The 144,179-nt window shown below is 37.9% G+C and overlaps 5 protein-coding genes across 9 annotated transcripts in view; 3 read left to right on the top strand and 2 right to left on the bottom strand.

Annotated features, from left to right (window-relative positions):
- Positions 1 to 6,558, top strand: part of aga (aspartylglucosaminidase) — a 10,537-nt gene extending 3,979 nt beyond the window's left edge. The window contains exons 3-9 of the mRNA XM_062425993.1: positions 388 to 500; positions 1,356 to 1,468; positions 3,016 to 3,124; positions 3,530 to 3,605; positions 3,830 to 3,937; positions 5,810 to 5,943; positions 6,330 to 6,558. Coding sequence (XP_062281977.1) covers positions 388 to 500; positions 1,356 to 1,468; positions 3,016 to 3,124; positions 3,530 to 3,605; positions 3,830 to 3,937; positions 5,810 to 5,943; positions 6,330 to 6,430 — 754 coding nt within the window. The 3' untranslated portion in view covers positions 6,431 to 6,558. The remainder of the gene's footprint in view (positions 1 to 387; positions 501 to 1,355; positions 1,469 to 3,015; positions 3,125 to 3,529; positions 3,606 to 3,829; positions 3,938 to 5,809; positions 5,944 to 6,329) is intronic.
- Positions 6,559 to 6,678: 120 nt separating this feature from the next.
- On the bottom strand, positions 6,679 to 15,703 carry neil3 (nei-like DNA glycosylase 3). Its single transcript, XM_062425992.1, has 10 exons — positions 15,608 to 15,703; positions 15,320 to 15,429; positions 12,970 to 13,104; positions 12,354 to 12,567; positions 11,375 to 11,449; positions 10,896 to 11,062; positions 9,208 to 9,371; positions 7,642 to 8,056; positions 7,158 to 7,338; positions 6,679 to 6,989 (listed from the first exon to the last, which is right to left on the bottom strand). The coding sequence occupies exons 1-10, from the start codon at positions 15,701 to 15,703 to the stop codon at positions 6,807 to 6,809; spliced, it is 1,740 nt and encodes a 579-aa protein (XP_062281976.1). The 3' UTR covers positions 6,679 to 6,806.
- Positions 15,704 to 47,303: 31,600 nt separating this feature from the next.
- Positions 47,304 to 94,852, bottom strand: pdgfc (platelet derived growth factor c). The gene is made up of 6 exons (XM_062425843.1): positions 94,545 to 94,852; positions 64,592 to 64,784; positions 58,036 to 58,216; positions 49,363 to 49,573; positions 48,999 to 49,219; positions 47,304 to 48,464 (listed from the first exon to the last, which is right to left on the bottom strand). Exons 1-6 carry the CDS (start codon positions 94,654 to 94,656, stop codon positions 48,351 to 48,353), a joined length of 1,032 nt encoding a protein of 343 aa, XP_062281827.1. The 5' UTR covers positions 94,657 to 94,852; the 3' UTR covers positions 47,304 to 48,350.
- Positions 94,853 to 107,499: 12,647 nt separating this feature from the next.
- Positions 107,500 to 128,572, top strand: glrbb (glycine receptor, beta b). The gene is made up of 9 exons (XM_062425831.1): positions 107,500 to 107,621; positions 110,104 to 110,210; positions 111,534 to 111,601; positions 117,540 to 117,766; positions 119,294 to 119,376; positions 119,880 to 120,020; positions 122,510 to 122,662; positions 125,403 to 125,695; positions 128,279 to 128,572. Exons 1-9 carry the CDS (start codon positions 107,500 to 107,502, stop codon positions 128,570 to 128,572), a joined length of 1,488 nt encoding a protein of 495 aa, XP_062281815.1.
- Positions 128,573 to 137,968: 9,396 nt separating this feature from the next.
- The window catches only part of gria2b (glutamate receptor, ionotropic, AMPA 2b), a 49,667-nt gene continuing 43,456 nt past the window's right edge, over positions 137,969 to 144,179 (top strand). For 3 of the 5 annotated variants that reach the window (XM_062425117.1, XM_062425116.1, XM_062425118.1), the window contains exons 1-2: positions 137,969 to 138,053; positions 138,211 to 138,351. In XM_062425117.1, the coding sequence (XP_062281101.1) occupies positions 137,969 to 138,053; positions 138,211 to 138,351 (226 nt within the window). Of the gene's footprint in view, positions 138,068 to 138,210; positions 138,352 to 144,179 lie in introns of all 5 variants that reach the window. The other 2 variants (XM_062425121.1, XM_062425120.1) reach the window with 1 other exon arrangement.

Below are 144,179 nucleotides of genomic sequence, written 5' to 3'. Positions count from 1 at the left end.
TAATGCATAAATATCACAACCTTCTGGCACTATAATGTTCACCTGCATATAATTATGTGGGCTTGACTTATTTGCCTAATTAGCTAATCTAATCTAATTTTTATTTGAAAAATTGTGCTTATTCTTAGACCACATTTCAACTAAAATCCCTACAAGAAACACTGTTTGCATCACATCACTAGTCTAATTTGCTTAATCATCTGTTATTACTGGTCACTATACCTCATGTTTGACAGAAGGGGTTAGAGGGGTGGGGAGAGTGTCCCCCCTATGCTCCCATGCAGTTTTATACTGAATTATAAAGGTCATATACTAATAGCTGCTTCTTTATACAGACACTGAGTGTATCCAACAGGAGTGCTCATTCAGTGTATTCTTTGTGAGCAGTGATACAATGGAGGTGGGTGCTGTTGCAGACCTGAGAAGAATCAAGAATGCCATTGGAGTAGCGAGAGCTGTGATGGAGCGCACCGATCAAACACTGCTGGTGGGAGAGTCAGGTATGAGTGGAATAATGTCTACAGGACTATAAATGAGAATGGAAAGAGATAATGACATTGTTTATATTTAAACAACATACAGTATGCACATATGAGTGCAAAATGTATAATCAGCAGAAACAGTTTCTCCAAAAAATCAGTAATGTAGAGCCACATTAGTCTAGTCTGAAATGAATGCATTAATTTTTAAGAGGACACCTTAATCGTTGAATTTGCATTAGTTATCCTAATCGGGCACTTGTCGCATTAACGCCAAAGCATTTTAGGCACTTGTGTAATGTGCTTTTTTTTAACCATTTGAACAAGCTTTAATCCCTATATCACTATGCAAGCAGTTATTAATGAATGGATACATCAGAGCTAAAATGCTATGAACATACATAAAATGATCATATAACAGACAAGTGCTTTGAAAAGAAGCACATACAGTTCAGCTTGACAGACTCAGAGACCAGTTCAAGGTATAAGGGCTTTAGGTTTTTATGAAAGCAAATATGTGAGTATAGCACACATGCCTGCAGGTCATTTAAAAGAAACTGAATACCAGCATTGAAACTTTTTTTTTTGTAGTGTGATGACGAACAACTTATTTTATCCCAGTGAAACGTAATTAATTTTTTCTCTATTCATCCAAACTGAAAGATCATTCCGATAGGAATGGTAAGGTCACTGCTATTTAATGCAGCAGCGATGTAAGACTTTTCCTCTTTCACAGGCCGGAGCCAAACGCCTAAATGAGATGAGATTGCCTCCAGTCACGACTTTGTTTGTAACCTTTTTGTTTTCTTATAACTCGAGGTCACTGTGGAGCAGAATGTGTAACATGACCTGAAAGTATTACTTCTCTTTTTATAGCGTCTGTGTTTGCTGAAAACATGGGCTTCATCGCAGAAGACCTGACTACCAACAAATCTCTGAATATTTTCTCACAGTGGCTGAAGGGTAACTGCCAACCTAATTATCGAAAGGTATGTGTGTATAAGAGTGTGTGTTCTTCTCGATTGTGTTGGCTAAAGGTGTGCTGCTTCTGAAACATTGATATTAAGCAGGGAAATTGACAGACATACTAAAGTACTTAACAAAAAGTCAGTTTTTGTGTTGGAGGTGATGGCCTACAGGACTAATTTTTTCTTCTGTTATTTAAACCATCCTGTTCCTCTAGCCAATACCCGAAAATCTTGACAAAAAACATTTTACACTTGGGGCTGCAAGGCAGTCCATTGCCGATGGCCACCTAGCAGCTCTGCTGCCAAACTTAAGAGTTGAATGCCTTTTTCAAAGTCATGTAGAGAATAGTTTAGGAAAACACACAGGAGACCACTTCTACCATCCAAGGTTTTCCCCCAGCTGAATAAAACAATAAAACATTGAGCGGTTATTATTGGCAAATAGTACAAGACATACTGTAAACAGATGAGAGTACAAAGTAATCAGTCTCTATACATACATAATTTTAATAGTGCCATAAATTTTTTCAAAATACTACAGAAATCAGTACAGTCCTAAACAAAGCCATGTCTCTGTGTACAGCTGGGGTAAAATCTGTAGTAAGGTGTCATTATCCCCATCTTACCGTGAAAGGAAATTATTCGTACAGGCTTTTTTTTTTTTTAAATGTTCAGATAGTTGCTGAGGTCAATGGAGAACAACTGCATCTGTATTATTTATAACTAAAGAGAATGTTTTCAAGGGTTATACACCTTCACCTTCATGAAATGGAATAAAACAGACTTTTCTTCATGAATAATGCACAGGCACTTTCATAAAGCAGACTAGTTGATCCCAACTTTGGTTTATTGATGACATGACAAAAGCCCTGTGGAAAAGTAATGCTGGTACACACAGGCTACATGAAAAGACTGACGTTTTAACATTTAAATTGACCTTTTATGGCACTTAGGGTTACTGCAATAACGTCATCCGAAAACAGACAGATAAGTCAAAATTTACGAAAGGGTGACAGAACTCACAGGTTTTGAGACTGTTCACTGAGACTCAAAATTCAACATTTTTAGCAGGGTTTCATTCACCTGTAACATCAAAGGAGTAGAAGACTCTGAATGAACTTTTCACACCTCCCTGCAGGTCAAGCTGGTACATTCAGGCAATAATAAGAACAGAGAAGAGGCCTTGAGGGATACAGGGGAACCTTTTGTCAAACTACACTGCACTCTGACAGATATTCACATCTTGTGCACTTTATCCAGAACAAGTTACAATGAATGAGCAGGTACAGTGGGCTGTCTGTGTCTCAAAATCTGGTATTTGACTATTTAGACACAAAACTCCCACCTTAAGCAGGAGTGTTTTGTTCATGCGATAGTCCAGTGATCGGAAACAGACCAGCTACTGTTTATTAGGTATCAAACAACTTAGTGACAGTGGCTTCATGTCATTACATTGCAGCAAATCAAAGCAAATACCTGCAGATCAACATGAGTTGCTTATGTGCTATTAAGTCACAGGATAATGGCACCATCCAAAAACATAATGACGTTTTCTCTCCTGTCAAAAGAATGTGATTCCAGATCCTTCCAAATCATGTGGACCCTACAAGCCCAGGGCAACGCTGGAACAGAACAAAAGGGCACGGCATGTTAATATGCGCTCTCACGACACCATAGGTAGGCTTTATCCATTAACAGTGTGAAGTACGCCTGCCTCGGGCATTTTATAGTTTAGTATTTTAGCACTTCATTGAAACTAGACAGGGATGAGAGAAGTTCTAACAGCAGAACGTGCCAAAAAGGAACATGTACAGGCCCACAAAAGCCGCAGTTACTAGGGAGTTATTTGAATAAGAAAAGGGTTAATTAATCCTTTTTCATGAATTCTCTTTTGAAATGTCCCCTTTAATTAAGTCTGAGCTAGACTTACAGAATGTGCTCATCAGTGCCCCTGAAGTAGGTATGGATTTAATGTTTTGCAGTGTAGGTAGAACTGGCTCATATAAAGCCTTGAACCACATGTCTGGTTGAAAAACGTGACATATATGTGATCGCTGATTTACTTACTTTGTTTTGCACCAGGGATGATTGCTCTTGATACAACTGGTCATGTGGCTGCTGGCACATCAACCAATGGACTAACTCACAAAGTTCCAGGGTATGTAGTCATGTTGTAGCATTTTTCGTATTTTATATCACAGTTTTAACGACTTTTTCAGCAAGTAAAGTCTGGTAGTAATTATGTAGCCATTGTTTGCATCTCCAAGAGACTTAAGCATCGACTATTTTACAGATGCTGTACTATTGTTGGGTTTTTTTTTGCTTTTGCTTACTGAAAGCCAGTAAGCAGCGCCTGTGTCTAAATCCTGATTATGCTTGCAGTCGTGTTGGGGACTCTCCTATTGTCGGAGCAGGGGCCTATGCAGACAGCTCAGCTGGTGGTGCTGCCGCTACTGGAGATGGTGACATCATGATGCGCTTTCTACCAAGGTACCTCAGCCATTGGTCCTATTCAATTCAGAATGTCTTTCCTGTGGTGTAATGGTGTGACACGGCACTACTGAATGGAGGAAGATAACAGCGTCAATGACACAATGTACATAAAACATGCAAAGGGAAGATCAGAAGCCATTGGAGCTACATATTGAGCTTTACAGGCACCAGTGTATGTATACTCCATCAGAACTGCTTGTTGAATATGTGCCGTTGCTGCCCCATATTTAAACAATATCGTGACACCCCTCCTCCCCCACAGCTCTGACAGCAGGCGATGGGGGGATGTGCATTTGTGTGGCAGTTCAAAACAGCTATACACAGCTAACATTTCTTCCTTCCAACTTTGTTAAATGTCATGCGCACTAGTCATTTTCTAGCGTAACCTGCCCTTCATTCGTCTCAGTAAAAAGGATCCACCAAAGCATTCACATAATATGAAAGAGGGTCTATTTTTTAATGAGATTTTTTTACCAGATTTTTCAAAGGTCATACAAGAAGTGCAACATAAAAGTGACACTAAAATGTCACTCCAAGTAAGAACACCTTAATCACTGCAACTTTGTAAACACTGAAGTACCTCCAGATTACATCCACTTCATGGTTTCTTCTACAGTGGAAAATGTGTATAAAAACTGTAATTTAAAATAGCTTTCCCTGAGACATGTTGACTGGATCCTAACTCTTTTGTGCACCCCAAAAAGGGTTTATTTCCCACCCATCTTTTTGACTAATAGGGCTGCTGTGCGTTTTCCTTGACAGAAGCATTGTGCTTATAGATTCAGAAAATACAGGTGACACCTAAGGATTTTAAACAGCCAATTTCTGATGTGAGCCTCTCGCTCCAAGTGCAACAATAGTTAAGAAGTGTGGAGGCGTGACTACATTGCCCCAAAACTGTCATTTGTACATTCCAGAAAAGAGGCTCGATGTCAGTAAAGCCTGTTTGTGAGAATGTAGAAGACTCAGAAGGTTTTTTTTTTTTTAATATTTATTTATTCAGGATCATTTGCTGAGTAGACACTTTTTTTTTCTTTTAAATTGTACTCTTTTTTTATATTTATAGTCACACAAAGCCACACCAGAGACTTGGCTATTCCAACTGCAGTTTCCTGATTCATTTTGTATGAGTTGAAGATTTCAGGAAGACCTTGTTAATAGTTGTACACTATGTGTTAATTTTTCAGACTCTTATCTTTTTTCCATCAGTCCCAGTATTTTAACTGACAAGTGACACATCTACATCTGTGACTGTCACTGTCAAAAGGTGGAAGTAACACATCATCAACAGCAATGGACTGTTTTTAAAAAAGCATCTGTCATGTTATTTTGGTATGTTCTTAAATACTGTAACCACAAGCCCAGAATATTCCCTTTCCAGAGATTGCTTGATATCTTGTGTGGGGAAAAATACACATTAATATGGTACATCATCAGTCAGCTGAGTGAGAGTTCCTACATATTTTCCTGTTTAAAATCCCATCCTTTGAGAGTCAATTTTAAGAAATTACAGATGTGTCACTCATTGTTCCACACATTTGACCTGAGGCTGATGGAGTTAATAGCACCCTGTGTATTTGTGTCTGTAAAGCAAATAATCTGCATATTTGTTGGTTTTATGCACTTGTTAACACCTGAGAAGATGTGTTATAACTGTCTCTTGTACTTTCCACTCATGCATACCAAAGTCAAGATGGGACTATTACTTCTTTTCTTTTTTTTAAGATCATATTTAATCAGTGTTTTGAACATTTGTTAGCATCAGATTTATTCAACAACTTCATCACATCCCTGTCATTATCCTGGTTGGTGGTCTTAACAGCACTGGTTAGTTTGCCTCATGTGTACTGCATGTAATCCTGCCAACAGTTACTTGGCTGTGGAGCTGATGAGGACTGGGGCAGATCCCTCAGCAGCCTGTAAGACGGCCATTTCCAGAATCAAGAGGCATTACTCCGAGTTTTTTGGGGCGATCATCTGTGCTAACACAACAGGCCATTATGGTGAGTGTTTGGATTTACATATACAGACTGTGCAGTTAATGCCAAAAAGTACTAAGACGCAAACAAACGCTCAACATTTACTCCAGAAATGTAGAAAGACAACGTATACTCACATACATGTCTCTCTACAAACACAATGTTCTTGTTTCCACATCAAAATATACTGTCTACTTTACATGGCGTGCGCTGAAAAATAGCTCACAATGTCACATTGTCTAATAAAGTGTAAGTAATCAAACACAGTGGCATCAAAATGTCAGCTATATATATATATATATACATGGATCACATTAATAACAGTACTAAATTGGACCTTAATGAGATGGAAGTAGAAGTTTTGTTTCACCTGTAACATCTTTTTTTTCTTTTGTCTTTTATCTACAAAGGTGCGGCTTGTAACAAAGTCGATGGCTTCTCCCAGTTCCACTTCATGGTGTCAAACCCAGAGTCAGACACACCACTCCTGAAATCTGTGGACTGCTTTTAAATTGATAATGATAGTATGCTATATTTTTTATACCAATGGTTTTAACCCATAAATAAATTGTTTAATTGCGTTTTTTGACTTGTTTAGATCCTTTATTACATTTATCACAAGGCTTCCTCATGATAACTTTAAAACACATTTAAAAGATGGAGACAAATAAGATAATACAAATCAAAAGTAGAAACTCGATTGGGTAAAAACATTTTTGTACAAATTCAAAAATGGTTGGGCATAATCTGATGGTCATATGGTTGATAGATATTTTCCATTAAGCACAGGAAGGTGATTTACCACGTACCTCTTTTTCTTTATATGAACATCATGTAGGGATCAGGGTTTCTTTTACAAGTAATGTATTGCTAAACACATGGACATTTTAACAGCCAGGCAGGTTTGATATCCCCGGTCCGTTCTCTGCCCACTGGAAAAAGTCACACTGTTTACCCTTTTTAAAGCCGCAGGTGTAGAAATTCCGGCCGTTGTTGGGTCCTAGTTTCAGCACCGTCCTCATTAAACATCGTTTCCCATGGTGACAAAAAGGGAAGCTTAAGTCAGCCCACTGCAACAGAAAAAAAGGTTAGCTGTAAACTTTTATTTTAGCCATTTAAATTGGATGCACAGACATTACAATGTTTGTAGATAAAACCTAAGATACTTCAAAAAATAAAAAAACTGTTATTTTCGATGCTACACGATAACATGGAGATTAATTGTTTTCCATTTTCACCTCAAAGAAATTACACTTCGTCTCTCTGGGAAGTGAGCAGGCATAGAACTGTCGTCCCTTATTCTCGCCCTCCTTGTGGACCACTCTGAGGACAGCTGGACGACGATGGGATTCACAACAAGGGGCACTGGGACTGGAAGAAAGGGAGGAGCTGCCTCTTGTCGTTTCTATTTTGTGCATACTGACAGAAGTGAAGAAAGTCTCATTAGTTTGAAATGAATTGAAAATAAAACAAGAATACCTGTCACATCAGCCTTTATTAATGAGCAAACAACCTCTCTTCAACCACATGTTGTGATGGTGTGTTAGTAATAATCAGATTTGCTTGTAGCCTACCATTCATCAATCTGAACCTTTTTAACAATGTTGCATTAAACAATCCACAGTCAGATGTTTTTTTTATTCCACTTAGCTCCCTGAGGTTGCAAAAAACTTCTCTTATTATAAACTTATTCATGAATAGCCAAACGAGAGAGTCACTCACCCTGAATTGGGGGTTCCATTTTGAGCATTGTTACTGGGAAAGGGACTGTGATCAATTCTCATTTTCTTGGATGGGTGACTGTAGGAGGCCAGTGATTCCCCATTGGAGAGCTCAGCACTTTGCTTCTGCCAGCCACCAGAGGCATAATTGGGGCTTGTTGTCCCTTGGCAGACGTTGTATTTATATAAACTTCGCTCTGACGCCAAGGAATTCAAATGACTGCCGGCTAGAGAGAGTGGGGAGTTTACACGCTTTGGCTTCTTGCTCAAGTCAGAGAAAACAAGGGTTGAAGTCCCAAATGCAGACCTCCAGTTGACTTTCAGCTCCTCTTGTGGTTTCTTAAAGGCAGTGCAGGGGTATTTCATCAAATCAGCAGTGAAGGGAGATGCTTCAGTGCTAATGTTGTCTTTTTGGACTGTGGAGATGGAACCAGAGTGAGAAACTCAGAAACTCATGTTCAGCAGCTTTAGTTTAATCTGATGCACTGGCTGTACAGGTTTGTTTTTAGCTTTAAGGGTTTATCTTGCAATAAAATGTACTAGTAAGCAGCAGACTGCTGTGCTGTGTCGTCAAATAAAATCTTAACAATCATGTGCTGATGAAACCCTTCTGTAAAATAACACCCTTCTGCCTGATTTCAGTCGTTAGACGAGAGCTGTGAATAAATATTGCACTCCCTGCCTTTGACAGCTACCATTAATGTGCCCCTGAGCAATGCACTTAACCCCCAACTGTTTTACTGGAGCTGTTCAGTGGACAACAGTAGAAGATATAAAGATAACTATAAAAATACAAATCAGGGTATTACTGGAAAAAAGGAAGTTTAGAGAATTAAATGTCCTTTATCCACTGACAAAGATTTTAAAGTATTAGTTCAACCAAAAATGCAACCTTTGTCATAACCTTTGACATAATTACTCCCTTTTGAGCTTCTCTGGACAATAGCTTTAAAAAGCAGATGATGTCAAATGAATGTACTGCTCAGAAGTAAAAGATTGTTTGGAGTTAGAATATAATCTGAATAAACACTTTAAGGTTGACATATGACATACAGTATGTCAGAAATATTAATTTATCCATGCTTGAAAAACCTACAGCAACTAAATGAATCTTGGGTAAATTGTGGTCTAGGTTGAAACTCACACAGCTATCATTAAAATTTGATTTATTTGAAATTTGGCAATGTTATCCTAAGATAATCAAAAACATTTAAAAAAATAAACCATTCAACTGTTTGACAGTGGCAAAAGATACATTTCTCAACACTAGTTCACTGCTGCCATAATGTGTCTCAAGATAGAGAGAAATGGCCGACTGACAGATACGCTCATTACTTACATAGCAACATAACAAACACACAACTGAAGAGCAGTCAGCTTGTCTGCAGTGTCACTTAAACAGCAAGGGGGTTTTGGTGCCTTGTTCAGACATACTAGAGTGTGTATGGCAAACTGTACATGGGGTCATTCAGCGTAACAACAAAACTATTATTTTATCTCTTACTAACAAGGCCGTTCTGCTGCTGCATTCAATTCAGTGACTATGAGGACGGAACATTTCACTCACCCTCAGGTCTGGGAGTGAAACAGGCATCACAGGCTTTTGCTGCTGGCAGGTTGATGAGTGTGCAGAGTTGACAGGCCCAGTCCTCTTCCTCCCTCTTAGCCACATTGTCATTGGTTCCCTCATTGTATGCCCAGCCAATCAGACTGTTCCTTTTGGGGAGTGTACTGGATTTGTGGAAAAACAACAGCGACAAGCGTGAACTTCATAAACCTTTGTTGCTAAAATTGGATTACCACTTATTACAGCATGTGCACTGCAGCAGAAATAATTTTACCATGTAAAAACTAAATTATTTGAACATATTTTTTGAAACACTTGGCAGACTTGTAGCCTTTTTCCTATTAATGAGGGTATGTTTTGTCTACCCCATTTTTATTAATAAGGCTAGACTAAATATTATTGATCTCTCATTGTAACACAATAAAATTAAACAGCAGCACAGACTAAAGCCTCCAAAATGACAATTAAGTTGAATCAGAACCCTTTTTGTAACTTTCTGTTCTGAAACAACAAACATTTCATATAAACTTTAGAAGGTAGGATTTATTGCAGGAATATTGTATTAGACTCCACTGCACTATTATGTTTTACTTGGAGTACCTTATAAACCTAGTGTAATTCTATTTTTGTAAAATTACTCTTCCACATCAGCCGATGTGATAAATTAGTATGTCATTGTATTACCGTTAAGTTATTTAGCCAATATATCCAGAATCATTTACAGTGTGTGCACATTTAAACTGTTCTTAATGACTTCTGTTACATGCAGTTAGTCATAGTAATTGCACATCCAAAATAAGCAATATAAATTATTCAACTACTATTGTACCTGATTAGAGAAAATGGAAAACAGAAAATTTAAACTAGATAAAGATTTTGCAGTTCAAGCTATAGCTGAAGATAAGTGAAGGCAATGTGTTTCATTTAATTGCTCCAAGCATGCATGTTAGTGCTTTGACATAAAGCTAGACTATGTTTGACAAGAAGGCAAATCTGTAATGCCAACAGTCATGGAGGAGGAAAGTAGGGTCGGCTCTCAGGAAACTTTCCTCACAGATTGCTTTATCAGCTGTGTAATGCGTTGTAAGGGCTTTAGGCTCTAACCCCCTCGCAAAGCTTTGCTCAAACACGAACCAGGAGGTGTTGAGCCTGTGCCCTGTCTGGCAAACACAACCTTATATGCACATTAATTTCCCCCCATAACACTTCCCACTCCCTGCCAAGCCCATCTGCCTGCAAAGATGGCCTCTCGAAATGTGTAACGTATTATCTAAAAAGCTTCATAACTTTCCACAATGACTAGGTTTTGAAAAATGACACCTGGCTGAACTGTGTTGCTTTTTGATCTCTACAGGTATTAAATATTAAAATGTATTATGAGCAGACAAAAAAGTGGTGTTGCAAGAAATATTTTAGGTTTTATCCTATATGTAAAACATGTTTTAATTAGAAAAAACAAACAATTAAGCATTATCTGATTAATTGAACATTAAATTAAATACTGAACTGTGATACACTTTCCAGGCATGGTATGAAGTGTCTTATTCTTTAATATTACTGCAGGTACTGAAAACATTACTGGTTTCAAACATTTTTTGAACAATACCAACCTTCATGGGACCACTCCTTATAAGAATGCAAGACAGTACCTATTCAGTCAAAGTGCCAAAGGTCTACGAGGGTTTTACCTGACGTCAACCCCGCTGGGATCTCCCTTCTGACAGCGCTCACAGAAGTAAGTCATCCTGCTGTTGTCTCCAAGACGACAAGCTGTGATGACATGAAAGCACTGGCAGCACTGGGGACGCTTGTAGACTTTGTAATGTTTGTAGAGAGGGGAGCCAGATTTGCGACACTGATAAGAAACAAGGAGGGCAGACAAGAGTGAATATAAAGACGAGGATAAAGAGAACATGAAAAAAAACATTCACCTTGCCTTACTTGCCAATTATGCATGGAGGGAGAGGAACATTTGATTTATCTATTCTCTAGGCAATGAGACTCTGACTTTTAGTCAATATAGGACTTAAAGTTAATCCATTACTGCAAGTCTGTATGATCGAGGTGTTAGCTAAACAACAACGTAAATGTGCATCTGTCTTTATATACACAAACAGATCTTTAATATTTATATGTGTGTGTTGCTTTTCATATACTAATGTCTAACCTTGTAAAACAGAAGAGTGAAATCACGTGTCATCTTCACCAAGTGGTGGAGGTGTTGGTCTGTCAGCTGCTGAACCTGAGAAAGAAGCAGCAGTTAGTTACACTTCACAGCCAGACAGTAAGTAAACCATATTTGTATAGCTTTTCATTTCAAAACAGAGATTAAAAGTGCTTCACAGTTCAGCAAATCAATAATACCAGCGTATACACAATAAAAAAATACCAGACAACAATGGAAAAAACTGGATTTAAAATGATGCAACAGAGACAAATTCTATATAATATATTCCCAAGACTTGCAGCTCATGCAGAAAGGACCTGACTCTGATTCAGGCAGTTTAAGAAAGATCTAAAGCACACACCACTTGTAACTCTTTCAGGACACCTAAGGGCTCAACAATGGAGGAGAAGCTCATAAACGTTCAGTGGTCCCAGAAGAAGAAAGGGCCAAAAGTCCGAGATTAATGTTTTGGTTCAGTGTGCTATATTCTGGTAACCCATCTAATGCTCTCTAAAGGGGGCAGACATCTTATCAGACCTGGTAGTAGTTGAGAAATTGAAGTATTCATACTGGAAATAGTCTCTTACTAGCAGTGGATAAGTCTAAAGTTTGCCTAATAAAAAGATTCCTCTAGAGCAGTGAAATACATTCCATCTCTCACATTTTTTCATGCTAAATAATTTCCAGAGCAGGATTACAAAATGAAAATGAATCAGTGGTAAAACCCCTAATTTGAGTCTCAATTAAGACTGCATGGATTTATAAAAATAATAAAAATTCAATTCAATAACTGAAACGAAGGAAAGGAAGATCTGTGTCGCAATGCGCTTGTTTGTCTTTTCCCTATTTCTCCTCCTCATTGTAATGCATCACTCAATAATACAAGGGTTTAAACTTTTTTCCTTTTGTGAAGGTTGTCTTGCATTTTTACCCTCTTTTCTCTTCCTCTGCTGAACACAATCCATCATCTTTTCCGTACCTTCACAGCTGGGTGAAGGCCCGAGTCAAACAGGGCTTCGTTTTTAATGATGTTGCCTACTCCCGGCATGACGGTCTGATCTAGGAGAACGTCACAGAGCATCCTGCTACTTTGGCTCCTCACTGCCTCCTCAGAACGGGGGAAGCTGAACTTGGAAGAGCACACATCCAGACTCTGCATAGCTCTCACCCTCTGCTCACAGTCCTCTGTCAACCTGCAAGCACACAGTTTTTTAGTACTGGGAGAATGTAGAAACATATGCCTGCTGTTACTGCAGGTGCGCCACAAGGTCATCCGGGACACTTGTGAGGTTATGAATTTCAAATTGTTCCTTTCATATATTCTGTTTCGGTTTGTGTGATGAGATGGAACAGCATAGGTGACATATTCCCATCAACAGAAATAAATATCTGTCTGGCTACTGAAAAATACATCTGGACCCTGCAGTCAATGATCTTGACAAATATTGAGCCAAAAAGGCTGTGTTTGTCATGCAACAATAGCCACTGTCTTCAGACAAGGCCTAATGTAGGACATACTCACTGAATGGGACTCGCACCCTAAGGTGAACTTCTGTCACCTCAATCTATCTCGACTATGCTGGTGTTCCCCTTACCTTATTTCCGCAGTGCTGTCAAAGAAGCTCACAATGTCGTTAGTCAGTTGGATTTCCAGCACTGGGATTGAGGCATTCCTGTCCTTCCTCTCAGCGGGGTTTATTCGCATTGATCCATTCATACCAAAGTGGACTCTAAAGGATGTGAGGAGGAAAGAAAGAAAAGACAAATTCCACATAAAGATAGCATGTCTCAATTCATATTAGACTTGACACAAAAAAGAAGGAAAGAAAAAAAAGAGTTAAAAGGGTGACCTGGCAGTTTGAGGCACCATTGTGTAATAGAAATGTCACAGGCTCTATCCTAGCAGGCACTCCCAGGCACAACCTGCTTGCTCATGAAAATTCAGGTATATATCCATTAATGTTATGGGCTGACTGATTTTATTTAATGATTCAAAAAAACTCTTTACTCATTTAATATGGTGGTATGACAATATATGCTGTGATATAAACTTGTCAACCGTTAAAGATTATACAGCGGTAGCGGAGTGGAAGTGTGTTGATTTGTCAGGTCTTTAATTCACCGGATTAGCCCAAAGCAGAGATTCCTGTCTGGTTATTTTATTCATGCATAGTTTCTCAAGAGATTTTCCAGGAAGTTTCATGCATCACTGATATTCTAATAAAAATTACATATGAAAAGATAGAGATTTGTGTCTCTATATGTGCCACCCATTTATATAAAAAAACATTAAATAACATGTGGCTAATGGCTTATTTCTAGTATGACACTTCAACATACAGCAAACAGCAAACACACAAACACCACCAATAAAAATAAAAACATTACATTACTAGGCTAAAGGTTGTCTTAAATGAGCAGATTGAATTATTATATCTGCAAATGAAATGCTTAAATGTTAACAGGTCACATACATTATTTTGATAGAAACTGTGAACATAAATTGTGCATCCATTGTGTATGTAATTAAGGATAGGGTCACCAATGTTGATAGCTGTGACAGCACCCGTTTTGGTCTATCTGTAGGTGAGTAATACTAACACCTCGTCAACTGTTCTGTCTTACAGTTGACAGATTTTGGAATACTGAAATTCATGTTATTAAAATGTGCGACCCTGTTAAACACCATGGAGGCAACATAGATAGATTAGTAAGTAATCATTTATTGTCATTGCACATTTCTATACAACGGAACTTTCTTTGAGAGTAGTCCTTATCCCAACAGCATATAAAATAAAAAGGAGTAAACATAAATAAAAGAAATACACATAAATAAAAGGTATAAGCATTAATAAATCTTTGGTATCAGCTATCAAAACAAAACTTCTGATAAAGCATGTTTAAAAAAAGAAAAGAAAAGAAAGATCTGCAGCAACACTAAAGTTTATATTTACTAAGCTAGATGTTCAGGATTAGGTTCACAGTTTTTCAAGTCTACGTTAATACCACAGTCAGCAGGCCATATGAGCACTGGAGTAAGTAATCATTCAGCATATTTACTCTGGCTATTAAAAGATCACCTTCAAATGTGTTTTCAATGTAAATGATGCCAAAATCCACAGTGTGTCCACACAGACATTGTGTGCAAAAATCAATTTAGCTAAAAGTTTATCTATAGCTTATACAAAGCTTTAGCTTTCCAAATTAGTCAAATCAAGTAGATATCTTTCAACATTTCAGTCTTTTTAGTGCCACAATCTTTCTTTTTGTGACTGTACTTCCACTGCATCTCAACAGGGAAACACTGTCCGAGGAAACACAAAGAGGGACTTTGGTGCCGTAAGACTGTAAATGTGGCAGATAGACACTTAATATTGACCAACTCAGACTGCTGAAGCCTTATATAAGCTTCAGATCAATTTTTTAGTGCATTGTTACACAGTATGACTGTGTGGACAGTGGACACACAGGATTTTGTCCCCCATTAGCTGGCGTTTAACTGGGGCTTCAGCGGAGTTAGTTATATCAAGTGGATATCTGCCACATTAACACTCTTTATAGCACCAAATTCCCTTTTTGTGTTTCTCCATTGAGCTGTGGTGAATTAAAAGAGGGACTTTGGCAATAAAAAAAGCCTGAAAACATTAAAAGATATCTACTTGATATGACTAATTTGGACGTTAAAAGTTCATATTAGCTTTATATAAATCTTTAAATACATTTCTTCACAGAAGGAGGACTGTGTGGATTTCATGCCCCATCACTTCTATTGTACATGCATTATGAAGGGATCTTTTAATGGTCAGTATGAACAGGAGGAATTATTATTGTAAGAAAACCCTGTTTCAATGTTCATTTGGGAAACCTGGCTGTTGTTTTTAAGACAGATGTGAACATGTGTGAACTGAAATAAGTGTATGGCTGAGTGTGTACAGTCTGTATTACCTCAAAGCTCTTGAGCCAAAGTACATGAAGAGCTCCTTCCCTAAGGTTTCAACACCTGTGTACGGACAGCCACACAAGCTCTGAAAGGCATTTCCCTCGGAGTTGTTTCTCTGTAAATACACTCAAGCTGGTTAATATTAGCGTGCAGCAGCAAACCCACAGCTTGTTAAAATTACTTTGAAGTCTCAGTTACACAAAAAACTAGTTTTTGTAGCGACACTGACAGCTAACTCAGTGATTAACAAGCTATGTTTTTATTGCGTACATCAACATGACATAACAACATACCGTCAAGCTTCCTCTGATCTCTTTCATTTTCTGTCCTTTGTGGACTTTTGAGCGGATTTTCTCTCCGTTTAATGTACACCCAGGACCTTCAACCATCTTAGAGTTAAGATTGTTTTTAAACTAGTAAACAGAAATCTTCACTGCAGCAGAACAACAGCTAACTAAATGAAGTCTGTTTTGGTCCTGTTTCCCCGCCACCGACGTTCAATTTGGAGCATGCGTGGTAAGGTTTGTATCCGGAAATAGGCGTTACATGAGCATGGGGCATGGAGTAGGTTAAAGGTGCATTAACCAATTTATCTTACCTAGAAAATGGTCTGTACTTAGGTAACAGATCACTAGTTACCCTATTTAAAATGTAATAAGAAATGTAACATAGCCTATTACATTTGATTACATTTTTATTACTTTTTTAATTTTCATTCATTAAGCCAACATCTAAGTTCAGGTATTTTTCATGGATATTGACATGATGTATAAAGGAGATAATTTATTATAAAGCTAGATTTATCTGTTATTTGAATATGTATTGATTAGTAGATTTTGGAATATAAAATAAAGATAGCTATTTTATGAAAAAAGTAAAAAGTTTGGCATGGGCTTAATTGGTACTGTGACACCATTTAAGACCATGTGTGCTCCAAATAAGTAGACGTCATACACAATTTTAAAAACATATTGTTTTCAAAGAATTAAAAACAGAAATATTCAGTAACATGTTAAATTCCTTTTTTTTTTAAATGAGGAAACCCTCCTCCTGAGCAAAGGGTCTGACTTCAGATGTAACCCCCTTTGTAATCATCAACATTTTCACAAGTAATTTAATTACACATTTTTTCTCTGTAACTGTAACGGATTAAAGGTACATTTATTGTGTAATTAAATTACGTAACGTCGTTATATGTAACTAGTTACTCCCCAACACTGACTAAAACAAATATAATAATTAGGAGTGCTTGCAACTAACAATTATTTCCTTTACTGACCTGCCTTTAATTTCCCTCAGTTAATCAATTAGTCATTCAGTGAATAAAGTATCAAAAAACATTAAGAAATGCCAAGCAGCAGTCTAAAACCACCCAAATATTTAGCGTATGAAAATGTAAGATGTAAGATGAAAACAAGCAGTGTGTGCTTGAAAAATGACTTAAATCATTAATTGATTATAAAAAATAATTGCCAATACATTTTATGTCAATCAACTAATTGAATAGTTGTTGCAGTTCTAAAAATAATGGTCCAAAAAATTTCACTCAGCTCACACTGTCATATAACTGGTTGGCAGATTTTAGTAGATAAGATTGCATTTATCATTTCATCATATCATCATATCATAAACTGGTTTTATGTAAATGTGTACAACTACCACATAACACGTGATTTGAATGAATATATTATTATGTAAATATTTATGTATGAGTGTAGGCTTACAGTGAAAGTCAAACATCCTAGTCTCATTCACTTGAATGGGACTTTGCATTTATGCTAGTTAAATACATGGTGAGACATTTATCCACATAATCTAATAACATATTTATTTCCTTCATTACACAGACAGGCTATAATCTAATTTTACATGTAAAACTTGTTTTTTCTAGATACCAGCTGCTCTTAACACGTCTTAATATTTTTAGTATCCACTTAAAACTGTTATATCCTCTAGAGTACCAGCTCTCTAGTTTGTTTGTTTATTCTTGTGTGACTTCCATCAACTAGAACTTAGACCAGAAAAATAGAGAGATAGTCTTTTTTTTTTTTTTTTAAAGCCATTGGCCTTATTTTTCATCTTCATCAAAGCATAATCAAAATGTCAGATTGTTTATTCTGGAGGCCCATATAATGATTTGAACCGTTACAGCTGCTAACTTAATATTTCAAAGTTAATTAATTAGTCAAAATTCTTCAATGAAACTTATTTTGGGCTAATTATCTGCAGCACATCTGTGGATGGGAGTTATTGAGCTTGCCCCCCACTAGAGGGCGCTAGAGTATCATTATTGGGCTGAAACCCACATGACGACATGTCTGTGATGTAACCTGCAATATAATGTAATAGATAGATAGATAGATAGATAGATAGATAGATAGATAGATAGATAGATAGATAGATAGATAGATAGATAGATAGATAGATAGATAGATAGATAGATAGATAGATAGATAGATAGATAGATAGATAGATAGATAGATAGATAGATAGATAGATAGATAGATATTTGTGGAAAAGTTGGAATGAGTGGAAATGAAGAGATAAGACCAACGATGAAGTTAGTATTGAACCACAATTAGACAATGAAGTGTAAAATGATGCACTCATGTTCCTTAAAATGTATTTGACACGTCTCCCCAACTTTATCTCTTAACCATCATCCCAGGTTGAAATGAACTGCCAGACATGAACCTTATCACTGAGTCATACTACCATCCATACCTCTACCATGTTCAGTATAGGATCCCATCTGGCTGAAAAAAAATCAAGGGAATTATAATTTGCATTACTGTCAAAAGATTTTCTGCATGGCTTGGTTGCATAATTGCCACAACTTGTTTGCTCCACAGTTTTACCGTCCAAACCCTTCTGTGGGCCCAGATAAAAATAGATAGACTCCATGTTCTCCAGCCAAGTGCACAGCCATGCCCTCCTTTTAAAAAAAAGGCAGCACTCAGCAATAATGTGTATTAAAATCTGAAGCTGCTCTCTCACATTGGCTCCAAGGGAGGTGGAGCAGTTGAAGCTGGGTCTCACCCAAGGTATTAAAATGTAATTCAATCCAAGTTGCTTAAAACCGGATTGGGCCCTCCTGCCTCAGGTCCTACAGTATCACAGGATGAAAGCAAACATTTCCCCATATACATCTGCAGAGTTCTGCTCCCACTCTCTCTCACGGAATAAGACATATTGAAGATTAAAGGGCAACAAGTCCATGCAATGTCTTCTGATGATGATTTACTGCTTCAGATTCAGTTTGAACAGCTCTCTTTCAGTGCACATTAAAATAAAAAAATTAAAGCATCATTAGCTGGATTTTGTTAACAGAGCAGTGTGTGATTCATATACTGTTCGAACAGTCATAATCAGAAATCATTACAGTGTGGGATTGCTTCTTAACTTAGTTATACCAAATTTCTCTTTACAATAGCACATTTTGAAACTTCGAGCAATCTAAATATTCAAGTCACTTTTTATAGACCTAGCAGTCCTTGCATCCAGAGATAGAAGAGTGGATGATCAAACATTAATAATAGAATAAACTTTACTGCTGGTTATGTTTCTTTGTATTCAACTCAAGTTAAGTTGTATTGCAGCTAAGGAGACACTGATGACTGTTCATACACTGCATGTTTTCTTTTTCATTTGATCCATTGCATTTTAATTTATTGAGTTACTACTACAACATGGCAAACTGGCTCAGTGCACTGAACTCACCATACCCAATCTGTACACAACCAGTTTGCCATGTTTTCAAAGTGTAAACAGTGCTCAAATGCTTATTTGTCCTGTGATATTTATACCCTACTGCCCATTGTTCGTCCTTCACTCTCCCCTTGCACAAACAGTGTGCTTCTGTTTTCCCTGTTTTGCTTCGTATTCCAGTTTGAGCTTTTAAGTATCCAACTTTTAGCTGTTGATGTGACCCCACAAAAGTGATCACCAAGAGGAGCCCTTGTTTTTGTTTGTTTGTTTGCTTTTCTTTTTTCTAAATGGAAGATCAAGACAATAGCATCTGCTTTGACTAAGCATAAGAAAGGGCATACTGTAGGCTCATAAACATCCTGAAAGGGATTTTTAGCTCAGGGAAACCTTTGAGATTGAACTCAACCACAGACTCAATGGAGCGAGCAGCACAGTGCCTGCAGTTTGACAGCTAAAATATAAGAAGTGCAGCTACAGAACTACAGTATTTCAGGCTCCAGATGATCATCCAGGCATGGCCAGTAAACTGATGAGCACTGGGTGGAAAAGTGTCAAGGTGTGTCAAGATAAATGCATCATGCTTTCAGGTGTGCCACACAAAAGAAGCCAAAGTGGATCCTTAGAATGTGGGTTTGGACAACTTCACCATATGCCTGTACAGATTAGAGGTGTGTGTGCATTTGTGTGTGCTGACTGCCGAGTGGAGAATGCTACACCTAGTATAATTATCATTTTCATAGCTTTGTTATGAGCTTTGTCACTATTGACACCGCTGCTATATTATATAAATGCTGGCATCCATGCTTTTTAGAGACTGTGAGTCACATCGTTTATATAATCTAAATTTGCACTATTCATGTTTATATTTTTACTACTCTTATTTATTTTATAGGTCCTGCAGGGACCAAAATTTCCTCATAAACACTTTCATATTCAACATCTTACCTGATATTGAACATATTCCTTAATGTCCATTGTCAAATTATTTACAAGACAATTTGCATGATGTTATGTGAACAGCACACATTTTCAGATAATATCATACAAATATATTTGTAGGTTTGGGTTTAAGTTTAAAATTAGATCACATTTGATTACTGCTAACACTTTGGTCATGTTTTGACTTTAAGAAAAACACACAGCCCAGGTTAGGTAGGCACTTTCTGTATTTTTCATGGAAATAGATTTGTTTTTTGTCCAAGTAAATCACAATATTTCATTCAGCAGGCTCATATTTTTACTTGTGTCCATTTAATAGATTGAATATTTGCACAAAATCATATTCAATAATAATTTACAGATTCACAGCAATGACTCTGCTACTGCTTGCTCTGGAGCTCTTAAAGTCTTTTCTGCCGATAGTAAAATATATTGGTTTCCAGAAAACATAAACTTAAGACATGACTAATCAGACCAGACGGGAATTCAATGCTTTGTTTCAGGATATCCAGATGAACTGGTGATTTTCTTATAGTACATAACTCTTAACTTTGGACTTTTGTGAAAGAAGAATTAAGAAAAACATTTCTCGGTCAAAAGCTTACTGATTACGTGTTAAAAACATTTGGGCCTGTATCTACTGTATGTTACCTGAGTGTCATAGAGGAGCCTGGATATAAGCACGGTGTAGGGCTATAAGAAATTAGTATGACAAGCTTGCACAGCAGCTTCAACCCACACATTTCATTAAACTAATATGAGACTCTTAATGGAGGAGGCAAATTGTTTTGAGACTTGCAAAAATCTTCTAATTTGCCTAATGGTCTCCTCCTAATTCCTCTAATGAGTCCCCTAATTGTTAAATAAAATTTGGGAATTAGTGGATTTGCAGCTGTTACTCTCTTTTTGTGGTGGATATACTGTATGTGTATGTATATGTGTGGGTATCCATCCATCTGTGGATATGTATGAACTTGTACTTTCTTCTAACATATATGAAGATGAAGTCTCTGCATGTGTTTGTTTGAATTCGTCAGCTGTCTGTGTAGGATGTGTGTAAGATGTGTCCAGGATATTAAGATAAACACAGGTAGTTAAAAAATTGCAGTTCTGTCTGTCTACGTGGCTGTTTGATGAATACTTCATGAAGTCTGAAGTGAAATAATTTGTCATACATTAAATTACAATCAGCAGACTGCTGGGAAGTGGAGCTTATAGCAATGACCTGCATGGTGACGTGCAGAATATCATGAATTACTTATACATACATATATTACACTATAAGGAATTTAAAGTTAATGATGTGATTCTGTGTCATAAAGTTTGTATATGTTGTTAATAATGCAAATTATGTCTTGGAATGTCCAATTTATTGGAAAGTAACACACTAGCTAAAGTGTAAATATCTAATAGAGTGGCACAATCTTTTTACAAGTTTAGAAAAATAGGCCCCACTCTTCAAACATGTTTATGTTTTTGTATGGAAAAGTTTTATTGCATAAAACTGCCTGTGAAACAAAAATGACAGTTGTTTCTTTGGTGGAGAGAAGCTTTATGCTGCAGATGGAGATGTGTTGCTATGCAACTGGGATTTCAAAAGTACTTGCAGCACCAGGGTCACATTTCAATGTCTGTCTCCGCCAGCTTGGCAGGAACTGATGACTGCTAATAATGCTATTTTTAAAGCATCTCATTTGCAACCCTATGAATGTGAATATTCTATAGCAGATATAATGTGGTAAGATTATATGGTTTCTGAATAAAATTCAGGAAGTATAATGTCTACCTTTTTCTACCTGGTTCATATCCAACTCCTCTCTGTCATACATTATTACTGCAGGAATACTCTCTACAATGCCAATAATGTTGCAAATCTGGGAATTTTAGGTTAATCCCTTACATAATTCCTGTCAGTAAGAGGGAATAACACCTGAATATGAATTTAAAGTTGATGGAGATAGAAAGGCTTAAAATATGTTGTGTTTGTCTATCCTCGACTACCTCCTAGTAGAGTACATTTTTTCCATGACCCCCTAACCCTCCTACTCTCCCCAAATCAACAGGGTGTATTAAATGCACTTTGTATATAATGTGCTCATTGTTTCATCTTGCCCAGAGGATTTTATTATTGTTCCATCACTATTTTCACTTGCTAGGCGCTGTGAATAGTAGCACACATCAGGCAGGGGAAAAAAACTTACTATTACTCCACATCTCCATCCTGAACTCACACTCACACTCACACACTTGCAGTCCCTTGACATCTCATAAGAAAGTCCCTCTTGTTTTGCCCTCTTGGCTGGAAACATCCTGAGGAGCTCTGTTTCATGGAGCAAAATGACGCTATTCACTGTGTAGAATGCCTATTTGTCTTTTAATCAAATTTTGTTATATTTTTTTCTTTTCTCTAAAAAGTTTTAAAACCTACTACATATGAGAAATAATTGAACCAATTTCTGATGTGACTTGCTGTTGGTATAACCTTGAATAAAGTGATATTAATATCAGTAATGTAGACCGTAGAGTGATGTATTTTAAGATACTGCTGCAGAAACAAGACTAATCATCATCACTTTGTATAACATTTCATGAAACTTTAGGGTTTAAGACTAACATAAGAAAAAATGGCTTGTGATTGAACATTTTTGGAGTGAGCTGCTTCCTCACGTGGCCACGGCCCAGTTCACCACATCAAACCACATCCCAGCACTCAAATAACACACAGCACCTTTCAGACATGGAGGCCTATACTGGGAGAGAGAGGTCGGCTAAGCAGGGCGGGTGAAGCCTGTGAAGTCACGTTGTGAGTCAACCATGGAATTACCGGGAAAACAGGAAACAGCTAACACGCTTTCATTTCATGTGTAATCATTCCCTGCAACAAAACAACCCACCACAGGAACACTCATAGACATGCAAGAGACAGCCAAAAGGGCAAAATCATGTCAAAATAGCTAAAACAGCAGATACACAGACACCCTCAAGCTTAGTCAATGGAGAGGCACAAAAGCCAAGCGAGGGGCTTTGACATGTTAGTGGAGAGACTAAGTGCCCTTGTCCGGCATGCATACCCAGTATGCCTTGCGGTCCAATAAAGACACCCGTGGGGCCGATTGATACAGGCATGGGCAGTGAGATGGTTAGGGTCAGTGTAGAAAATATCAGGGTCAGAGCCAATCAGAGGCAGAGTAGGGGCGGGTCTTCACGGAAGGCTTACTGGGTATCCGTGCCTGACAAGGGCATTTAGTCTCTCCCTAGTGATGTATTCATTCAGAACAAAATGGCTGCAAGGAAAAAAAGCCACTTCAGTGTTATAAGAATTCTCCTCTAGGTGGCAGTGTTCCCTTCCTTATCAGGATGTTCCCTCCTTGGAAGATTTGGATAAAACCATACGTTTCTTCCCCACCACTCTCACCAGGGTGCACATGTCACTGGAAGGACTGGTGTAACATTAAAATAAATGCATTAGTTTAAATTGAGACATCCAGCTCTAACAGCTCATCTGAATGCTGCTGTCACAGGGAAACTTAATTGTCAGTTGACATCATTACTGTAATCTCTATTACCCCCATATAGTGCACAGCCTACTGTTAGACTAATTTGATAATGGCACATTTAATTAGATGTAAATGATGGCACTTGCAGTAATGGACATGCTATCTAAGAGAGCTAGTCTTAATGCCATGTTGTCAGTTCAGTCTAAGATCAGGGTTTAAACCTCAACAACTGCTTAAGTGTCCTTAAAACCTGATCAAGGGTCCTATACTGTAGGTGACCTTGACCTCTGACCTGCAAAGAAGCAAAAACAAGTTCCAGATAAGGCAGATCACAGCATCATAATTACTGTCTACTGTATATAAAATAAAGGTAATTTAATTTTTTTTGAGAAACAAACTAACTAACGAAAACCTAATTATTCCATCATGATACCAGGATGGCACAGACAGTGCACACATGGCTGTGTTTTTCTGAAGGCAGTTATTTCACTTCACTGTGCACTTCCAAGCTTTCAGAGATTTAAACCAAATCTCGCTGTGTTCATTTAGTGATGGAGTAATGGAGATGGCTCAGACGTTATCATATGACCCATGTGAGGGAATTTTAACCTGTCTAAACTCAAGGATATTTGGCTCTGGATGTGAATGGTCGTCCTCATTTTTCTCTGGTTTTGGTTTTGGTCTGGTGTTTACAGACATTTAATGTCTGCTTTCAGTGTTTCGTTCAGTCTTTCGCCCAGGGTCCTCGCCACTGGCGATGGGGAGTAACAGAAATGTGATTACTTTTCAGTAATGAGTAGTATAAGGGCTTACAATGGGAAATTCAGTAACTATATCACAGATACTTAGCCCAATAATGTTCCATTACTGATTACTTGGATAATGTGCTGTCTTATAGGCAGTTTGAAAGGTTAAATCAGTTTGGCCTTTGTGTGCACAGTGGACAGATTGGTGTGGAACGTGTTCATTTGCTGCAGGGGCTGGAGCCATGGGAACTCCTCATCAAAAGCTGAGCTGGCCTGCTAATGAGAATCAGTTTTATTCACCAGGTATGAAAGCATACAAAGAATGTGTCTTGGTGTTGTGTTGATAGCTGTACTGAAAATCCTACATTCAGACATCCCTTGGCTTTGTTCAGAGTTTGAGGGTGTTTGACCTTGCAGCTTCATTGTAAGGACTGATAGACACTGGGAACAACATTGGTCAGTAAATCCCTATAGCTTCACTACTGGCCCGATTTTCTTTTTTCTACACATGTGGATGTGGAGCTGTTAAAGGCAGGCTTGGTCTGTGTTACAAAGTACCAGGTAATGTGACTAACTTTTGCTTCTGAGTAATTTGTAAAATAATGCAACTACATTTTCAGTGAGTAATTTGTAATGAGTCATTGCCCAGCACTGTCTGCTGTGCTTCCTATTACAAAACTACATTGCTAAATATATTTTGTTCCCAAAGGTCAAGAATAAACTTCCATGCTCATGTCCGTCTTCATGCACTCCACCAGGAAAAAGTGGTTCCCTTTTCATTTACTATTTTTTCAACTGACCTTATGTGTCATGCAGGTTAAATTCTTGTATATTTATTATATTTGGCAATTAAAGTTATTTCAAGTATTTAGACTATATAAAGTGTAAATATTGTGTATGTAATACAATGTAATTGGAGGGCAGGAGGCAATGCAAAATGCCATTTTTCATGTTAGCAAAGATTCTGAAAGTGCGTCATTCTTGATTTGGGTGAAAATGCCATTCATGATTACATGTTGTTAGAGATGATTTTGCAGAGCTCCTTGTTTATTAGTTTCAAACAAACCAGCCCCTGATTAATGATTAACTGAATGATTAACTTTACATTTCCTGTGAGGCTTTAGTCATTTTCTGGGGGATTGTAATAATGACATTTAGACTCAGAAAATATTGTCCTGAGACGCGTATGAGGATAATCAACAGGTAGCATTTAATGCAACAGACACACTTATTTCATTGTTAGTATTCAAGAAATTTCTAAAAGCAGTCTCGTAGTTCACGCACAAACAGCCAAATTCTCTATTAAACTTTTAAAAACTTTAAAAAACAAATTCTCTTTAATATTTTCATTCAGACACCATGTGTATCTCTCAGTACCTTCACTGCGAGAACGTTTGGCAGCAACTCATTTACTTATTATGATTTTTGAAATGTTTAATAACTTTTGAAAAAAGGAAACACTTGCAGGAGCTTAGGTCAGTGGTTTGGAGCAATTTGTCGAAATAACTAGAAATTACATTTGAAGATTTGAACTTCATTCAATTGAACCAGTTCTAGTAAAAGAGAATCTGACATGGCACTTGATATAAATTTGATCATTTGTGCATATCTGATGTTTTCCACTGTTAACAGCGCTTCGTGGCACTTTCATCATTTTGTAGAGTATGTGATACCCACTTTCTCTTTGAAATCTTTCTTTTGAAGCACATATTACAAAAAGAATGTTACAGAGGAATTTAGTGCATATTTCCAGGCACTTTTTCCCGCCGCCAACTCCATTTTCAGTTTGGCTGAATTACAGTCTGAAATAGCATTTTGATCTGCTTCATTATCCAGCCTAAACCTGCCATCAGCACAGATGCTCCTGATGACAAAGACGTTTTCACCCATTAATAATGACACTGTTCTGTAGCCACAAACCACACTGGCCTCCTCATACAAAAATGTTGTTAAAGCTTCCGAGTTCAAGCCAGATACTCAGAGGACATGTTTACAGGTGGTCACCAAGCTTTAATGCTTAGAAAAGACATTTCATTGGCTTTTGTTCAAGTTATCCAATGAGGCTTACAGCAGACATTCAGCTGTCAGTCAACACATGACTCACCTGCTGAAAAAACCCCTAACTCGATGATATCCTCATGCATTTTACATACCATCCTATTTAGCACAAGAGTGACTCAGGGCAGCCTGTATCTCAGCAAACCCAACTCGAAGGCTTAAAATATGTTAAAAAAAACACACCTCCCACTGAAGTGGGAACCTAAATCCCTAAACTGAATTATTCTGACAAAGTGGAAAAGGTCGGTAGGAGAGTCGGGGGTTGAAGGCAAACTGTTTCTGTTTCTTGTAGTTTACAAAAAGGAGAGGAAACCTCAAAGTATAGGGCAAATGGACCCAGACTTATTTTCTATTTAGTTATAATTATTTTAAATGCCATGCTTATATAGCTACAACATAGCATGACACACATAAAACGTAACTTGTCATTTGTTGCTCTGTGCTTATTTTTACACAAAAAAGAACAATTAGTGATAGATACAACATCACTTGGATGAATTGGATGTGGACCACATTCAGTGATTATAGGAATCACTAAAGGTGCATATTTCCCACAATATTCCCACAAAATGCTCTGTATCTAAGAAATTAGATATTTGAATCATGTTAACTTTGCACAGTTAATTAGTATGCATGCATGTACAGTATTTTTGTGAAGCAATGTTGCAAATAAAGCATATATTCCTACATTCATTGATGAGGTTTTATAACTAAGTTCAGATTTCAAGACCACGCCTCCTACACATCCTATTTCCGCACAAAGAGTATTTAAGGACACCTTATCTGTTCCTTCCCCCTTCGTCTCAGTTTTCACGTCCCTCTATCTCTCAAATTCCCTTTTTAACCTTCTCTCTGCATTGTTTGATTATAAGAACTGCTGGGGGCTCAATCTAAGTTGATAACCTGAATAGAGTGCTCCCCCACTCAGTCTCGACTCCCCTAGGCTCCGTCTTCTTTTCGCCAGTGACGTTGGTTCATCGATGTACACCTCCATTCATTTATCTCCAACCCTGCTACTTTCCCTCAACCTTCCCTCTTCATCCATTCCTCTGGACATTCAATCCATCCCTCCTATACTATCCATTTAGTCATTTTAAATCCTCAGTTTTGTTGGCATTGTCTTTGTTAGTGAATATTAACATTTTAAAAAAGTGACAATTGCTAACCTCCACAACCTTGAATGAAAGTCAGGTATGAATATTATCAGCGTGTGTCTCATTAAGTTGAAGAATGATTACAGGCTGACAGCCACGTCACAATTAAATCAGTCTTGACTTTAGCAAAGTGTGACAGACACACCTACCATTTGCCATTTGGATTTTTCCTGTGTCTCTCTCTGTACAGTTCTAAGATAATGACACACCCACACATAGACACAAACACCACACACACACACACACACACAGCCATTACTTTACCTTGTGCATAGATTTCCACAGCTAATCCTTTGATCTGAGGCCTTGATTTTTGGGGAGCTGCTGTGTACTCAGCTGCCTGAGGCTGCGTTTGCGTTATATTATTCATCACTAAGTGTCACAGGGCCCAGTAGTGAGCGAAGAGAAGACTAGGGAAAACAAGGCTCATCTTCTATTATTCTTTGATACACCTCCTCACATAACAGACATAGAGCATAGTGTACTCAGTGTCAGTGTGAGTTTTAATTGGCCTGTTGCTTTGACAGTGTAAGTTATTAAGTTTTGATGTAAGAGTCAATGTGTGTTTGATCTAAAATCATTCTTGGTCAAAAGTGTCATTAATGTTGCAACATAGTACTTACGTTTTTTAAATATTTGTAATTATACTCTGGCTCCTGTCTAGAAGTTAGGTATATATACTAATTTGCAAAAGCAAATATGTAATGCTGCCTAGATTACTTTTTATATTGACATAATAAGGAAATATCACATCATGTTTAAACTGAATGTATCAGTCAAGTGTTAACTGAGAGTATATTTTATTCATTTTTCCCTATAATATCCACTCATGGCAACTGAAGTAGGCTATTATTAAATAAATGTTTCACAGTACTTGGTTAAGATTAGTGAAAGATTTTGGTTTAATATTGACAAAGTCAGCAGTGACTTTAATCACAAGATAGAATGTGTATATTTTACGAAAATATGATAAAATATGATAGAAACTACCATCTTATCCTAACCTCAAACAAAGTGCTGTTGTTGCCTAAATGTATTTGTAATGTAATTGAACACAAACCTCAGTGTCTGGTGTCAAAAGTCCTGTGATGTGTACACTAACAAACACAATAGACCACAAGTGGAAAAACTTGACACGTCTGTTGTCATTCAGCTTGTTCCAGGGTGTCTAGTGTCCCACTGTCCCACCTTTCATCAAATATAATTAAGGCTATGGTTAAGCTGGGAGGACAGAATGGCAATGATGTTTAAAAAACGACATCCAAGGACTGATTGGCTGGAAGAACGTGGGTAGAGACATCATTTGTCAGGTGTGGTGGCGTCCGAATTGTAAATTGTAGGGATCAGCGTGGAAAAGTGAAAGTGACAGAAAAAAAAAAAACAGTAGTAAATAGCAGATCCACACACACCGACATACAGACACAGTTAAATACTGATACCCTAATTTATAGCAAGTTTGCTCTGAATAAAGTGTATGAAGATGTATTTTGTAATGTAATTTCATCATGACATTTTTGTTAACTTTTAAGAGATAGCCTAAATCATACAAAACAACAACATAATATATAATGTGATGATATACTACTTTAATTCATAATTCATAAATTCAACATACAAGACTCAATACACAGGCTTAAGAAGATCTACAGTCATTATGACATCTATCTTTATGTTCCAGCCCAATAGACTGGCTTCCAGGGCTCTCTGCAACCCCATTTTGGGTATAGATAATTTATTGAAGTATGATGGAAGCTACCTTCATGTTGAAAACGGATCAACACCAACTTTTATTGTAAAATGGAATGTAAAATGCCAGTGTTTACGTCAAATGCTGTCCAACCACCACCCTAACAACCACAAACTAACTCTCAGCTGTGCCATGAAAACCACGCGCTTCTCTGTCCTCCATTGATCCTAAACCTACTGTAAACATACTGTAACATAAACAAAAGACTTAGCACTTATAGATAACAATGAAAACTAAAATAAATAAGAAAGAAGCAATGCTTGAAATTAACAGAAAAGTATAATTTAGTTCCAGAAATGGCCAGCTTTGACTGCAAGCTGCAATCCAGCTGCATCTAGCCATAATTATTCTCTACAGTCTGCAGTAGTAATGACTTGGGTTAAAAGAGTAAACAAGTCCTGTGGTCTTCTGACAAAGACAAATTGCATACTCCCTCTCCTACTCTTAACCATTATGCTTTCCCTGTGCATCCAGCTGGGATTACAGCAGATACAGTTACATGTTTTACATGCTCGAGTTTAAAATTTCTGCTCTGAGCGAGGGATAGGGAAGGAGAAGCAGAGGGTGAAACATGAGGAAAAAGGGGGCTCTAATTATCTAATTGGCCACTTGCAGTCTTCCCTCTCTGGAAATGGCCTTGTAAGGGGTCTATAATGAGCTCTGTCTCACACAGGTGCTTTCTCAGTGTGACTCCAGCCACCAACACAGATGGAGGAACTTCATCTTAGTCTTCCTCCTACAGTGGTTTGCCTTTTTTGTTGTTGTCTGCAACTTAACAATGCTTCCCATCACTTTTTTTGCCATTGCTTTCTTCCTCCATGGCCCCATTTTCTCCTCCTTTTCAAATTGGTAAAATATATATATATATATATATATATATATATATATATATATATATATATATCTAAAAGGTTATCATCAATACCATTATTCACTAAAACTAACTTGTTCTTCCAGTTTAATATATTCTCATGGCAAATTTGAATCTTTTTTAACTTAACTATGTAATGGCTGCACTGAACCATACCAGTCTAAAAATCTCACTTACACAGGTTACTTGGCAAACAGTAACATTGCACACTTAATGTCTAAAGATGAAAAGTTTGATTTAGTCATTGTTTTTATTGTTTCACGTTTCAGTGCCAGTGTTTGTAAGAAACCATAGCCTAGAGCACACTCTGATTACCTACAGACGTCTTGTGTTTTAACTGTTTTTCCATTTGTTTCATGGTGAATCATAACACTAAACAGCATGCTCAGGAAGCACATAAATTGAAATAATGTGGAGTAAAGGAACCTCAGGTTAAGATTTTAGAAACTTCAATAGCCTACATGTTAAAAAACAAACAAACAAATAACCCAAAACCTAAGTTACCACTGGGGTTTAGGGCATAGGGAGTGGCTTTAGCATATAGATATATGTCTGTTAGGGCCAGGATCCCTAAATCCAACCACAGCAAAAAAATGGAAGATAAAAATCATGAAAGACATTACTGACTTGTTATTAGATAGTATGTCAAGTTATTACCACTGATGGCAATTTACCTGCAAAACATAACTCCCTCCTGGACGGTAATGCAGGAGGTATAGGTTCTTCTGAGGGTGTTTGCCTAGTCTTTAAGAATTTGGCAGGCTGAAATGTTATTTTGGTACTGTGGGAAAATGACATAAATATGATACTCCTTGGTGTTTGGACAGGGTTTTAAGTCCTGAGATGAACAAGCCTAAACAAGCTGTTAAGAATTATTGCCGTTGAATTAAGATTGATTAATCGGTTAGCTGTGAGCCAGGAACACAGCTTACCTAATGTACTGTAGCTTACTGCCCAGTTTGTATACAGTTTTTTTTTGTTCTTGGGTGTGCAACAGCCAGTCAGAGATGGAAATAATTAATTTGAAATTTGGTGTTTGCTACACCCACCAAAAATGATGTGTTCAATACAAGGGAAGAAAGAAGTGCTGGAAAATGTTGACTTGGAAAATTACAATTTAATTGAAACATATGAGTGTGTTGATCAGTTGTAACACAGTCTATAGAAGGCTATAGCCAGGCCAATTATTCATGGCATTGACCAGTCTTGTTTTGAGACGTAGGCTACATTACCGCCCCTTCTTATTATTCTATTCTATTCTATTCTATTCTATTCTGTTCTTTAATTATCTAAAATAATTTGTATCATTTATATTACCAATAACATATTATATATTGGTAATGCCAGTGATTTAGTGATTTGTGCTCTGAAAGTGCAACCTGTATTCGACCACAGCGTTGACTGATCTTGTAGTGTTAAGTGCTGCATGTTAAGTGTCTTAAGTGTTGCATGTATGTAAAGTCCACAGGTGTGAAAAGAACACAAGCAGGTAGTTTTAGCAATTCATGCCTTTAATTTAACATTTTAGGAAATGTATATCTATCTTTAATAATGTATAAGACTCAGAGAAAAAAACTGAGGACATGACCTCGGTGTCCTCAATGGTAGCTATGGGCCTGATGTCATTAAGTCTGAGTTATGGGCTCATATCAAAAGAAAAATTACTTTGATAAATTAAAGGAAAGTTACAAGTCAGACACAGAGACCAAATTAATTTGGGGTTGCCTGTCATCGTAAAAACAACTTAAAACAGATTGCTTTCTGTGACCAGTTACTGACAAAAGCTCCTTTGAAGCAGAATATGCACCACAGATGTATTGCTTTTCGGAAGACCCCAAAATACATAAATAACACTGTCTTGCATATAAAAATGATTATTTTTTGACAACGATGGTGAGTAAAACTGTCATATATAACACATAATACTATCCTGAGCTATTTTCAAACTTTTCATTCTGAATCAATGGCTTACAACCGCTAACTGTAAACAGACATGGATACTCTGTCTGTCAGAGCTCTTAAAGTTGTTAATTCTTTATTGCAGTGTCTCTAATCAAAACTACACAATCTATTAGATGCTTTAGTATTGCATTTGTGATGTGGTGGTGGGTTTCAATTAGAGCATCACTTCCAAAGACATGCAGTAAACATCTGTGGGAGAAAACATTACACAAACAAACTGCTGCTTATACAAAGTCAAATATTATTTTGGGGAATGTTGTAGCTTGCTTATTTATTCAATATTTTTGACTGTTCAATCTAAGTGGGTTAAAATGTTACCCAGTTTGGGTCAATATAGCCCAATACCAAATTGGGTTAACTTAACTCAGGAGCAATCTGTTATTTTGATCCAGTGGTCTACAAGATTTAGCTAAAGATTGTCATACATTTATTGTCTCTTGTTCACAATAATGTGCACATGACATTAAAAAGACAATTAACAATCAAAAACAAACCATGACATGTAAGTTTAAAAAGAGTAGAGTGCAGCAAGCTTGGTTTGGTTTCATTAATTTTCTCCTTGTCTCATTTATCTAATTATTCAAATGGAGTGTCAAAATAACATTTTTCACTAAAGTTGAAGCATAATGAACTTGTGTGGTCACATCTTGCACACCACCATTATATTCACTTCCACTCTTCTTACCATAGACTGTCTAATTAATTAGGAATGTTGTTAGTGATAGATTCCCATTACTTGGAATTTTGCAATCTGGATGATCAGTGATCTATGTTGAAATTCTTATAAGACACTGGGTAAAAACATTATATAAACAGCTAAATGTGTGTATTGGTTCGTGATTAATCAAAAAATCCATTCTGACACCATATTCGTTCATTTTTTAAATGAAATGTCTGACTCGTGTTTGGACGGCTTCCCTTGTGAAACACACTGTGCATGGAGGTTCAGCTGAAGAGGCTTCAGTTCCAGGAGCTCAGTGCGGTTGCCTGGCAACCAGTTGTATAGTCTCAGACTGGAGCTGCAGTCTCTCGAAAATATAAACCCACTCCTTTTAAATTACCGAGCAGGGGTTTACTCTCTGTCAAAACTGGCATTTCTCTGTTGCTGTGGACTATTTCATTTGACTTGCTTCCATGCATTTTAGCAAAATATGAAACCCATGACTTGCATAATATTCTGTCAAACACAAACATGTAAAATCATTCATTAATGTGACTGCTGCCAAAAGTAATTATTTCAATCCCTTCATACTCATTCATACATTCACTGAGAATGTATGACCATTCAACACAACTTTTCAAAATTCAAATTTTAAAGCAGTCACAATACTTTGTATCTTCTCACATTACTTTAGCTGTTACCTTGTGATACCTTATGATGAAGATGGCACAAACTAACCAACACAATTTCCAAACTTCACACACAATTTATATTTAAAGATATCGACAAGTTATATATATTTGAACATATATAGTATGAGTCAAAAATCGGGACACACCATCCCATTCCCTTGATTAAGAAAGTGTGCCCAAATCTTAACTGGTACTATACATGTTGCACTACTGTATAAGCTTTGAATCAACTAAAGAGCCATTGAAATATATTGCAGACTCTTACTGTTATTGTGTGTTCAGACAAAATGTGAAGCAAAGTTCAGGCATGGCGCAATCACATACAAAGCCTGTGAAAAGAGTAAAAGGGAATTCAGGATTATGAATGTGCGTCATTAATGTACAGAGTGCAGAGGAAAAATGAGAGAGGCTGTAGGGAAATAACAGAAAGAACCTGTTAAGATGAACACAAACACAGAAGTGCACTCCCACAGATACAGTCTGTGGGAGTCTGGTCTGTTGCTAGCTAGCCTACAGCTAATATACAGTTGGTATTTTGACTGTTTGGGGTAAATAAACAAAAACTGCCTAGTAGTCAAACACGCGCAAATGAGGCAGAGAAAGATCAACATCAACATTATAGATCATAGATCATCATTGAACAAGAACTGGGAATATGAGATTCCTCCCATACACAAGGCTTATTATGTTCACTTACGTCATGTGATGACACCTGAGTCAGCTCTACTAGCTAAGGAGGACTTTGAGATGCAGTTGAAAGCTCTGAAAGCCAGTAAATGACAGCAAAGCTTCTTGATGGTATATGACGCTTTTTCTTCCATTATGCCCTCTGGCATGGTTTCCATCTCATTTATGTTGTGTTTATGTGTTAATATGAAATGCACTTGTACAAGGCCATGGTATCTATAATGGCTGAGGATAGGGTATTCAGTATTCAGTACACAGATTTGTTTACATTTTTTTAAATTAAAAAGGGCTGAGGCTTTGCTCTTGTGTTTGGATTTTTTTGTTTTGAAATAACAAGTGAGACAGACTCCTCTATCTTGTCAAGTGGATGAGGTAATAATCTGTTTAAGGGGAAACACTCCAAAAATGTCTATTATAATGATTTAGTTTCACATTTAGTGATTAATACACTTTTCACTAATATATTTGAAATAAAACCTGTCACAAGGGTATTATAATTGCAGATGTTTTCTATGCTGTTTCAGTGTCTGGTTCACATTTTGGCACATGCCAGCAAAGGGTATATCATCCCTCAAATATGTCAAAAAATGCTACTTGATATGCATGAGAAGCATCGGTAATAGGAGAAATGACTTTTCTCATTCTTCCATTGCTGTAAATATGTCAAGGAGCTGCAGTATATTAACTACTGTATGTCAGATAAAGTTAAGCCACAGAACTAAAACATGTTTGTGATCATTTTCTCACGATTAAGAAGGTAATTCTTGGTTATTTTTCCAAACCAGCACATATGTGGACATGAAGTGGTCAGAGCTCCAGTGGTCAGGGGTGTGGCAGACAGCATGAAGTAGTTTGTTTTAATATGTCCATTTGCTGCAGATGTTTCAGTGTGTTTGCATGCCTGAATTGGGGTTGGGCGCTTTGATCTAAATGGAAAAGCACCACAGAGGTTTGCAGTGTGGGCGAGTTGAAGCTCTTCACAGAGAGCAAATCAGAAACCGTTCCCACCTCCGGATTTTCCCAGGTTTCCCTGCAGAGTCTACCTTCTGTGATCAGAGACATGGGAATACCACGGCCTGTCGCCTTGATCCATCTGTCTCTTGGCACAGCCTGCGACCATTTGGCATCTCCAGTGGAAACGCTCTGAGTTAGTGCCAACAGTGGCAGACCACCAATGCCTGCATGCTTCCTCCTGCAGAGTTCATTTTTATATCAACTCTGCTCCTCCATCTCCGTCTGTATGTTTACCACATACAGTATTTACTCTTGAGTGCAAAATGGTTGAACAATAATAGATTTACTATAGAAGAATGCACCCTCCTCCTGATTTTGTTGGCCAAAGACAAGCAAAAAAAAAGAAAAAAAGAATTACTTATTATTGCTAATTGCAATCAGGTTAATCTACATACATTTGTCTATACGAATCAAGCTAGATAAATATCGGTAGACTTAAATTAGATTTTCAGATTATCACTAACTCTGTGGTGTTGCTAAATACAAAACAGCAAGAGTAGCAGCATGAATCTAAGTGTGTATGTGTGTATTTCGATTGACACAGATCTTCACTGTGCCCTACTGACCTGAGTTAACTGCAAGAGACAGACCCCCTGGCAGGTGACTGTGGTCTGTCTGGCTTTGCCCTCTGTTGATGTTCCCAAACTATATTTGACTGCCTCCACTTTATATCCATGTGGATAGACAGACATTTCCTTTTACTGTGTTTCCTTTTCAGCTTCATGTTTTTACAGCAGAGTGGGAAACTTTTTTTTTCTTCCCATGACGCAGAATATTGTCTAATTTTGTCTCTTTTGCTTTTTTTCCTATCCTTGATCCTTGATCCTTCCTATCCTTGAAAATTACAAATAAATATTGTACATTTCTTTCTTTCTTCTCGGTTTATATCATTTTTCATTATGCACTACAAAACTAAGGCAAAATCATTGTATGTGCAAACCTGCTAAGCGTTAAACCTGGTTTTGATTATGATTCTGATAAACCCACTGATTTCATATCATACAGTTCCTCTGGCACATCAGTAATGGAGATAATGGCAGTATTGATGTTGAAACTAGTCCTCACGTTTCCAATATGTGAGTCCAGGTTTTGTCTTTGACTTCAACTGAGAATACAGAGACCTCATCAGCTTTCATCCCCAATAATCATCAGATCGACCAAACGTCACACACGGACAATGTAAAAAGGTTTGATGTTCTTTGCCTTAGGGCAACTTCCTTTAGAAATATCTACAGGGCTTTATTTTATAGGGCATTGGTAAGTGTTGTGAGATCAAAGTGCTGCATGGTAAATGCACCTTTCACATCTTTTACACATAAAGTGACAGCATTTGACTAACCTTACCCTGAAGTTATTTCCTCATAAAACGGTGGAATTACAGGCTCCTACTGCAGATGCACTAAGTTCTAAATGAGGTAGCTGAGCCGGAGTCGACTCACATTTGCCAAGTCCGATCAAATTTGCCACAGTAATATTCAGTAGATCTATTTACTAGGGTTCAGCTGTGTGAGCTAGTAGCAACTCGTGCATCATGAAGTGCTGTAAAAACCCCAAACAAGTCTGGAAGGGAGGATTTATCAATTAGCGCGAATGTAAATAATTATTTTAGTTAGACATCAGATTTACATCACAGATCCACAAGTCCAAGCTATTTTATCGTATTCAAGCCCATACTTGGGGGAGTCAGAAAGCTTTGAAGCTTTTCAGACAAAGAGTGAGCGGATAACTTTTTTTAAAAATACATTTTGCATTTAATAATTCTGGAACAGTTTTATATCAGATCGTTTGATCTCATCTGAGTCAGACTTCAAAGGCATTTTTATTAGAAAACCTTCATCAGTTGATACAGTATAAAAAACCATGCAGCATATTAAGCACCAGACAGTCTCAAGAAAGAAAAAACTGGAACTGGAAAACCACCACATCAAAGGTTTTTCTATTACAAAATATATTGACGTCCTAATTGCAAATCTCTCAACAGGTTGTGCTAAAATGTCTTCAATATAAAACGGAAGATCACAAAAGATATCAAATGATGGGATCAATGCTGAAATGATCATTTCCACTGATTAAATGCTAGAGCTGCAACATTACTGACAAAAACATGATGCAATTGTTTCAGTAATTATAGTATGAAGCCGTGGACATCATTTTCCATTTCATTTATAAATCAGTATTTTATTTTAAAAAAACTTTTAAGAAAAAAACGAGTTGGCAAGAAGACATTCATAGTTAATATTTAATTCAATATTTCTACTTCAGGCAGCTTGACACACAGCATACTGTAATTCCCTGTGAAAACAAATCTGAAGCATCTTTTGATCTTTCAGTAATCATTATAGCAGTTTATTTATTTGTGATTTATCGTGCAGCTTCAACTTTCACAGTATGTCTGGACAACTGGGGAGCAATTTAGCTCCAGAACATGGTGGATTTTCAACATCTAGTACCAAGGAGTGTTAGGAGACATTACATAGAGCAATAGAAAACACTATCAGCAGTCTCAGTTGGATTTGATGGAATGAGTGCTCACTCCCATGTCGCAGTTCAGGGACTGGATGTTCTGTCTGCTTTGCTAGATCGAATAGGTCAGGCCCAACAATGCCTGTCCCATTTCACTGCAGCCCTCTATTGCCTCCATTTACAGCATACAGGGGTTAGTATCCTTTGCATCCTTTGTCTCCACGAAAATATTTCACTTTATCTATGTCAATATAAAATCCACTGCAATGTTTAATAGAATGGAACCCACATATAAAAGCCATTGCTTGGTCTTGCTGGCAGTTTGGATGTACATGGGAGGTGAACGTAAATTCAAATGAAACGGTGATGTATTACCAGTAATCTGCTACACTGTTTTCCAGTCTATTATGTATTGAACTACCACAACTTGTAATGTAAAGTCAAGTATCATGTAACTTGTCCCATTCTTCTAAGTTGTTTGGCTTTGTATTAGATTATATCTTTAAAGTAGGGATTGATGATATCAGGATAAACCCTTGGCATGTATCTTATTTTCAAGGGAGTTTTTCAGGTGTAACATAAGCTCAGCTGTAGAGATGCACCAGATCTGTTTACCTGACTGGATTTTTTTTAATGCAAGGTAACATGAAGCCAGGGGCTGCTTTGGGCTAAAACCTGAGTAGACAATCTGACTAAATGAATGAAACTGATACGATAATTACATTTCATAATGAATTGTAATAAAAGTGGATATGTCACGTCATGGCGAACACCAGATTGGTGCATTCCTACTTTAAAGGCAACATCCTGGTGACAAACATTTTCTGACATCACAAGTGGCAAACATTTCATTTTTGGTTTCTTTTGTATCAGACAGTCTCTTTTGGGGTGGCGGTGCATATTTGACTGTACTTCAAAATACAATCAATGATGTTTTCTTAATTAGAATGGAAGCAATCTCAAAGGGACTACACATTGAACCTGATATGACAATACCATAAAGACTATTGTTGTAAAGTTAGTACAGATAATCACAGCTGAGGATATATACCAATACCTGCAATTTATGTAAGCTTATCCCTCCCACAGTAATTTAAAGAAGCACAGCTGGTGATAAAAATCAAGTGCTCCCCTTTGGACCATACCAGGCATTTGTGGATAACAATGCTACTACCAAATATAATATGAATAGGGAAAAATGCAAGCAAGACATAAAAGAAAACCAGACAATTGACTTGAAAACAAGCAGTAGTAGTGAGTTAGAAATGTAAAAAAAAAGAACTATAGAGAGGTTGAGTTAATTTAAGAGATTGGCAGAAAAGACAAACACTTGGTCTCTCTTCAAAGTGCATGTTGCCCACCAATATGTTCAGAAATGGTGGTATGCTCAAACATTGTTCTTTCTTCCTTAAAAGGAGACTGGCCAGTCTATGTTTATAAAACCATGTGATGGGAGAGTTTATTTTAGCTTCACTCAGGACTTAATTTGAAATACTTGTCTACATGGTTAACGGGGAGAGGAAACAGAGAAAGGCTGGCTTATTCTGAACTCTCCTTTGGTGTGTGACTCATTAAATAAAACAGGATATTTAAGGGCTGCCTGTAATTCCTAGTTAGCGCAGTGTGCTCGACTGATTTTAAGTAAAGGCAAACATTTGCTTCTGATTAGTGCTGCGCTGATGCTATCAGCACTGAATGCACTGATTTTGGGTGTTCACCACCACCTCACATAATTATGAGTGATGTTGTGTTGAGATTTTCCAGAAACTGAATGACTAGAAAGAAGACGCCCCATGTCATCAGCCAAGGCATGTTTCCTAAATGTGTACACCTTACTACTAGAGTGTAAACTGACCCTGTCCATTTTGTGTTGTTTTTTTTTCTCCCTAGCGACCACATCAGTCGAGTAGATTTTTAAGAACTGGCTCAGCAGTGCCCCAACATGAATGGGACATTTAGAGGACTGCTGACTGGGACCTGTGTTGTGCCTCACATGTGGTCTGTGACCCTCATTTCAAACAGTGTCGAAAAAAGAAAACAGGATGCGTAAACCATTTGACTCGGCCCATTTGTGCGTGTGACTAAAAGAAAGGCAACGGGGCAAGTCCAGGCTTGTAGAAAGGAAAATAAGTCTCTTGTGCCTGCTGTGCTTGATCCATGGTCTGATGTTCAGCACTTGAAATGCAAAGCAAATGTTTAACACACATTTTCACACAACCCTGAATATATTTTTCACCTTTCTGTGAAGCTGCCATTTTTACAGACAAAGGGCTCTTCAGAGAAGATTACATATTCAGCTAGAAAGTGTTTTTTATTCAAATTCACACTTCTACAAGGAGATATACCACAATTTGAAAGAGTTCCTCCTAATTTAAAACTGTGTCATCCTTTGACTAGTAATTTTTATATTCCACAGTTTTTAACTTAAGGGCATTTTGTCACTTCAGAGAACTTTATAGATAACAGTAGAGATTAATTCTACCATGTCTTTTAAACTTATTAATATCAGCTTAATAACAAACCCATGCTCATAAAAATACTTTGGCAATGTGTGTTTTTTCTTTTTTTCACATTTACAATGTAAAAATCCAGAGATTGTGTATGCCTGCATGTATAAGTGGTACAATTTGATATACTCCTCTGCCTCTTCAAAAACAATCTTCTAAACTCAAGTTTACATTAGGTACCATGTCCACTTTTTTTACCTTTAGAAAACCCCCCCACAAAATTTCATTATAAGCCATCAACCTCTGTATAGTGTCTGACAGAGAGCCTTTGTGTTAGGTAAGGCTTAGATGTATAGGCTATCACAGAGAGCAGTGAGCTTTCTCTCTCTCTGTGGATCATGTCCGAAATGGCTCATATAAAGGAAGCAGTCACTCTGGCATGGCACAAGATGTGAAACCACTTCAACATGAAACTTTTTATGGACTAACTCTGTAACTGAAACATGTAAAGTGTAGGGAAATATAATACATTTCCTTTGATTAAAGATTCTACTTGTGCAGAAAACTGATGAAAAAAATATGAACAACCACAGACTGTTGCTTAAATGTATATTTAATATATGGGTCTTGTCAGTACTACAGTAAGTCAGATCTTTATATGCGGGTGCATACAGAAGTTGAATCACACAAAAAGTTGACATCAAAATGTACTGTATGCATTGATATCAGAGCTCCTAAGTTTGTCATAGAGTAGGAGTAGGTTGGAAATGACTGCACATGTGTGCAGAAATTAAATCTGCTGAATCCACCATAAAGTGACAGGATTCAGGAGTAATTTGAACAAAATAAGAAAATATTAAGTAAGTCAAAACTAGCAGACCAAAGAGAAGGTCACATAAGCTTTCATAACAGTGAAATATCAAAACTGTGATCAGCAAATAGTCAACTTTGACATGCTTATTACAGCGTTGACAAATAGCAAATGTTATTGATGAAAAAGAGATGGAAAGTCCAAAACAGAGAAGATTAGCTGTGTTGCAGCAAACCTCCAACAAATACTGTGAAAATACATAACTTGGCTGCCATGATGATGACCTTGCTAATGCACAGCCCTTACGTCACTATCCTTTCAGCACCATAGTTGTGGGATGTATGAATTCACTGAGCCGTCTTAAAGTGTAATCACAACTAATGAAAAAACAAAACGAAAAAAAAAAAGTTTTACAACAGCCACAGGCCTTTCTCTCAGCAAGCATTTTAACTTGTCATAGCAGGAAAAGCACAGGTGTAAGATTAATGACAGCACAATTCCATTAAGGTGTGAAATTAAGAAATACACCGAGCTAGTGTGTGTAACACCAAGGCCCGGCGGGCACAACCACACCTAAATGGAATGCACCAATTATTAATATTATTAGGTACACCTATAACTGACAAGTCAAAATGTCCATTATTACCATGGTAAAATCAGCATTAATTCATTTTATAACATATACTGTAGCTGAAACGAACAAAAACATAATTTCATTATTCCTACTCCACTGAGAGAGGAATGACAGTGACACCAACATTTGTAGAGCTCCTCTACGTAAATGAGTGAATTTAGTTTATTTTTAAATGAACCTCTAAACCTACATCCCCTTGCATGAAAGTCACATTATCAGTCAGCTGTTCTCATTTCAGAAGCCAGCACAGAATGTGACATTTATAAACAGTAACATACAATTGTGACTTTTACACAAAAATATGAATTCTACTTTTTTATTTCAGCTACCACATGTTTAAGGGAACAGAAAAAAACAGCTATAACAAAGCAAGCAGACACTGAATTTAAATATGAATGAAAATGTCCTGTACATGCAGTAGCATTGACTCATCCCTGTGTATATCTTTCATATGCAAATGAAACAAAGGTTAACACTAATGTTTTTTATAAAGAGGTCAAAATTCTAACATTTGTAGTATAAAGGACAACTCAGTGGTTAACATAACCTAAATGTCTTGTTAAACCAACATGTTTCCGCTAGTGACTTTCTTTAGGGTGAGGTTGGATATCTGTCAATGTCAGGAGTGTGTGGACATCACCCTGACCACCACAGGGAATGTCAAGTTAATGATTACCCAGAGACCCATGGGAGAGCGTGTGACCTCTATCACTTAGGGCCATATGGAACATGCAACGAGCCCACAACATATCAGTCACCTGCCATGACTTCTCTGACTTATTATCCATAAATTGTTTGGCAACTATTGCCCTATTTAGCTTGCAGGGATAACACCGTTAAATACCTGACTTCTCCAAAACAGTGTTGATCATAAAAGATACTGAATAATTATGTGATAAGATCTTCTCTCTTGCAGCCCTAACGTTAAACAGATTTTTTTTAAAGTGTATTTTAAGGTTGAATAAAAGTAGCACATCTGTATATCATAACTTTATAAATAAATAGGAGAGGCTTAACTTGTCATATCAGGAAAATCACAGGTGTAACTAATAACATTAATGATGGCTCCATTCCATTTAACTTCACAAAGTAAGCCATGTCTGTGAGCCAGCATATGAATAATAATTCCCTGGAAGTAAATGGAAAGCTGCCATAATAGTGTTTTAGTGTACCACAACATCTAATTAGCTCACTAATTAACATGTCTCATTTGTTATCAACTACAAATTGTTATGTTTTAATTACTCAAATTTGACTAAACCAAAACATGAAATCAAACATGTCTATTAACGAGATTTAGAGGTGTTGGTATCTAACTCAGGTAGCTCATCTAACTCTCAGAAAGACAGGGACTTGCCACACAATCCTTGCCTAGTGAGGAAACACAATCCTGCACTGGTGAATTTGTGTGAATAAATTCAGTGTGACTGTTCTGGCAAGAAGTCTATAGCTTTGGGTTAGGGTTAGGGGTTAGGGTTAGGTTACTATAGAAAACATAAATAAATGAATAATATTTTCCAATATTAAAATAGCACATCTCAGACTAAATATCAGAGAGAGAAAGCTGCCTTGCCTCTTGTTTGGATTTATCATCAGATACCCTCAAAGAGCACCTTCAGGGTGAGGGGTCAAAATACACTGCCAATTAACTGGAGGACACAGAAATCAGTGACTTTTGACCTTTCTTTCTATTAAGGATGCATTTCCGTTATGACCGTCGGCAGTGTGGGTGTTTGTGAGTAATAGTGTCAGCTGTGAGAGGCTTGTCAGAGCTTATCAGTACTGGATACTCAACACTGCCACCATGTTGTGTGTGTGTATTATAGAAGATACGCTATGACATTAAGCTCACTATCACTGGCCCAGATCTGCTCCAGGAGAAAGTGAGGTGCTTAGTCTGATCAGGTTGGTCACATGGCATTTGCTTGGCGATTTAAAAGGGGAATGATACCATCAGGGCAGAGGTAGTGACTACTTGCCTAACTCAGATACAATTTACAGTTTAGCTTTTAAAATTAGCGTCTGGCAAAAGGAGAATATACTGAAAAACTAGATTCTTGAAAATATGGCATGTATTTTTGTAATGTGTCCTTACTTGACACAGTGTATAAAACACCCCTATACCAATATATACTTTTATGTTGACATATATAGTTGCCATGTTGACCTCTCTGCTTGTAGGATCCTCAGTTCAGTAAATGTGTTATACATGCTGTATGTATTTGGTGTAACGCAGAATGTTTAATGCATCATGTATTATAGGCTACAGTTCAGAGTAAATGTAAAAACCTTTCATCTTGGTGTGGTATACGTGAAGTGGTTAAACATTGGACGTAATGAGGAGATGAGAGGGGACACAGCGAACATGCAGACTGAATGGGAGACATCTGTCAAACTATTTAACCTACAGTATATTTAAGATGGAGCTTTCCTCTGCTGTGCTGCTTTTTAAATGATATCCTGACCCATGATTAATACTACACTGTAGTTGAGGACCTAACATTCCCAGCAACAACAGCCGGTTCTCCGAAAACCGCTGCTGCAGCACCCTATAATTATCAAAACATAACATGCACCCGTCAATTTGGCCTTTCCATCCATACCATGAACCAATTAGAGATTCTGGAGATGTCATCTGGATGGGGCTGCCATATTTTCCCCATCAGTCAGTGCTCAAAGACCCAGCACTGTTATAAACGACCCCAAGCTGCGATCGATTCCCAGGCTGCATGTCGAAATTTATAGTCAGTTGCCAGTTACAGAAGATGAATGGCTGCAAATGCGAGGGCTATGCAAAGGCTGTAGTGAATCTTCCAAGATTTTCTCTCGTATATACAATATGGCTCGAATGACAATACGAATAGACTGGAGATCTTTTTTTTTTTACAAGATGTATGATGAAATTTAAGACTGAATAAATTAATCTGAGTTTGTTTCACAGGGGTACTTTGACATTTTTATTTTTCAATAGATGTTTTTTTTTTTAACCCCACTACTGTCACATGGTAGGAAAGAAAACAACAATGATGTGTTATTGCTCCAAAATGGCTCATTGGCATTCTACATACAGACACAATATGACCCATGCTTTTATTGGGGGCAACCACTTGGAGAATGTACATAAGAAAAAAAACAACCCATTGATTGTTACGGGAGATGAAATCAAAATGTCAGTTTTCCTTTGAGGAGTTTATAAAAGTAGTTGAGATTCATGTATTGTAGGGTAGCAACTGTGTAGCATATAGCAATAGATAGCAGTGATGGGAAATGGCAGAGATAAGTTGGAATCGCAAGACAGCGGTTGTTGCTGCTACCAACTAAAGTGCTGGTGGTTAAGATTTGAGACAGTACTGTTAGTAGGGGTCGGATTCATGTCTTGGGAACTGACAAGTGTGACAGATAGAGTTTATTCTCAGTTTTTGTGCAAAACAAGCAGAAAGAAAGCAAGTGAGTAAACATCCAGGATGCCGTCATTACATCCTTACAGAAGAGATACTGTACCATTCAGTGGAATAATCTCTAGATCAGAGATTGGTAACTGATTCTTATATGATGTACTTCCATCACTGACAATCAGAAATACTGAATGGCAGAACTGAAAGGAACACATTGTCATTCTTAGGAAATATGCTCATTGGCCTTTTTGTTGAGGATTAGAGGAGAATATAAGTACTACTCCCATGTCTGTATGTTAAATACAGCTGCAGCCATCAGGTGATTATCTTAGCTAGCCTGACAGGTAAGAAAATGTGCTTACCAGCCCCTTTAAAGCTCATTAATTAATATCTTGTTTGTTTAACTTGTCCAAAACCAGATATGTAAAAGTGACAATTTGTGGTTGTCATGACAACCTCATGATGTGAGGAACTATTTTTTGGGAGAGCGCAGTCATTTCCTGGAGTCTTGTCATAATTGTAAGGTTACCAGGCAACCAGTGGGGACTTGAGGAATTTAACTGAATGTAAATTAGTGAGCTTTAGAAGTGCTTGTTGGCAGATTTTGTTACCTTCGCAACGAGCTAGGCTACTTATTTCCTACTGTTTCTTCTAGTCTTTATGCTAAGCTAAGCTAATCACCTGCAGGCTTCATAAAATGGTAGAATACGTGTCACAACATGTTTATTTTTTCGCAATCCATGTGATAAGCTACAGAAGGAAACACTACAGATTACATATACTATTTTCTTGTAATTGTGTGCATGAAGGTGTAAGAAGCTTCATCTTTTCACCTATTCAGACATGCAGAGATACTGTAAGGTCAAACCTGCAATGTATCAGAGGTTAGTCCTGTTAGTCCTGTGGGATGAAATGCTGGAGAGCTGAATGTGCTGCAACTGTAAAGATGATTCATTCGTAGCGGAGGCAAAAAGAGAATGTCAATGTCAGCCTTTGGTTAAAGCAAGTGTCAAACTCCAAAAACATTACCAGACTTCAGTGGGTGAGTTTCTGTGCTTTTTATTATTTGGTGACATCTGTGGTGCTAAGCAACTATTACTGTAGAGTCTGCAGTGCCTACTGCACAGTGACAGCAGATTGGATTTTCTGTTAGAAGAGTTAAAGGTTTTGTTCATACTGGTGTTTTTTTTTTGTCTGTTGAGTCCACAGTGGCTGTTACTGCTCTACATCTTTTTTAATCAAGATGTAGAAAGTTATTACCCTAAAAGTTGGGTGCACCTTAAGAGTTTGTTTTTCCCTATAGACAAAATGAATTAAAGTGGTTGCTTTGAGTAGAGCCACTTAAATTCCACCATGTTGCTGCGGTCTACATTGACTGAGGCTACTTTGGTTTCACAGCAAAGGTGGCAATGAGCAGAGGGACATGTGGGTGAAGGGTGGAAGTGTCAAGTGCTGGATCGTAGTTACACTCATACACACTTACGCTCACACATACACAAACATACCAAGAGCCAGACCAACTGCCCATGCGGTGTCACATCTTGTGCCAGTGCAGTGAGGTTTCCTCTGCAAAGAAACACTGCACCGACTAAGGAAAGCAGTCTGTTTAATATTATAAAAACCACACTGGGAGCCGGCGGGTTTATGCAGTAGCATCTGGCGTCACCGCAGATGCCTGCCAGGGCGCACATTAGATCAGAATAATTGGCTAGGACAGCAGCGTGAGATGGACAAATGAGAACCTCCTCCTGGGTCACCTGATGGCCGAGAGGGAGAATGAACAACACAGCTCAGTGTCTGATAAGAAGCTTGTGGAATAAAGACAATAGATAAAGCTTAAGAGAAAAGTGCTTACTTCTTATGCTTTAATGTAATACTTCTAATATTAGGGTTAGAACTGATATGAGTGAATATACTAATGTAAAACATTAGAATTACACACCTTGTTAAAAATATGCAGAGTAGTGCTTCACTTTGCATATCGCAATTCACCAACTTACTCATTCATGCATAAAACTAGTATATAGCTGTGTGAGCCGAGTTGCAACATGCTCAACACACTGAAGATGAAACAACACCTTGGCAGAGAAATGCCAAAGAGAGGAAATTACTTGCTGTTAAAATTCCATGGTTTGTGAATAAACCTAACACACTTCAGACTACCCATGTGGTTTTGTTGTTCTGAGAGGAATATATAATACTGAAAGCATGGCAGAAATTGGCAGAACCAATTTGTTTTACTTTATTTGAAACTTGAATCTGTGGGCAATATTTTTTACATTTTTACAGAGAACCTCTCAATCTAATTTATTAGATTGTGAGGTCAGATTTTCTCCTACTTAAATGTGCTTTTACCATAATGGAAACCACACATCTATCCCAAATATTACCATAATTTCTGCCAGTGTTTTCTTTTTTGTTTTTTTTTGTTTTATCCTGTTTAACTTCTCTGTTGGATGGGTTTTTTACCACTGCACACTAGTCCCAGGCACTGCACCTCCAATAAGAAATGGAAGAATTTATTTTTGAGTTCAGTACAATAAAATACAAACAGTTGTTGTGAAAAAGGAGATAAATAACTTTGGCATACAGAAAATGAAAAACAGCCATGACACATTGAAAATGTAAAATTACTAACAATAAAAATTGAGGCTAATATTACTGTACAGTGACACAAGCAAACAACATTTTGGACCTAAATTTCCCTTTCAATAAACAAATAAATACTTAATATGAACAATCTCAAATAGCAAGAACTGCTTAAAACTAGGCATTCCTGAAGCAAGCAGATATGACACAAGCATTGCTGAGATAGATGCAGAGCTGTGATGAACAACACCCAACAGATTCTACATGTGCAACTTCTGCTTGAGACTCTTTGGTAGAAAAGGCACGATGGTATGGAAAAGAAATTGAAATGAAATATTTACACATGATACAATTTTCATTAGGGAGGTGTTTAGCAATGCTGTTGCTGTGTTTCACCACAGATTACATTTGTGGTAAAACAAGAGGGAAGCAAAGAAACTGCTCATGAAAAGGCACCTTTCTTTGGTTTGACGGTAATAATAGAAGAGCAGAGGAAGGCAACTCATTTATAGACATTTAAAAAAAAGTACTTGAACAAAGATGCTCCCATTTTCCATAACGCTTTCAGCCCATGCTGGCTGAACTTTTAAAAAAAACCTCAAGAAGAGGAGGCATAAATGCCTCAACACCAAATACAGTTCTTATCTCTGAGGAGCTGGAGAAAATTGTCTTCAGAGCATATAGGTAATAGTCCAGATCTGCTCCAGTGAATTTTTGTCTCCCTAAAATGCACTCAGAGCACAGTATTGGTATTCCTCAGCAGTCAGATCCATTCAGTCAGATTTATTAGATTCAAGTCTGTTCTACTTCATCCAATTAGTGAAAGGACAACAGGATAAAAAAAGAGAATCTTGTTAGCTCCCAGTGGAAGTGGATGAGATACGGAACATTGCAACAGTGGCGGAGGTTCATTTCTAACATCCCGAGTGATTCCAGTGGCAGCTATTACACATGTCTGAGGTTAGTCCCAGTCATCTTTACACACACAGGCACACTCCTCATGGTGCTCCAAGGCCACATCAGTCATGGACTTCTGCAGGCCTCTGCCACCGCTTCGATGTTTAAGCAGTAGAACCTGCCACAAAAAAAGAAGATATTTTAGAGATTAACAGTGTGTTTCTGCAATAATGTTGTTTTGTTAAATGTGTTTTAACATTTCATGGTTTTTCCATTGAAGGTCGATGCACGCATAGCATATAAATAATCAGTATATATAGTAAATATCTATAGAGGTTTGAAAATATCTATGACTTAATGTCACCAGGTGCTAAGATTTCTGGCTTCTGGTTTTAAAAACACAATTTTCAAGCCCATTGCATTTCATTTCAGCCCAAAAATGAAAAGTAACCAAAAATTATACACAGAAGAGAGCGCAAATAGCAACACTTTAATTCATTTTGGCAGACACTTTTGTTAAAAGAAACTTACAATTTACAAGTACTGTTAAACTCAATAGAAACCAGAAATGACTGAAGACATAATTGAAACTTAGAATTGAATCCCTCACAAACTATTAAAAGTGTGATTTAAAAAAAGAAAAAAATGTTTATGTTGTTGCTCATACAGCCCTGCAGCAAACAGTGAATTTCACTATCAGATTCATATTTACCTCATGGTATTTCTTGGTGACCTTTGCGGGAACACACTGGCAGTCGTAGCAGCGATGAGCGCAACAGGCACAGTTTCCACCACAGCGCTTCACCAGAAGGCAGCTGGGCCAGAAAATGGCATCTGTTCTCTTTAGCTCCTCACGCAGGGATACAGAGAAGTTGCGTGGAGTGCAACTGTACAGTTGAACTTCCTCCCTCAACATGTTGAGATCAGCTCCCCCTGAAAGACACAGAGAGGATATGATCAGAGTCCATTCACGTCAAAACATCTAATTTTTTACAGAACAAAAGTAAAAGTATGTTTGAGTTTATATTCAATGTTATGTCCTGGACCATTGAACCCACAAGTTTAAAACATCCTACCTCTGGCTTTCTTATTATGGATGAAGGATTTCCCCAGCGCATGCCATGAGGGTTTGTACAACTCCTCTATATCCAGCTGCCATCGCTCTGGCTCCAAGTACTTCATGACCTCCTCCACAGTGCCCAGGTCTGCCACAGCGTCTGACAACTCATCAATTCCGTGCAGGGTTGGAGGAAGCACCACAGGACCTTCAGGTTCTGATACACTCTGCTGGAAAACCAAAAGATGAGATGGTGAGAGACGCAACAGAAAGGGCCCTAATGTAGATATGATACCAGTTAGTTGGGCTGCTGCTTTTGATGTGGCTATACACTATAGCACATAGAAATGTATGTGCAACTTTCTTAGCCAATTAAGAGAGATCAATTTAACCCTTCCTGTAACAAGCAGGATCAGCTCTTTGGTGGCAGGCAGAGGGACTGAGGCTTTCCTGTATTTGAGGTTCCCTGTAGCTCCTTATTGATCTGCCTTCCACAGGGCTAAAGATGATGAATCAGCACTGCTACCGGGAAGTGAATTTTCTTTGTTTTTCTCTACCAGATCTTAGAATGTGCTCATGTGCCATCTGAACCCCTTCCATCAGATACACACTACCCCTCCAATGTTTTGAAGTCTGCAATAGCTTCCCTGTTCCCTAGAAATGACATTCATATAATCTTTTTGCCAAATATGTTTAGAATAGAAATGTAATTGCTGCGTGGAGTATGGAGACCAGGGTTCACATCCTGAGTTCAGTGTCTGGTTAGGGTTTAGGGAACAAAAACACTCTTATTTAGTTTATGGAAAGATTGTTGTTTTAGTTACATGATTGTTAAGAGCTAATAAAATAAAGAAAACTGTTGACATTTGAGATATTTAAGTGACAACATGATCCATCCCCAACTAACCAAATTGCTGTGGGTGCCATATACAAATATAGCCATGAAAACACTTAAATTTGCAGAGGATGTTCTATTGCAAGAGTGGATATTTTACTGGGAAATAAATGTAATACAGTGAACATCAGTGAACATTTTGCAGATATGTAAAGTATCAACATTTTGTGACTCACCAGATATATATTTGCTATAAGTGAATTAACATTTCCTCATTATAATTATAGAAAATGTAACCCGTCACATTTCTCTCAAAGAATAAAAACATTGTACTAGAAAACAATAACAAATTGGCCATAGAGACTATTATAGATATTTAGATATTTAGGTTACACCCTTCAAACTCCCTTTACCAACTGCCTGAGGAAGCTCACAAGTCATTTTCTGTGACATTGTGGAGCTTGCAAGCTTGCCGTTGGTTACAATTGCTAAAACAACAACAAAATTATCCAGAAGGAACAACTTTGTCAGCACTGACAAGTCATGTTTTATGTCTACAGTGTGAAAAACTGTTAAGGTATAAAAAGACTCTGCAGTGGTACATTTTATGTCATTGTGAGAAATTGAGTTTAAATTGAGTTCAGGCTCATTAGATGCTACAGTGGTTTGGCTACAGTTGATTTAAACAGAAACTATGACTGTCTTCGCCGGCTGGTAGCCAGTCAAAGCTCTATGTGTGAGATCTGGTGATGTTTGGAAGTACTGTGACTACAGAGCCCTTTATAACAGAGAGTTGAAAAGCATTGCCACACTGGACACTGAATTGGATACACTTTATCAGATATTTCTGACAGCAGATGAAGAAAACCTACTTCTCCACAAACTAAATGAATATTTCAATAAATATTCCACCTGGCAGGTCTGTTTCCACTACACTGTGGGAATGTTGGGTGTGTCCCTTTTGCTTTCGCAATCAGTAGCTCACAGCAAATCAAGCTCTGGGTGGGAAAAATTGCAAGATTGTCATGCATGCTGAACCTGTATGGCATTTAATACATTTGAAATGGTTCCATGCGCTTGAGTTGAGGGGCAAATATAAATAAATTATGTCATTTCTTAGGTTGTCAAATGTGATCACATCTCTGTTTTCCCCATCTGCTTCACTTTACATAACAATATTTGTCCATTTAGCTCCCTTTAGGTGGCAGCATTATTTGTTTCAAGCTACCAGCCCTCCAGGCTACAGCATGCAGCCACAGAGAAGATTGATACCTGGGGTGTTGGTCTTCCCACGAGAGAAGAGGCTAATCTGTTAAACCTTTCAGTCCTGTGACGCTGCATTTGTCCAACATGTCAGCTCGCTGGTCTCTCTAATCTTATGTGACTGACAGGTAGAAGGCAACATTGTGACACTTACAAAACAAATGCAGCTTGTGGAGCATTGGAAACATTGGCTGTTGGCAGCTGGGTCTATAAGCTTCTGGAGAGGCAGAAATGTTCAAAAAGGAAAAAAAAGTGATTCCAGGAATCTGTATCTTCCCTTTGATGACTTCTAGGTGGGTATTAGAAAGGAATCCAGTGAGAAATGGGGGATAGAAGAGGAAAAGTTTCCCTTTCGTCAGAGGCCAAGGCACTGCATTGCAAGGATTTGTGGTTTGATTCTTGTTATGAATACTTATGCTAAAAATGAAAGAAGTCATGCTACTGGGAAAACCATTTGGATAAAATCTTTCAGTCAAATTGCTTATTTATTTCACAAGAATACAAATATAAAATCAAGAAACTGGGGGGATTTAAATACTTTCCAGGGTTAACATAGAGTTCATTAACATGGAGACGTTGTGGAATCCAGAGTATAGTGACTTTCAGCTGGTTCCCAGCAGGGGCAGCAGAGAGATTTAAGACAGATATACTGTAGTTATTTTGTGATAGGCTATTAATAAGAAAAAAACATATCAGTAATTGTATTGGCATTTTCATGCAGAATAGTTGTAAAACAGAGAACCCCCTTCAGATTTATTGACAGTATAAGTCCATATAACATATGTTGTCAAATCTCAACACCCTTTGGCGTTCTCACTGAATAAGTAGACTTTAAAGTAAGATGCCAGTGGTTTGACATGGCTGCACCACAGGCTGCAAAAACACAGCTGATGCACAGCTGTGCTCATGCCACATATTTGACTCATTGTAATAAGACTGCCTTGATAACCACTGTGCATATCTTTGGTTTATTTGGAACCTACTGAGATAAATAGACACAAATGTGAAAAGACTATGGAAAATGGACACATCATATAGTACACAAGAACAAGTAAGAGTGAATTGGACAATCCTTTTTCTGAACAGAGTTGCAGTTCCAGACAACAGAGGAAAGCTGTGATTCTTATTAGTCGAGCCTTGGCAGTGGCTAGCAGCGTGGACTGGAAGCCATTAACAGCTTGTGAATGTCGACGGTGCAACACTCCCCCAATTAGCGGCACTCTGCAAGCTCGGCTTCAGATAGACTAGCCAAGCAATCCTTCAGAGACACATCAAGATGGTGTGAATAAAACTATAAGTAGCAGATGAGAGCCCCCATTTAAGAAATTCAGGAACAGAGCACTTAAATGGACCACCATAACTTCTGACTGGGGGGAATTCAGAGCAATGTTTCAAGTTTGACACATAAAGACTTGATGTATGAACACGCATGCAATTAGTTGATAAACATGTAGAAAAGTGAATAGAAGAAGACTGTTTTATTTACCATAAATAACTCTTCATTTGTTTCCCCTTTTGTGTTAATAAAACATTAAAAAAGGAGATTAAGAAAAAGAGGAAGGAACTTAGAAATAGAAGGGATTGAAACAGAGTGAGTGAGATGATATTTAGCAAAGGCTTGGGCTCAGACACGGAGCCACCAGGTCAGTCCAGACATTTTATTTTTGTCTGACTAAACTGCTTGTTTCCATTTACCAGAAGCAAAAAGTGCATATATTTCACAAATGTATTCTGCAACAAAGGCCACAGTAGAGTATAGCAGTGTTGCAATGGAGGGTTGGAAAGCAACATTGTGCAGTTACAAATTTGGTAAATGTGCAATGTAAATTTAGAGATTATAATTTGTTTTTCCAGGCAGTTATTTTTGCATGATCAAGAAAAAACTGGATTCTGATGTTAATTTTGAACAGTCTGTGTCTAAACTTGTATCTTTTCTCGCACCGTGCCCCTGCACTCACTTATCTCAAATGAACTACATTATTCTCTATAAAGCTAGGTGCTTAACCTGAGGAACAACCTGAACCTTGTGAGACATGAGATTCAAGGTACTAAACTCAAACCCAGATTGGCATTTATTATGTTCCTTAACTCCTCGGTGAAAGGACTTTCCTGTTGGTTGCAGTCTTTTATGTAGAAAATAGCTAAGTCAGCAGACCATAGGCAGACATAGTGGAGTATTCTGACCTCAAACCAGTCTTCTGAAATATGTGCAGTTTTGGATATTACAATGAGACAATAATATATGCAGACTGCCCCATTGTATAATTAAAGGCATCTGGTAAATGGTAAAAGGATGGACCTTTTTTTTTTTTTTCTAGATTACATAAAATATCAAAGTGCACTAACATGCAAGTCACCTCCTATCACTACCAAACTCTCTGAACCCCCTGCCCCTTTAGAAATAACCTAATTTCAAGCTGTGATTACCTCATTTCCAGCACTCTTTGTTCTTACACAGCACAACCACACAAACGTATTTCTGGTAACTAAAATGACAGGTTCAGCTAACTATGTTGAGATGACAATTCTGAAATAGCATCTTGGGAGACATCTGGAAAACAATATCTTCTCTTTCACATGAAGTTGCAAACCACTTCCTTGCACAAGAGAGCTTTGAGTAAGCAACAAGGTCTGTTGTGCGTGAAAAAAGTGTTTTTACTCTCTCACTATACACCACACACTGCAATTGAGGTTGGTGTAAAAACAGACCTTAATTTCATCATGCCAACGGTAAGACTCCTGCATGGCTTTGCCAGTCATTACCATCTGTTTTAACAAGGATTTTAGACCTAACTTCTCTATCTAAATTTCCGTATTCACATTGGGGGTTTTATGTATTTAGCTTGTGCTGTTAACCACAGAAACATAATAAGCAATTTTTATGTTGAGAGTGTAAAACTCTGTTCAATCCATTAAAACACACAAAGCAGGAAGAGTTATTTTAATACCAAGGTAGTAGTGCAATTTAATGCTGGATCGGGAGACAATGATGTATGTTTTATTTGCTCCTTTAACCCACAACGCCCACCACTCAACACCCCTCACGCTCCGTTCAACAGACTCCTTCTCTTCTGTGTTTTAACAACCTCTTTGCCTCGGCCCTTTTGCTTTCCCAAAATCAGTTCCTGTGAATTACAGACCGGGTCTTATTTTTTTCCCCCCTTCCATTCCATAGAAGTGGTGGGGAGGAATTATTGCTTGTTTAAATATAAAGTAAAGTGCTGGCCCCTGCGTGACACGAAGTTCCAGTAGCTGCTTGACCACAGAGGAAACAGAGTGCTGCTGTTCTAGCGTGCTCCTCCTCTGACAGAGGAAGGTTCAAAGTAAAACCAAACTGAACCTGCAGAGGCCAAAACTTCCTTTTCCCCCCCTAATGGTTTCCGCACCTTCTAGAGTTGGAAAATGAAAGACAAAGTTGGTCTCTTGTTCCATCATACAGTTGGTAGTAGATATACTTTCATCCAGATAAAAGCATTTCAATTTAAAATATAATTATTTCATACTTTTTGTATAATTTTATTTTACTTTATATTAATCTGAATACACTAATCCTCACATTATTACATATGTAATAATCCAATACATTCCCATAGATATGGATATAAAACCTCATCATGGTTTTTGGTACTAACTGTACGAAAGGTACCAAAAGTTGGTTGACAGCTACTTGTGTGTAGATAAAATTTAACTTGAGCTTCCTTTGTCAAATGGAGACATTTATTTTGCAGAAAAACAGGTATAAAAAAATTCACAAAAAGTATTATTTTGATATTGTTTGGCACCTGGAAGTTGCTTGATGTCATCTAATATTCTTCATATATTTCTAATCTACCTAATATTGTAATTCTTTCTTTGTAGTCTAATTTAACCATTGCCATTTCATCAATAATGTACACACATAATTCATTGCATGTCTGTCCCAGAAGAGGGATCCACAACTGTTATTCTTCTTGAGATGTTTTCTTTATTTGGGGGGAATTTTTCCTTATCTGAATTTAGCATTTAAGGATAAAGGGTGTTGTTTGTGTTACAGATTATAAAACCCTGTGAGGCCTATTTGTCTGTGAGCTGCTATCTGCACTATCAGTTGTAATTCAACAACAATCATTAACTCTGCCACAGGGAGCTTGTACGTGCAGTGATAAACTGTTTACTTTCAACATAAAACTGTGTTTTTGAATATTACTGCCTTGATATTCAGCATCACACTGAATCCTCTTTCAGTTAGTAGCTGATACCCACAATGTTGTTTTGGGTTTTAAGGGTGAAGAAAGAAAGAAGTAATAATGTGTATGAGGGATAAAAAAACAAAAAAACCAAAAACAAAACAGGAAAGCTTTTCAAGCAGAAAAAAAGAGAGAATACAAAGCGCCATCAGTGACCTCAGTTGCCTATTTGTGCTTGTCAGATTGCACAGTGCTGCAGGCCATTAGGGATTAATGAGGAGTAGAGCTGTTTACTTAAAGCAAGTGAACAGAACTAAAACATGACAGGTTAAAACATGGCAGTTGTCTCTTTAGTTTATCTCCAGGCTTTTGTCAGCAAAGGGATCAGGGACAAAAGGATTCTGTGTATGTGTGTGTGTGTGTGTGGTCTTAAGACCAGGGCAGAAAAAAAAGCAAGAAAGTGAAAGAGAATGAAGGATTGGAAGAGGATCAAGGAGAAGATAGCTAGATATACAAAGGCCTAGAAGTCTTTAATAAAATATATATATTTTTTTAGATATTTGAGTTTTATAGTAGCTATGCAAGCAAGAGTTTGAGGCCAAACTGTAGAGTCAAAATATAATCTCACTTGTTGTTTTTCTGGTAAGGTAATTTTCCTAACTTCTGAATCACTGCCCACATCTCTGATTCATTCAATGATTCAAATTGGTCTGGTGTTGAGCTCATTGATGGCTGTTTCTTACAGGTTCCTGTAGAAGTGATGGAACAAGGGACGTCTACCATGTCCTGCTTGACACCCATGCATGCTGCTATAATTTGAATCTGTAGTCATACTTCTATTAATATCATCATTGTTGTTGTTACTGTCCCACTCTGAGTCTCTCTCTGTCCTCTCTCTCTTGCTCCTCTCTCCTTCCTTCCTTCTCTTTCAACCCAACTGGTCAAGGCAGATGGCCTCCCACCTAGAGCCCAGGACTGCTTGAGGTTTCTTCCCATTAAGGGGGAGTTTTTCCTTGCCACTGTCGCCAAGTGCTTGCTCTGTGGAGAATGTTGGGTTTCCTAAAGTTAAATTAAAGAGTACGGTCTAGATCTGCTCTATATGAAAACCTTTGTTGTGATTTGATGCTATGTAAATAAAATCAAACTGAAAAGTGTTTCTCTGGCTTGGAGAAACAACTGGCTAATCAGAGTTTCAAACATCTGTTGCACGGGTCTCTCCCTCATGCTCTGTATGAATTTAAGGTTATATTGTAACAAAAATCTGGATACATTTTTCTACCTGCGAATTTCTCAAAGGTCGAAAAGGTGAACAGAAAATGTTATTACATTCTCAGTTGCAGGCAAAGGAAAGAGAAAAATAATAGGAAACAGAGAAAAGAAAAAGTGGTTATGTTCTGTTGCCAGATATACAGTATATTGCAGGACTAAATATAGAGTAAAATAACATGGGTATCTTTGTAAAATGGGATAGTTTTAAAAGAACATAAAGGCAGATTTTACTTTTGAGCTAATGTATGTGAGGATAAAACATGAAAAGAAAATGAGACAGACAGACAGCAGCGTGACAATTTTCCACACAAAAAGCACTTCTATCTCTTAATTCCTACTTTCATTTCAGGAGCTTGAATGAATCCCCCCAAGGGTCAGAGGACCTCTTTGTGAATGGCCAGCCACTTATTGTCTCCATCTCATCCCAAGCACCACCATCAGTGACACTGAGACACCTTGACCGTCAAAGTCATCTTAATGGATCTATAGATACAGTACATGTTCAAAGGCTATGGTTTTATATAGATCAAAAATATAGAACATAACAGTTTGATTATAAAAGTGGAAACAATGCTAGACACAGAAAATGAGAAGATTACACAGTTTCAAACCACTTGGAGTCAATTTTGTCCACTAAAAGACAATCTGTAATCTGTAACTCCAGGAAATAGTACAAGACAGGGTGTTGTTTTGAATTGTGCTGTATTTGGAAGTGGACATTTATGTACTGCACCCTTAGGAAGAAAACTTTGTACTCACCTCTGTCTGTGCAGAGATTGTGGACATTTTGTTTTCTCTGTGTATAAGTGAAAAAGATGTCCTAGCATATGTGCATCCTCATAAAGAAAATACATGATAGTACAGGTGCCAGATGTTCCAAAGTGCCTGAACATAATTTATCATAGAAATGTTTAAAACCAGCTGTACACTAAAGCAGAAATGTATAATTGCACATTAAGAGTGTTGTGTTATGCAACAAGCAAATTATTTTATTCATGCTTGGATGGAGAGGGTTTGCTTGCTGCCATGTCAACTCCCTGAGGTTAGTGCACTTACAACTGGAGATAGAGGATGAGACATTATATGACAGCTAAACTCTCATCGGTGGAAACTCACAATACATGTTTTTTTGACTCCTGACCATTGATATTGTACTTACCACAGGCAGAAGGGAGTAGCGGATGCAGAATCCCGGTTCAGAGGGGAAGTACTCATCAGAGATGAAACGGATCCTGATCTGACTGCCTTTGGAAATGTGACTAGTTGGTACTGACTGGGACCCACACCAGCGACCCAAGACGGTCTTTTCAGTTGGTTCTTCTATCTCCACAAAATCATACCTGATAGGACAGAGACAGAGAAAGAGCAAGATGTTAAGATTTACTGTGTTCCATGATACCTAAATGTTTTTTTCTCAGTTATACTACAACAATTAGCGAGTACTTGCTGGGTTTGGGCATTCTTATGGTACATTAAGACTTCTACACATGCATTTTAGTTGATTTTAATCGCATTTCCTCTCGTTAAAAGTTTGTCAACACCTGTAATGCTTGCCATGGTGCTTTTTCCTTTGCCTTGCCCTTCTGGAGTGATTATTACTGTATTATGAATAGAACTGCCCAGGGAAATAATGGCTTAACCAAATTTATGGCAAAATTAACGGTAGGTTACAGTTTCTAAGTGATGAGGGTTGAGATTTTTCTGTATCATTTATTGTCTGAATTAAATGAACATTGACAAATCTCAGGTTGGCTGACAGCAGCTGTTTTTAATGTTTAGCAGTTAGAACGTGGGTGCTGATGTAGCTTTTTGACAGGCCTATTACTGTGATGCTACCTGTAGTCACTGAAATATAGTTGAAATATAGTTTTCATTAAACCTTGAACTAGTTACGCTGTATGTTGACTCTGGGAGGGCAGCACAACCAGCACAGATGACAGCGAGTTGGCCAGTGGGGTGGAGAGGGGGCACCACTACCTACACTCACTCTACCCTGCTACCTCCTTCATCTCTTCCTCACTCTCATCGTTCTTCTCACCCCTCTTCTTAGTAAACTCCAGATAAGTGTTTTTTCCAGGCGGGGAGTTCCGGTCCTCTGAGCGGAGGCCAATGCGGAAGTAACTTAGAACTGCATTCTATCAAAAGGCCATCAGGGGGCAACCGTTTTGGTATCAAAAGGACTTCCTTCTCTATACAAGTCAATGGAGAATTCACCAACTTCTCACTTGATTTCTAACCTCAGTAAACGTTTTTTCAAAATGTGTTTATGGTCTCAATCGCTAGTTTAAAGCCTTCTTCAATGCAGTATGATGTTCATTTGTGAAATTTTGGCCTCCCTGATTTTATATTTGACGATAAAGCAGTATGCATTAGGGCGTGGCTACGTCGTGATTGACAGATCGATTGATTCACAGGTTCAGGAGCGCGGACAGATTGACTGTGTGGAAATAGCCGTGAACTTGTTTCACACCGACAATTTTCTCCTGAGTTTTGTGGTTACAGTTAGTCGTAACAGCTAACTTGGTTAGCATCACCAGGTTGCCGGTGTAGACTGTGGTAGATCCAACCCTCGCAACCTCCCCCGCTCCGCCTCATGCCCCTCCTCATGCCCATGTAAGTAGAATCTGTGTTTTTATTTTTGCACCTAAAATTTTCAAGATGGCACTGCTCAGATCCGAAACTATTGGTTTCCAAGCAGCAGTCCACAAACCAATGGCTGACGTAACGGATGTAACGTCCATTTCTTATATACAGTCTATGGTTTTTTCATCTATGAGTGTGCACAATGGACTTAAATTAGAGGTGGAGATCTCACCCAGACCCGACAGAATAATTTCCCTGCCTGTGCTGGACTGCCTAGCAAGTCCACCTTTTGAACCCCTGGATCAGGTGAACCTAGAAGTGGTCTTTCAGGACAGCTCCTCTTAGCTCTGGCATTGGCTAAGAGCACAGGTGAATTGTCAGCATTGTCGATGCACCCCTTGTGTTTGTCTTTCAGTGACAATAGATGGTGGAACTACAAACGAATTCAGTGTTCGGGTCTAAGGTCACCACTTCGTTCAGGTCAGCGGTTATTCACTTTAGGGATTTCTTTCCCTCTCCTCATGCTATTGGGGAGGAAAAGCATCTTCACACTTTGTATTCTGTATCTGTGGAAGACTGACTGCCCATTTGTTTATGATGGTAGTCAGGCTCAGGGAGCCTTTTGCTCATTTGATCTGTGATGCGATCGGCAGGTCTTCCTCCCCAAAGAGATCTAAAGGCACAATCCACCATTGGCATTGCATCTTTGCTGGCATAGTTCAGGGGTTCTCAGTGGAGGTCATCTGCCTGGCTGACTCCCGGTCCTCAACCTCAACCTCTCTGTAGTTGCATCTCAGCGACATGATTTGTTGGATTATTGTCTGATTCAGCACTGTATGCCTGATACCCCCAGATTTGAATGGCGAGTTAAAAAGATATTTTCCCAGGGTGGTGAGAGGGCAAACCAAGATCGAAGCCCGTTAGACGGCCACACATGTCGTCATACAACTGGAGTTACATCCAGGTAACTACTTCATATTTAAAATATACAGTATTTTTCTGACTATAAATATATTGTAATAATATTGTTATTGGCTAAAAACTAAATATTATGTCAAAAAACTTTCTTTTCATTTTTTAAAACAATATTGGTTTTGAAATGATGGTTTAAAAAGGTTTCACATATCAACTGTCATGCAGTTCACTCACACATATGCACATTCCAGCTGATAAAAATATAAATAAAATCATCAATTCTTTCAATGTACTAAATATTTCTTTGGTTGTGGTGGCGATCAAACTTTGTGACCTTATAATTACATGACAGTCTCTCTCTCCACTGGCCACCCTGCCAACCTATAATACTGGTAAACATTATGAAGTGCAGAAGCATATGGCCATGTTCCAGACTCCTTTGGTGTGCCAAGGCTAACATCGACCAACCTTAGCACTTAAGACATGCAGGAGTTCAGGAGTTCAGTTTTTATTATTTATACCTGTGTGTCTAACCAGTGGCTTCACTGCATTCAATAAAGCTTTGTTTTACCGACTTTTCACGGTCTGGGATTAATCACTTTGCCATTTGCATCAACAGGCACGCTAACCTCTCAGTCAGTGCTGCCAATTCGGATATTTGGATTTCAAGGACATTGTTTACATTTTGCACAGGCTTGACAGATTCGGTTCAAGCTGGTTTCAATAAAACAACATGGAGGGACACGAGCAAGACTAAAAATGGATTTTTCTGTGATGTTAAATAAACTGAAGGGGAGGGGTGTTGATAACTTTACTGACTCTGCTGCCTTTGATTTGGAAAGTTACACAGGAAGTTTGTTAGCAGTACAAACAAACCTATTGGGAAAAGGTTAAACTAAAATTGTACTCCTGCAAAATGGTATATTCACAGATTTCATGCCATGTGCAAATGGTAGATAAACTAGCTGGTGTGTAAAACATCTATTTATTTAAATGCAAACCAGACTAACATGAATGAAAAAAATATTTTGGAAAAGGATGAAACATAAGTCTAGCTTCTTAATGCCTTCTCAATGGAGGTCAGTTAAGAGGGAAGTTTTGCTCACTAAAAATCATCCCTCAGACAGCTCCAGAGCTTTGACAGATGGCTCATCAATAATGCACGATGCCCTTGTCATTACACATCGCCATGTGTTCAGAACCACCATGTCAAACAGCGGTTTCTCAGATTTACAAATGCATTGACATACATACCAAACTGTCTTACAGTCACAGTGAAGAGAATCTGTGCAACAAAGACATTTCATATACAGCACAGATAGGATTACTTCCCTGTACACTGCAAGGAAAATGTGTTCAGTATTCTCAAATCCCTCTCCTACATAGTTTGCAGATTAGTAGCACAAACACTGTTTTTTACTCCTGTCCTTTCAGACCAAAGACAGTATAAATACATAGAGTATAAATGCCTCTTTGAGAACAGTCCTGTCTGTGAGCCGTCAAGCACGACTCTGCTGCCATGCCAACCAGCAGCAAGACCAATCCCTCTCCAATATGCCTCTCCTCCAGTGGATTTGGTAAGAATGCTTTTCATCGCGCCACAGACAAACAGAATACCAGATGAGCATCTCAACTACACAGCCTCTCTCTCATCTTAGCAAAGACTTCTCGCTCCAGGCTTGCTACCAGAGTCGAACACGTCTCCCACTGTTGTTTGTTTTATCCGAGGCCATTGCTCTGAATCGCTGGACAAGAGATTACAGTCTTGTTTATTTGCATCACAGTGTGCAGTGGCACAAGGGTAAGAGCAGCGTATCAATAGCATTATGTATGAACGTTTTTTTTCGTTTTTTTTTTTTGCTGTAACACCATTAGAATAAAGGTCTAAAGGGAAATCTGTGAATACATTTTTAAACACACATGAAAGATAAAGTAGATATGCAGACTAGGCCAGAGGCTTATGTGAAATTGTATGTGGGGGGTGGGGACAAAGAGTGTGTGTGCATGTACTAAAAGAGAAAGAAGGAAAGAGGACAAGAGAGAAAAGACAAGTACTGTAGATAGACTTGTGAATTTGTGTCTGTTTCTGCTTGTGATTGCATGCTGCATTCATCTGTCTACCAGCCCTGCCAAGAGTGTGTATCTTGGGATCCAATCAAAACCTGTTGGGCCTCAGTCGGGGTGGTGAAGAGAATGAAAAATGTGAGAGCTGGAACGTTAGACGTGGCGATGACTTGAATGACCCTGGAAAAGGATGTTGTTATTGTCTCTTGCCCCTCTCCCTGAGGACGCTGACTAGTGCAGTCTTGTAAAAGCAGGACTGCACAAAAGTTGTCAATCTGCAAGTTGGCCCACTGTGGAACTTTCCCCCACAGGGTTTCAACAGCAACACTAACCTCATTCGTCAACAGGCACCTGGCCCACCAAAGAGGTTTGCTGGGGGGCTCGGATTACCTGCTCTCACATACTATTTTTCGCTTTTCTTATAAGCAACAAACAATAAAGAAGGGATACAGGCAGCACAGTAGCCTAAAGTAACATGGTTTCTGCATGGCAACACATTTCAGCATGTAAGACAATTTCCTAAAATAGTGGCCAGGAACTTTATTTATCTCAACTGCAGAGGGTACCAGGCCTTTATTGGAAGCAGGTTTATATTAGAGGAAGGCCTTCAGTTCTAACTGCCTCTGTTTATAATAATACTTATGGTAATCCACTTACACCGACTTGCAGAACAATAATTCTAGCAAATGTTTTGGCAGTGCACCACTTAGCTGCAGCATGCTAAATGATGCTCATTGGCTTAAGTTAATCTGGTTACCCTGGTTACCCATGCCCATGTAGTGTCGCTGTCGTCATTATTAAAATAATTAATTAAAATATGCACTGTTATCCCCATATTTGAATGATATCGCTCTCTGTCTCTTCTGTCTCCCTCCCCTCTCTGTGATGGAAGACTAGAGGGTTATGAATGTACTCCTAGAACTAGAGTTACATCCAGGTAACTACTTTATACTTAACTGGCATACACATTATAAAAGAGTTTATCCACCCTTGTTTTTTCCCTGGCCTGATTTCGGATCCTGCCTTTATTTGTTTGTGTCGCCCATGCCCCCAGCCATTAATGATTCAAAGCCTCATCTTCCTTTCATTTCAGGTAACTTCTTATGAGGTACATTCATCTAGTGCTGCCAACATCTAAGCTTTGTCAGCTCTGTTGAGAACTGTAATTTGCTTTGTCATCCATTAGGGGGCTCTCCAGGAATGATTAGCGAGGTCACCCTCTTCCAACTCTAATCCACCTTCTCCTGATTGGACTCCTCCATGCTAACCAGTCAGTTGTGATATATTGACAGCAGGGAAGCATAATGCACAGAGGGTAAATTGATCGTTGGGGCTCGGGATCCCTGTTTAAATTGAAAGGCAGCAGAGGCAAACCCTGGCAGTAATGAAAATGGGCTCCTCAATAAAGTAGAGGATGTACTGTATGTATGTCAATCACAAGTGTTTTTCAAGAAATCACGTGAGCAGCTAAAAATATTGATTAAATCAAGGGTAACATGCCGGCCTGTACCCTGTCACTATGGTGTCTTGGGCAAAACAAATCATTTCAAGATTCACAAGCTGCCGTGGCAGACCAAAGGCAATTTCACAAATGGCCACACTCTGACTCTAAATCTTTAAAGATAGCCAAGAACATAGGCAGGACACGTCTTTACCTCCGCCCAACACGTATCTGGCATGCCAACTGGGGAAGCCCCCATTTGATCAGAGCTGGCCAAGCGAGTAGAGTAAATTCTTAATGAAACACTGCACACTGCTGCTGGGTGTTATCCTTTTTCAAGTGTAATGAACAAAATTGTCTTTGAGGCAATACAAGCTTCTTTTTCGTATATGCATGGACGACTGAAAGTATACCCGAAGCCAAAATCAGTGAGGGGGATCCTGGTAGTAATACTATCCACTTGTTGCCAAGTATTTCTCCTGTATGCTAACTGTATACACATATTACAATGATCCAGAAATACTGTATAACAAATTTAAAGTTAATGTCATGTTGTCAAATTTCTTGAGAGTCTGTTAGCATCGCGACACATTGATAACCAACTGGTCATTTTCAGCATGAATAAGGTGTATTGTTCCTTAAAAATGCCAAGAATATTTAGATCTGCTTGCATTTACACAGAGAGACTATTGTTGATCTAGTTTGTTCTTACTTGCATATTCCATCTTCAGGGTCCTCCAGACCAAACCTCTCATCAAAGGTGAGCTGGATCTTCATGTTGCTTGATGCCACTAGTCTCCAGACCAACACTGTATTCCTGGGATAAGTGTGTGGAAAGTCTGGGCTGTGGACCATTCCCTCTCCAGATACTGTTATGATCTTCTCCTGTTGGGATTCTTGCACTCCTAAAAGAGAGAGCAAGATATAAAAAGGGAGATAGAGAGAGAGAGTGAGGGAGAGAGAGAGAGGGAGAGAGAGAGAGAGAGAGAGAGAGAGAGAGAGAGAGAGAGAGAGAGAGAGAGAGAGAGAGAGAGAGAGAGAGAGAGAGAGAGAGAGAGAGAGAGAGAGAGAGAGAGAGAGAGAGAGAGAAACAAATAAAGCAATTGATTTAACTAAATTGTGATTGGTTCAAAAGTATTCCGTTAACCCACAAGGGAAGTTGGACGCAAAGCTTGTAACAGTTCTCAGTTCTCAGTTGGAATAATTTTGTTTTCAGACACATTCCTCTTATTATTTTCTATTTATACACATCAGTAATCACCTTTGACCAGGTATAATGAGATTGATCAATACAATTTTGAGAATATATACACTTTGTCATACATCACATTGTCACAATCATTTCATGGAAAGAGGTAAAAAATATTTTATTCCAACTTTATTGGCTACCGTGTATATGGTGAAAGCAGTGTTTTGACCATAGACGATCTTCCCTGTTTCTCTGATTCAGTTTTGCTCACTGTTGTGTTGTGATACAATATCTTGACTCTACAAATTAAAGCATTAATTCAATATGCAAAGCACTTCCCAGCATACACTGCCTGATGGATTTTTACCAAAGCTCATTTCATGAAGCCTCCAATGCCCGTTGGGACCAGCGACTGCATGGTTTTAATCATACTGATGAAGCTTGTCACTCAGTCCCCCAGGGCTCCATCAGACCCTGTCACCTTCAGGAGAACAATTGCAAAGATACTTCTACCTGAGCCTAACGAACATCACAATGACAACCCCCTGAAGCCATTCTGATTACACAACTTTTTTCCGTTCATTAAGTCAAAATAATAGATCATATGAGGGGAGATGAGCTGATGAGTTTTACATTTAAAGTAATCAAAATAAGGATTATTTAGAATAAATGTAGCATTGACAGTCAGTAACAACTGTTGATTAATACAATGTCTTTGGAAATTCACATATTTTTCTTATGAGGAGAGGATTAATTTAGTCCTAGTCTATAAACAGGGAATAATCCAACTAGTGTTTTTTTTTTTAATAAGTGAGAAACTATGCCTTCTTGTTAGCATGCAGATTAGCAGATTGTGCCTAGCACACAGGGACCCGTGAAATGTTGCAGGCCATGCTGTTGGTCAGAAAATATGTGAGCTAACAGATCATCTGATTGCAATGTCTTGTTTTCTGCAACATGATAAATACACACACTCGTGTGCATGTCTGCATACACAGTCTTTGCGCTAAACCAGGCTAAACTTGCCATGAGCAATGTTTGTAATGAATGTACAGATAAAAGTGATCAGGACACTCTCAAATCCACTCCACTCTTGATTTGACAGAAAATAAGGAAAATTCACAAAATGTTGTATTTTTGCCGCAAAGTTTTCTTGGTTTGTCCCTCAAAGGAATATTGCACTCTGAAGTAATGCAAAAGGAATTTTTTTTTGGATTGCAGTATGGAGGTCAGTGGATAAGGCTACAAAACACTTATATAATTATACAATTATAATTACAATATTGTCTGTAAAACATGTGGTAATGGTTTTGAGTTAAGATTGTTCATGTTGCACCTATCAGCACTCCCCAAGAGTTTGGGATGACAAACATTGACACCACAACAATATACTAATAACTCTGAATCAACATGCTGCTATTAGTATCAACATACTCTGTTGAAATTTTAATGACAGCCTTTCTCAGATGAATTCAGATCATTCCCAGCCTATCCTCAATTTGTTTAAGTGGTATTTATTTTTGTACCACTGATGATCATTCAATTTTCACAAGCCAATCCAATAAATCTACACGTCAGAGGAGCCAGCAGGGGTTTAATGTGCTCAGGAGGAGTGTGCTGCTGGAGGTTTGTTCATTAAATGGATGAGTAACCATTTTCCCAGTGCAACTTGTTTGGACACATTTATATTTGAAACACATTGCAAACTTGATTGCTCTTTATTTTTCCATACATTTGATTTAAGGATGTGATTCATACCCAGCAGGGTATGTGTGTGATTCATACTGAGGTTATTTGCTCGCAATAGGAATAAAAACACAGACGGGTCAAGTTTGTGCCAGGTACTCACCCTAATGTCAAATTATAGTTCCACACCAACTCTGAGTTGCTCAGGATGGTTCCAAAGACAACAACTCTGTCTGAAGGAGTGGTCACTGAAAATATGTGAGTGAAACCAATGGCAGCTGGGTTCTGTCTGTATTTCACTAGCAATACTCGTTGTGGTAATTCAAAGTCAATAACAATTTGAACGTAATTGTCGAATGAAAGCACATTTAGTAAATTAGGTATTAAACATACAGTATTTGGTAATATATTATATATTGCAATATAACAACAGCATATTGAAAATAAGAGAATGAATGGGAAACTTTTTAATATAATAAATGTTGTTTTGTTTTTTGTTTGTTTTTTTTTACATTAAGAATCCAACATTTTGATCTACATGAAATCTGTACTCACACCTAAAATTAGTATATGACATTTTTGCCTTTCAGTTTTGTTTAGTTCTTCGTTATTGAGTGAAGGTCTATTTGTAATGCAATGAAAACCAGCACTTTTATCAAGATGCAACTCAACAGCCACACTTTTTAAAATCCTGGCATCTGACTGATTCTGTCTATCAAAGTAAGTAAGTAAAACATAAATTACATCTTTTTTTCTTTAAACAAACAATTACTTCAGATACTGCAGATATCACTTGGATGTTTTCATTTGGGTTTGGTGGCGAGCCAGGTGGGAACAGAATGAATGACGGTGTACCTGACTCAAAGAAAAACAAAAGGAAGGGGAAGGCTTCTCAATGAACAGGCTCTTTCACAACTGTATGAAGAACTGGCCTCAAGTATAAACTGCCTCATCAAGCATGACTCCTTTTTTTTAAAGGCAAATCACACTGTTTGCTAAAATGATACATGTGCTCCTTGCAGACTGAAAACATTTGAGACATTTCATGTAGCATTGGATTGAAAACTAAGCCCCTTGAAACCATATTTCTTGGTTGAGAAATCCTTTATGACTGCACCTTTTGCAGTTAATAACAGGATGATATATTTTGTTCCCGCTGCCAATATTTCTTTGATGTCTTTTTTCAAATCATTGAAAAAAAAAAGAAGCTGATTGCCCTTTAATCTGTGTTGCAAGTAGCGGCAATGCACTAAGTTTGATTGACTGTTGCTGGCTCAGAAGGAAACAAGCCAATAGTTTTCATTCTATTGAAGCTTGGCTCTCCATCACAATGACATGTTTTTAATTACGTCCCCATTACTGTGGGCTCCTACACACAGGCTCATAACGTTCACAATTAATAATGTTGAAAAAAGTGTGATTCTTTAATATATGACTCCAGATGTGTTGCATTCCATGTGTGACTGTAGGTGAACATATGGTATTAATAAGTGACCAAAAAAAACAAAAAAACAACAAAAACTTGCACAACTGTAAATAGATGACTGATTTTAAGGGTTCCCCCTGCACATAATTCCTTGCAAAAGTGTACTAAATGTTTGCTGGAACGCGTCTTTATTAAAACTGTAATTAAGTGGAGCATGTGAAAGAAAAATCTGGGCCTGCTGCTGCAGAGAGAGGGAAAAAGAAGGGGGAAAAAAACCCTTGACATCAAAGCATTAGGTCTTGATGAAAAGGTATTCCTGAAATCTGCCTGGATGAAATCATACTTAATCCAAAAAGTCTGCAAATATCCTGCTTAATCCTTACACACTCATCACAAGTAATTGCAGTAGGTGGGGGAACAATGTGTTTGCATTCCTGTTCAGTTCAGGTCTTTGTGCGTGAAGCTCAAGAATAAACTGTCCGAGTGATTCTTCGCTGTGGATCTTTTGTTTGCTTGCATCAAAGCAGAAATTCCTCTAAAGTGAGCTCTTTCAGGGTACATCAGCTAAAAACCAATATATGATTAAAGCATTATACACAAGGTCACAAGCCGGCCTTATTTCTTTTTTTTTTTTAAAGCTTTTCTTTATCTAATAAACAATGCTGTCTTTTCATGCTTCTTTTTTCAATTTTCCAACTGATATCCTCCCATACTGATTCATCCTCCATGCACTGTAAAATGCATAGACACGCTACCAGTCGGGCCAGATTCTGGGTGTAACTTTGACTTGAAAATGACCTCACTCTTGGGGTTAACCAATGTCATCTAATGATCAGAGAAGCGGTCCCCTAGAGTGAATTACCTCAAACATGACTTTTCCTTGACCTACTTTTTTCCTCTGTGAGGAAAGTAGAGCCGACTATTAAGGGAGGAAGTGACTCTGAATAAATAGGACCCTATACAGTGCAGCCATTGTGCTTTGTTCACACGTTAGTGGGTGAACCATTCATGCTGTTAAACATTAACCTTTCCCCTGCCAAAACAAAACTGGAGAACCATGGACATATGCACTTCCAAACTATTACATTAGACCACATTACAACCCTTCAACATGAATGAAAATGGCTAATAAACTACTATTACTAGTAATAATGTTAATAACAATAAGAATGAGAGGAAGAAGAAGAAATGACTAATATATGAATTAATATAAATACTAGACTGCATAGCCATCATGAAGTATAGGAGATACAGTACATTAGAAAATGTACACATGACCAAATATTCCACCCAACCCCCCCACCACACACACACACACACATACACACACACACACACACACACACACACACACACACACACACACACACACACACACACACACACACACACACACACACACACAGACACACACATAAACCTCATTCACCTAAACACGCTCTCAAGCAGAAACATTACATACATGCATACCCAGATGCATTAATAAATGTTAGATGCCTCCAAGCAAGGATGTACTAATGAGAACGGTCCCTTTGTTCAGACTGCTGCATGTTTCTCATAAAAAAGGAGAGGGAGGAATGAAAACCATTCATTCGTGCTTCTGTTAGGCTCACTAAATTCATCTTTCTTCACATGATATCATTACAGTCTCTTGCTAAAGCGGCCCTTAGCTTTAGAGTTTATCTGGTGGTCACACTGATTGATGTAGTAGACATAACTCTGGCTTTCTTTTACAAAAAAAGCAACATTTTGGCCATGCTACTATTCAGACCTGAGAAAGGATTAAATGTTTCTGGCTTCTTCAGATAACAGGGCAGACAAGATTGTCTCAAAAGGGAATACCCATTGTTTTCCATTTCAATTGGTCCTGACAAAAAGTTAAACAAAACAAAAAAAGGGGGGGCTAAATTCTCACACTGAGAGGGCCACATCAAATTGATATAGATGGCCATGGGACACCATATTTGCTCAATAAGTTGGTCAAATTATTATTTCCTCACATTATGGGCAAAAGATTGCTTCAGACCTATATGGTGTTCTCCCAGCAACCTCATGCATCAAGAATAACCACCCACGACAGCTATTTCCTGTCCTGTAATCGACAGCCAACTTACTGTGACACTAAATCCAAATTGTTTTTAATTTCAGCCTTGTTACTTGCTGATCAAAATGAATGAAATCCCCTTAGCAACAGAACTAAAGCAGCTTTGGTAAGATGATGAAACTGAGCCTAGCAATGAATTCCTCCTTTTTTTCTCCTTACTGCATTGGTTTCAGGTCCGATGCAATCACTGCAACATCTGTTGCTTATTAAGACTGTGCAGTGGTTACTACAGGTGCAGTAAATTCCCGACCCTGCTTATTGCTTTTGGGTTTACAGTCAGTCGGGCAAAAAAGGGCTAAAATATGGCATGGGAATCTTTCATACCATTAAAATAATTTGGCTGTGGGGGATGCAGTTCTGTAGTGATTTTAATCTGCCAGACATATGCTCCTGTGTTACGGTCTAAAGAGGAAGTGGAACAGGTTTGACACCCAAACTCCCTGTAGAGGTTGCTGAGATAAGGGCTGTAAGATTCATCCCAAAAGACACTTGTCTAAACAACCAGATGGATGCATGTATGATTAATTAGAAAATACAATACATTGACATATCCATTTGTGCTCTATTTTAAGACCCTGTGGAGGATAGTTTTTTGGTGCAGGTACGTATATAGTATAACATTCTGTGAGCCTTCTTTATCAATATCTGTATCATGGGAATTTGTGTTTGACAACATAAATATATAATGTATTAACATGTATCAACAACATGATAATAATGTACCAAAATAAGTCATCATTCACTTTAAGAGTAGTCCAACCACAGACATTGACCAAGACACCATTTCGATGTTTGTGTGTACCTCTTGTGTTGGATATTATGTGTGATAAACTAATTGTGCTGTCACTCACAACTGCAACAAAACCACACATGCTCCACAACACCAAATGTAGTCACTGTGTAATATCCATTTATGGTTTCAAATGAATTCAAATTAAGTTGAACAGCATAAAATAACCTTTTAGTTTGCATCATATCAACGGATAGATTTGTGTGAAAAAGAGGATAATGTTGCCTCTGTGTGTGAATAGACCCATGACAAATGTGTTACATCACAAGTCATGGACATAAGAGCATAAGAGAAAGACTGAGACTAGTGAAGATCTATTAAGGCAAACAGTAGCAGAGCTGCCAGACAAGCGGTTTCCTCTTCATGTTTCTTTTTACAACAGAAATGGGAGGAAGCAAACCATCATACTTATAACATTGTATTTGCTGTCCAGTGTATAAAGTAGCTCCTCATCCTGTCTAGTTCACTTTCCAAACTCTTAACTTCAAGTTCTGTCATCAACAGGTGGGAAATTATGACCCATGAAAGCCCTTTAAGTAAAGGGTCAAAGGTCACAAGAAATGCAATCAGTCCCAGCACTGAAAGCACTAAGTGTCTTGGTTCTGCTGTGTTGTAACATAGTAATGCAAAACTTTATTGATTAATGCAATGAAAAGCTCAATTTTCTTGCCCCTATAGCTACAGGGAGGTGTGACCAGTGACCCTTAGAAGGGGGGAGGGTGATAATAACCTGCTCAAGAACATTTTAGCAGGGCAGATAATATCTAACAGGGTGCTGCACTCAGAGGTCATACTGACGTCACACTCTCTCTCTAAGAGTAGGTCAAACTTGCCAAGTGGGCAGGAGGGACATCTGTTGACACCTGCTGCAGAGGCAAAGCAAAACATTTGCAAATCATATCAGATGGCTCAACCTGATACCACTAGTGTTTGTGTGTGTGTGTGTGTATGTGTGTGTGTGTGTGTGTGTGTGTGTGTGTGTGTGTGTGTGTGTGTGTGTGTGTGTGTGTGTGTTTGTACACAGTTCTGCAGCTTTCCCACATATGGTCCAACATTAGTGAACCTTTGTTTCACAGTTCCCTATTCACTAAGTATTTACCCAGTTTGTATACAGTGAATTGTAGTACATTACTGGGTTATTATCAATTGTAATAAGCAGGTAAACTACAGCTGAAATATTAAGAAATACTTCCATATTACCCATCAGCTCAAATAAGTAATGTGTAGTTGTAAGCATTTTAGCTTGGTAATAAGATATAATTGCATACGTGAGTGTCTCTTTTTTTTCCTTAAATGTCTCTCTATTTGGGTAGGATACATCGGTGTGTGATGATCATTCCTTATCTGGCAATTTTCTGAAAATCCATTGTGTCAGTCCTGTAGAATGGAATCCGAAGCAGCTGACCGCATCGCTTCCGGATTTACCTCAGGATGTTTTACCACTGGGAATGGCCCACCGTCTCTTTCCAGCAAAGACCTACCTACCTTTAAATGAGATCTCATTTCACAACCCTATTGTCTGGGGATTTTCATATAAATGAAATACATTTCCCACATCTCTCATATAAATGTATAATCCCTTTAAACAGGATATGAAAGAGAAAAGCTTGTTCAGAAATTAGTCAAGCATAAATTCATTCAACATATTACCATGAATACAATCAATAAAATACATTTGGACACAACATATTCATCAAAATACTTTTTACTACTATTCAAAATACTGTTATACAATATTCAACTTGGTTTTAGCATACCTTCACACAAATGAACTGAATGGCTCATAGTCTCTTCAGCTAGCAAGCCGCTATGCTATTAACTATGGTATTAACAATGCTACTAGTTCAGAAGAGTATTTTGAAGGTACACTGTGTGTCCAACTTCATTGCTATTGGTGTATTCAGGGCTTAATATTAACTTTTCTGCTCACCAGCCACTCTGGCTTGTGGTTTAACAAAGTTACTAGCCACTCAGCATTTTTGCTAGCCACAATTTTGTTGTTGGAAAATTATGTTTTAATTGATTAAAGTTTACTATACTACTGACGCTGTGTAAAGCTCATTTTGTATGAAAACGTCCAATTAAGACAGACATTAGAGTAGCTTCTTATTGCATATAATAAAAGTGGTGCCGGAGTGTAGAAGATTAATTGCAAAGATAAAAAATAAATTGAAAAAAACTTGCAAGAGAAATACTTTGTGTGGAGATGCATCAGTAAGGTCTATGTATAGGTAGCCTGCCCATACTCTGGTAGATGCAGAGGGGGGGGGGGGCATTCATCAGCCCCTATAAGTGGCTGTAGGAAAAGCAATCCTCACTGGGAGTCGAGTTGACAGCAGTTTTCCTCATATCAATCAGCAGTGCTGCTCCAGTTCATGACAAAAGAGTTCATGACACAGAATGCCATGCAATGCCAAAGTGGCTTGTAAGTGACCACCACTGCCAAATTCTACCCACATTTGGTGGTTGGGCGTGTGCTAATGTCAAGCCCTGCTTGTATTCATGATAATGATGCTATTCTAATTTCTGCAAAAGTTATTCTACTTTATCTGACCCGGTTAAAGGGATTATAACCTTATGTTATATGAAAGATGTGGGAAATGCCTTGCTTGACTTATACCAGGTGAAGTAAATTTTCGTTGTAATACTATGAAATCATAAGAAAAATCCCTAGACAACAGGGTTGTGGAATTGGATTTTCAGGACGTGGATGGGATCTCATTTGAAACCTTATTGTATGAGGATTTTTCAGATTTATTCTGTACTGTACATGCAGAATGATTTTTTGATAACACTGGATTTGTGGTTTGGAGTCAACACTTTGCTGGAACATGATGGCGAGTCAGTCACAGTGGTGAAACATCCTGAGGGAAACCAGGAGGCGGTGCGGCCAGCTGCTTTAGATTCCATTCTACAGGTTTTACACGACGGATTTGCAGAAATTTGCCAGATAAGGAATGATCATCACACATCAATTTATCCTACCCAGATAGAGACATTCAAGGGGGAAACAAGAGACACTAAGGCCATTTTAGGACATTTATTGAATTTTTGGTAACAAGAGCTATTTTAATTGTGGGTTTTTCAGTTTTCTTAAAGTGTAAGAGAAATGTTGAATGTAGTATAATAAACCTGCCAACTGTTTTGTTAACCACTTGATCTTTTCATATTACTTCTCATAGCCTTGGTAAACAAAGTAGCATAGTAGCCTAAATTGAATACAAGTGGTACAGTAGGGAGTTGTCTCTTTGAACCCAGTTTCTATAAGTGTATAATAAATATATATTTACATGGTAATAACAATTTAAGCTTTGTGTTGTTACATATTATCACATTGTATTATCATGTTTATTTTATGATCCTTGCATCACAAGCACACTTTTTTATGCACTCTGACTTCAATGCATCATTAAGCATTACTTTCTTTGACAGTTTTCAGTGTACTTATTTAATAACATATCAATTAATTAGTAACACTGGAACATATGGTACAAGTTGGTCTATTTTACATGGGAAAGGAAACCATCCATGTGGACAAAGGGATGTGGTAAGGACTTTGTAATACCATGGGATTTAATATTGCTTTCTTTTTCAGTACAGTTTCAGTTTACTCACTGAGTAAATTGTCATGATTTACTTGGTAATGTTTCAGGATATACAGTATATTATACAAGTTTGTGTTAATTGCACAGACAATGGAATGATCAATTACAAAGGATATGGTAAGAACATGATAATACCATGGAAATAAAAAAAGGGTCACTTTTCTAGTACAGTTTCAGGTTACTTACTGAGTAAGTTGTAAACACATCTGCAAGAAAATACCCAGTACTTAAGATGATGCACCATGACACGACAGGAAAACTGTTGCCATGGAAGTTGCTGCAGTAAGTAAAGCAAATCTAATATACAAATGGGTGTAGCCATGAACAATAACTATATAAGAATTTAAGAAGAAGAAGAAGTAATTTATTAGAAAATTCTATCTTAATTTCCAGATAGTACACAATTAAACTTTGGCTGTTACCTACATAAACCTTCAACAAGTAAACTTTTAACTTGAATACATGGGTAATAGAGGAGGTATGTCTATGAAGTGGTTGCCCACTTTCCTTTGGAATTTGAAGTACACAATTAATGAGTTGTTAACAAACTAAAACAGTCACAACTAAACAGTGCTAAATTGAGTTTATGAGTAATAGTGGAGGTTTTTCTTAGTATTTTAACTCTAGCTTCTCTGTATTTACTTACTTATTACTATTGGTAATTAGCCAATGATATACTATAATTGTCCATATGTTTACCTTGTAAATACTAATAAGATGACTGTAAAAGGAAGGATTACCCCCACAGTTGTGTAAGATATTTTTGTGCATGTAATGTATGCCTGATATGGGTTTATGTTATATCAGCCTAACACAGTGTAATAAATAATTGAGCAAGAGGTTATTAAACTTAACTAATTCATCCATTAGTGTGGAAAACAGCTCCAGGAACATCTTGGAAAACAACAAGAGTTTGCCAATTGTGCCTCAGCAAATGCCTTGTATGTTACACAAAAAGAACATGACTTACCTGCATACTAATGCTAAAGCAGTAGAGTACAACTCTCTGAATATTAATACATAGTGTAAAATTGATGGTATAAGGATAAAGTGGGGATATAGCTCTTTTATTTCTGTTGCAGGAAACACATCAAATGTATATTAACATAATTTATGAAAACTAAACATATTGAGCATAAACTTAAAGCTCACTGTTGCTAGAAAACAATTAAAACACAAACACTAACTTCCATATAAGTAGCCTGTGTAAAAAAAATCTAAGAAGCCCTCAAGCCAATGGAGGATTTAACTTCCATAACCGCTTTGAAATGCACCCTTGATGCAATGCATAAAAGTGTCATCTGAGAAATGACTACAAATTGTGATAAGATTTTCTAAAGCCACAGCTGCAGGCTGTTAATGATCGTGATTGCTCAGTAGTGTAAGCACATGTGACGTTGTGTGAAAAGCAGACACACCAAAGCTAAACTGAAGTCATTCAACCCCTTGGGCTTTGGCTCCTCCAGTGACTGAACCTTGTCACCACACAACAGCTTCTCCTCAGGTTACAATGGTTCCCCACCCCTGAATGATTTTTTCAGAGCCTCTAATTAGTGCCCACACTTGTGTTTGGCATCCAGAAAGGAAGATTGAGTGTCAGTCTTTTCACTACAGCCGTTGGCCCTCCGGAATTCTGCGTCTGAGCCCATGAGCCTGGATTTAGACATGATACCACCACCAAAATAAGTAATAAAGTAAGGAATCAATCCATCCAATCTCAGTTTTTTTCCTTTTCATTCATGAAATAAAGTCCACTAACCATTCCAAGCAACGGTACTTTCTGATTTAAAGTTAGATTTTAATATGATCACTCATTAAAATGAATACCAGTTTTTTCTATTCTATATCTCTGCCTGGAATAAAACATTAAAAGAAGAGCTGATAGATGAAAAAAGCAGTAGCCAGCATAATTTTAAGAAAAGTGTGGCACAAAAAAAGGAGAATGTTTAAAAAAAAAAGAAGAAGAGCTAAACAGTTGCCAGTCCCTATACTAAAGAGCAATACTTTTTAATACATTTCCTCTTTGTTTGACTGTATGTTCACATGACTTAATTATATAGGCCTGTATGATTTTCTGTTTCCTTCCTTCCGAATTTCAATCAAGACCCATATACCCATATCAACCACAATTTCCTTACCAGCTGTCAAACTAAAAAACACATTGTTAAGTGGTTGGACAGATAGTTTAGCACAAATTTAAAGTAAAAATCCTGCAAGATATTTCGTAAAAAAAACACTGGGAGACAGGCCTAACCTCCCCTTCTGGCTAGAAACCAGACGTTGACAGATGAACCACATCTTTTTTAAACTTCTCTCCACAGCTGTGGACAGCAGCTCCAGGCTGCTTTGTAGTCACATCTGTGAGCCGGACAGCTGGATGTTTGGAGAAAATTACAGTCTGATCTGTGGCGAACAAGATTGGAAGACAGTTTTGCCATACCAGATTCAGACACTGAGATTAAGACTGATCAAAGATCCAGGTTTTTGCAATGGATGTTGCTGAGAGGATTGATAGCTGATCACAGTCCACTTTGTAGTTCCATGGCTCCAAGAGAGAAACACTCAAATCTGCGAGAGGTCAATAATGTTTTCAATGATGGATTTCTAAATAGATTTGGGAACACACATATCTGTGTGCTGAAACTTCAGAAATGCTTAGGTTGCAACTTGAAAAATGACTTCATTCACACACTAAGTGATTTGTATTTGCACATCTTCCTCCCCTTGTCCTGTTACTGCTATTTGGATGAAATCTAAATAACATAAATCTCCCAGTTTGCAGTGTACTAAATTTCCTGGCATAGGTCATTCTCGTAAAAGGTTAAAGCATCGTAGCCATTAAGTAATAGCCATCTTAACACAACTATTTGAAATTCCAAAAAATCATCCAATTTACATAGAAAACATAACCCCTGAACAACCATTAAGAAGCTTGGAGCAATGCAAGGAAATCTGTGTAAAGCCTTCAAAAGTCTGATGAGATTTTCAGCTGTGGCAAATTGAATGATTAATCCAAAGCAGTAGACAAGGAGACAAGTAAAAGAACATTTTAATTGTGGCAGTTTAAGAATAAAAGTCTCTGGTCTCTGGCTCTGCTTGCAGATACAGATCGATTTCTTTAAGCGGATTGCCCTGGATCTCTAATTACTGCCAACACACCAAGCCTTGCTAACCTTTTGGCCCAGCTGTCGAGAGAAAAGGAGCTGCAGTGCAAAACCCAGCATAATGAAAGTATATTCCTTTCAACCTCTATTTACCCAGGGACTGTTTGCAGAGCACAACTGCTCTTTTCCTGTAACATGCTGCTTTCACTTACACAGATGCAGGCCCGTTGCATCTCACTACAGCCTCAGTTTCTTGCTTTGGTCAAGAGAAAAGTGACAGTAGTTGTTGAAAGCGGTGTGGAACTAAAATCCTCACAGGATTCAGACTGCAGACCCTCTGGTCAACAGCTTGCTTCCACACCAATCCAGCAGCCACCTTCCAAAGCGCTCAGTCCACGGCTTTCTACAGTTAATTCCAAATGAAATGCTTGCCCTCCAGACCCCAGAGAGCAGCATCTGTGCATACATCCCAACACAACAACTTGCCAGAGGGCTGGCTTTGCTAAACCAAGCAAGTGTGTACCTGGATTTTCAGAGTTGACATGAGTAGCAATTTGAGGATTAGAAAATGGGAAAATTGATGTTTCTGAGGGGAAACGTCTTTAGGCGAGGGCAGTGACTTAGTGTCTGCAGGTTAATTCCCATAAGAAGGGAATACAATTATTGTATAATTGCAATGTTGCTCACAGAGAGGCTCTCTATGGAGCCATTCATCCATGGGTTTCCAAAGGATTTGTATTTCAATCAATGGCAGTGTTGTTTAATGAAATACGTAAGAGTATAAAGTTTTCAAATGCAGATTTACTACCAGAAAAATTCTCTGATGAAGTGCCTCATTACACTCAATCAAATGTGAACCATTTACGATTATAAAATATTACACCAGCATGTCTTTGGCCCTTTCAATTCATAGAGGTGAATGCTTTGAATTTTTGTGATCTAGGTGATTTTAAACTCTTTGAAGTTACTCTTCTCAAGATGTATAAAATATGTAAAAACTTCAAATGACATACCACAGGACTATGCTAATATATATATATATATATATATATATATATATATATATATATATATATATATATATATATATATATATATATAAAGCGGGCTTTTATAAGTTGATCATTATATTAGTATGATCATTTTACTGCTTTCTGCTCTGACCCAATCATTGTCTGTCTATGCAAATGTTTAAAAGAAATAACAGTGATTCTCATTTCAAACTAGTCTGCTCCTTATAAACACCTCCAGCAACTAAACTGAATATCTGAATCTGCAGTTGAAAGAGGAAAGTAATTAGGATTTGCTCACATTTAGTTAACTGTGTAATTAGTTGATCTCCGCGTGTAATTGTACTGTAACTCATCCACCATTAGTCACTTATTGTACAGGATGAAACTCATTAAGTCTCTTTAAGTATTTGAACTGCAAGTAACCTGCGTTTGACCCTCAGTCACCTTTGCATTTAACCACATGCACACTTCAAAATGACTAATCTCTTCTGGGCACTGCTGTGATGTCACCAAAGGTATGCACTTGTTTGGGGAACGGTTTTGAGAAATGACAAATAAATGTAAATGGTAGCAGGCCTCCCATAAAAAAGCCTTTCAATCATCTGCGTCCATTTACTTCTCAACATTTTGATGCGATCCTTATCACAGATACATAAACAAGAAATGGATGCACACAGCCAGGAATAAAAAAGCCTTATTTGATCTTTGGAATCAATAAATCGTTGTGAAGATGCATTTGATGAAGATGAACAATAGCCATAAGTATCAACTGAGTTATATAATAATTTATCTGCAAGTGGAAATTGGATATGTACATCTGGGTAAATACTTCTAAGCAAGTACTAACTGCGGACTAAGCAGCAGCCTGTAATTACCATATGATGGACTGGAGTTGCTAATAAATTACTGATGTGTTACTGATTAGCCAATTGTTGGGTAATGAATGGGTAATGATTTAGAAAAAAGATGCTATAGACCCACAATAATGAATCTTTATTTATATATCATACAGACTCACTATTTCTTTTTTTTTTTTTTTACATGAAAGATGTTCTAATTAACATTTATAATAAATGGATTAAATGGGTATGTGTATTGTGAAAGATGTTTCGGCATTTTCCAACTAATTGTTTGGTTTTAATGGCAATTTTACTGTTGTAATTCAACTTTAAGTCTTATTAAGAAACATATTAGCTGTTAGCTTTCACTATTGCAGTTTTTTTTGCACCACTTTAGATTTTAGCAGCTCCAAAGCTGTCATAGTTTAGTACATGGTGTGTCCTCTCAGCTAGCAAGCCAGGCATTGTTACAACTGCACTCAGGAAACTCCTTCTTTTGTTCACAGTTGGAGGGAGGCCCACTGCTTCCCTGGGTCAGTGAAACTTCAGGAGTGCTGCTTTCAGATGCTAAACTAACATTTGTTCTTGATGGTCAGGAGACACTTCAATTGCATAAAGGCTCACTGCTTAATCAATCTCAAGAAGATTCGATATGTGAAGTTCACAGAAGGCACCTTGAGGATCAGAAAGTAATGTAATGAGTGATGCAAATAGTCCCCCTAGCTACTCAATAGCACAATTAGTTTTTCAGTGAGTGATGATTATTTGTTTATATTCTTCAAGTAGCTTACGCAACACTGCCTAAAGAACAAGTTGGTACTGAAATTATAGCTCATGGTAACACAGCCTAATTGACGAAGATAATTCATTAGCAGATCATTTGTTTGCCACTCTGATTAGTGCTGTAGTTATTACTTATTTAACTAGTAATAACTATTCAAGTCCAATTTACCTGATCAAAAGTGATTGATTACCTAATATTTAGGCAATAGCAATATGTGTTTATAGGCAGTTTATGGGTACTGAATGAGTCATAGCCACAGTCTTGTATGGAGGGTTCATAAGGTGGTAGCTAGCATACTACTTTATCAACTCACATCCTGTGAATAATAAATATTACTGCCTGTGAGTCATGATAGTGATCACCAAGTCCATATTTCATCATGTATGCTTTACAAATGCCAAAAAGAAAACATATGTCCAACAAATATCACAGATCAAACTTGGATTTTGTTATCTCAGATATGAATGCTGCTGTCCTAGAAAATGCATCATAATTAATTCAGTTAGTTTCATTATCAGTCACTTTTAGGGTATATTAAGTGGTGGTTATCTACATTTTGAATGACCATGCTTTAATGACATAAGGGCACATTGTTTTTAGGGCACATTGTCGAAATGTCTCATAACTATGAATTGATTTTAGGAAAATGTATTTGAACACAGTGTGCTTGTGTTGTGGAATTTAGGCTTCAGTGATCTCTTTGAAATGTGGATGTGTGCTACAAATGTGGATTTCCACAGAACAATTGTCAACAAAAGGGAAATAGAGTGATGAATAGAAATGTTGTCAGCAAAAGTGATGAAAAATATTTCATGCATGCATGCAATGATGTCAGTTATCTGCCTGAGAAAATCCATCACCATGAGCATCTGATGCTTCAAACTATGTCAAAAACAAGCCAACTCAGTGACCCGTTTTAAATCTGAGCTAAGGCCTGTCAACAGGTGTGAAGGGAGACAAAGTGTTGAACAAACTTTGGCTGTCAAGGCAGAAAATGAAAGATAGTATTTGACAAACGGAGTTGTGCATGAAAGATCTGCCTTGCCAATGGTGTCTCATTAGTTGGCGTGGTTCCGGGGCCATGTTAATGCTGTCGTCTGTAAAAGCCCTAATTAGAGGCAGCTGAACAGATGTAAGATGTGGAGGAAAAAAAGAGGAGGAGGGGGAAGACGAGGGGCTTAACACCTTTTGTACAAACCGGTTGGTAACCTGTCACACTCTTCTTACAGAGTCTGTATTTCTCTCAGCATTACTCGCATTACTAACTGCTGTTATCGCACAATCTTCCCTGTGAGGACGAAAATGGACTGAAAAAAGTCTTAGAGAGGCGTGAAGCGTGAATGTTAAATGTTTAACACTCTGGCCCCTTAATTTCATATAGCTTTAAACTAGTAGCAGATAACGTACATATATTATATTTTAATTTTAAATGGGCACTTACTGCCATTGCATGTTTGCACTGCAATTGTTAAGCAAACAGAATTATTGTACCATTAGGTATGCAAATATCTTGTCTTTTTCCTTAGATTTTCTGTTCAGATTTTCTGAGTTTATTAAGCCAGTGGAAGCAATGTGTGGCCCATTTCAACAAAAATGCAAAAGAAAAGTTTGGATTTGCTGCTGAAGATAATTTCCTCTCCCTAATTTTGACTCAAAATACTATACAGAGCATACACCCTATTTGTGACAAATGCATGAATATACAAGAGTCTTCAGCTGCTCTGCTGCCACCATATACAATCTGTGTGTAAGTAGTGCTCGCAAATCTTGGCTTCCATGTGCAAAAAAGGTCAGCAGCAGTTGTTTTACAGATGCATTAGTACAACCACAAATGTTTAGCATGTGATTTAGTGCCAATAAAGAGACATCTGAAAACAACTTATCTCTATACTACAGTGCTAGACCATAAATTTTACACTCAATCCACTCTGGAGAATGTATTTAAAAAAACACTACTTCCAGATTTCAGAATGCCAGTTTCATGTAGATAAAAGGCTAGAACATAAAATAATACATGTAGTGCATTATTTACTTACTTTAAATATACATTACAATCGATCAACACATACGGAAAAACAAACAATACACAAGTACACCATTGTGCCTTATAAATAAAACTGAAGCAGTTTATAAATTATTATTCATGTGTTGTATGTTGTCTGTTGTGGTGTGTGTGCTGCTTGATTGTGCAGTGTGTGCGCTGCTTGTGTTTGTTGATTGTGTTTCTTTTTTAGCTACTATCATGCCCCTTTTTAAATAGCCCCTCGGGGACAAATAAAGTGATTTGAATTGAATTGAATTGAATTGAATTGAATTGAATTGAATTGAATTGAATTGAATTGAATTGAATTGAATTGAATTGAATTGAATTGCATCGAATTGAACACTGAACTGCTGAAGGAACAGATAGGACAGCAGCCATGTGTGCAACTTACCAATGAATGTGCAGCAAATGTGCCAAAGCTAGAAACACAAAGAAAACACCAATAAATAATGTTTTCCTTTTCTAATGCCCATTACTGACTTCAGTGGCGATCTTCCCAGTTTATGTCATGGTAATGATCACCTGGACGGAAACACAAACTCACTCACTTCCAAACCAAAAACACATTATTTAACAACATTCAAGATTGAAGGCCTTTCATTTACGCATTGCAATTTAGACATTTTGGGATTCTTTCAAGATTTCTAGACACTCTCATGTTTCTTCTTGCTTTGCTCCAAGTTGTAACACTATGTTGTGTCACCAACAATACTAAGTCCTTTTTTACAATTGACATTGTTGACTTGGCGATCATGGGTGTTTTAGGTATGCCAGTTTCAGGATTTTTGTTTTATGCATGCTGGCTCACTGGTAAGGCTTACTGGCACACCTAAATGGAGTAGCCATAATTAATGTTATTAGTTGCACTAGTGCTTTTCTTGCTTTGACAAAACAAAATGTCTGCTGTGATAAAGGCTTGTTAACTTGCCAAATCCTCTAAGATTAGGACTCTCTTATTATTATTTATTTCAGAACAGTAAAAAATCAGTTTTATCCAGCAGCAAATAACACACCCACTACTTCCAAAGACTGGCTTTGTAGAGGGCTATGCCAATGTCTTGGTGCAGCCGTGGAAAAAACTGCCAATTGGCATATATCATGTTACTTCCAGCTCAAATCTTGTTTGGCATCCTCTCATCACACCATCAGGTCACTGTGTAATTCCAGATCCTTTTTAAACTTGCCTGTGTTTTCACCACTTCACTGAATGTGTCATAAGTTGTATGCCTCAACTGGTACTGAGCCATGCAACATCTGATGCATCAAGCCCTTTTCTCTCCACACCTTTGCACTAACTGCCTAACAACCACCAGAATGAGATTCTCTTTGTATCATCGAGCATGATAAATTTACAGGCATTTAGCATGGCAACGTGTGCAGAGACAAATCAGCTACTCACAGTACACACTGGCACACGGTGCAAGGTAGAAAGAGTGTTGCAACTTCAGCAGTCAGCTAGATGTCCAAGTAACAAGAGAACGAAATGTGAAAAATAACTCGGCATCAGTGACTGATTTACTGGAAGAGTCTTCGTGTTTTTGACATGGGGCTGTTGAATGAATAAAGTGCCCTCTTCCAGTAAGTCAGTTATTGCTGCCAAGTTATTTTTCACCTCGTACAAGGACAGCAGCTCCTCACACTGCAACAAAGGTACAGATTGCACATTGTAGAATATTAATCATAACTGTTTCCTCAATGTACAATTTGCTGTGGAATAGATGAGACCAAGCCAAATATTAGGATATTATGAATATTGATGCTTAAAAATGTCATCCAGTGGGTATTAAAGTATGTTTTCTATTTCCCATGGTCAGTTGTCCTTGAGATCATACTTTATTAAGTGTTACAGGAGGATACAATTCCAGATTATCAACAGTAGGAGCAACCAGAAGCCAAGAGTGTAAAAGAATGAAGCTGTATCTCAGAGACTAAACATTTCCCCAATAACACAGAACAACCCTGTTCTGTACAGAGGAACTGGCTTGAGTTAAAAGGTAATTTCATTCTTATTTTATTAAATGGGGATTGCTGCAGAGCCTGTTCAGTGTGCGGTGAGCTACACACAAACATGCACACACACAGTTGGTGAAATCATTCCAGTCAGTCATAAGACCTAATAGCTAATGTGCATTTTCATTCCATTTGGGCCCTAGAAATGGATACCCTCCCACGGGGATCCAAGTGTAAGCATGGCGTGGCAGAGCGTATCCAGTCGGCACCGAAAGCCTATTTGTGCTTTGGGAAAAGCCATACATTCTCAAAATAGTATGTGTGATTGGGTTACCGTCTCTGTATGCCAGTGGCATAGCGTCGTATATCACATCTCACCATGTGCTAGGTGACATAATCCAGCGAGCATGGAGCGGCACTGCACCGATGATTACTGGGACAGGTGTGTTTTTTATTCCCCCCTTAAATGCATTGGAGCTGGGATATTTCACATCTCTATTTAATGGCTTCTGGTTCTTTTTCTCACTCTCCTCTAATGGCACATAAATAAGACACAGTGGTGGCTTCATTTCAGTGAGCATGCATGACTTATGAGTTGGTATTGTGAGTATTTTAAGTAATAGAAAGTGAAACAAGAAGAATGTCTCCTATAAACTTTGAAAGGATGAACATTTGAGTCATGTCGCACCTCAGGGATGCGCTGTGTGCCACATGAATGCTACATGGAGAAAAATAGATGATTCCATTAGGGTGTACATCAGTTCCCCCTATGCATAAATGAGCTCTATCAAGACAAGCAAGCACAATGTCCCAGTAGTATTCCTGATGTCAAATGCGACTAAACTGTAGAAAGTGCCCATCTAACAAGTGATTTATTTCAATATTGAGTCTATTTACTGCTTCTACAGCAAGTAAAAAAGTACAAAATTTGATGTACTGACTTAAAAACCAATACTGCAAAGTATGTACATTATAATCACCAGTGGCAAATGAAAAGAGCCATTGAAGAAAGTTTTAAACACATAGATTACCATTGATAATCAATACCTGCTGTTAATGGCTGGAGGTTAATAGGAATATAATGCAACTTAGAAAGTGATCTTACATGTTACAAATATTGATATTTATTTGCAATTTAACTACACTAACCCTGTCATGTAATGAGTACCACATCACACATAAGGTGTACAGTTTCAATAAAGAATGTATTTGCACAATACAGAGTTTGACAATATATGCAGTGAGAAATACTGTTAGCAAACATTTGACCTGAACAAGTCACCAACACCTTTGCACCTCCTTACAGTCTTAAGATTTGAGCACAAATCTGAACAGTAGCCTACTGTAAGTCCACTCACTTATAGAACATATTATTTATGAAGCCACTTATTTTGGGTTAACTGAGTGTATTCAAAGGAACATCAATATGTTATATTACATTAGTAGATACTATAACGCTCACCTTTTACTTGCAGAGCAGTCTTTTACAGTCATTAAAATAACTGTAAACATGTCTTGGTTTTATTCTTGTTTATACTGCTGAAGCTACAGATTCATATCATATCTGCACTGAGGTGTCCAATGTGTATTCCAAACTGTATGAGGCTGTTCATGCATCAGTAACTCTCATTGCCGCTTTCTAAAATTAGCATGCCTAATGATGGTGCTTGATAACCATGAAATGTCTCTGCTGCATCAGATTAATCCAGTAGCTCTGTTTCACACATGAGGACACATTCATAATGCAAAGGAGGGAGACACTGCGAAGTGAAACCAGCTGAGTTTGTTGATAGCACATTGATGGGTCTGCATACTATAACCTCTGGGGCAGTGTGGTTACTGCTATCAAGCAATGTGACATTGTCTGCTGTTGCCTCTGGAAAAATGTTAATAATTTGTCTAAATAAATGTACCTTAATACAATAATAAAGTTTCAGAGTGAATGTATGTCTGCAGGATCATTGTTTTATTTTATGTATTTATGAGAGGTGTCATTCCCAGTGACCTCTCAGTTTATTTGCCAAAAAAGGAGACACAAATAGTGATAAAAATGCAAAAAAATAAGAAAATAATGATGGCTATCTGTTGTGGTTATATATTTGTTTCATTTATCACCTTATTTACAGTTAATAAGTAGACAGTATGCAGCAGTCTGTTCTCAGTCAATGTATCATTATTACATATATAATCCATTCAGATTTGTTCAGGAACTACTTTCTATTAATTGATTTTCAGTTAATTATTTTGTTTCTTACTTGTTTCTTGCTACTCAGTACTTCATACAGATTCACGTCTGTTTTGTGTTACCAAGAAACTCTTATTCAATCATTAGAGATGCAGCTGTGAGATTCTTCAGTTCTTGATCTGGGTCAAGCTCCCTGTCAGTCAACTGCAAGGTGCTGCTCCCGGAGCCCAGTGGATTGAAAAGAAGAGTCATTACAGGACACTGAAATACCTCTCTGATAGGAGGTGATGACATCTGCCAAGCTATGCAGACATGCCCTCCAGAGACGGTAACCAAGGTCAACTCATCTCGCTGCCAAGATTTTTAGTCCAGTGGAATTCCAGTTGCCATAAGACAACCAATACTCACAGGACAACTGAGCTCTGTATAAAAACAGTACCATTTTGGCGACGTTTCAAAAGCTCACAGCCTCAAGCAGATCCAATTCTTTTATCAATGGAAGCTTCTGTTTTAGAGAGAATATGTGTTGTAACAGCAGAATGATAATCATTCTTGCATGTAGATCAAACAATCTTTCAGAGCTCCGCTTTTTTTTCCACACTATCATAGTTTTTATACTACATAGTTTAGGAGATAAATACATTTACTTGCCTTGACATGCTCGGTTTTCAGTGCCAAATGCTCAAAAATTACCATTGTATTACTTACATTCTGATGCACCCCTTAATGAAGATTGGGTTATATAGGAATATACAAAGGAGGAAATGCATTATGTTATGCAGAATGTATGTTTTTGAAGGATGTGTTGGTTGCATTAAGGTGACTGTAATATACAGCTGTTCTTGTTGTGAGTGAAAATGACGCATCTTTTATTTTTTTATGACCCAAAGTCCTTCAGACTTGTGAAAAAAACAAAAGAAAACTTGCCAGTGAGAGGTAAGCACAACTTCCTCTTTGTATGTGTTTTTGACTTAGTCACAGTAGGTCAAGACAACAATCAGTCCTGTAAAGAAAACAACAAAGTGAGTTGAGGAAATGGTGCAACCTCACAGTGAATAACAGGTATTTGCTCTGACAAGTAAGCTTGACTTCAGGCAGACGTACTCCACCCTTCATGTTTAGACTGCACCAGGCATACACTTCACTTTATCCATCAGAATCAATGTTAGCATTGGGACTATTAATCAGATTTTGTCTAAATGTATGCACTGTACATTTTTCTGCCATGGAAATCTCACTGCAATTGAGTCACAATTACTATTTTTTTTGTTTTGTTTCAATCAGTCTGCTTCATACAGAGCTCCTTTGCTCTGTGCCAGCTAGTCAGACTGTAGCTACTTGAATCATTGTGCAAAGGCAGCTGATAACATTCACCATTCAAGTTCTTCCGCTTAGGAAGTTAAATTGCTTTTCGATTTGAGTAATTTCATTCCACAGATAAGGAAAAAAACACATGATAGAAATGTTATCTGTATGTATATTATTTGTGATGGGAAAATGTTAATAGAAAATCTTTGTAACTGCCAATGAAATGGTAGCTTTCAGAAGTTGCATTTTTCAATGAAATATTGACAAAGCCAAACATTTGATGTGATGTGGCTAAGCTGATGGTGTAACTGGCTGACAATCCTTATCTGCAAACTAGTAATATTCCACAAAGTGGGTTTGTTTTTTTTGGAGGGCAGCAGACGGAGGCAGGACAATGAGACCACTACAGAAGCCGAGCAGATAAGAAACAGAACGAAGGGAAACACAGTGCCACATCAAAGATATTATTTAAAGATATTATTTATCCAGGCAATGTTTGCTCAGCATGAATGTATATCCTCACCAACACCCTGATTTCTATTCATACCGTTTCAGGCACACCTGGGAGCTGCAATTCCAACCACTGCACTCTGATACTGAATACCCAGTTTGGGATTAAGTGCCTCACTCAAGGGCACTTCAGTAGTGGCTAAGATGAAGGTTTGTTGTTTTATGTTTATGTTAACCAGGATTTAGTTTTTCTTTCAAATTTGAACCTTCATTTTGGTCCAAGCTTAATCTGAAGCTTGCTATACATAACTAACGACTATTAAGTACCATGAATAAAAAGAAAGTTATATACCTTTACTACCAATTATGACTAATGGTACAGTGTGCATATATCAGTGTCTATGCATGTTTTCTTAAGAAAATGTCTGATAATGGTTCAGGCATATATGATAACTTATTACAGTCAAGGTTATGCAGCTTAAACCAATTTTGATCTTAGAGTGTAATTTATTATGCACTATACTTAAAGTATAATGCATTCTTCTTTCCTCTAAAATGCACAATTGTTACTTCCTTTTTCCCCATAGTCTAGTTTTTTCCAACGTAACTACATTTAAGTACCAGTAGGCAAGTGTTTTATTAGTACCTGATTCATACAATGAGGTTCTATCATAAATCTAGAGCTTTATTATAGTGTTAGCTTGTGTTTCTGGCCTGAGTTAGTTCAATAACCTTTTCACTCTTTTAAGTTGGTAAGTTTAAGCTTCATGTTCACTGGTTGGATGTCAACTTTGTCTGTTTGTTGTTTGGTGCTTGGTAGTGAGCATACAGCGGATTCATCAGAGCTATTTTGATTAAAAACAAACAAATAAAAAAAATGCCTTCTGCATTTGGAAATTATACTTATAAGGAAACAGAGGTGAAAAAAAACAGTGACGTTGTTGGCCATAAAAACAAAACTATGAGCCCAAAGTAGCTAATAAAAGCTACTTAAAGTTGGTGGGAACTACAGAGTCAAGTGATAATTTCTTTGTGTGTTTATCACTATAAAGTGACTCCCTTCGCATTACATATTTAGTCATTTTATCCATGTTATTGGAGCAGCTTTATCACATTAAAACATCATGGTCAATTCACACAGTTTTTGGAGACCAAGGTACTTCCTGTTCTTTTACTTAATTAGATCTGAACAAAACATTGTCTACATGAAAAGAGAAAAAAATTCTCTAACATTTATCAGCCAGGCACAGATAGACTTGGTGTCTGTAAAGGGCATTTCTTCAGTAGATCTTAAACCTGTGACCCAGATCTCTTGAAAACTGCTTGAGGAGGTGGGAGAGACGGTGCACTCGCTGCCCGAAATGACAAACAGCAGGCAGGCGGCTGCATGCTTTGCTTGCCAAATACAGCACTCCATGTTCAAATAGTGCTGACAGGGAAAACATAGACACTTTTATCCAGGGTCCCCCTCTCCAGAGTGAGATGTTGAGGGGAAAAACTGCTCCCGCCAGGAGACATAGACCTGCCTGTATTCAGTGGTCGAGGGGTTGTACTGTTGCTATAGTGGAAAAGTCACAAAAAATCATACAACTGCAGATTTAGGGATTTTCTTTTTCTTGCTAACACTGAATGTTTACATGGGGACTGATGTGTTTAGTGACTGTCAGAATGGACAGGCCCGTGAGGGCTATTCAAAATAAATTTTTCAGAATTAAAATTACATTAGCCTTGTTGAAAAATAAAGAAATCACATTAAACCATCCTGACAAACCTCTCTTTATGTATGTAGTTTCATCTGACAATAGTGATATACTCAGTGTAATTACTGCCCTCTTTATTTCACGCTGAGTTCATTGAACATTCAAACCATCCATTTTCTTTGATGGTTTTAATTCAGCCAAGCATACAGACTGCTATTGCACTGCCCACTACAATGATTAACTGCATAGTGCTGCATTCATTCATTCAAGCATATCCATCAAAGTACAGCTTCTTCTAACTGGAAACAAGCTTTCCCAGGGAAGCAGGCTAAGGAAACATCTGACCTGTATTAAAGAATGAATGGAGATTCCAAGAGCGGCTAGTTTTGTTTCACGGGTTTTAGAGCCATATCGTAATTTCAAATTAAAACACAGAGTTAAGCACTCTGGAGACCACTTAAAATAACATAGTGGAAACCTGAATGCCATCTGGCCACACTTGTAGTTGCCAGCAGAAGAAGCTTGTACCTACAGTATATAAACCACTATGTTTGGTCTTGTCTGGTCATATTTGATAATAATTGGTTGATTTTTTTATTTCTTTTTTTATTTTACCACTGCAACTCCATTTTCTTCTGATTATATCCCAAATGTGCCTCAACACAGCCATATGGATAATCGTATGAGTATAAAGGTTTAATTTATTATAATTCTTTCAACTTTGTTTCTGTTTTGTATGGTGGGTGGCTGTAAAAACAAAACAAACCAAAAAATTGTGTGGAATTCAACTTTTAAGCTCCATGATTAGATGTTTCAAAAATGCTTCCTGGGAGTAGCTGACTTGTCCAAATAAGTTTTTTTGTATACAGGCTTGTAACTTGTAACTTCTTTTAGCACATACATGGTTATCTTCAAAGACAGTTGCTCTTCTTTTGCAATCACGATTCAATCAGGGGAGTTTCTTGCCCACCCAAGCATTGGAAGTTCGCTAACTTCCAATCACTGCAAACAAATAAATATCACTGCCAGATTTCTGAATGCCTAAAATGTCTCCTCCCACTTCATAACTCTATATGTGTGCTTTTAAAACTGTGCTCCCAGTCACGTTTGAATGAATGGATGATGTACACATAACAGTGCACCTAAAACAGTTATGATCTCTGACGCGGGCCACCCACTTTCTTTCCTGTTTTTAAACTCTCACTATAACCACTTATTTGTCTGCATCATAATCTAATGAATGCACAATACACCTCTGTATCTTTAACCCTCTATGTATACATATGTGGAAAACAGCACATTTTCCCCATAGGCCCGTGACCCTAATAACCCTAGTCTACCCACTAATCTCGTAATCTTTAGCGGAACAGCAGCCTCTGTGATCATTGGCAGGTCTGATGCGGTGCATACCTTCCTCCAGTGGCGCTCGAGGGGGATATGTGGGAATATCTGCAGGTAATCCGCATCTCCTACAAATACCTGCAGTCGGATTTTTCTAATAAGAGCTGGGGCTGTGCTTATGGGTGGGCTAGGTGGTGGTGAAAACATGGCCTTTTACGGGAAAGTGAAGCCAGACCACTTAACTCAGAAAAAGTGATATGAAGAGGCGCTCCCTGACATGATCTGAGTGATTCGGAAGCAGAGATGTATCTTCATCTGGATGTAAAACGTTATACAACCGGCTGCTCTGCCAGCGAATAACAACCTAATGGAAACGGGCATTGTAAACACTGTATATCTCTCAGTGTAATGAGACAAGCTTATAGAGGCTGTTGGTGAAAACGACTGAAGGCAAGGTGCAGTGTACCTTTAATGTTAAATGGCTGAGTCTATTTGCTTAGACAGGAGAACATCAATTTAACTTTCTCTATAAATGCCACTCTGTCAAAAACTCAGAATATAAACCTTGTATCATGTTTTATAATAAATCACAACCATATCTACCATGTTTATATATGTGATTTTTCAAATAGAAGAAATGTATAGTAACTTTCACAGGCAACAACAATTGATCTAATCCACAATGGCTTTGTTCACAAATCACTGTTCTTCATGTCTTAGGTGCCATTAGTTGGTGGGTAAAGGCATCTCCTTTTTTGGTTAACTTTTGCAAAAAGGCATAGCATCCATGTCATACTTCAAGTTATCATATGTATTTTGGCAGTGTTTAACCCTGATGCGGTATCCTTTACGAAACATGACCAAGTGCTTTGTGTGGCCTTATTCAAACATAACCACAAAGCTAAAATCATACGTCAGTTGCCAGAAGTGGAAATTGTATGGAAAGCAAATGAAATACTTCTGTTAATCCTTTTGTTTCTTACAATATATTTGGGAATGCAAATGAATTGTGTATTAATGTAATATTGAGGAAACAAGGGTGCAAATCAACACCATATTGACCTTTTGTCAATCATCATGAAGCAATTAGCCCAATAATCTAACATACAAATGACATTCCCTGTGAAATAACAGTGAGAGAAAGATTTTTCCTCCCAGCAAAATAATAGTTTGTAGACATAAGCAGAAGTTGCGGTGGTGGTCAGGGAGGAAGTATACACATTTAATTCTAAAACCATACTTAGCATACTGCAGATGTCATTTTCAGCAATGTTTTTTCTTAATAACCATGAAACCTTATAGCCATGTGGCAAACACATGAAAATGGCACTTCAAATACATGTTATTGTAACATAATCCTCAGTGGTAGAGACGGAGGAAGGAAATGTTCATATTATTTACGACCACAACACATACAATTTACATTTCAGAGCTCATGCCTATTCTGTTAGCTTTTTTGAGACTTTTGTCCAAATCATTTATTGTGACAGATGGTTACTCTACACAGCATAGGACCTCAATGGAAGACAGCCTCTGATATCTTATGGAGTCATCAGCAGCTGCTTGCCAAGTTTAATACGACTGGGGACCATAACTCTCCAGGCAACTACTACTAAACATGCCAGACAGGTCTGGCTCTTTCCCTCATCCAGATCGATATCAAATTGTCTACAAAGCATCAGCAATCAAGCGCGCCTGGACAGTGAGTTCTCAGACACTCCTGTCAAAGGTTAGAGACGGCCCGGGCAGCTTTGCCCTGAGCCAATGTGTGACCACCGTTTTAAAGAGTTCTTTGACAGTTTAACATCTCTTCACCAACACACATCCCCTCCTCCTCCACCTCCTTCATCCCTCTTGCCCTCCCCTCTTCCCCCCTGTTGTTTTCCTTTCTCAGCCATCCTGATTAAACCTGGAGATCCCGGGGGAGGCTCTGATTTCCCAGTCTGGACTGTTACTGTAGTGAAGTCAGTGCTGCATGTCCTCACACAAGGCCAGTCAAACCCACTGGCTGTAAAATACGGAGGAATGAATGAAGTTTGACTAGTGTAACATCTGCAGAATGTACGGCTGTTATTACTTTGAACTGTACCCCATCAAATCCTGATGATTTTATGCTGTTTTATAAAACTTTATTTGTTGTTGTTTGTTTGTTTGTTTGTTTTTATGCACTGGCTATTAAATCAACTGCAATTCTGATCCTAAAAAATATTTTGGTTACACGTCACTGGGATGGCAAGAGCATGCTACTCCTGCTTTAGAGGCCTGTATTTACGTGATTGGTCAAATGCCAATTAAGGATGGGAAACTTTGGGTCTTTGTAATCTATATTTCTTGTACCCTATGTCCTGGATTTGTGTATTTTGGAGTATAATTATTCATCTAAGTCAGTCTATTGGTGTTGAAGGTAAAGGCCCAGTGGATAGACTGAGGTTGAGTTACATGAAAAATGAAAATAATAAGAGAAATTTCATGAAAAAGAAAATGAAGACAACACATACAAGTGCATCAGATGCATCTGTGCAAAGTAAAGACGTAAAGCCTCATGTTGCCCACTAAATTCCACTCGTGGTACTCACATGCGCACACCCAAACACGCGTGCCAACACACTCCCCCTCCAAATAACTTGATTGCCAAATTGTCCAAGATGGCAAGAAATCATTGAATGGTAATCATTCACGTATTCAGCTAACGTTGGGAGCACCGTTAACTCTAACCTGGACGTAACATTAAACATTGACAAAACGGTATTTCTAAATTTGATAGTGCAGTTCAGTGCAGTGCAGAGGGTAAGCAAATTATATCGCCCGGAGCGTCTACTGCTGCATGAATGGAGCCTTTTTTATGATCACAGGGAAAACGTCTCCCGGGGGACATGGCATTTCAGAGGGTTTCCCCCCTTAAACATACATGGGATCACTTTAAAGGTAAAAAGGTAATGTTGCACTTCCTATCCTGGATAAAGCTGTTTGAAATGAATGAAACGCTCTCATTCATTGCAGTTAAACTCAAGCAAGATGTGCATTTTAAAGAATGGCTTTAAGCCCAGTAAGAATAAACATTTTGTTATGTGTGTGTGTGAGAAACTCCCAAGTTTATGTTAAACTTTATGGCTTTGCTGCACGAGAAAAAGCACATTGAAAACTCACCGTTTTGCTCCTTTACGCTTGGAAGGTGAAATTTGCTGACATGACTTGATTCAGCTTCCGAGCCATACTGTGGGAGAAGCGATGCAAGAAGGAATAATAATGGAAGGATCATTTGGATGAGTGGTGGATGGCGATCACAAGGCGCTGTAGACGGGATGGTCTGTATCACCACACACAGGCGTCGTTTACAGGACACCAGTGCTGTTTTGGACACATTTGGAGAGGATAAAAGCAGAGTAGAATCCACATAATCTTAATCACCAGTCGTTCTGGAGAAAGTGAAATTTATATCTCCCTAAATCACGGCAAATCCTTTCCAGACCTTTTCCACATCTGCCGCTGCTGCACAATGCAAGTGCGCACCTGTTGGTTCTTAGAAAAGTTGAACACTGAGTTGCAGAAAGTTTGGCTTCAGTAAAAAAAAATAATCCGGGAATTACTTGTGAAAGCGTCCTAATGCAGGCATATCATCTATGGCTCGAGATCATTAGAAATGCACAGATGCATTTTGGCTAGAGCGCGCGTCCACGTTGCGTTCTTGACTCAGTGTGAATAATCCTCCCAGATCTTTACGCATTACAGCAAAAGCTCACACAGAGAGACAGCGAGGCAGTCCAGCAACTTGATACAGTCTGTACCCAGAGACCATTCGCAACACCAAGACACGTTCTGTTGTCTGGCGAGGTCTTGAGTCATAACTTGGTGGAGACTGAGATAAAATATCGCTGCGTGGCCGGGGTTGGGTTTTTGGAGACTGCCAACTGACGGCGCAACAGGTGCTATACATAAAGTACAACTTCCCAGCCGAGGAAACTCCCCGGGATGTTAACTATTCCGTTGCTGCCTCCACCAATGAGGCGATTCACCCACTTTCACTGACAAATTGGCAAACACAGAATGTGTTTCCAGTAGTTTGATGACGCAGAGTAAAGCTCTTCTGTTTGTTATGATGAAGATGTAGCCTTGACACATGGTAACGCTTAAAATAACTCTGCAGACTGAAGACTTCTCCACAACTGAAAAAGACCGTTTAATACTAAAACACCAGATTAAATGACCAATAACTGATATTTTTAACCCTAACCCTACAGAAAACTTGAACAATTAACATTTTACATTGTATTTAGAACAACGTTACCACAACTGCTGAAACAAGTGAAGAAAAGTTAATTGTACCTAGGTGAATTTGTCAAAATGTCGTTTTTAATATTAAATAAGACATTTTGTTTTTGCATGAAGAATAATTAATGAACTTATACACATTTCAGTTTATATTTTACTTTCTACATATTGCTTCACAATGCAAAACCAAGAGAAAGGACATTTTAATTCATGTGGTTTTTGTATCAGTTATTATATATCTCATTAAAATCAATTAGCTACTGTGGGTTTTATAGAACTGCACTTTTATGGATCAGTTTGGCTCATGTCAGTGAAAATAAAACTCTGTTCTAACAGTGTTTCTAGTTGGAGATATAACATTAAGTATTTACTTGCTACTGTGCATATCACATTTGCTTCCACTGTGTAAGTGCTCATAAATATTACTTTTAATTCATCTAATTCTACATTGCAGCCTTTCTTGCCAACTTTTTTTTTTCTTTTTTTCCCTGAGTGTATCATGGTCCAGCAAATGTATAACATACACGGTTCAACACATGAAGTCCACATTGCATATTCACATCAGGGGCCTCATTATTCAATAGGACATGTCCATAATAAAATTTTGAAAATAAAAGTTTGTAAGATTGTTTAAACCCTTGATTCATTTTCCCCATAGAGAGATGAAAGATAAATGTGGACCCACACAGGACATTTTAACGCACCATGCTGCTTTCTGCTCCAAATGTTTCTGTGGAAGGAAATGTTTAAGAGCTTCTCAATTTGTCATATCAAAGCAGAGACACCGTTTGGAACAATACTCCCTCCTGTTCGCAATTTCCTTTCTCCCCAGCACAATGTTGTACCTCATCAACCGTGTTTCATGTGGTTCCTCCCATCCTATTGTTGGCAAAATTCACTAGTGTATCCCCCTGCTGTATGGTAGGTCTGCTGCTGCTGCACAGACACAACAATCAAAGGAGAGCTGGAGACATATTGAACCCATTGAGCTAGACACATGATGCAATGCTGCAGCAATTTACCCCCAGTCTCACATAGCTCAGAAACTACCACCTCAAAGAAAGTGCAGCGCAGCCATCTCTCCGGCATTAAGGTATGAAGGAAGGTTTTTGTGGTTTTAATCAAAGTTAATGGCTGGGAAAAGAAGGCACGGGGCTTTGATACAGTCGTTTCATTCGTGTGTTGCCCCTGTGGAGAGGGGCATGTAGAGGTCTTCTTGTGCCTGCTGCAAGGGCCAAGGCCCTTTGTGTAAAGGAGAGTATCACATTCCAGCCCTGCAAGGGCCTGCAGCAGATGTCAGCACTTCACATTGTGGAATCCCTCTCTCTTTCGCACACACACATACACACTCATTCAGCCCTTGAGGTTTTGTCTGTAAAAGTGGGGTATTTTGTCTCGTTGTCCACATTTGATTGCCGCTTCCACGGTGGTCTTGTGAAACGCAGAGGCTTTGATACAAAGAAATATAATAAACAAAGGAAATTAGAAACAAGACAGACCTTTTGGGTCACGGCTAACATACAGAGACATGCCAGCCAGCAGGGCTCTGTGTCCACTGAGTAGACTGAGATGGAAATGTATACAATTGAGTATTCACAGTCGTCGACTCCAAGCTAAATCCCATTAGACTTGCTTGCCTTTTCGGGACGCATTTTGTCAAACAAACAAATGCCCTTTCCCAATCAGTCTCCATAACACAACACATCTGTCACAGCGTCTGCAAAACACCAGTTTTGTTCCAGGTGAAATTAAGTGAAACACAAGGGAGTGGACATGTTTGCTAAATCCAGATTGCAGCTCATTATTGCACCTTGTAGAAAAAGGCCTTTGAGATGACTTCATTTATATGGTAAAATCTGTAGCAGAAGCAGCTTTCACTGTGTGGTCCTGCAAGGAGTCATTTGTGGTTTTCATTGAGTAAATGTGCCAGCATAGGAATTTAGATAGAAACACTTTTCTTAGAATATATACCAATTGAAACCTTTGACCTCCATTGCTATGCCTGATGAGTTATTATCATGATGAAAAGTCATCCTAATGTTCCCCCAGGTATTTTCCCCTCAGTATGTGGGTACACTTTTATAGGTATTTGAGATTCTTTTATAGATGTTCAGGTCCTTTGCCTAAGTTTTGAGATGTGTAAAGTGTGGCAGGAAAATGATTAATTGCCCCTGACTGCACTTGGCTTTGAAACCAGAGCCCCCTGGTGGTGCCCCTCAAAGCTACAGTCAGGCATTTGCCCCAGATCACTTGTTGATGCCATTGCAAGTACTGTAGAAAATTACTTAGTTCTGTACAAAACAGCATGTGTTTTCATTTTACTAAATAAAATAATATTTCATCATGTGACTGAAATTAATTCCATGGTAAAACAATAACATCTAAGTAATACTATTTTCTGATAGAATCATCCATCCATCCATTCATCCATCTCATCAGCTTATCCTGTTCAGTGTCATGGGGATTGGAAACTTAATCTTTGCACATTTTTGATTTACGCGTCTAAACACATGCATCATTAGAGCACTGTGGAAAGATATATGGTTGTTTTCCAGTGTGTGCTCCACTGCTGTCATTAACAGAAAAAAACTCATACAGTCATACAGTAGCTACAGAAACCCAGAAACCCATGATGATTCTCAGATGCAGTTTGAAGGGCCTCACATTCATTGGGTAATTAACCTGTCATTGTTTGGTTTTTTGGGTGTTTTTTTGTCGCTGGGTATGTGCAAATTTATTCTGTTGTGGTGCATTTACAAGCTGCTCTTTTGTGTTTAAGGCAACATGGCAGTGGCTAATGTGTTCCTGGTTGGGTTCATATTCTAACCATTAATCAGTGGTGACCACAGTCAAATGGTCAACTGTTCAATGGTATGCAATCAAAATGTACCCAAAGTATCAGGAGTAACTGTTTTGCATAATGTCACCTTTAAGATAATCAGCTATTTAATACTGTTGCAGGTTGAGCTGGAGGTGTTTAATTTAACATTGAATCATATTGTATCAGCTGACCACATCTTTGGTGTAAAATCATAATCTGCAGAGTAAGTAGAAACAATAGCTATCAAATAAATGCAGTGGAGTAAGAATATTTTTTCAGACAAATCTGAACTAAACTCCTGGATGTTCCCCACTATGGTTGTACAAGATGGAATTAAAACAATGTACCTGATTTGAATACTACTGTGATGTGCAAAGTACTGAGAAATAAAATAATAATAATGTGGAGTTGATTCATTTTATTAATCGTATCCCTTAAATGGGAAAGTTATTACTGTATGTTGCATAAATACTAGTTTATAATACATTTAATCAAAAACAGGTTATATTTTTATTCTGTATACTTCCCAAAAAACTGTTAGACAACTCTTTTTCTCCTTGAGGATTTCCCTTCTTACATCTGAATAGAGAGAGAAACATGAGGAGAGAGCTCTCCTGCTGAACAGCTTTTTGGCTCAATGCCTCAATCATACTCTCAGTTAGTGTTGCCCTAAACATCTGCTGATGGGGAATACTCTTATTCCATTATGGCAATCTGTTTATTTAATGATTTAGTGGTCAAATTTACTATAGCGCCAAACTTCATCAATACAATATTGTACTTCAGCCTGGGACTGTGTTGTGATGAATTGAACGAGGGTGAACATCTGCTAGCCTGAAATTCTGTGCAAATGTTTACTCTAACCTATTGCATTAATAAGTTTGGTAGTTGATTGTATAAGCTCATTTGTGTTGTTGAGAGATGTCGCAAATTCTTCTAATAGTTGTTCAGTTCTTATATGATATGGGTTCATTTGGGTTTACAGGTCAGATAGAGGAAGCACCATGTGGAGGGAAGAGACCTTGATCAATAATTAAAGGAAGAACTCAGTAGCTAAGACGATGCCAATACCTGAACATGTCAATAATCTATAAAACTGCTTGTTTATCATGCTGCTAAAACTAGGATGCAGAGGCAGAAAATATAGGACTTTATTTTATGGCCTGCATGATTTTGCTCTTTGCTATTTTTTTTTTCTTCAGTTAATTTTAGATGTATTTATTCGTGCATCATGAAATGAAAGAAAAGACAAGAATCACAGCCAAAATCGCCAATCATTATTTTAATAGAGGCTTTTTGTTTGTGTCCCCTTAAAGAGAAAATGTCTGATCTCATAAAAAAATATATCTGCATGCAATTTCACCATTTATTTTAATGTCTTTACCCTCAAGAATGCATAATATTAGCATTCTGTGGGGACATCAAATTCACTTTACACACATACATTTGTGCTAAATTTAAGACCCCTTGAAAACATTATTATTATGATTTTTTTTTTTCAAATTCCCTCAGTTCTGCTGCCCTTTGTTTTATCTTTGTCCTTCATGATTTACATCAAAATTTCCTCTTCCAAGCAGTTTATCTTGTCACTGATGTAAAATTATGTCCATGAAGTTTCTCTGGGTTCAGTTGAAGAACCACTCATAACTTCTGGCCTGAAAACAAACATGTTACTTAGCAGTGCAAAGAGTTGGGGGGAAAAGATGTTAAGCTGCAACACTGCTGCATCTCCATCTCTGTCAAAAGATTTATTTTCATTTTAATAAGAATATGACAGCATATATTACTTTTCTCAGCTACAGCAAAGTAACAGAAATGTGGCCTGCATGCCAGGTATAATACCACAATTAATTGGTTCAATCCCGCCTGACACTTTTCTGGAATGGCACATGGTTGTCCATCACTAACATGGCTCACGGCCAGCCAGCGAGCATTTTTCTAGACAACACAAAAGGATTCTTGTGCTCTGTTGCAAGCCGCTTGATTGTATCTCCAGAACCATGCCCTGTGACATAAATCATTAATCTCTATGCATATGGTGCCGATTAATTTGTGTATGCAAATGGAATGCCGTGTCAGTTAAAATTGTACTACAGGGATCAGTGTTGAAAAGGCCTCCCAAGTTGTTTGACATAAAGTGATAAATGAGATATGGATCAAAACTGTGGGAAAACTCGCAAAAAGCTCACTTGCATTGTGCGATGGAATTGATTTTCACTGAAAGAACAAAAGATCAGACTTCCTGTTTTTTTTTTTTTTAATGAAAAATGACACAGCTAAAGTTTGTGAAAGGTTCCTTTTGTAAATAGCCACAACTAAATCCAGGCTAAAGTTGTGGTTTATAAAAAAAAATAAAAAATGCCAAATCATATTAGGGAATTCTTGTGAAATGTTCAAAGTAATTTCCATCTAAATAACCTGTTTTCTAACACTGACTTGATTTCATAATGGACCAGAACATTTTATATGAACCATTTGGACACACAAAGTTAATACTAGAAAGCTACAGTTCATACACCAGGTGGAGATTTGTCAAGGTTGATAATCACTTCAGGTCAACTGATAAAAATACTGACAGTAAATGTCTGATTGCTGATATTTCATGCTAATATCAGTCTTTTTCTCATCCAAAGGTTAAATTAATTATAGATGCTTCTCCTGTAGAACCTGTTTTAAAAATGAATTTAAATCAAGAACTGTAAGGTATTGCACTTATTGTAAATGAGTTTTAAAGGACTTTATCTTCAAGATGTGCTTGAAGAGAGCAATCTGCATCATATTAGTAGCTGTCATTTTGGCTACAGTTTGGCTAGCAGTAACATGTTTTCATGTTACTCACCACAATCAGAAAGCTCAACTCTGTACAGAATGCTTTGTAGTAGAGGAGCATTAAGCATGTGACATACAAAAGTCCTGCTACACTGTACAGTATATGCTGGACGAAATGCCCATGACTCATATATAATATTTGATGAGTTTGTTACTATTTGGTGCCCTGCCAAAACGTTTTTAATGCTTATAATAAAGTATAATGCTTCTAATCTTTTAGTCATTCACTTGATCATTAATCTGCTCTTCTCTTCATTCATTAAAGACGCAATCAAAATGCAAAGAAACTTGTCACCCCACCACCAAAATGACAAATGACTGGAATGTGATATGAATGGCATTCTAGCAGATTGACTTATAGGCAACAGCTTATCATATTCACCATATATATATATTATCAGTGTATCTATACTTTTGACATATTGGTCTATTCTATACATATCCACACTTATTCAAATGTAGGGTCTAAGGATATATGATGTTGTCTTGCTGTATAGATTGTAAAGCCACCTGAGGGAAATTTGTGTTATTTGTATAAATTCAATACAAACAGGACTGACTTGACTTGACCCAAATCTAATTTATTAATCTGTGGTTTCTTGAAAGTTGGAAACAGAATCTTAGAAAACAATCTCAAGACATGGTTAATTTAGCTGCAGCTCTGGGGTTTTTGATCATATCATATTATCTTCATCGGCAGATGGTGTTTGCCTACTTTTTGAGGAAGTTCAAATTTCCTTCTTTTTCTTTTCTTCCTGAGAACTTGAATGGCTTTAATCTCTAATGTTGAAATGGCAGGACTATTTTGTTTTGTTTCTGCAATGTTTTTCTGTGGTTAAGGGTTTGCTTGGATCACTAGCATTTAAAACATAGCCAACAAATAGGCCTATACATTCAGTTATGCTTATATGCAAATAAAGCATACCTGGATAAATGGTCAAAAGGTCTTTTTATGTTCCTTTCTCTCACTCAATCATGCACTCAATCTGACTTAGACATATACCAAACAATTACCCATCACATTTCCAAATTATATATAGGCCTGTATAATACAACAGTAGTCTCTGTATAAAACCAAATCTTTGAATACCATGGAGTTCATTATAATAAACACCGATAGCCGTCTGCTTATGGCGCCTGAGCCTGAAGTGTAATGCATCCATAATTTGCCGTCGTTTTGTGTTTTATGGTCTAAAGCTCTCACTATTCACGTCCATCTGCCGCTAAATACCACACAGACACTGCCATAAATAGCGAGGCTTTTTTTCCCCTACATTCCTGCCGTCACGTCAGCGTTTAGCAGCGGCTGTGTGAGTGGAGGCGGGGAGCGGCTGTCCGTGGTGCTGATGATGAGACTGATGCTCTCCGGCTCTGTGCAGCCGCTACTGCGCATGTTGCATGACAGGTACACGCAAGCCTCCATCTTGGGCATCCCGAGCTGAGGCGAAAGGGCAGCAGCCATATACACACTAAATCCCAAATAACAACAAACCAGGCGAGGAAATAAAAAAAGAAAAAAGAAACAAAATTGGCAATTTGCCGAGATGTAACTTTTTTCTTGAAACCCATTCAACAAATTGCTTCTGTGGAGAGAGAGAGAGAGAGAGCGAAGAACAGAATGAAAAAGAAAAACAGCGACTGGTCTGCGAGGCTGTGTTAACGACTATTTGCTCAATCAGCGTTCAGTAGGTCTAATTTTCTGAGGAATTGACAGGTGACAAAGCCAATAGGTGAGTGGGATTGCGTGGCATGTTTTGTGTTTAATGACTTTGGCGTTTATCATGTTAGTAACGTGCCGTCATGTGAAGTGAAATCGCATGCTCTCGTTCATATGTGCAGGCATCTTCTTCCTGCGTCCCCCTCCCTCCACCTCCCTCCCCTGCTGTCATGGTGGTTGCTGTTTGCTGTGTTGTTCTCACTCTCTACTCCCGCTCTTCTGATGCTCTGGCTCTTGGCAAGTGTCAGCCTCTACTACTTACTTTCCTCCTGTTTAGAAAGAGACCCAAGGCGATGTGCAGCCACAGGTTGTGAGAGCCCCGATAGCCTACCTATAGCGGTTGTTTTGTATTGGTTGCACATCCGTATTTTGATGAGCGTAGCACAGGCCTGTCCTCGTAGGTTATCGCTGTTTACTACCACATCCAATCCATCAAATTGTGTTATATTATCTGGAATGAAAAACAGATAAAATATTATTGATTGAACGTTATTTACACCAAATTACAGGTTTATGGTATCACAGTTAACATTAATCTCTAAAATAATCATCATATATTATCCACTATGATCAGTAATCATTTTTCCCTTAATGCTACATTAATGCTCCTTATTGTAACATTCAGTGGAAGCCTGAGGAGGTTATGTGGGCAGATCATAATTTCTTATTGACCGTGTACCCATGGGGCAGACCATGTAAGCCTGCTTGAGTCACTTTCAAGTAATGCATGACAAATCCTCTGTAGTTTTAACATCGCCAGCAGTAAAATACAAGCATGCAATCTTCTGAAGGGGTGGCAAGAGTTGACTCAGGCAGTGCTAAGGTCAATTTTTGGACTTTGCCTCTGCTGAAAGCCAAATTTCTCTACACGGTTATCTGTTTACTATGGGTGTGTAGGACATCCTGGTTATCTCTTAGCGTATGTAATATTACACATACAATCAAATGTGGTAATTTGAGATTGCTTACACACAGAGGTGGACACTTAAGCGTAATTACTAGTCCATCAAAACTTAACAAGTTGTAAAACCCATCTCCAATAAACCATACTTTATTCCCCAGAGAAACAGGAAACAAACTCAGATGACACCCAGACGAAGGTAAAATTGCAGAGAAGTCTGGGGAATAAAGCATAGTGGAGAAGAGTTGTGTGACTAATATTGTTTTTATTGACTTTTTTATGAAAACCTTCAGTTCATCAGTATGTTTGTGTACTGACACTTGTGTAATTTAAAAATCTTGAAGTCCACAATATATTGTACAGTATCCCCAGCCCCAGAAGGGATGGAAAGATGAATCTTCAGTTAAGAGATATTTTACAAGACAGGAAATCAGAAGAAAAAACATTGATGCTGCATAAAACCTTCTTATGAATTCGCTCAAACTTTTTCTTGTGAAAGATCCATTTCAGTCTGGTTTCAGGCCTAAATGTAGCATTATTTCTCTTTTTCTGCTACATCCTTAGATATGAACAATATGGTATCAGCACAAAAAGCCTCACTGTGCTGCTCTTTTATTGATTAAATGAAAGCTTTTGACACAGTAAACCATTGTATGCCTTGACAGCAACTTTCTTATTTGAGTTTTGACTGTGCTAGCTGCCTGTGGTTTCAGATGTATCTCTCTGATAGGTCTCAGGGTTACAAGCTCGTTAATATACAGTCCTTTTTTGTCCCCATTTTACAAGGAGTTCCCAAGGGTCTGTCCCTGGACCAGTGTCATTCACTATTTACATAAACAATATTACCTCAGATTGTGCAGATTGTATTCATGCTGCTACTCTAATTCTTCAACTATCATTTAACAAAACACCTTCATAATTTGAAACTGATCCTAAACTATGCAAAGACAAAATTGATGTTGTTTTTGAATGTAAGAAATATTGACTGTGATAGTTTGGGAATTAATTCTGTTAATAACACCATAATATGTAGGTGCTTGGTTTGATGAAAAACTTTATTGTAGTCCACACTGATATGTTTTTATCAAAATTGAGATTGAAAATGGCATCTCCTTTTAGAAATAAATCTTGTTTTCCTTTATTCACAACAAAAAAGAATTGTTGAAACACTTTTCCACTCTGTATTGGATTACAGGGATGTTATTTATGGGCAGGCGGCCAGTTACACTCTCAAACCTTTAGTCTCGAATCATTCTGCATTAAGATTTATGATTGAAGATAGTTATGGGACACACCGTTGTTTTTATACCCAAAACCTGGCTTGCCTGCTCGGTCAACGTCGAGGGATCAGCCTTTTTTTCCTATTTATTTATAAAGCTATTCCACCAAAGCTCCCCCTTATCTCTCAGCTCTGCTTTCTTGAAATGTTGGTAGCTATTGTACCCAGGTGCAGTCAAGGCCCACACTGCATGTGCCAAAAAATCATACAGAGTTAGATAGAGCTGCTTTCTGTTACTGTGCCCCACATACTTGGAATATGCTTCGAAACAAGCTTTAAGTTGACCTCATAAATACTGCTGAGTCAATTCAAAGGTTTGATTGCTGATTGTATTGATTGTAATTGTTATTGCTTTTATTTTTTAGCACTTTTTTCTTGTTTTTAATTAATGTAAGCAACTTTTCCTTTACTGCTACATCCTAGCTTTAGTTGTGTCTGTCTTTATTGTATGTCCGTACCTTGGCGCCATTGTCAACAACGGCTCTTCCTCAATGTGTTTTCCAAGGATTTAAATTAAAAAATAAAAATAAAAAAAGAGTTTCACCCCAACTCAAATAAAAAATAAATAAATACAATTAAAAAATAAAATTGAAAAAATACTTTAAAAAATAAATAAAATGAAATAAAATGAAATAAAATGAAATAAAATGAAATAAAATGAAATAAAATGAAATAAAATAAATCAGGAAATATTTCTAATCTAAGTCACATTAACATTGGACATTGCTTGGATATTAAGGGGTCTCAAGCCAATATGTTTGGGAATCAGTGTCAAAAATGCGCGGTATGCAGTGATCTAGTTGTACAGTAAATGCCAGTGTCGTGATTGTGAATTGTCTTTTTTGTGAAAACTCATGAAAACTTATTCAGTCTCTATATTTGTATAAATTCTAGTTGTGCACCCGTCTTCTGCTTCTTCTTGTGCCTTCATATCACAGAGACTGGGGTCGAGTGTCAGAAATGGGAGCTTTCATCTAGAGAAATGCTGGAGAGAATATAGTGCATCAAAGTAGTTGGTCTTATAAGAAAGATATATATTCGTCATTGTTTCACCTGGTGCCACCTGATCTGTGTGTGTCAACACTGACGTATGTTAGCCATTCGTTACTCATGAATGGGAGCACAAACCAACCTCCTGTTTTGTAGGAATTTTCCAAATCGATGGAACAATGTTGACTTTGTTCAGGTGAGGCAAGGTGTTTGCATGGAGACAAAAAGCTCTGAACAGCAGTGGAAGCGATTTCCACTGGAGAAGATGATGATCAATGTGCAGGCGGGCAGCAGACAGGGAGTTACTGGGCCAAGACAATGAGAAAGAGAGAGAGAGACAGATAGTCTCTGTCTAGACAATAAACTGCTTCAGTTAATATACAGTCGTGCTGGCAGGGCAGAGGATGAGACTGTTGGCTTTGCTGTTGGTCTCAATGTCCCTATGCAATGAAAGGGCAATGCTATTCTAGGTGGGGAATGAATCACACAGGTACTATAGCTGCTAGCTGATTAATAGCCCTTATCAAGCAATGCAAAAAATGCACTGACTGCTCGTAGAACTGTTCATTTGTACATGTATAGTTGTGTTAGCATTAGATCGGAATTGGATTTTCTATCAAAAAGATGTATGATAAACACATAGCAGCATATTATCTTCTACATTTTAGTATTTGTGGTGTTAGAGGTGACTGAATGCCACACCTCTCACACTGTAGATCAAATCAAATGATACCATTTATAAATATCATGATACACAAGCGTTGAAAGAGCAATGGGAATCTACAACTACATGCAAAACAACAGCCTCTTGCCTGCTGGCTCTTAACTGAAGAATAAGGTATTTCACATAAAAATAGATTTCAGCCATCGTGTAGAGGTCACATTCAACTGAAGAGTCCTGAATGACCATCGTTATTCAGGTGCATTACTCCACTGATTGGATTTATGCTTTAACTTGTTGTACTTGATTAAACCATGTGAGATTGATTAATTTACGTTTTAGACATGTACTGTATGTGACAGGAATCCAGAACAAATGAGAATGCATCACATCAAGCGCGTAAGAGCCAAAGTCACAGTATTTAGGAAATAGATTAAGTACTCGTAAGTGCGGTTTTATTACCTTCTTCCTTTGTCACGTGTGAAAATAAATGCTGAGATGTGTTAACTCTGAAAGAAAACAATTCAGTTTGAATTGTTCAATTGCACGCTATTAAGCTTGAGTAATTTCGGATGGCTTCTTCTCTTTATTTAAACTGTTTATTTATATGCTCCACAGGCTCAACGTGCACCAGAATGGGCATTAAGAAGCTTGCCCTCTTTCTCTTGGTTCTCTGTCTCTGTCTAGAGGGAGGATCTGCCAAAGAAAAAGGAACAAAGAAGGGAAAAAAGAAAGGGAAGCAGGTTTACTGTCCATCGTAAGTATAGAGTAAACAACACCCAGGGCTGTCTGTCGGAGTTATTACAGTGACACAACATGATGATGTGATGAATTAATTTCACTTTACAGTGTCAGGGTTGCTCTCGGCTCAAAATATATGAGTTTTGTGTAAAAAGGTTATTTCCGCAGTTTAGTGTTATTCTTTCATAAAGCTGTACTACTCACAAGAGATACATTAAAGTAGGAACGGTCAAAATTGATGCTGTAGACAGTAAGACATCCTGAATACATTTCTCATAATGCAGCCAATAACACATTTTCATTCATTGGTGACTGGGACCAAGATGGTGCCCTGTTTATTCCTATGAAAGCTGCTCAGTGGACGCACATGCCAAAATCTTTCTTCAGGCTGTTGAGGTCCGTTCCGCATCAGTGGAGTCCTTCTTTGTCCAAGCAGATAGCGAGCATAAGTGTTACAGACTTCTGGCCATGCTGCCTGACTTCTTGCAGGCTCCATACAGACATGAATGGCATACAATCATTTAAAGATATAGTCCTTCTAGACTTCTTAATAGGACAGATGGAATTTCCATCATATAGTTTCTGAGTTTGTCTGATGTTTTGAACATTTCTGAATATTTTCATAGCCAGTGTATCTCACATGATCCTCAAAACAGAGTGACCACTGCATCAGAATTTCCTCACAGCCCTGGGACACTGGTAACTCAGGTTTTCGGTTATAAATTTGTAGTTTTCAAGCCCAAGTTGAGATAACCCTGATGCAATCACTTGCATTATTTTCCTGCACAGCCACAGAAGACATTATACAACGTTTTCATGTAGTATTTCCAATATGTATTCAGTAAAAAGATTAACTAAAATAATCTTGTCTGTTTTTGTTTATTTTGGATCAAACTCCCCAGTACCTTATTTGACCAGATTGTATCTCTTGCTTTACCAATGAAATGAATAGCAAACACTGAACACTTACAATCTGACATGTTTTAAAATGCTACATCTTTTTTGAACAACACTGATTACTATCTTGGTCATTGCTAAGCACTTCTTTACTTACTCTTTGCCTGCTGGCTGCAGCTGTCTGATAGCAAATATCACTGTGAAGAAGTGTGAGATTAATGAATAAGGTTTCAGGGAAGTTGTTGGGTCATGAATAGACTAAAGAAGTAAATACTTTACATTTCTCATGACCAGAATGAGCATCAGTATGTCCTGACGTGCCTTTGGACTGTCCATTAGCTCTCTGTATTGGAAAGCTGCACCCACTGCTTCCTTAAATGGTAACAAATGTCTTGACAATGAGACTTCTTGAAATGAGCGAGAAACTGTTTGATGTAGTCCCAGTATTGGCAAGTGTAAGCTGTATGACATATCTCGTGTTTAGTGCTGCAGATGCCTTTGTGGATCAAGGGAACCACTTGGTTCCAGTTTAGCTGTTGTGCTGGAGGTTGTCAGAACGGTCTGTTAAAAGAGAGAAAAAAAGGGGTTTAGGGGATGGGAATTATGTGTTTCACTTTGATCAAGGGAACCGCAGAACGTACACACACTGCACAGCATTCCTGTGGAGCACTTTAACTCGTCCTCAGTGCATGATAAGGTTTACATAATGATATGTAAAGTGCTTTAAGAAGGGGAAATTCTTTGGCAGGAGAATTCATTGCCACCCACAGGGAGGCTTTAAGTTTCTCCTTTCTCTCCTGCCAGATCCTGTTCTCCCCTTCCTCCTTTCTGTCCCATTGTTTTTTCATCAGTCAACCTCAGAAAACAAATGCTGTTTGACATAACGCATTTGAGAGTCGCCACTTTCTATTATGGTGGTCATTTTCAGTAGACAGCTGTTTTTTGCTATTTTGCAGGTTGATTGAGGAGGAAAATTTCATTTTGGTTTCAAGAAAATGTAGAAATACATCAAATATATACTGAATGTCTTGACAAAATCATTTATACTCATACCCACACAGAATGATTGACTGAATTCTTTCAAATATTTTTTTTCCAAGGCAAGTAAAAATAAATCTGGTGAAAATTGGGTGAATTAATAGTAACTCAGCCAATACTGATATTTGAGGCTAATCTACAATGTTGAACATTAATTATAAACATTAAACATTACCTGCATGTTTGTATTGTTACTGTGAGCATGATAGCATACAGATGTTAGCAATTGTAATGCTTAGTACATTTTTGCTGGTATTTAGTCAGAACTAGCTTAATTGTCATTGAAGGTGGAACAAATCTCTATCATCTATCTGCATCCTTCCCAGTCAGGTTCTGGAAACATCTTAGAATAGCACCACATCATATCTTTACTAACATTGCCTGGGTGGTCCAAATCCTAAAAGCTAATTTAATCCCTAACTGGTAGCTCTCTCAAGTTATAGTTTAATCAAAGAGTATACAGAGTAGAAATGGGTGTGCTGTGAATCTGCACTGTTCATCTATCAGGAATTTGATCTGTTAATGTAATCGTGCCTAAGATTCCCTGTCTTCTTTGTTTGCAGACAGCTGTCATCTGAGGATCTGGCCCGAGTCCCTGAAAATTCAACCAGTAACATCTTGAACAGGTTACTGATCACTTATGATCCCAGAATAAGGCCCAACTTCAAAGGCAAGTCTGTTTCTCTCTTCATCTGTTTCTGCCTATTTTTTAATTTACATTTTTGCAGTGGTGGTGTCATGCTAATTACAGAAACAAATATAGTTTTAATATGTATCTCTAGAATCTGGTGCTGGAACAGGTATCTGCATAAATGGGGCTTGAGACATTAATTAAAATGTATTCCCTCCATGCACTTGCATATATCACATACTGTACTATAACATGGTTGCGGTAGGCTGATGTTCTTGGCTTGACTGTCTTTTCTCAAAGTCAGTTCAACATTTTTATTGATTTATGCACACATGCTGTTTTGTGACTTAAGACAGACACAAATCTTAATAAAAACAAGATAAAATGTGAATTTTCATGGAATTTTTGGCGCAGGAAATTATGTTTCACATTCCATTAATCTTATTACTTGAGTTTAAGCATAAACATTAAAAGTCAGTCACCGAAAAGCAAATCTCTGCCTCTAACATCTGTCACTTCGGTGCCCACCAAGTATCCATCTTAACAGTGTTTACAGTGTACTGTAAATGTCACACTGTAGGGGAGTACCAGCCTCCAGTCTCACAGAAACTGCAATAAAAATAACAAAGAGGTGACTGGTTGCCTCTACGTCTGCCTGATGGTCTTACCAGTCTTCAGGTGGATGGATGATAGTTTCCATCCACTCGGCAGCAATAGAAGTATCTGGGACTCAGGGTTTGATGTGTTGTCTGACTGCCTGTGACTGGTCCAGTGGCCAAACATCTGCTCTTGATTTCAGGGTGGGCTGAAAGTTCCCCATCCATTAACATCTATGTCATGATCTCCTAAACTGCGCCTTGTGCATCACTCCACGCAGGTCTATAAAAGAGAGCTGAGAATTTTAAGCTAATGCTAAAAGTGAATATTAATTGTTTGTTGTTTGCTTGGTTTCATTGCTGCATGGAAGATGTGCGCTATATGTGCCTCCATATTATGTTTACTCATTTTCTGAATTGCTTGAGATAATTTATGCTCTAGTAAACACCTTAAAGGAAATCATTTATTCAAAGCAGGTTGAGAAGACTGTATTCATGGAATTAGTTTATGTAAAAGGCGTTGAGTGAGATGGCAGTATATATATGTGTACAGCATTAGCTTAGCGGAGGGATAGGATGATCTTAAGAGAGCATTTGAAATACTTTGTAAAGTTCATAAAGTCTTTCACAAATCTTGATCAGTAATGAAATGTATTTAATCACCAAGAACAATATGTATTAATACAGAAATAAAGACGTTTTTACTTCAGTCTCATTGCACAGTGGACTCTATACTAATATCTATTTTTCCTCCTTTTAAATCCAGGAATTCCTGTGGAGGACAGAGTGAACATTTTCATCAACAGCTTTGGTTCAATCCAAGAAACAACTATGGTAAGCATTCACTCCAATTCCATTTCAGCCTGACAGTATTGATAATCAATATTTCTGCCAATCAGGAGCAGTGGATCATGGCAGGAAAGTGCTTTATCCCACAAATTTGAGGAAGAATGCGTGAGCATGTTTTCTAGACGGTATCAGATCATTTAGCAGTGAATCATTATGAAGACTGGGGGTTTTCATGCCTCATTTATCTGATGGCTTAATTGCTGATAAAGAAGTGCAGTTTGAATGTTAATGAACAGATTAAACTCAAGGACAGTGCTGGGTCGACTCTTGATCACTTAGGAAACAATAAAGGGAACATTCCTGAAGGTTCCTAATAAGGTTTTTCTTACCGGTGTGTTTTAAGTTAAAGCTGCTGGGAGGAGTCAATAAACATTTATAGTCTCTTATAGTCACTCTAATCATGTGACAAGGTAACTCTAATAAAGTGAGAGACTGAATCAAGACTTGACTTGATTCTACCTCTACAAACTCTCATAATCTGCACAGTTTTACAGGTTGTTATTTGGAGAGTTTTATAGTTTAAACTCCTTAACTCACTGAAAAAAAAAATACTGGAAAGTAAAGATTTCCTCATGTCATCTCCCACAAATCATGCAGGCTCTTGCTCCAGGAGGAAAGTATTTGTTTCATCAAGCCTGATCTTTTTTACTTTACAACAGGTTGAAAATCTTCCCTTTAATTACATTGAAATTAAAGCACCAAGACCAGACACACCTAATAACTAACTAACTAAAGTGAACTTAGCTGCAGGAGACCACTATTTGCTTTCTCCTTCCAAATGCAAGTGTCACTAAAAAAACAACAACACTGTGGTAGTTGTGGTGTACACTGTTGCCATGGCAACAGGGGTTGCCTAACTTTAAGGACTGATTTTAACCAACAACTTTTCAAGTGATCATTTCAACCTAAACCATGACCTCTAACCAAGTGATTTATGTACCTAAATCTGACCATATCTTAGCCACATAATTGTCACATCATAAAACATTATTTATTATTTATTTAACAGTGATTTTTGGTTTTAGAAAGCACAGACAAATTACGTTGTCCTGTCGATTACTACTGATAGAGGCACCATATTATAAAATGCTCCTAACATACACGTGTGTACTTTTCACACCTAGGCGAGAAAATGTGACACTGACACGGTGGACCGGTGGGTATAAATACTGTATCACTGGTGTGATACTGGGTTACTGTTGCAGCTGAGGTACAATTCATTTTCTGATTTTTGAACAATTTAATTTTTGTCATAAAATATACTGCCAATTTCAGTCTTCACAGTAACTTAAAGTGCCCAAAAGTTTCAACTTGTTCTCCCACAGTCCTTTTTTGGTTTTGGACAGTGTCTCAGTCCAAAGTAGTGATCAATACCATACAGTACTTCACTTCAAGAGAGTGTAAGGAAAGCCTTAGCTTTTGTATTCTGAAGTTTGAGCCGCATGAAAATCTGCTCTGGAATGACGTTTTTTGGCTTCAGATCAGTAGAGTCTGTTCTCTTATAAAATCCACCACTGGAGGTGGAGGCATTCACACAAGGATTAATTATTGACTTATTAGGATGATACATGGTGAAAGTGGAAAATCTCTTAAATTCAAGGTATATGGGGTAGTGGGAAAGAACTGATTTAAACAAAAAAGTAGAAGAAGAAGAGAAAAGAAATAAGTCAAAGGCAATGTAATGAAAGAGCAGGAATAGGTGGAGACAGGATGAATGAATGTAGAGGTGAGATGGAAAAAGAAAAGTGGCTAAAGATGTTAGGAGCAAAGGGAAGAAACAATACTGAGATGGAGTAAGAGAAGGGGAGAAAGAGGAAGATAAATACATAAGCTGAAAGAAGAGTTGGGATATGAAAAAAGGAGACATAAGAGGAGAAAGATGAAAGAAGGTTTCAGAGAAGAGTGAGAAGGATACATAGAAAAGAGACAGTGAAAGGTGGAAAAAGTCCAACAGGATAAAGTTAGAGAAAAGAGCAAAATCAGTGAAGAGTGCAAATGATGAATGAGTAAAGCTGCATGATGGAGAAATGGCGAACAGGTAAGAGCCATGACAGAGACAGAAAAAAGAGAGATGAGACACTCCCAGGTGGCAGCTTCTGTCTTCCTATCCCCCTGGACGACCTATGAAAGACAGAAAGAGAATGAAAGTAAGCGATTCAAGGAGGAGAAAGACAGCTGGCCACCTCTCCCCCTCAATTTATCACACTGTGGGGTATCTGATCTCAAGAAACCCTCTCTCATCATTTACACCTCCCCCAGACAAACACTGTCACGCATCCACTGTAGTTAATAGATCTATTTTCACTTTATGATTGTATTCATCAGGAGAAGGATGACTAACTTGATGTTGTGCGATGATAAGAAATGCATCTGTGTTTTCCTGTGCAAGTTTTTCTTGTTGATGATAGTAAACAGTTGTGTTAAATCTCACTGGAATCTAATGCAATACTGGCAGCATGATGGTGAGCCTAAGGGAAGATGTATTTTCTTGTCTGGTTTTTAGAAAGGTGAAGGTGTGGGAATTGGCCTGTGTCTCTGTCAGACAGAAAAGAGCCAGCAGTAGCTGTTTGTGCTGTCGCTTGAGGACTAGCTGGACGCTGGAATCTGAAATTAGGTTGTACAGGAATGATGGCTTGCCTTCCAAAATGAGATATCAACAATTTGACCACTGCTCTCATTAAAAATATTTATTCTGGCTTATGGCTGAATTTATAAACAACACTAAGACATCTGTGTATAAACGTTTTTTTTTTGTAATTGTTTGTGTTATTCCATAATGCATTTATAACAGTGAAGAAGAAAGCCTTTCACATAGTTTACTAAGTTTAACTAAGGTTATGCATGTGCAACAATAAATTACATAGATTGGCCATGCATTGCTTGAGATTCATCTTTCAATCATGTCTGCATTTCACCAGGACAATAATCATTTGTCACAGTCAGTGGCAAAAAAAAGGGAGTCGCACAGGTATTCAATATTGCAAAAGTCAATTTAATCAAAACAAAGTAGTCCGAATTAACAGAAAACATCAGATAAGTAGGGTTAGTCTGTGAAATCAGTCATGTAGGGAATGGGTAAGTGCGCGTGTGCTGTGTGGGTGTTGTAAGTAATGCAGGAGCATGTCAGAGAAACTGGACTGGCAGCTTCTCAAGCTTATATATGGGGCACACAGAGCCCAGGTGTGTCCCATCATGCTGATCAGTGTACCAGCTAATCAGGAACCTGCCCCTGCAGACAGAACACAGCAGTTACAAGAGCAGCAAAGAAGATCAGTGCATATCAGTGCATTTAAGTTGTTTTGTACAATGTATCTTGCATGTATCCAGGATGATATTTGGTTTATTATAAGATATATAGTATATTGAACTATTGCACAATACTGTGCTTAGCTTTTTGGATTTCCATGAAAGGTAAAAATGGCCTTGAGAGTTCAAATAATTCCTCCGGGTTTAGAATTTTTGTTGGATTAGTCACTTTAGGATAGTTTTGATGGTACAAACATCTGTAGAAGAGGAGAATTTGGCTTAGTGTATGTGTTGTTTTGGTCCCCAGGCAGGATTTTAGTGTGAAAAATGTCTTACTGTCTAAACAGTAGAAAGGAAGAAAGGAGGAAAGATTCCAACTCTAATGTTCGTAGTGTTACTGTGTATGTAAAGAAATACACAGACAGTCCATTTGGTTTGCAGGTCCATGGTTTAGATGAAGATACCCAAGTGCTGGAAAAAAGAAAATCACATAACCAATGTACTTTCATTAAGAACAGATGTTCTATATAACTGCATTCAGGTCAGTTGGCTGTCTCTAAGTATGACACTTGGCAGTGACTGAAATATTTTCCAGTTAGAATATATTTTGTCAGCAAACCAGGGGAAACGTAGTAAAAGAAACAGGTATTATGCCAAAATTGGCTCCCTCTGTGTAGTTGTAGCTAAAATATGTGATAATAATAATGTTGACATGTTGACAAAACACTTATGTAAAAGAATAGCCAGTGAGCATGGATCATTGAGTTTTTTGTTTTTATTTGTTATTTTCCATTTTGCCTCAGTAGATCAGTTACAGTAGAAATACTGACTGGAAACAAAAACGTGACTACCAAGGTGATTACCAAAGTTGGAAGTGTAGATCATGACAGAATAGAGAAGAATGAAAGCTCTAAAATGATGAAGGTAGTTTCTTGAGCATCACACTTTGACAAACCCCTCACAATTTACTAATGATTTAAACCATACCATAAGGTACACCAGAAACAGTTTCAAGATATTATTTTTGTTTCATTCACATGAACCAGCAGTCAGTGAGACTCTACCACAGACATACTATAACAGATGTGTAACGGTCATGGAAGTAAGAGGCAATGCAGTCGGACTTAGGTCAGCAGATGTTACTGGAATTTATGCTCCACTATGTTTGGACACCTCATCCATTCCGTTTAATGTGAGTTTCTTTGCACTGGAAGACTTATTGACCAGACTTTGGCTTCTGAACACAGTTGTGTTAAGGGAACTCCTTCGACTTTACTCACCAAAGTCTGTTTACAGCTTTTTTGGAGACCTACTGCATTTGGGGATTTGGGGTTAGGAAGAGGTGAGCTTACCAGACCTTAATAGACCATTGCTCATCTCTGTTTAAGGCTAGTGCCTCAAGGCTACATTAGCTGTTACTTGCATGACACACTTCAATTTGTGCAGTTGATTAAATTGTGGATAATGTAGGCACCAGGTTTTGACAAGGAATAAGAATATGTAGAATAAGAAAGATAATATATCTGATTCTGCTTGGTTTTTATCCTTTAAAAAATCTGACTATCAGGAGTCAGACAATATATTACAAGTGCAATGTGAAATCAGTAGAGTGCTCTTTTAAATAGGAGCAATAACTGACACATAAGAGTACTCCAGTTCCATTATTTGCATTGTTATAGTTGAAAAGTACATCCTCCGTGTACATGTTCTGTCTCTTATGTCAGTGGTGATGGTGGGTAGTGGGGGTGGTGGTGGGGTCATGGTCTATAATGGGTCCTACCGGTGATGTAGGACCCATTATTCTCAGTATATGAGAAAATGCAGTCATTTTAAATATTTAAACAGAACATTAATGATGCATGAAAATACAGACGATTAAGCGAAGACAGATTTAGCAGACACAAGGTTCTTGCATTAAAAAAAATAAATAAAAAAGGGAAACTGAAATCATCAAAACTGTGAATAATGAAGTGATGGAAGGTAGAAGCTAAACATGGAAACACCAAAAACACACTCACACATACAGCTGGTATTTTGGCAGCTTTATTTGACACATCATCCATCTTCACTTTCAGCATTAATAGTCTCTCCTAACACCTGGTCCCAGAACAGCTTGAGGGACACAATCAAAACAGGCACAAAAAAAGTCTGAAGGCCCCAAAGACTTTCCCACTTTCCCACCAACATCAGTGTAGATGTTTCACATATAGGTTCGTTATTGAGGTATTTGCCGTATCATATGTTGCTGTATTGATAACATTTGACCCTTCGACTGTGCAGTTCCCCGCATGTTGACTTTCTTAAATGTATCTGTCATGAGTATTTTCAGTGCAGCTGTTGAATTTCACTCAGCACCTTGAAGTGGTCTGGATGTTTGCATTGAGCAACTCAAAAGGTTAATCTGTCAATACCTTTGAACTTCCATACGTTGAAAAAAGTGAATGAAATGTGTTAAAACAGGAGAAGACATGTATTAACAAGGGAAAGGCGTAAGCTAAAAGTAAAGACAAATGTTCACATTAATCTTGCATTGTTGACTCCACAACAAAGCATTAGTATTCAAGAAGCATCCCAAATGTGTTGTGGGTAAAAACATATACTCACTTTGTGTCCTGCAGTATCAATACGACACAAAACATTTACCATGTTTGTCCTTGTCTGGCATTGAATCTAACAGGATTACAGAGTCAACATCTTCTTGCGGCAGCGCTGGAATGACCCCAGGCTGAAGCTGCCACAGGACTTCAAGTCTGATTCTCTCACTGTTGATCCCAAGATGTTTAAATGTCTCTGGAAACCTGACCTGTTCTTCGCAAATGAAAAGAGTGCCAACTTTCATGACGTTACTCAAGAAAACATTCTCCTTTTCATCTTCCGTAACGGAGATGTCCTCATCAGTATGAGGTAATAATTGTTCATTTTCTTTCTCCATTGTCTTCCCTAATTGATCATTTTCAGAATGTTTGGGTTGTGTAAGTAGCACATAATAATCAAAGGGGACATACTATGCTTTTTGTGATTTATTTTTGTTTAGTTTACCTTTTATGATGTTGGATGTCTATGTCAAAGTTTAAAAAATAGCTATAGGTGAACATATGTAACCTCTTTGGCTATCCATAGGCTTTGTTGCTAAGGTTGATATCTGTCTAATCAAAACAGAGTGGGCTCATCAGGAGGAGGACCTTAAAGAGAAAGGAACTAAAAAAGGCTGCATAAAAGGAGTTTTTTGAATTGTAAATCATGATATTCCAGTCGAGCCCCTTAATATAAATATAGACCTGGAAATGCACACGGTACATGCCCTTTAAAAGTTTAATGAAATATGCGCCCAAAGTAAGGTTGTTTCAGCAGTGATTCAGTTGCTCCAGAAAAATGTAACCTCACCTTTAGAACGTCTGATGTCTAATAAAAAAGAAAGCTATAAACCGCACACTTTATTATAGAGAAACAATTGACTTATCAGGGCTGAGGAGGTGGGATTGGGAATGGTAATGGCATCTCCCTACATAGCTAGATACATTTATGAAATATAGCTTCAAAAAATGTTGGCGAGTGTAGATAAGGTTGACACAGTTGCACAAGTTGTTTTTAGTTCATTTACTGAAAAAAGCAACTCTTTAATGAACATATTTCTTTGATATATATATATACCAAAACTTCTATGTCAACTGAGAATGATGTTGGTTGAACGGATCACTCACTCAAACCACTCATTACTGACCGATAAGGGTAAAACAAAACTAAAAGCCCCTGTCTGAAAAAAATACTTTGAAAATGTCAGGCTGAAAGAATGAAACCAAATGAAAGAAAAAGGCTGCTCAGTCTGAATATTACCAGGCTTCATAAAAGTTATTTTCAGACAAAAATGTGAAAGTTATATCTAAAATTAAATACAAGTGTGAATAATACCAAAGAAACACATTATAATGATTTTTCCTTTGCTTTAATGGATTATTAACTGGGAACCCTAAAGTGTTAAATTAAAAATAGTTTATTTGTAGTTTTAATGCACCCCAAATGGTCAATGATTATTTTAATCCTGTTAGTTAGGAAGTTAGGGAAAGTTAGGGTAAGCTTTTTCTTTGTTTGCAATGATTCCTTCTTTTTTATGTCCAGTCACAGATAATTATGATCATGATGTAACAGGTTCAATGCAAATTTTTGGATATACAACTGTACTGTTGTGTTAGGTTTCAGATATAAACCTTGTGATGTGTCTGCAATTTTGAGCGTATCATTGTTTATCCTGTCCGCATTCAGTATAAGAGAAACAGGCGTAATATTGGAAAATATGAAATCGCCAGGCAATATTATTGTCATGGAAACAAGGTGCTTTTATGAGTGTAAGTCGGTAAAAACAACAAGGATATAAATACATTTTAAAAAACAAACAAAGAAACTGAAAAGAGAATTTTCCTCTTCCCCATCCAGGTTGTCCGTCACCCTGTCTTGCCCACTGGACCTGACACTGTTCCCTATGGACACACAGAGGTGTAAAATGCAACTTGAAAGCTGTGAGTTTCCTGAAATGACATCACCTTAAAACACCTCATCAGTTAACACATCCTCTTGTTGGTGTTTGGGCGATTCGGTATTGATGAGTTGGGAATATATTCAGTCTTTTTTTAAGGTTGTTGTTTTGGGGTAAATAGGTGCTTTTTGCTTGTGTTTAGAAGCCAATTTTACTTTGATAAGTGGAATAAATCATCATATTTTATGGTTGTGAAAGTCTCACGGCTAATTGAGCGTGTCTGTGATTATTGCATCTTGTTTACATAGCAGTTTAGACCAAATATGCAAATAACCTCAAGCCATTTCCCTCCAATATACCAAACTCAACTGCGGAGTCGTAAAGCTTTCTGCATTTATTATTGCATTTTCATTATATTTTTGTGCTCTGAATGTATTCTTGTTTGTGTTATGGACATATACTGTATGTGTATGCATTACACAACTACTAACTAATTGTGGTTTAAACACTGTATTTGGTTAACTTTTGTGTGTCTCGTTCATCCAGTTGGCTACACCACAGATGACCTGCAGTTCATGTGGCAGACAGGAGACCCAGTGCAAATGGATGCCATTGCTCTGCCACAGTTTGATATCAGACAAGAAGACATTGATTATGGAAACTGCACCAAATTCTATGCGGCAACAGGTATTGTCATAGTTAAAAAGTCAAATTTCCTTCGGTTTTCTCAAGAAGCAAGTTACAGTTTTAGCAAGTCCGAGTTTTAGATTTTTAATAATTTAATAACTCAGCTTTGACGTCAACTACAATGTCTCAACAAAGTTTTGATATCAGATTTAATGTTTGATGTTCACCTTTGTTTTTTTTGTTTTTTTCATATTTTCACAATTTTAAGTTTCTTTTGTCCGTAATGACATCTTGGAAATTGCTCAAGAGGTGGTGATTGGGCACATTGAATTGATCATGATTTTGTTTGGTAATTATTGTACATTAACTTTCATAGACCTTCTGTTTGAATTTGGGTGGTAATGGATTGGTTTGCTGCTGGCTGGAGTCCTCATGCTGGTGGTGTGATAGGCTTAACGTGTTATAAGTTCCCAGTCAATGATATCAAGCAAGGATGATGGGTCTTTTTGTGAAGGTAAGTACTGTTGATTGAAAGATGAAATCTCTCATATCCTTGGCAGCTGCTAGCAGTTTGCAATTGGACATTCTTATCTGACCAAAGATATGTGATGTTTTATTCTGGCAAAGTCAGAAAGATTATTTTTGTTGTCCTGCTTACAATATGTTAAAGATGGGCAGTGGGGGTTTTTTCTTCTTTTTGTAATATGAAAATGTGCAATCTTTTAACGAAAAGATGTGTATGTGCTGTGAACTGTGGGAGATGTGAAGTAAAATCACAGAGTGAAACGTCTTAATTAAAGTCCAGAAAAACAGCTAGAATAAAACATAACTGATAGTGGAAACACTGAATTTATATATTGACACTGACTGATGTGACATGTGGGTAATTCTGACCTTATTTTGGTCATATCTTGGCCAATATCTGATCTGCTCACTAAGGTTAGCATCTGTGCTGATACCACTGAGGTGAAGGGACCAGTGTATTCCTATTTATATTTATGGTGAAGTTTAGGCAATCCTCAGTAAGGCTAGTGTAGGATTTTACATGTTTAAATAAAAACATGAATACAAGAGATAACACATGAAATACAACTTTTAAAAAGTATGTTTCATTTTTGCCTATGTTAAACATTTAAATATGGTTCAAGTTGAAGTCTAATGTATGCACCTGTCCAAACTGTCTTGTAGTTACTTCTCTGATGTCTTATTCTTTGATTATTGAGAAGCACATCTCACTTTTTGTACTGTAAAATACTCAATATCGTGCGGCTACGCAGTCATTTCATAGCTTATGGGTAGAGGTAGGTGTACAATAACACACAGACTCCTCTATGGTATGTTGCACCGTCTAACATATTTGGTGTTTTCCCAGGATGCTGACAAGGCTAAAAATACTCAATTTTCCTATAATAAAAATGAAGAAAAACCACAAGAAAGATCCCAATACTGAACAATACACATAATTGGACCAATGCGAATACAAAACAACACTTGCAATGAAATGGAAAATCTCTATCAGCCAACAGAGCTGGTATGACCTCAGTGCTCTCACACATGGGAGGCACACTGCTGGCAATGAGTCAGCCTTTTAACAGGTTGCTATGGCAACCTGGCAAGACACAAAGATCACTTCTGTGTACGATTGGTTTAAGCCTGTTCTGCGACACAGGCAGCCCTTATATGCTGTGTAAAACTCACCCAGAGATCCCTGGGCTGGTCAAATATTACTGCAGCCCATCTACTCCCCCATGCCATTGGACCTACCGACCAGCCTCAAAGGGCAGAAACACAATACTGCTGTAGGAGGCCTGCAGTGTATAGATGTTTATTCCATACCAGTTTAAGCAGAACTAATGGAGACAGATGGATTGTTTAAAATTGATCATTTATGTGTAGAAATCTATGTGGTACTGTTAAGAGGAATAATCTGCCTTGCTGTCAAAAGACAGGTCTAGATCCTCTACATAGTTGGCACGTTATCAAGAGGTTGCAGTATGTTTTGGGGTGCGCCCTTAGTGCGTAAATAGGTCTTAACTAAACTAAAGTAGCTGTAATGTTGTTAAAGTCCTTAACCATATTGACCTCTTGTTTTGTCTACTACCAATGGTGCACACAGCTGTGTTTTGCTCTGTGCTTGGGAAAAAGGAGGCCAATCAGATAGAGGACTTAACTTGGCTTCTGTCAATCCTTTCCTCTAAATGCTTAATGTGGATTTAATAGACCAAGTCAGTATTGGGCCATTTCTTCCACCTGCTGTTTTCCCATTTAGACACTTGATCCTCATACGGTTAGTTCAAATTTCTAGAGTGAATAAGTCATAACGGTCCAAATGGATGAAGATGGTCTGAATGCACCATTAATTTTGGTCTCTATAAGGCTAGACTGTCTCATCAGGGGAGGAGGTACCTGGCCTTAGATGATCCTAGAGGATCCAGAAGTGGGACACATCTACCTTGTGTATGATGTCAGTATTTTGTCCTGCCTGACATACTGTGTTTCCATGTGTGGTTATTTAACTATGTTTGACCATTGTTTCTTTTGGGATGCAGGGTACTACACATGCGTGGAGGTTACCTTCACCCTAAGGCGACAGGTCGGTTTCTACATGATGGGAGTTTACGCCCCCACGCTGCTCATTGTGGTCCTCTCCTGGCTGTCCTTCTGGATCAACCCTGATGCGAGTGCCGCAAGGGTCCCTTTAGGTAAGGTCTTATTTTGAGTCTATTGATTCTGTCTGCCATCTTCCACTGACATTTACCAACACAAAGGATCTATAAATATCTGCTGTGCTGTTCAACCAGAATGAGGACATGGTTGGACGTTGTATCAAAAATGGGAATGGGTGACAGTTTTTTATTGAGGTAATTAGATATGAAGGATTTAAAATTGTGTAGAGCAAATAGAAACATGTCTGAAAGATTTGTATTTATTTAGGGATCACTGACATTATGACCCCACTCATCTCCAGCATGACATCATCAATCACTTTGACACCATGGAGGACGTTATCTATCAAGCATGAGCCTATGTCCAGTATTGTTCTGTACATCATAAATCACTGAAAACAGTTGTAATTGACAGATTGAACACACAGCATCGGTGCATATGCTGTGCAATAATTGTAGTTTTTGTTGATTTGTCCTTGTAAAGGATTTGTTTATTTGTGTCTACCAAGATAAAACCAAGGCTCATAGGTTTTAGTTCTTCATGCCTGTCCCGGGTCTTCCAACTTATCAAGTCACATTGAATTACCTACATGGCTAAAAATCTAAAATATTGCCCCACCTGATTTCATTTTCTAACCTAACACTCATTTTTCTAGTCTGCCTATTGAGCACTGTTTAGCCATATACACAGATTTCCACAGGCATCGTAAATTAGATTTTCCAGGATGTCTTCTGAACTAAAATCAAGTTTAAAACATGCAGGATATAAAGCTGAGCTGATACTAGGAGCCAAGTACAAGCTCTTGAGTTTCTGATAAATGCTTATAGTAATGAGTTTGGGCAAAAAGGTCTGTTCAGAAAACAGAAAGAACCAGGAGACACTAGCCTGCCAGCGAGGCACACCTGATCCCTATTAACCCAATTAATGAAGGGATGTTCTGGGCCACATGAGGAGCAGTGCTGTCTCTACAAACCAGGGTTGCACACAATTTGCCTATACCCTGAAGCGGAACCAGTTAGATTACTAGACTGAGCCCTGAGGGGTACAAGAGGACGGCTCAGTATTGGTGCTCAATGTTTTGTGTGTTTCTGTTTACTTGCTGAATAAATCACTGGCAAGATCCATCTCGAATGTCACTCTACCTTAATGTTACCACATTCCCAGCATTCACCATTTGTTTGCCACTTTTTTGAATATCATAATTTCTATCATACTAGCTATCAAACATAGTATTGGAGCTACAGTATGTGCCAAAATAAGATACTTTCTAACTGACTAACTGGAGATTTCTGATAAATACGAAAAAATAATGCATTTTGTAGTCATTTGTTTTTGATTAATTATAAAGACAATAAGTTTGATTCCTTGATGGTTTAACATCAGATTTTAAAAGTGGCATATGTTTTCAAGAAAAACAACACTTTAAGTTGTGAAATCATACATACAAACACACATACTAGACACTTTTGTACAATTTTCTAATATAGCTCCTCTGAAACACATTTATTTTCAACATTTTTAACAAATACCACCAAGAAAAGGTTTATTACATTTATTTAGCTCCAGTTTTACATTGTCCATCATATTGTTTACTTTTACAGGAATAAAAGTCACTATGGCTTCCAATCCTACTATATTTGTCTTTATATATTTTAGCACGTTCCCATACAACCATGCTAACACTGCATATAGTGGAATTAAGACAAGATTTTAACAACACAGACAAAGTTTGTGTTTGCTACAAATATGTCCAATCCACCTCCTACTTTTCCTTTCCTTTCATAATTCAGCGTGTGTGATATATAAATGTCACCTATTTGCAGTATTGCACGGCCATCGTGTGTGTGTAGGACTGCATGGGTACGATAATCCATTGTTATCCCACTCCAGACATCCACTACCTCCTTTTCTCCATCCTCCCTCCAGTTGTTTATCACCACTTTCATCCCATCATCACTCCAACTCCTTCTGGAAGCCTCCTGTGACTTCTCTCTAAATGGGATCAGTCCAGGTCAGTCAACACCCAGGTGTGGGACTATTCTCATTTACAGCTCTGTGTGGGTGTGTGTCTTTTGAGCTTTTATGTGTGTGTGTGTGTGCCCATGTACATATATGTTTTTTATGTGTACTCACTGTGTTTCTTTCCACAAATGGAGTCTGCACAAATGTAAATTGGTTTACGATTACATTATAGAAATACCTTATGTTTCTATGTGTGACACAAAGGACAAGCAGAGCTGTTGTATCGCCATGTTTAATGTTTCTCTCTGTTAAATAATGGTTGGGCTACCATTATGGCATTGCTCCCTTTCAAAGGTTCTTTAAATCCAATGAGGAAAGAGAAGTTTGATTAGAAACGCTGAACCCTCTTTGAACTCTTCCTTGATGAGTGACCATAATGAGGGCGGAAAGTGAAACCCATCGGTCATTCCAATGTATTTATTGTCTCTCTGAAGAAGCATTACATTAATGGAAGGGAAGTGATGCCCATTAATGGTGGTTAGAATACCCTCCTAACAGTCGGTGTAATTGTTTTTGCTCCTGCCTGAAAGAATTGCTGTTGGGGAGGGGTTTGTCTCTAACCTGCAATCCTGATGGTTATCAGAGCTGATTAAAAAAACAAATAATAAAAGAGGTAAAGGAACAATCATGAATCCCAATTTTGCCAATTTTAGCTTGTAATGTACGCAGGCAAATGTATTGTATTGCTTTTACATCTAACTCCCTGTCACTTTTTCTGACTGACAAGGTTACTTGTCTTTCCTCTCCTTGTAGGCATCCTCTCTGTGCTCTCTCTGTCCTCTGAGTGCACCTCCTTGGCTTCAGAGTTGCCAAAGGTGTCCTACGTCAAGGCCATCGACATCTGGCTCATCGCTTGCCTGCTGTTTGGTTTCGCCTCGCTGGTGGAGTATGCTGTGGTTCAAGTGATGCTAAACAGTCCAAAGCGCATCGAAGCTGAGAAGGCCAAAATGGCAGCGAAGGACAAAGCTATGGGAAAGAGCCCTACTGCTAAGAACAACACGGTCAACGGGACTGGAGGGACGCCGCTTCATGTCAGCACCTTACATGTCAGTGCATCTGGTTTGACAACTTGAGTGTGTTTGTGTGTGTTTGTGTTTGTCTGTGTTCAGTGATCACAGGAGTTACTGGATGAGTGAAAACTTTAAGCTATCTGATTATCCTTTTAATGAATTAATCACCACATGTAGCTTTCTGTAAAGTACATTCTGCACCACCGGTCTGTTATCTCACATCTCATAATGGCATTTGAATATAAATAGCTCTTTAACTATCTAATCAGTCATCTCTGTCCTGTCCCCTTGAATTTATTTGTAATTTAACCCTTAGCCCTGATTGACACATTTTGAACCAAAAATACCACAGCTTTCTCTCAGAGATAGAGTATCAGTATCTCTCTGAATGTTAAGAATGTACATACACCATAGACACACTGCTGAAATCAGAGGAATTTACTTTCAGGCATAGCAGCATCAAGGGTAAACATTATACATCTTGAAAAAGAGAAATGGCAATTAAAAGTGCTCTGCTTGCATCACTTACCAACACTTTGTTGCTGTCATATCAGTAATTTAAACCTCTGGCTGCATCTTATTTACTTTAAGGCAAAGCATTACCTGGACTGGCCCTGATCTCAAGAGTGTACATATAAATGTAATGGTGTAGATCATTACAACCTTTATCATTACATGCTCTATTCAAATGAATAGCTACTAGCCGAGGGCACATCGACACACTTACCTAATCTTGTTATTCCTAAATCTGATTCTTGAACAGTGGTGTGTGCAAATAAACACATAATAGGAAACAGCCAGCACTTTTAAAAGATAATTAATGATAAGACGTGACATGTGAAGAAGTGTCAGCCTCCATAGAGTTTCTTCATCCGGATTAACCCTGCAGACTCTCAAAATCAGTAAATGTGTAATGCAGTGTGACCACTTGGTTGATTTAACAACAAACTGTATGCATAGACATTAGTGGGACATTTAAAGGTAGACTGGGTGCCTGAAATTGCTTCCTCCTGTTTGGCGCTCCTCCTGCTGGTGGCGCCCTAGCTTGTCTATGCCTAACAAAGCCCTGCGTAAAGATCTGATCTAAATGTAAAACAGGGGAATCCAATCATTAAAAATTGGCACTGTATCTAACATACACACAGCTTAGTCGGGACTCAAGTTTGACACTCACATGAACATGAGGCATGCAGTATGTGGTATGGTCTTCCAATTGTACGCCTAATTGAAATTAATTTACCTCCGAGTCTACGTTAGTCCAGACCACATTTGGTTTGAGAGGATTACATTATTCCATTGAGGTTTAATGGGTTTCCTTGTCAAAACCAAATCAAAATAATGAAGCTTTAATGAGCTTAATGACTTCAGTGAGTAAGCATCCATAGTCTGATTAGATCCTGTTCACCCTGCAGGCCTTCAGGGAAGCTGATGAAAGGGATTTTTTGGATGACATCAAACTACATCCTTTTGCAGATTGTTTTTCATAAGCACATGTTGTCCGCTGAGATTGCACATAGAGGTTGTAGAGGGGTTTCAGGACCCCAGAAGAGAGCAGCCATATTAGGAAACATTTTGGAGCTCAAAGTAAGTCTAATTTTGGATCCGAAACGTCCTTCTTTTTTCTCTTAAAATAACAGTAGTTTTGATTTACTTAGCATGGGTTCTGTCCAAACTTCAGGATCAAACAGCTACTTTCCTGCATTTAAAAGTGTAGTCTGTTTTCTTTTGAGTGCAGCTATCCCATTCAGCAGCCTCATTGAAATGCTTATCTCAGTTTAGAAGAAACTTACCTGCAGTGTGGATGTGATGTGTAAGAGATATCATAGCTATTGTATACATACATGACACTTTTTATGAGTCTGTCAAAAAAAAACAGGAGTCAGAAAATATGGCACATTCAGTTGTTTTTACTAATCAGGAATGTTTCCACATGATGATTTTTGCAGTTTGGTCATCAAGCTCTATATCAAGTTATGTATTCATCTATACATACAACATACAAACAATACATATGTACACAACCGACACACAGAGATGTAAAGAGGGAGGACAGAAGGTAGTGGATGTGATATCCTGAATGAATGCCAACATGTCTGTTCTATTCTTGCATGTAGGATAGTGTTGTTACCAACCAAAACAGGTTTTTTAGGTGATTTAAAGATACAGCACTTTTCCACAAGTTGCATGTGTAAACTGGAATAATTGATTCACTTTTAGAACTGTTTGTGTGATTAACTCTATGGAGATAAAATGAGAACAGAAGATTTTGTCAGATGGAATTTGGATAGTGACAGGGAAGACTTTGTGGTTGAAATGTATAATGTGTCACGCATCCTTTGATTGTTTGCATTTTTGCATTTAATAATTTTATATGACAAATTTCAGGTTTTTGTAGCTCCAGAAAGCACTGTATGTCTATTCAATTATTATTTTTTAAATTTGTGAGACTCTTGATCCTCTTATATGTAATGTTGGTCCTTCTGCTCAGTTGGTCAATTTTAAACAAGCAGTGCTGTCACACCATAGTTTTATCTTGGCTCTTATGTTCTCGATACAATGCTGCAGAATTTAACAACCAGTTAACCTGTTTTTTTCATCATGTTGCTCTCGTGCATCCAGGTGGCAGAGACTCGCTGTAAGAAGGTGTGCACCTCTAAATCAGATCTACGGACCAACGACTTCAGCATCGTGGGCTCGCTCCCGCGGGACTTTGAACTGTCGAACTTTGACTGCTACGGGAAGCCCATTGACACTAGCCGCGGTCACGGCAAATCCCAGGCCAAGAACAAGAAACCTCCTCCTCCCAAACCCGTCATACCATCTGCTGCCAAAAGAGTCGACCTGTACGCCCGAGCCCTCTTCCCTTTCACCTTCCTCTTCTTTAATGTTATTTATTGGTCCGTATATTTGTGATTATCTTGAAATCATCTTCTATCTTCAGCACCTCACTCCACGCTCACGAGTGCTTTATTGATCAGATCACATGAAAGGTTGGAAATTAACATTGAGAAATATGAAACTTACTCAGGCCAAAATGATTGCTGAGATGAAGGTCAAAACCACTATGTATTATTACTATTATTATTACATTTATCTTTACATAAAAATAGCTAAGTATCATTCATCTGTGTATTAAATAATGATTAAATCTTTATCTTTCATTACCTAAAATTGGAGCCCAACCAATACAGGAATTTTTGGGCTGATGCAGGTACTGATATTAGGGAGTAAAAACCTTCTGATATCGATATGTTGGCCGATATTCTTCATATATATATATATATAAATATATAAGCAAATGTTTACACTTTGGACAAAGATATATATAGGCGAATATCAGACAGTTTATATGCAGATATCAATATATCTGTTACAGGCCAATGTCGGCCAATAATATCAGCTGACCAATATATCAGTTGGGCTCTACCTAAAATGGATATATTGCATCTTGTATTGAAATATTTTATTTATTGATAATGGTACTTGAAAGGGTAATACAGGATTGCAGATGTAACGTTTGTGATGAATGGTGTGTAAACAAATCCACAAAGACTGAATGCACAACAACCAAGCAGAAAATGCACAGAAGTATAAAAGAGCATTTGTAAATTGATATTTTATTTTTTATTTTTTTTGCCCTTGCTGAGTGGGAGTTTACCCACAAATTAAATGACTTAAAGCTGTTTATTTAAGTTTCAATGCAAAGTGTAACATTGTAATTACCTAGCATGTTAAAAAATGCATGTATATTGAGATCAAATATAAATATAAAAGTATTTATTAGATTTTATGATTCTTATGATTTGCTCTTGAGAAGATACTGTAGGTGGATATGTCGAACACTCTGCTCCTGACTAGATGGTCATGTAACACTGCCACTCCTTCAACAACTGTAATGTTTTATACTTTCCACCTGTAGTGTTTGTAAATGGGTCACTAGTAAGCTGTGACCATGTGTTTGTGAAATTTACAAGCAAAGAAAAAATAAATAATGAAATTACTTTTCACTATGTCATGTGATTAAAAATGAACACACTGGTTTGAATTCTTAATTCTTGAATTCTTCTTCACTGTATGTTATTTTTTGTGTGACCGTAAATGGTAAGAACTTTGAGGCTTAGATTCGCATCCAAACCTGCAACTTCTTTTACCATGTATCAGCATTTTTGTACCTGTAGAGACTTACAATAGGGACAAAAATGTCTGTATTTCCAGCCCCCCTCCCCTTTTGCTCTGCCAGCATGTATCCTGCGCATCACACAACAACACAGCTGTTTCTTCCAGTGAGGCTTGACCTCTCCTAATCTGCCAAACCAGCCATCTATTATTCATGCAAACCTGTTTGGAAAATGACCCCTGACTATCATTGCGAGACTTCTCATATGAAATCTGTCTCCAGCTTAATGAAGCAAGATAGATGCTGACCTTATGTCACGACAGCAGGGTCATGTTAATGAAGTTTGAGGCAAATTGACTCTGGATTGCTCATGTAAAGGACAGCAAAATAGCCATTGCTGGAATCTTTCCTTTCTTTTTTCTTTGTCTTTTTTTGTGCACAAAACATTTTCTCAGTGGCTGCCATGGTTACAGGCATGGGAAATGTTTTTCTTTGTCTGTCACTATGAGAACAAGCCTGTAAAAGAGAATGAGATTCAGACAGAGACAACTCATATTTAATGCAACTAAAAAGCCTCTAAAATCACAGATAAATAAGTTTTTCTTTGGTTTATGGAATATGTATTTATTTGTAGATATGATTGTCTGATTTGAAGGCTCATTTCAACTCTGCTCGCATCTGAAATGAGAGAGATTCTGCATTGCAGTGCCCTCCGATGGAGAGATCTATATTTGTTTATTGTACAGTAATGAGGAAATCAAATGCTCTCATGAGACAAAAGAAAAAAACAGGCATCATGCCAGGTTTTGTGTAAAGTGTAATAATGGTACTGCCAAAAAAAAGGAGGCTGATCATTTAATGCTAAAATACAAGAATGCACAAATGATTATGAAAGGGTTTCAGTTGGTTAGAAAACACAATTATTATGCCTATTCAGTGCAACTACATTAAATTATTAATATCAGTGAGTGACAAATTCTGAATATTTGGTGTGTTAGCTATTTGCTATCAATTTCTTTAAATCTATTTGACACTTTAAATATCAGGTGTTGAGATGAGGCCGTCTGCAACAAGTATGACAAAAGCAGACAACCTTACAGTAAGTATTAGATTAAAATGCTAGGAAACAGTATCACAGAGTGAAATGAGTGAGACTATATCAACAGGGCAGTAGATGTATCTAATACAACCTCTGTCACTGCTGTGACTCATGTGTGTGTGTGTGTGTGTGTGTGTGTGTATGTGTGCAGGCTCCAACACTCCCAGCACCCTGCTAGTAGCACAGCGCAGTAACCTATATCACACAGGGTGCTTTCTAATCCAACATGACCTCTCACCAGGCAGCCACCCAGGCCACCAAAGGAAACCACCATGACAGTCAGGCAATGATTAGTGGTGGAACAGTGGGGGAGGAGGCCATAGGTCTTATTGGAAGCTCATTTAGTGTGAACAAGGCTTTCACACATCAGTGTTGTGATTTCACAATATCTTCCTTGCCAAAAAGTAATACGAATGTTGTTTGTATCAAAATAAATAACATTACTACCACTGCTCAATAAGTATATAATATATAATAGTTTTTTAATTAATTTATTAGATTATAGCTACATGACACCTGTCATCATTAGCATCATGGACTTATAGTTCTTCAGCTCTCTGTGTGTTTGCTTGTTTTCTTGCTGTCCTATTTGTGTTATCTCATGAAAGATTTTTCACGGTTTTATCTGAAAGCTGAGACATAATAGGCTATTTCCCGAATGTCACAGTGGATTTCAGGTCAGCCACAATTTTCCAATCTCTCACAGGCACTGTGGCTGCTTGGTGACAGTTTTTCGGCATCAAAATTGAAAAGTGGAAGTCTTGAAAGTATGGAAGATGCCATTTCCTGTTATAAGTCAAGGTGGTGAGAAGCTCAGTTCCAGCCAGACTGAACCAATCTGTAAAATATCCATTACTTTGGATCCCATCATTAGGGTTAGTTCTGCCTAAACTGGTGAAAAGACAGTGACGAGAGACGGAGAAATTAAATAGTGAAGGTGAAATAACATCAGGTCTGAAATGCCTGATGGTGGAGGGAACAGGGGAGAGGAGAAGGAAAAAATTAAGAAATGAAAGAGGTGGCTGAAGAACAATAAAGCTAGACACTGTGCAACTTTCTGATCAGACTGTCCTGTCTTCAACAAGACTTGAAAAAAACATTTTACTGTTTTTTTTATGAATCTTTTACTGTTTTAAAACTGATATTCTGAATGGGTGTGCATGACCATAGGGTAATACAATGAGGACTGCATGAACACTCAACTCAGCTGGAAACAGGCGAACCATCAAGCAGAAGGGGGTTCGGAGGCATGTATTATCAGTAAGACAAGAGGGGAATAGAAGTAGATGTAGGGAATGAAATACACAATGCCGACAGCTGGAAGTAGTATTATGTTTGTTGGTAATTAAAAACAATGTTATCATTGCATCCAACATCATCCATTTCCTTTGTATATGTTTCAAATATCTTTCTTTTTGAGCTTGAGTATATAATGTATACTTTATTCTTCTATAAATATTTGGCCAATTGCTGTGCATCACATTTTCACAGTTACACATTTTCACACTTGGCAACAAGTTCAAGGACACAAAATAATATCGCAATATTTCAAAATGACATGTGAGTCCCTGCCTCCAACTGTCAATGCAATTTGTCAGTGTGTCTGAGCAAGAAATTGAATCCGAAATTGTTCTCACTGGTCATGACAGTGCCATGTTAGCTCACTGCCATTATTGTCATTGTTATCTATGTGTGTGTCCAATGCAGTCCATTATGTTATTTTTCAATAAATCAAGACTCATAATATAAACTATAATTGATAATACAAGAAATAATAATTACAAAAAATACACATAATACACAAAATCACATTAAGTTACATATTTGAAACCTCTCATCTGATTCAATACTGAACAAATGAAAAAGGACCTTGGTGCAACATCGGTGCAGAATGAATTTTATTGACGCAAGCTGATGCAGTCAAAGTGTCCGGTCTCAGCACTCTTTCTGACCTTGTGACTGATCCCTGCAGGTTTAACTTCCCAGAACTGTTCTAACGGCTATGGATGCTTAGCTCAGAAACTTCTGTGTGTCCAGAAGGCTTTTTATGCATTCACATCATTTCTTCACTGTATGTTCAAAGGGCCCCTAAATCACTGTCACGTCAGCAGGTGCTGTAAGTCACTGCTGTTTTCTTCTCCTTATCAACTAAAACAACATGGAGATTGACTAGAGCCTTGTCAAAGTAGGGCAAATTTGTTTTCATGTTGTTTTAATTATTTAAATAACATTTTAGCCATAACTCCCAGTTGCACCTCCTATAATTAGCTACTAATGTGTGGATACTGTAAAACTCCTGTGAACGATTTGACATGCTTTGATGATGTTCTCTGTCCTTGTTTTGCTGATCTGTGCTGTAGGAGTTTGTTGTAGCTGTAGGATACTTACTGTAATATGATCCAGTAAATGCATTTTGTTTGTGGGTGTTCTTGTGCTCAGCTGTTTAATAGCATAGTGCACTTGGCATCAGTGGTTTGCTTGAGGTAATAAAAATGCTCCATACATAAAGAACTGCTGGGGAGTTTACTGGTGGCAGTTATTGTGCAATTATATAATAGATCAAATTGTACATCCCACAATCACATTACATAGAGTAATGCACACATTTATTAATTGTTAATAGATTATGTGCACTTATTGCTGAAATATAATCATGGCTTGGAGTCATCACTGTATTTGACACATGTGAGTGCTGAGCTTTCATACTTCATACAGGTTTTACTTGAGTGTGGATGGCTGCAGCGTGTCTTGGTGGTAAACACTACCAGCTCATAACAAGATAACAAGAAGTTTCTGGTTTTAAGCCAAAGTTTTCTCCAAAGAAAGACAATACAGCTGGATGGGAAACACTTTCTCAAATGTATGAATGTGAGTGCCTCTCTATCTGTGTTAGCACAGTGTTTAAGTGCAAACGTGTCTCCCTGCTTCCTGCTCAGTGCATGCTAGGATAGACTCCAGTCCTTTATAACTTCCTAAAAATTAACAAAACAGTAAAGAAAGCAAATGACAGAGCTACATTAAAAATAACAATTTGGCATGGAACCTACAAATTCATACAGTGGCCCAAAACCTTCTATGTTCTTGCATATTTCCCCAAGTGGATTGAGTATTCATTTAATTTCATTTTATTTTTGCCAAACATGTAGGGTAGAATATCTCTAGAGATTCTCTGTACACTCATTTTTGGAGGTCAGTCTAAACATGGAAGATCATTTTAAAATATATACTGTAGGAGAGAAGAAAGTAATTCAGGAAACAGACTGACTTTAGACTATCAGTGGAGTTCAGTGAATACATACAAACACACACACACACACACTCACACACACACACACACACACACACACACACACACACACACACACACACACACACACACACACACACACACACACACACACACACACACACACACAAAACATTGGTTCTCTATGTCACCGGTAATGTCAACTCTGTTGTGCACATATTATGCATTATTTTACCAAAAGGTCATGTGTCAGCTCTATACAACAGCCAGGTTTTGTCCATCACAAGCTGCGTGTCTCATTGAAGTGCCCTTGAGTGAGGTACTAAATTGCTACCTATTGTAAGTCACTCAAGATAAGAGCACCAACTAAATGCCAGAAATGTAAATGCTTTCTTGGCAGCAGTCGCATCGGCTTTCTGGGACATACAAACCTGAGTGGTTAAACATTTCAAAGGTCATTGACTCAGTTTTAACAGCTTTTTTGTCTACAGGCCACACAATGTTGGATTCTCCAGGAAGCCCAAATATTTTAATTAGAATGTGTAAGATTTCCATCTCACTATTGTGGATTATTTGTGTACATTGACTCAAAGGTAAACAGTCTTATACACCCAGCCTGCTCATGATTTGATTTGAACTCATTAGGACCTTGTGGAATGTGCTGTAAGATAATCAAACTTAAATGACAAATCAATCTAGCAACGACATAGCATATTGATGCATAGCAGCTCCAGACAAGGTGAAACAGATAAACACACGTATATGTGTCATACAAGCAGTTGAGCATGCAATGTACTTGATTAGGAGAAAGATTTTCAGTCAGAATGGCACCAAGTTGTGAAAGGTTTTGGTGTTCTGTCCATGTAGATAGCAACAGGTAGACTCTCACATTAGGGCTTAGACAACTTGGGTTTCTTTGATTTGGTCATGATTCTTTTTGAGTAATAATAACATCATACTCACTAATGTGTTCTTCCTCTGCGCGGAGCACTTTGGATCAACTATGTTGTGTTTAAAGTGCTATATAAATAAAGTTGAAGTTGAAGTTGAAGTTGAAAGTTTGATAGGGTAAGAAACACACACAATCAAATGATTCTACTGGTTTAGAAAACAGTACAATTACTGGTGAATATGTATGTTAATGATTTCCCTCTAATTTTCGAGAAGCTTCCAGGAAATAGTTGGAAAAACTTCTATGATTTGATACAATTATATAGAAAATAGTCAGTGTTGACATAACTTGAGTCCAGTTGGAGTTTAGGAACATTTGAATCAAAATGTGATGACAGTTGCAGGGTTTTTTCTTATGTTGCTGTTATAGGTTGTTTTGGTGTTAAACCCTCACTTAACAATAACTTAACTTAAGATGCTTGTTTAATTAAATGAAGCATCACATTACTTCATGCAGGATACAGAAATCATATGCCCCAGCTGTAATCAGCTGACAGCCGCTGATTGAATCATCATACCTTGTCAGTCACACACCAATCACAGCCATCCTCCAACAAGACGGTCCATTTAAATATGACTCCCACCTACACTGATCTTGCTACACCAACACTGTTGCTCATGCTGCTGCTGGCTAAACTTGCCTTCACCACCCCAGACTCCACCTTTCTGGTTCAGGGTCCCATCATGGCTCAAGGGTCGACCTGCAATTCATATCTTGCTTTCGGACCACTCTGCATGGGGGTTCTGCATTGTGCTTCCCGTTTTTAGCTCAGCAAGCTGCTGGCTAATCCAGGGATCATCTTAGAGTGGAGCCTTCAGTGCCAAGCAAGACTGTATTTCTTTTTGTTGCAATAAATGGTTTGATCTATGACGAGAGTGTCCCTGAATGAACTTTCAATTTGTTATAAATATTTCACACTTTAAATTGACTGCTTCTTCAGATGAGATTCCAAAGTACCAAATTAAACCATTCTTGCTGAAACAACCTGTGTGATAAAAATCACAGACTTCCTACTTCAACTTTAATCTACCATATTTATCATAGCTGTGCTGTGAAAATAAGAGCCATATTAACCATAATTGTACTTTAAATGTCCACCTTTGTGTGTATTCATGAAGCTTAAGTCTTCTTTGCTCAGGAGCCAGTGTCACATGTGCTGTGCTGTCCATGGTGCTGAAAACTGACAGACACTGTTGCTTTTAACTGCCTCCACCCTCAACTCCCCCCTCACTCTCAGCCTCATTAGTTTGCTCCCAGACTGCTATCTCACACCGTCCAATGATTAATATACATCTGTCTGTGCAAGCTGAGATATGCATATCATAAAACCAGGGGACAGGAATGCCATTTATTTCCTGTTGGAGTGGAAGGGGGGCCTTTTAGGAGGCAGCTCTCCTCCATTTAACCCTGTTCAAAATGGCACTTATACAACCAGTCATTGAATTTGTATGCTAGATCAAAGTTAAAGAGGAGATTCATTTGATGGTAATTCCTGAAGGGCATGAGAAATGGCCTCCAGCTGATGCACTTGATGAGATTTCTCTGTAAGAAATGCTGGCCCTTAACATGATTTAGATGAGGCTTGTTTTTCATTTGAGATTTTTTTTTTAAAGTATTTGCAGGACTCAATGCAAGTGTTTGATATTTGACAATTACTCCTTCTCTATAGTTAAAAACTCATTTGTAAATTAAACTGCAGACTCCAAAGATGTTCAGCACATTGAGTTATGATTGATTCTGTATGAATTAAAGAGGTACTTCACATGGATTTTAGTGAACTCATCATGAAGCGTACTACTAAGTCTGTGAAAACAGATGCATAATTTATTTTGTGACTCTGAGGGGAATTTTCCAAACTTTGAAAAATAACCCAGATGATATCATAGACTGGAGGTTTGGGGTTTAAAAGGAGTTGGCAGTTAGGAGGCAAAGAGGCTCCAATAAATGACTATTTCTGTTGCAATATAGGAAATGTTGGATCCAGTGATTGGGGAGTTTGACCTACTAGAGACTACAGTCAGGATACCGCTGCAGCTTTGGTTTTGAGCATCCTCTTTTTAAAACAAATGTCTCTTGTCATTCACCCAACTTTATGGAAGTGTACTATATTCATTAGTGCATACCCCTTTAAAATCAAAGCAAGTACATCTTCACTGTGAAAACGATACTTTGGATTAATCTTTTTGGGGGAAGATGACAAGAAAAGTCAGTTATATTAAGGTTCTTGGTGTTGGGTTGGAAGAACTTTTGACCAAGAAAAGCAGATTGACCTTCTGGCATATCTGTATGTGACTGATAAGCAAGCTGCACATGTGTCAAATGTTCTTTATATGGGCAGTTAAAATATGAACAAACAGCACACATTTCATAGCTCTATGTCTGCATTATTCGCGGTTTTCAGCTCATTAAAGCTCGTAAAGCAAAGCAAAAACAAAGCAAATATGTATCATTCAAACTAGAGGTTGCTCTTGCCATTGTAGCTGGAAGTGTAATGTGCACAATTGTCACCAAGTGGTTGACGCTCGGCTCTTTTCGTCTCTGTCCGCCATCTCATTAACATTCATCACTTGTGGGTGTGATGCTGAAAGGGTCTTCGGCGCGCTGAGCGGAGACGCGCAGTGTCCCTGTGCGTTTGGAGGAGGTATCAGCTGCCGGCAGGAGGGGAACGACGAGGAGGAGCGGAAGCAGAGACAGCAGACCTACATTGCAGGGTACCATTCCTTTACTGCCGGTGTCCTTTCAGTGCTAGCCACCTGCAGAAAAACGCTCCTTTGCTGCTGATTTTTTTTTCTTCCCAAGGCTGAAAGTCTTCAATATGTGTCGGATCTAACATCTCCTGAGGCAACGAGGAATATCAGACTCCCCTGGTGGATGTGGACACCTAAACTGTGGACATGGAAAAGATAGTGAATTTATCCGTTTCATTCCTTCTGGTTTTATGGGGATGCGCGCTTGGAGGCTCGCCCAGTGTTCAAATTGGTGGGTATCCATTAGTTCAGAGAAAAAAATAAACACGAACTGGATAAAAAACCAACGACTTTGTGCGTAAAATGATGTGGGGACATTTTTTTTTTGCATATGCATCTTACGATATAAAACTGTACAAGGGTGACTGATAATGTTATGTCTCTTTCAGGGGGACTCTTTCCAAGGGGCGCGGATCAAGAGTACAGCGCATTTCGGATAGGAATGGTTCAGTTTGGCACCTCAGAATTCAGATTGACGCCCCACATTGACAATCTGGAAGTGGCGAACAGTTTCGCTGTCACCAATTGTTGTAAGTCACCAATATATATTTCCCCACTTTTTTTCTTTTTTCTTTTTTAAACGAACGAGTCTTTTCTACAGTTTTACATGTCATCAATGACATATCACTGCGTGTTTTGTGCGTTTTGGATGCGTTTGGATAGTCGTATCAGTTATTTTGATTGAGATGGAGATTTTCTAAACTGTCTAATCTATATTCTGTCAGCAAACATATCACGGCGAAGCTGGGTAGCTGAGGATGAACGAGCATCGTGTAGGCAGGGGAAAGTTGGTTTCCACAGTAACAGTCAGTCACATCCATCCCATTTTCATTCCACCAGATTCAGAGATCAAACAAGGATACACTGCCAACATATCGATGTTGTCATTTCTTTTTATCCAACACTTTTAAACCGAATTCTTTTTTTCTGAAGTAACATGAAAAACAAATGTTGTGAGATAATAATTGATTCCAATTAACATAACCTGTTTCCTCATAGTCTACCAATTAATTAATGAGATTATCTTCCTTAGCTATGTATTAAAAAAAAAAGAAAACACATCTTGAACAAAAGGATAAAGGCGATGACGCCACACTGATTGCGTTCTTCTCTCGTTTCGAGAAAGAAAAAAAAAATGAGATAAGACTTGCTTAGATGGACATTTTTTGCAGTGTGTGTCGATGTCACGTCTTTTCTCAGCTCAGAAGGAGCGGTGTTCATCCAACGTTGGTGCCATACATAGATTTACACCGGGTGACGCTTTAACATACAGACCTATCAAGGGTTAATGGATATGATTAATTAACAGCCGAGGCCCTTAAAGTAATTGGCACTTCCGTGGGAAAATACAGAGAAAGGGCTTATGACCAAACCATAATCACGACTCTCCAGTCAAATTGAATGCTGCCTCACATCCAACTCCAACACCACTTCACTCACCGTTTCTTAAAAGCAAACAACTAGTGTAAACTGAGTTCAGTGAAAATCAGATTCAATTAATCTTTTTTTTTTTTTTTTTTTGTCTTCAAGAACAGCCGAGATGCTCAAGATTTTCTTTGTAATTGTTGCAACAAGAGGCAGCAAATAGGTTTTTATGGTAGCTATTTTTAATAGCTCGCACATTTCATTAGGCGGTTGCCAAGCGACTACTCCTCTCAACAGTCTCTTAAACATAAATCAAACGCTTCTGATTGGTGCGCGCATCGGTCCAATCGATTTCATTACCATATAAAAGCTTCCTGCTCAGAAAGCCTCACTGCACCCGACAGATCAAAGCGAGAGGCATGTCGATGTTCAACATACAAACATTTGTCACTTTTCTTCCGAAAAAGAAGACTATATGTTCTGATTCTCCATTAAATTGTTTGTCTTCAGAAGTGTTGTTTCTGGAAATGTGTTTTTGTTCCTACAGGTAGCCTAATTGTAAGAACATTTTTGGCTTATTCACACACAAGAGGCATTATCTGACTTGTTTTTGAATATGTATCACACATTCAAAATATCCATAAAAGAACTACAGGCATAACTTTAAAAAAAACTCCAATTTTTTGCTATCTGTGCTTTCTCCAAGTATGCCATTTTGGTCCAATTTGCATCCAATTTGATTCTGCTATTAGGGTTAACTAACACGTTTGGAAAAGTTGATTGTAAATATCTTAATTTGGTCATCTCAATTATGTTAAGCTTAATGTTTGAATATTTATGACACATTCAACAAATACAAAGTTTTAAGCCAGTGTTTAAAATTACTGTGACACATAAACACCTTCTGATTTCATTACATGGTTTGATTCTGTGCATGCTCTGAAAGGTCAGGGAGTGAATCTGATGCAAAAATGCATGACACAAACAGCAGCACGGAGTGTTACTGGAAGATGTGATTAAACACCAACACAATCCCTTTATTCCCTCATGGCGATATTACTGTTGATATCCACATGTTCATCTAGAAATTAACCTGATCACTAATCACATAGGAATGTTTGGTAAAATCAGGTTACTGCAAGCATTGAATAGTGTGAATTGGACTACTTATTTGTTCATGTGCCCGTGAATGTAGATGCTTTATGTTAAGTAGCTGATGTGTGGTGGTTCAGACTGGTGGGATGGCAAAATGTGGTTCTGGTTCACAACCACTTGAACAAGAATAGCTTCAGATCAGTTAATGTTGGTCTAACATTCAACAATAACTCACTGAGACCTGCACACAGTTACTGATACTGATAACCCTGAGTAGGAATAAGGGGGTGCAGAAAAACGACAGATGGATGAATGGATTCAAACTGTTCAGCGACAGAAGACTTGATTTGTGAGGCAGTTGCTAAAAGAGGTTATCTGTTGTTGTCCTTTAACACAGCTCCCAGGCTTTATGTGTCTACATGCATATCGCTGGTGTTACCGAAATGTGTGTGTATATGAAATGTATCTACCTCCTTTACAGAACAACATGAGTGGGAGTGAACAGTTGGAAAGGTGAGGGTGGTTGGTTGGTGGGGGTAAGTTGGGGTGGGGGAGGGGTTTTTGCTTTGAAGCCAGTAGATGGCAGTCTGCCTCACAGTCCACCTCCATCTGCAATTATAGTACATAAACACCACCATTCTGTTTTCTGTTAAAATGCACTTTTCGAGACAGCTCAAAGTGTAGAACGAAAGGAAAAAGATATCGAAGCTGACGTCAAACATTGAAAGCTAAACTATTGTAACTACAGGCATTACGAAGGAAGGTGTATGAAGATGTGAGCTTCCATTTTGGATCCAGTGATAGCACATTTGTGTTTAATAATGAGAGGAAAATATGAGGGAAGATGTCAAACTACTCGCAATGTGATTGAAGTGGACCATATGAACTGAGAGACGGATTTTCCCTCCCACTCTTGCTTCCTAAGAAAGAGAACGGGCTCATATTTTTGCCAGTAATGAATAAGGACGGCTGAATCCTGATTAAACAAAAAAGTACCTAAATTTGGCACAGACTGCTTATTTTTTAGTTTTTTTTAGTTTTTTTAATCACATATCTGCTGGCTTGTTTTATAATTAAGTTAATTGTACTGTATTTTATTATATTATTGGGCTGATAAAGTATATTGCTTTGTTGCTTCGTTGCCAGTTAATTGTTTTGTTTTTGTATTATGAGATGAGAAACAGAACATATGGATTTGAGCACTCCAGACATATCACACTCTGGTTGTGCTTGGCCTGTGCAGCAGCATACTTCATCAATGCAGTGTGTCAGAGACAGTAGGAGGGAGGATGATACATTCCTCCATCAATAACAGTTCATCTGGACAGGCCTGCATCTGCTGCCAAGACCAGGGGGAGTTATTGTGACTGTGTGTTTATGTGTATCCATGTGCTCTATTATGGGTCTGCTGTCCACCCAGAGCTATAAATGTATAGAAATCTCGTTCACACTCCCTAGAATACAGCCACCCCTGAGACAGCACATTCTTAAATGACTAACACACCCTAAAGACTTCACAGCTGTTAAAAAACAGATGATGATATATGCATGATATATGTTGAAGTTCTGAGGTAATTGTATTGTTTGTTTTGTCAACTTTGCAATAGCAAATACTTTGTTAAGGGTTTATGAGACCAAAATTACAGCTATTTGCTGGTTGGTGAATTATGTATTAAGATTTTATAGGTTAGCAGTAGTTCATTAACCAGGATTAAGTTAGGGTTGCAAGGCTGTGTTTATACTGAATTGCTAAATTCTTTTTTCACACTTAATGAATACATTACATGTAACATCAATTCCTTATGAAAAAAAAGCCCCTTTTACAAAGTGGTACTTTTTCTGTACTTTTTACTGTAGACATTTTGGCTCATACTTGAATTAGGGCTAGACCTGAAACAGCCAATAGCCAATTAAGTAAGAAGCTGGCAAAATGAAGACAAATCTCCAACTATTTTAATAAACCCTGATTTAATTTTAGGATATAGATAAATTGGAGGTTCATAGGAGTTCATATTCAGCTGTAAACAATCAACAGAATCAGGATCTCCTTCCATTGAATAAAATAGTGAGGATTCCTTTCAAAGCCTAACTTTTGTCCAATAATGAGTCTCCAAAATAAAACCTTTGTCATCGATGGTGCAAAATATGACGCTGTCTTTGACAACATTTTGGTTATCTTAAGCATCCAAGACACACACCACAGCATTTTAATCTTTCCACCCTCAATTTTTTTCTAATAAGACAAACCACCTACACAGCTGCAGCAAAGGATTATTGAAAGGCATAGGTATGGACAACAAAGGAAATCTTTAACATAAGAAAAGTATAGGGCTATATGGCATGACTTTTCCTTTAATGCAGGGATATTATCACGGAAAGGTTACTCAGTTTATCTCCATATAGACAATTGCGTGTGCTTGTGTATGTTTGCTTTCCGAACTAAACTTTATATTCTGCTAAAGCATGCTCCTGAGACCAACAGAGCAGTTTGAGGTCACTGACAGCCGGCCAGCGATTTAACACTTCAAAGTTCTAGTTTGTCATGCTTGAATCACGTCATACTGTAATTTCATGCATCTACATGCACACAGCATCTCAGGGACATGTGCATTCAGGGACTTTGCTGAATGATCAAAAGCCGAAACTGACCATATCTGCACAGCGGAGCATTGGTTATGGCCAATTTATTGTTCACACTTAATTAAGTGCATTCTCCTCCATTTCAGAGGGAGCTGTGAAATATTAAATAGGCCTGGGAGCTGGTCGGTCAGAAAATGAGGCTAAAGAACCCTCTGTGGATCTCTGCATGCCCTGAATACAGCCCCCAACCAAGCCCTCTTCCCTCTGTCCTCAAAAAACACAAGACTGAGATAGCATCAGTTACAGCATGATTCTGATGCTCTCAGCTGGAAACGGCCTCCTGTCTCATAGCCGGTGATTTAGTTGCTTAGTTGCCTCTAAGGCAGGTGGCTCACTAAGCATTTTTGCTCCGAGCATGAGTAAGAAGCAATTTTTTTTGTATCATCAGCTATTACATATTGATTTTCACCAGCTACCCAGACCACATTTTAAAACCAGAATATGATCTTACTGAATATTCATTGAGTATACAGACAAAACCAAACTTCACAGAATCTGACAGGTGGCTTGTGTTGATTTTCCCCCTGATTTCAAGACAGCCAGGGTGGTTTGGCTTCAAAAAATGCATTTCACAGTAAGAACCCATCAACTCTGTCACTCAATCCAAAAACTGACCTAAACTAATGCATTTTGACTTTTACAGTTGAGTTATATGTTAGACAAATCAAAAATGGCAATTCAGTTTCGTCTTTTTTTAACAAAAAACTCCTCATCAGCCCAGTTGTAATTGAGTTATCAAGTGACCTAAATATGGAACTTCATATGCACTCAACTTGTCTCCATTCACTGATGAGTACCAGGAGATGTGGTTGAAAGTTCCAGGAGAAAAAAAAATAAACAAAAAAGCTATGTGGACCTTAAAAATTAAATTAGCCTTCTTTTTTTAAAATCTGTTTTTATATTTTTTCTTTCTTTGGTTGTTTTTAGGGGTTTGGGCATTTATTTCCTAGATGATGATAAATTCCATTTATCCATCATCAGAAGGCTAAAATTCAGTACAGTGTACATGGTTTTTCAGCGGATAGTTGTTTTAAGCTGTTGTTTATTATTGTTAAATAAAGCACTTTAACCTTCACTGATTTGGAATCAAAGCCGACATTTACTGTTAGTTAAGAGTTAAGTCACTCTGGTTAAGATTTTAACTGTAATGTAAAATGCATCAGTTTGGATTTCACCTATTCAGTATTGACTGAGACAGGGATAATGCAATAAGGAGTCACTGAATAGGCTTCCATTGCCAGATGGGCAGTCCCTAGCC

This window comes from Scomber scombrus, chromosome 9, assembly GCF_963691925.1.
Source record: "Scomber scombrus chromosome 9, fScoSco1.1, whole genome shotgun sequence".
NCBI classification, from domain to species: Eukaryota; Metazoa; Chordata; class Actinopteri; order Scombriformes; family Scombridae; genus Scomber; species Scomber scombrus.
Note: the sequence above shows the minus strand (reverse complement) of the source record. Positions and strands in the feature narration are given on the sequence as shown.

Bases quoted from the DNA above. Each gene is read 5' to 3' on its own strand.
- neil3 (XM_062425992.1), bottom strand. From the start codon at position 15,703: ATGGTTGAAGGTCCTGGGTGTACATTAAACGGAGAGAAAATCCGCTCA. The intron at 15,430-15,607 runs GTATGTTGTTAT...GTGTATTTACAG, and splicing joins AGATCAGAGGAAGCTTGACG to AGAAACAACTCCGAGGGAAA. The intron at 11,450-12,353 runs GTACGGAAAAGA...CTTCTTTCTCAG, and splicing joins GCCTTCACCCAGCTGTGAAG to GTTCAGCAGCTGACAGACCA.
- pdgfc (XM_062425843.1), bottom strand. From the start codon at position 94,656: ATGATCCTTCCATTATTATTCCTTCTTGCATCGCTTCTCCCACAGTAT. The intron at 64,785-94,544 runs GTGAGTTTTCAA...TCTCTCTTTTAG, and splicing joins AAGCGTAAAGGAGCAAAACG to GAGTGCAAGAATCCCAACAG. The intron at 48,465-48,998 runs GTAAATATGAAT...TTTTTGTGGCAG, and splicing joins TCACCAAGAAATACCATGAG to GTTCTACTGCTTAAACATCG.
- glrbb (XM_062425831.1), top strand. From the start codon at position 107,500: ATGGGCATTAAGAAGCTTGCCCTCTTTCTCTTGGTTCTCTGTCTCTGT. The intron at 120,021-122,509 runs GTATTGTCATAG...TTTGGGATGCAG, and splicing joins CAAATTCTATGCGGCAACAG to GGTACTACACATGCGTGGAG. The intron at 122,663-125,402 runs GTAAGGTCTTAT...CTCTCCTTGTAG, and splicing joins TGCCGCAAGGGTCCCTTTAG to GCATCCTCTCTGTGCTCTCT.